Below are 144,179 nucleotides of genomic sequence, written 5' to 3' on the forward strand. Positions count from 1 at the left end.
ATTTCAAATGTTACTCTAGATTTGGCGAACTTTTTTAACTTTTGGTTAAAATATGACAGATGGAAAGTTATCGATGAACCCTGCTATCTGAGCATGGTTATTTCTGACAGACAAAAAGTTAAATTTTGACAACCGTGGGTCGAAAACCGGTCGATCGACAGCACGGGGATTTTCGAACATTGAAAATAACTTTCCAAATGCCACTTTTAACCACGAGTTAAATTTAACTCGGCAAATGGTTCACAGCCTTAGACAACCAGGGGAGGGATGGGCTGCGAAATATTCTCCCGCTTTTTAAATTATTTTTTTCTCCCGTTATACGAGTGTGACGTCCAACTCCGTCTTCCATTTAAACAATCGAATAACGAAAGAGTTGACAAATTCACTGGTCCTAACCTGTTTACGCTCATTTATTTTCCATATGTAAATTTGGTTCCAAACATCAACAAACCATCGTTGCTTGTTGTCGTACGGAACCAGTTATGCGAGGTAGGCGACGATTGTTCGTATTTGACAGTCACCTCCCCCCTTGAATAAAACGATAAATCTAATGAATCACTGTGGCCATAGATCTGCGGCAAACAAAGCTAAATACAACAAACGGAATTGGATTTCGCAAATTTTTGCCTCTTCATGGCATTTGAATCCGTTAATTTTTCACGGCTGCAGAAAGAAATACAAACAGTGTAGGTACCTACACGGTAAGAGAAAAATACTCAAAATTAAGTTTAAAAAAACTCAACGTTGGGTTCTATCATTTGAGGTCCGCCGTTGAGTGAATCAGAAAAGCGGCGTTGGTTAAAATTTACTCAACTATTGAGTAATAATAAATGAACTCAAATATAAGTTTATTTTCATTGAGGTTGCTTTTATGCGCCTTTAACCATTTCATTTTCACAAGCGTTGATAGACGAGTGGTCAACACACGGGCCCCGTAATCTCAACGTCCATGGTTCGGTTCCAGTCTGCTCCGTTTTATTATTTTTTTGTCAACTTGGTCAACGCCAGGATTACTCAAAATTGAGTTTTCTTCTTTAACTTAATTTTACCTAGCCCCACGGAAGCCACGTGATGAGTGAAAGGAACTCAATTTTGGGTACTTTTTTCTTACTGTGTACATATCAGGCATAACATTTGATAACGGCTCAAAATAATCTGTAAACAAACTTTCTAAGGCCCTTTACACGCGAACCAAAGTACGCCCATGCAAACCAATACCACTCGGAAAGGTGATAGTTTCCCCTATCCGATGATGTTGTTGGTTTGCGTGGGCGTACTTTGGTTCACGTGTAAAGGGCCTTAGAAAGTTTGTTTACAAATGCTTTTGTACCGTTATCAAATGTTATGTCTGATATGTACTACTTTTGCTCGATGGTCCAGGTCCAGGCTTATACCAACCGGTGGAAACTAACGATTTTAAATTGGCTCACTACTTGACTAGCCTATTGGTCCCAAGCAAATCGATTCTAATGTTTGTTTTGATTCGCTATGAAAGTTTGACAGATAACATGAGTGGTTCGTGGATTTTCCTGTTTCGAACGGTGCATCGATTAGCTTGGGACCGAAGATAGTACCAGAGCTGAGCCGAAAAGTTGAGCACGTTTCTTTGGGACCTACTAGTTTTAGAGTTACCTCTATGCTTATACCACAGACAAACAGACATAACACTCGCAAGTTTTTCATCGAACAAACATTTAACGGTCAATTTAAAAGTCTCGTAGTTGGTAGTACCGCCACCTGTGGCACGCATAGTCAATTCCCTTGCGTTTGACGTTTACACACTACCGCCATCTGTTCAGCGTACTACCCACCACAGTGTACTCAACACATGGCGGATATGTTTTAGCGACGATGTTTTACAGTGAGAAATATTCAATGTGTTATGTTGTTTGCCTCATGTGCTTATACTTTATGATCTTTTTTTTCTGCTAGTTGGATATTCGCCTTTTTTATTTTTTGCCAAAATTATCAAGAAGATCAACTCCTTCCTGGGTTTTGTGGTGGTGCGCAACTGCGCAACCAACTTGTCGATGTAAGAATTTTGGTCCAAGCAGTAGGCGTTGACATGCTTTGTTTCCCCAGTTTTGTGATCTGGAACTTGTTCTCCAAGGCTTTCACAACTCCATCGTATTCTTCGTTGTTGGATGTAACGATCAACATATCATCCACGTACACCAGTTCCTCTTCCGTACGTACAGACACGGGTCAGCGTCCGCCTGTTTGAATCCAAGTCGCTTCAGAACATCATTCAGCTTTTGGTTCCAAACTCTAGCTGATTGCCTCAACCCATATAGACTCTTACGCAACCGACAAACTGTGTTACTTCCAACGCGCAGTCCGGGTGGTACTCGCATGTAAATAGTCTCCTCCAGATCACCATTCAAATATTCAGTCTTCACGTCAACGTGCCTAACCTGCATTCCGTCACGTCCAGCGACGGTCAGAAGTGTACGAAGCGTCACCTGCTTTGCGACCGGAGCAAAAACTTCAAGACCATACCGCTGAGTAAAACCCTGTGCAACTAACCTTGCTTTATACCGAATGATTTCACCTTGTTCATCCTGTTTCTTCTTGTAGATCCAACGGCATCCGATTACCTTGCTTCCTGCTGGCAATGTTGTCAACTCCCAGGCTCTATTATCGCTCAAAGACTTCAGCTCATCATCCATGGCAGCCTTCCAACGGTCACATTCAAGACCATTTACTGCTTCTTGATAGCTGCGAGGTTCTTCCTGTCGACACTGAACCGTCGTGAATTGTTGCTGTATTCCTTCCTGCTTCAGAAAACGTTCCATCTCCGCGCTACTGTACTCTCCTCCTTGATCAGACCTGATTATCTTTGGCGGCCTACCGAATTGCGTTTTCATACTGCGCACGAAATCTCGGATAGTATCCACCATCTTCGACTTCTTGGACAAGAAATACAGAGTGGTATAACGGCTGTAGTTATCGATCAAGATCAAAAAATATCGCCGACCACCGAGTGTGCCCGTATTCATCGGTCCACACAAATCACTGTGTACCAGGTCCAAAATCGCCTTCGACTTCCGCTTCGCCTTCTTGGGAAATGGCAGCCGAGCTATCTTCCCTTGCAAGCAAGGTTCACAAGTAGTATTAATAGAGCAGCTATTTATCTTAATACCAGTTGCCAAATCCTTCAGCTCGAGATCCAGGATAGCTTGAGCATCACGATGTCCCAACTTCCTGTGCCAATCATGGATGCAACCCTTCTTGTGACACTGATCCGATGCCACATTCGCTCGTTCCACCATTGGAAGATGATAAGAGACCCTTACTACTCAGCGCAACAGCAGCAACTCGGTCCCCACTCGCAATCGTGCAACCCTTCTGGTCGAAAATGACTCGTACTCCTTTCTGCACCAGCCTGCCAACCGACACGAGATTCATATCGAGTTCAGGAACAAATAGCACTTCTCTGAGCGAAATTTCCCTTTCGTCACCATCTTCACAGTAGCAACATATCATGCACGATCCGACACCTTTCACCGCTGCTCGCTTGCCATCGGCAACCGTCACCGATTTCGGCGTATTTGCTCGCGGTTCACTCAGCGACACAAAGAACTTGCGATTTGCACACATGTGCGAACTCGCACCGGAATCGACAATCCAGTCCTTGACCGCACTTTCACCGCACCGTACTTTCAAATGCGAATCCTTGCACTTCGGACTTCGCGACTTCGGCCTTTGTTGGACCAGCGGTTCGGGAAGTGGCCGGAATGGTCGTGATCTAAGCCCTATGTTTCACTGGGCAACAGTCAGTGGTGGACACAAATGCCAGTTGATTCCCTCATCGGTGCAGAAGGCATGGATTTCATCAGCTTTCTTTTCTTGTTTTAGCAGACGGAGAATTTCCTCCAGGTCATTTTTCGCTCCTTCAAAATTCTTGCCGTTGTCGGAGTAGATATCTGTTGGCCGGCCTCAACGTGACGTAAATCTGCGGAATGCTGCCAGGAAAGCTGGGGTCGACAAGTCTCTTACCAGCTCTATGTGCACTGCCTTGGTACAAAAGCAGACGAAAATGCAGACGTACGCCTTGGTTGCAGGTGCTCTTTTGTGGATCGGTTTGAGGTACAACGGTCCCGCAAAATCTACACCGGTGACGCTTAATGGACGGCTGGGACTGATGCGGTGAACTGGAAGCTGTCCTAGTTGCTGGGTGGCTGGAACGGGACTTGCTCGGGCGCAGCTAAAACATGCACGGATAATGCTCCTGATGAGTCGTCTCCCATTCGTTGGCCAGAATTTCTCCCGCATGGAGGCCAGTGTGAGTCGGCCGCCACCGTGAATTAGTTGTAGAATTTGGCAAGAAGGCTTTTATAGGGGTGAGGATTCGGTAGGAGGATAGGGTGTTTGTTTACATAAGGCTGCTCTAACAGGTTCAATTTCCCTCCCACTCTAATTATGCCTTCAGGGTCGAGAAAGGGGCTTAGTAAGTGAATCGAGGACTTCTTCGAAACGGTGTTGCTTTTGCGAAGGTCTTTGAGCTCTTCCTTGAAACCATCGGCCTGAACTTGCTTGACAAGAACCGATTGGGCAGCGGTAAGTTCGTCTCTTGAAAGCAGATTACTGAGACGCGGACCAGCACTGGGGGGCTGCGTACGAATCTTTTCACGACAGTGGCGGACAAAGCGAAGGCAGTAAGCGGTTACACGGATTGTTGCAGTGTGCGACGAGAATCGGATGAAGTGCGGATTGATAGTAGATTCGGCTCTGGTTACTGCTACGACAAGTTTGCGACGCTCCTTTCCGTCCTCTGGATATTCATGTATGCTTTCACTTGGCCATTTCTGTTCGGGAAAGGACAGCCAGCTGGGTCCATGCTTCCACAATGCACATTCGACGAATTTGGTGGTCTCCATTCCTCGCGATACCAGATCTGCAGGATTGTGTTTGCCGGTTACGTGGTTCCAGTGCGCTCCGTGGGTAACCGATTGTATTGCGGATACACGGTTTGCCACAAATGTTTTCCAGGTGTTCGGTGAAGGTTTGAGCCATTGGAGAGTGACTGTGGAGTCGCACCAAAAGTATGAAGCGGAAATGTCAATTTGCAGTGCTTCGGATACCTTGACGAAGAGTTTTGCAACTATATCTGCGGCACAAAGTCCCAATCGGGGAAGGCTGACGCGTTTCAGTGGTGCCACTCGTGATTTCGATGTTAGTAGAGTCAACGGATCGAGCGTATGTGCATGCACCATAGGCAGCCTCGGATGCATCGGAGAATGTGTGCAGCTGGATGGTAGCGTTTGGAAGCAACGCGTAGCGTGGTACCCGGAACTCGGAAAGCTTCGGTAGTTGTTCGGCATACTTTTCCCATTTCTTAGCAACCGATTCTGGAACCTCGTCGTCCCAGCCAGACGATTTCAGCTACAGGAGTTGCATCAGCATTTTGACAGGAGAAACTATTCCGAGGGGGTCGAATAGCTACGATATCTCAGATAAAATACTCCTTTTGGTAGGTGGTCTTTGGGTCGGTCGAAGGATGGTCTCAAAACGGAACACGTCGAGTTCAGGTTCCCAGCTGATTCAAAATGCCTTTATTGTTTCGTCCTTGTCGAATTTCAGAGAGGATTGAGTTCCGATTTGGTCAGCAGCTAGTCCTTGCAGCACTTCCAGGCTGTTCGACGTCCATTTACTCAAGCAGAATCCACCCTTCGCCATTAGCTCTACCAATTCGGTCCTCAACTGGATAGCCTCTTTAACCGACTGGGCACCTCCAATGAAATCGTCTACGTAGAATCCCTTCCTGAGTGCTGGTCCTCCCAGCGGATAGGCATCACCTTCGTCGTCGGCCAACTGCAGCAGCGTGCGCGTAGCGAGGAATGCAGACGGAGCTATGCCATACGTAACTGTCAGGAGACGGTAAGTTTGCACTGTATCGAATTTGCTGAATCGAAACAGTATTTCTTGGAGTGGTGTATCGTCTTCGTGATTCAAGACCTGGCGGTACATCTTCTCGACGTCACCCACAACCGCTACTGGGAAGGTTCGAAACCGAAGGCTGATATTAAGAATATCGTCCTGTACTACTGGGCCTACTAGTAATGCTTCATTCAGTGAGTGCCCCGTAGAAGTCTTGGCGGAAGCATCAAAGACGACACGTACCTTCGTCGTCGTGCTGGCCCCTTTCACCACTGGGTGGTGGGGCAGGAAACATTCCTTTGATTTGCTTGCTTCTTCCTTGGGAACCAAACGCATATGCCCTAACTCTAAGTATTCTCGCATGAATTTGCAGTACTCTTCTTTCAAGTGGGCATCTCGGTCGAGTCTGCGTTCAAGAAGTTCGAAGCGTCGTAGAGCGGTGGCTTTCGATTCTCCAACTAGCTCGTCGAAGTTGGATTTACGTGGTAGTCGCACTATGTATCGTCCTTCGGTGTTTCTAGTAACCGTGGAGGTGTAGATTTCCTTACATTTCTTCTCCTCCAGTGACAAGGCAGATCGAGCTGGCAGCTCTTCGATTTCCCAAAAGCGTTCCAAGCTTTCCTCGAGGGACATTAACGGACGGTCGTAATACGCAGGAACAAAAAGCGATTCAAAATGACCCCGGAGTGGTGGGAATCTTTGCTCGGTTGCACCACGGCGTGGTCGCAGAAAAGCAGCAGGAAACGGCAGGGATTGCTCTAACAACGTATTCCGTTCCTTCGGTTCCACACACGGGCACTGGTTTCGTTTCTTCAGTACTGTTGCACACACTTCAGTTCCGTTGGTTCGCTTCCCAATAGTCTTCCAGTTAGCACAATGCTTCAATGCAGCTTTGGATGGATGACCAAATGGAACAGCAAGGACGTGACGATCTCACAAACTTCTGCCTGATCTCAACAGGCCTTGTATTAATTGATTGCTGATGGCGGATGGCGTCACTCGATGGCAATGGCATTGGATGGGCTTTGTGCCTATTCACAGTGCACTTCGATGACGGACGATTGGCTTGTTGAGCTGGCTGAGGTGGCGTCTATCACAAGCTGGTATTGTCCACTACGTTGCTTGGAAGATGGCGAATAGAGCGGGCTTCTTTGTCCCACGGAAGAATGGCGAATCGTTCGGCGACCTTTTCGTCCTGAACAATGCCACAATCCTGGTCACGGCACCAAAAATATGTTGGACCAGTCGTTCGGGAAGTGGCCGGAATGGGCGTGATCTAAGCCCTATGTTTCACTGGGCAACAGTCGCACTCACTATCAAACACAAACTAGCAGTCATCCAACCGACCAAAATAGCTTGTAGGGAAATCCGGAAGGAATCGGTTCAAGGAAACTCACGAGCTCTTCTTCACTGACTTTTTATTCTGAGCACTAATTAGTAGCAAAAAATCGTACCGAATAGTTTGAAAGATCGATGACTAATAATTATTTATTGCTAATGGAGTTGACTTGAAGCATAACAGCTGATGTTTCTTGCATGTGTGTGTGTGCGAACAGTGCACGAATCCTAAGGGATAGTTCACATTTGCCCTGTAATAACATTCTCTAGAGATGGATTCTACAGCTTTAGCTACTACCGTTACACAACAGCCTTCGCTTACTGCTTTGAAATCTTCTTCTCTTTCTTTTCACCCTCATCTTCGTTCTTCTGCCGCTTCCACAGCGTGCAGTCTCTCCTCATATGTCCGGGCTTTTCACAATAAAAGCACACCACACTCTTCTTCTTATCGTCCGTCTTCAGAACAACCGGATCCACTACCGACGATTCCCGCCGCTTGTGGACTTCGTTGATAATTTTCCCCTTCACTAATTGCAGCGTCAAATCGTCGCCGGATCGGTTTTCCAACGTCGTCGTTAGAGCGTCAAACGAATTTGGCGAACTTCGAAACACTAGAACCACCTGAAGGTCCTCGTCTAGCTTTGTACCAGCGTTAGCCAGCTTCTCGAACAAATCCTCAAACGCTCAAACTCCATCAGGTGCTCTTCGATGTCGTCACCATCGTGGTAGTTCATGTCGCAGATCCGTTTGAGAAAATGCACTTTGGACGTCAGCGTCTTCTTCTGGTGCTGCCGCTCCCACAATTCCTTCGCGGAATTCGTATTCCGAATGTGCCCGTGTTGACTCCTTGACAGCAGCAGACCGATCGTTGCGCGCACCTTCTTATCTCCCTCGTCCCAGGCAGCCAGCACCGCCACATTTGCACCTTCCGCAGCCGCTCCCGACTTAACTCCCGGCGAGACGTACTTCCAAAGCCCTTCTCTCACTTAGCTTAGCTTAGCTTAGTCTGACTGCACGTATCGATAGTTGCACTCCGTGATTGATCTGAACCAGTGAAATTGTACAAAGAATCAACTGAATGGGGCTTGGTAGTAACCTGCCATTCTCAGTGTACATGTTCCAGTGACTCCTACCTTTAAAGATCAATAACGTCACCGGCCACGTCCTTGCAATCAGGTGGGAGAGGGAAGGAATGTTAGTGTGTGACTTTTGTTGTTTTGGGACCGTGTTTACCTCTGCATCCCACAAAAGTCACAGGAAGGAGGTTTTGTTAGTGGGTTAGGTTCGTTGGATCAGGATTCACCTTGATAAGTGATGCGATCTTTTGTTTTGTGTAGTTATTTATAAGTGTTTTCGATTTATGCTCTAAACAGCCGGCTGTCTAGAGATGTAGATCATTATTAGATGTGTGTATACCGATTTAAACCAACAATAAGGATACTGTTGGGGCCCCGCACAAAGTGTGATGATGGTTTATTTTATTTTATCAATGACCAAAATAATTAATTATAAGCGGTTTGAACCGATTTAAACCAACAGCAAGGATGCTGTTGGGGCCACTCACAAAGTGTGATGGTGGTTTACTTGATTGAATATAAAATAATTATTAGAACCGATTTGACCCGATTTAGACCAACGGCAAGGATACTGTTGGGGCCACTCACAAAGTGTGATGGTGGTTTATTTAGTTCGGAAGAAAATGAATATGTATACTTCTTTTTTTTTTTATATAATAGAACGAATTTGTACTGATTCAAATCAAAAGCAAGGGTTCTATTGGGGCAACTCACAAAGTGCGATGGTGGTTTATACTATAAGGGCATAAAACAAAATCAAGAGCCATTTCGGTTTCCATAGCTTCCTAGACACTCGGCCGCAAAATAATCTTATCCGACGGAAACGTCTCGATCATCGCTGCACAATGGTTTATTATAGCATTTATAAAGTAAATTTGAATACCTTATTGTTTATTTATTATCCATTTTGACTTGACTTGGTACCGTTCAGTTTTATGATGACAAAGTTGCCTGGAGAAAAGTGACAGTTCAAAATGTTTCGGAAGGGAGTCAGCTAGTGTCGTCCAAGTTCAAGTGCGGAAAAAAATGCCATTTAAAGTGGTACAAACAATTGAAAGATGCGAAACATGCCTAACCGTAATTCTTTCTGGTTGGAAAGAAGCTGGAATCCTACACTGGCCGGAAAAAAAACGCGGTAGCGAAACTCTCTCAAGACGAGTTCTCCATGCCAAACCCAATGTGGGAACGTATCAATTGAGTGAAAAAAAGAGAGTTCAAGACTCGCTTGGAGGCTGAAGCAGAATTGGAACAGATGTAGCCAGTTTCGGATACGGAGGCGAACGAAGGGAATAATCCACCACCGTCAAAGAAAGTTTGCCCCGAAGTCTACAAGTCCCCCAGTCGGAAGGGAAACACAATAAGAGACTTTAACGAAGTTTTCCTTATTCCTGGGCAGGAGGTTGACACCTGTGAAGCTGACTGTAAAATCCAGAATCAGATGAGATTATAATATATGCGACACAAATTCACTTTTTTATAGGGGAACATGTGATGTGAATAGAACCCACCATCAGTGCAAGGATTACATATGACTGCAGATACTTCACTGGTTGTAAAGTTCTGCCTGATGGTTTGTTGCAGCTGGGTGAATCAACTTCATTGAAGACCTTTGGAAGACAAACGACAAGATGTACGTCTATCAACACGTGACAAGGGACTGGCAAATCCACGAACACTTGTCCAGTCTACAAATCCATTGAAACCCTTAGGCTGCCCCCCCCCCAAACCCAACATATAATAATGTTTGATTGATGAAACGTATTCAAAAAAGGGATATTTAGAGAGAACAATCTTCAACTGGAACGTACTCACCAAATCAATACATCCGGGAGCGCATTCTCGATGCTTAATTTTCTCTAGTCATTTTTAAACAATTCCTCCTCCAGCGAATCCAAACACACAATAACTAAATATCACTTTTCTTCTTCATGTCACTCTGTGCACAAAAGCAATGCACACCGCAAAAACCTAATAATAGATCAGCGCGGTCGAGTCACACTGTCAACAAAGGGAGCGAGAGCACACCAGGCACCAAAGCAACAGGGGAAAAACATCAGCACAAATCATTCTAAATAGAATTATCGCGTCCGGGACATAAAACTATTCAAATGCGAGCACCGAAAAACTACACGGCAGCACAAAGATAGCCCGAGCTCTAAAAAAAAAAAGCACGCAGCGGAGCAAAAACACACAACCGTTCTCGGACGCTTCTCAAAGCGGACTCCCCGTACTTCCAAAGCCCTTCTCTCACTAACAGAAACTCGACTTCCAATTTCCACGAATCATAATCATCGTTCGTAAGCTTCGCGATTCCCGTTCGCTCCATTTTATTGAATCAAATGTTCGAACAAATTCAATAAAAATAACTTGAACTTTTATTTTTTATCGACTTGATGAAACGTGTTAACACAGGCCCATTGGCGTTGACGGCGACTCTGTAGCTCTTTACTCCTATGAGAAAATCCATAAGCAAACGTCAGACTGTGCGTGAAACATGGCGGACTTTGTACCTACTATCCTTTCACTCCACCGAAAATTCCCATAAGAAACTGTCTATATTTGCTGAAAGAGCAAATTTTTCGACGGTGCCGTCAACGCCAATAGCCTGTTAGCCGTGAAGTAGCAGAGTAAATAAAACACACCTTTACTGGTCACGACAACAAACTCAAGTGAGGTTTTTATTCATCCGCTCTCAATGGTTGTTCAGTTGCTTTTACACTGAATGAACGCGCGATGCTGAATGGCGCAGTGCTGCCATCAAATTTGTACCCGGAACATCATTTTACACTGAATTTAGCGTTTTTTACCTCTGAACACAGGCAAAGCTTCCACCGGAACCTTGAGATCCGATAACAATTGCTGTTCGTACGCCATATTGTTTTATTTTGAACAAACCGACAGTGAGCATGAATAAGGGCGTAAACGCGATGATCGATTCTCTTCGTCGATTTTCTCTTTTGTAACTCGCAAGAATTAACGTTTCTCGGTGCGTGCGTTTGCTGTTGTTTTTGATAGCCAATACAACCTGTTACATCTCTGCGTTGAACAAATTCTAGAAAATTGTTTCGCTTAACTGTAGCAATGCAAAGAGAAAATCGATGAAGAGAATCGATCATCGCGTATACGCCTTTATGCATGCTCACTGTCGAAACGTCGTAGATCGTTTCATACGAACTACGTATGATTTTTTTTCACACAAGGTAAACTAATAAAGTTCATTGTAGTCTCGTATGAACTTCAAACGCGTTTCGTATGAAAATCATAATTGAGACGTGCAATTTGTATAAGCCTGCTATGGAAAACATACGTGAAATGAAATAAAAATCTTAGTTCTAGTTTTCTCAGTGTAGGCTTATTATTAAAAGTTGTTACGTCATAAAAAATTGTGGGCCGTCCATAAACTACGTAGATAGTTTAGGGGGTGGGGTTTTATGAAATATCTTAATTGCTCCCGTAAGAGTAATTTTCCAGAGCAATTCTAATCAGTGATTGTGTAGTGTCAGAAATTTCCTCTAGGATGGCTGTGATATTGATCACCGTTAATGAATTTCACACACCTCGTTTAACGAAGCTTACACATTGTTCTCTAAATTGGGAACACAATTTATTGTAGGTAAACGCTACTTTGCATCCTAACTGGGCTTAGGCAACTATCAATGTAAATATGGCAATCACTCAAATAACCATGGCTGCAAAACGTTTGCCCACTATGTTATCTTCCTCTACTAATAATATCAACAATTTTGATACGAAAACGAAAAACAACGAAATATCCTAACAATTTGGAACAGCAAAACAAAAATTTTTGTTTTAAGATAACATATTTTATCTCAGACCTAAACAGCGAAAAACAAAATGGTAAAGAGAGAGAGAACGTGAAACAGCACTTTTACAAAGCGCCAAACGTTTCTAACACAATGATCGACGTTTACACGACGGTTGGACAATTTTGCGCACTTTTCCTTAACACCTACGTTTTAAAAACGACTTAACTGCTATGGGCCCTATGTACGAAGAAGTCACTTCGTACAGGTCCGGGAGGTTTATAACGATGAATATTCTCCACTCAAGAGAAAGAGAGAACTTTTGTTCCGTGTAAATTGAGATAATGAGGGGAAATAACTTTCTTACCTTATAGCCTAACACTTTTCTTACAAGTAGTATTGTGATTCTGTTCTATCTGCTTCACTGGTTGATTGCCTCATGGTTAAGCTTGCTGCGCTTGCTATTGCTAGTGTTACTTCCAGCGCTACTGGAGTGTGTGCGCTTCCTTCAGGACGAATCAATCCCATTGCACGATTCGTACTCCGACGAAGCGGTCGTACACGCTGAATGGGTTGAGTCGTAGCTATTGGAGGTGGAGATCGGTTTCAGCAATGGTTCACCTACGACACCATTGGCGTGGAGAACCGTTGCCAGCGAGGAGGAGGAATGCGACGGAGGAGAGAGATTTGGCGACTGCGGAAAGCGCTGACGGTGGGCTCGGATTGCACGCCAAAGGCGTACCTCGGTACCGACTCTGTAAAATTGTAAACTACACTTGAAGGACATCTCTTTTTCTGATGCAAATATGCACTTACCTCAGTCCTATCCTCCGTAGGTCCTCCTGATCCATTGCGTAGATAAAGTCTTCGTAGCTAAACTCCTCGAAGTGAATTATGTTTCGCACGTGGGCACTGAATTCGTGCTGAATCAGCCACTCATCCAATCGGGAATCCGGTTGGCTGCCAGTAGCCATTGCATCATGAGTCCCATCATACGGGGCCACCCTAACCGGTGTTCTCCGGTCCAATCCAGGTCGTACCGACTGCTGGTGTCTGGCGGGCACATCTGGCTTCAAGAAGTTGTTGTTAGCAGAATCAACTTCGTCTGTAATGCCAGGACTTTCTGCCAAATCACTAGCATATCCTAGCGAACTGCGATCCTGCCGACTAGCCACCGACACCAGCTGGGACGCCAGCGCTCGGACCATATCCGCATTCGTAGATTGTCCCTCGAGGGCTGTCTTGAAAACTCCATGATACATTTTGTGAGATTCGTACAGATCTTCCATCAGTCTTAGGTTCTCCGCTCGCAGAGCGGTAATTTGATCGTTAACCACCTTGGTGCGACTCAGTTTCGTAGGTTTTGCCACCGTAACCGAGTTGACGGTCCCCACTCCCGACGTGGACAATTCACCGTCATCATCGTCGTCGTCGTCATCGATTCCATCTCTAGCCACTCTACCTCGATGATGGGCATTGTCTCCGTCGTCATCATCGTCATCCTCGTCGTTGTGACCATGCCCGGCTAGATTCCGACCCAGTTCTGTAAGATAAAGCAATGAATTTTTAATCTTATTCCCAACCAATGCTCTAAGCTCCACTTACCAGGCGACAGCACCATGATCGCGGCCTGCACGGAGCTCTTAACTAAATTATCCAGCGCAAACATCCAATGCGGCTTGATGTTGTGCGATCGCAGCACTGCATTGACCGCGTCCTGAAACGAGTACATCGCCAGATGTAGATGATCGATCGCCGTCGAATCGAAGTCAAGGTTCTTCTTCAGCCCGCTGATGGCTGTTTCCAGGTGTTCCTTCTTCTGCTCGGTGATGTAAGTCCGCAGTACCTTAATGAGCGTCTCCAGGTGGGATTGAGTAATAACGACGGCCTCCTTTCGGTCCGAGACGATTTTTTCCATCCACACCTGGCAGATCTTGCGCTCGTCGTGTTCGAGCACCCTATGCAGCGTGGCACGGCGTTGGGAGTCTTTTTTGAGCAGGTAAAATCCGTCACTTTCGTTGGCTTCGCCGGCGAGCAGCGGAGACTTGCTGGATGTTGACGGGAGGTCCACCTGGAAGATGAGGAGACACGAACGGGGAAGTATTGTAATATGTTGTTGAGTGTAGCAAGGTCCTAACCCTGCCGTGTCGATCAACCTGGCCGAACCCACTCAGCAATCGAGCTGTCAAATGATGAGCGCTGTTTTCTACCATTCATTCGTTTTCATAACCCACAAGTAAACAGATCGTTTGTAAACGTTAATTAATAATAAAAGCTTCTTCTTTAATTCCGCCGTGTTTAAGTTTATCTCGGTATCACTGCCCTCAAATCTCATCAGCCCAGGGCCCAGTGATCGCGGTTACCGAGAAAAAGTAAGTGTTTCTCGCGGAGAAGATGAAGGAGAAATTGCTAGAGTGCCCCAGTTCGATGGGTCGAACTATCCGCAGCGGAAGTACCGGATGCTGGTGCTCCTAGAAGAACATGAGCTTCAGGAATGCATCCAGTGGAAAACGGTGGAAGCTGCATGCCTGCATGTCGTATCGAATCGACAACGACCAAGGATGCGTGAAGTTTGCAGTCTCTCGGGGTATGGTAGTGCGAAGTACCTTTTTCTCCCGCAAAGAAAACTACAAAGCCACCTGGAGATCACCTGACCAACACATAGAAAACCAAATCGATTACGTTCTAATCGACGGGAAATTCTTCTCCGACATTATCAACGTCCGCACGTACCGCAGTGCGGACATAGATTCGGACCACTACCTAGTTGCAGTATGCATGCGGTCAAAACTCTCGACAGTGCATAACACCCGTCGAAGTCGAACGCCGCGATCCAACATTGAGCAACTACGGGACGCCGGAGTTGCCCAGGACTACGCGCAGCAGCTGGAAGTTGCACTTCCCACGGAAGAGCAACTTGGCGCAGCTACTCTTGAAGATGGCTGGAGGGACATCCGTTCAGTCATAGGTAGTACTGCTGCAGCGGCACTAGGTACTGCGTTACCGGACCGAAGAAATGACTGGTTTGACGGCGAATGCAAACTGTTAGCAGAGGAGAAGAATGTAGCACGGGCAAGAACACCGCACGAGATTGACTGTGGAGCGATACAGACAGCGCGGAACAGACAAAACTCGGTGTTCCGAAGAAAGAAGCGTCAGCAGGAAGACCGAGATCGCGAGGCGATAGCAAATCTGTACCGCTAATCGACACATGAAAGTTCTACGAGTAGCTAAATAGTTCGCGCAAAGGCTGCGTGCCGCAAGCCGATATGTGCAAGGACGGTAACCTTCTCACGAAGGAGTGTAAGGTGATTGAGAGGTGAAAGCAGTACTATGACGAGCACGTCAACGGTGATGCAGCAGAAAACGAAGGTGGCATGGCAACAGACCTTGGAGCACGCGCAGAAGACGACAGGATACCGGCCCCTGATCTTCAAGAAGTTGAGGAGGAGATCGGTCGACTGAAGAACAACAAAGCAACTGGTGTAGATCAACTACCAAGTGAGCTATTAAAATACGGTGGTGAAGCACTGGTTAGAGCACTGCACTGGGTAATTGCCAAGATTTGGGAGGAGGAGATATTACCGGAGGAGTGGATGGAAGGTGTCGTATGCCCAATCTACAAAAAGGGCAGAGAAATTCAAAGATGTATTATGCTCGTGTTGGACTATGCTCGTGGAGGACGTGGTGTTTTCGAACGGAAGGTGTTGCGTACCATCTACGGTGGAGTGCAGATGGATGACGGAAAGGGGAGGAGGCGAATGAACCACGAATTGCACCAGGTGCTGGGAGAACCATACATCGTCCACATTGCAAAAATTGGGCGACTACAGTGGGCTGGGCACGTTGTGAGAATGCCGCACGACGACCCAGTCAAAATGGTTCTCGAAAGCGACCCAACAGAAACAAGAAGAAGAGGCGCGCAGCGGGCAAAGTGGATCGACCAAGTAGAAGGCGACCTGCGGACCCTTCGCAGACTATGAGGCTGGCGAAGTGTGGTCATGGATCGCGTAGGGTGGAGACGACTTCTTCGGACAGCAGAGGTAAGGTAAGTAAGCGGTTGCTTGACGAGGAAATCAATCGTAAAAATCAAGGTGGCGGATCCAGCAGGATGGAGACGGCAGCGACAGCGTTTAGTGGTTATGGTGGTAGTGCAAAATATGACAAGAAGAAGGAGAATAAATGGAAGTGTTACGACTGTGGTCGTGGAGGACACAACATCGTAGACTGTCCGGAGAAGAACAGTAAGAAGATGGAATCGATGAAATCGAGTTCGCATCTGGGTTGTTTACCGAAAGGGAAGAGGAAGATGATGTGTCAAGGAGAGAGAGTCCATCGTCGCTAGAGAGTACGGCGAGATCAAGCTGTTCGCCGTAGTTAGTGGTGAATCGATTCTTATTATACTTAAGAACGTTGTCTATATTCCGAAAGCCCGTGTGAATCTCCTTTCGGTTCGGAAGATGGAAATGGCGGGACTGAAAGTTGTTTTCGACGATGGTGTCGTGCGAGAGTCGGATGTGGTGAGCATCGCGGTAAGCTTTACGAGCTGGATTTCTATCGGGAAGAACCAGCTGAGGCAGTGCTCTATTCGAGCGGTCGAGTGCCAAAAGACCTTAAACTCTGGCATCGGCTTTACGGGCCTTTGAGTGCGAAGAACTTGCGATTACTGGTCGATAACGAAATGGTTTCCGGAATGAGTGCCAACAAGGACAAATTCGGTTGTGAGCCGTGTCTCATCGGTAAGACACACAAGCCTTTTTCCGTGCGCGAGGTTAGACGTTGCCGGTGGACATCGACGGTGAAAGGTAACGACTACATTCGTTTCGAAAGATCAAGTGGCCGGACTCTGCAAGGACTACGAGGCATTGGTGAGCGCATATTCCGGTTCCGCTGTGATAATGGCGGTGAATACAAGAGTCGTGAGCTCCAAGCTTTCTGCAAAAGAATGAAAATCGAGTGGACCCTACACTCCAGAGCAGAATGGTTTAAGTGAACGAATGAACCGGACGATCGTGGAGAAGATGCGTTCCGTGCTCGAGGAATGTGGTATCGGCAAGCAGTTTTGAAGACCAGCAATCCAGACGTCAGCGTTCCTGACTAACCGTTAAACCCTGTTAGCCCGATTGGTCGCGGTAAGACACAAAATGAAATTTGGAAGGGTTGTAAGCCAGGTGTACAGTACCTACGAATGTTCGGATCGTAGAAAGAAACTTGACGCGAAGTCTTGGAGAGGGGACTTTTTGGGGTATTTATGCAATGGTTACCGTGTGTGGGAATCTAAGCGAAAGGAGATCATCGTGGCACGAGACCTAGTTTTCGTTGAAGTTGAAAGAAGAGCGAGTCAAGTGGATCCAAAAACGGGGTGCAGTTCCGATGTGTTTCCAGTTCGTGCAGTTCGGAATGGGTCCCAAGATGAGAGTGACGCTGAGGATAAAGATGTTTCCAATGAAGAGTCAACTGGATCGGGCGGATATTCGAATGGGTCAGATTAATTAATTAATTTAGCTTTATTTAGGAGGCTTTCAGCCTTAGGCTGGTTCGCCTCCGAAGGTTCGGGGTCAGATGAAGATTCGAACGAAAGCGCTGTGGAAGACAGTTACGATATCTGTGCTGACAGAACGATCCAAGAAGGAGAAGCTGAAGATGAACTGAAATCAGCGTCATCATGTCACCGATCAGAACGGAAACGGGAGCCACCGGGATGGCATCAAGAGCTTAGTGGAAAATCTGTCCACTTCGTTAGCTGAATTGAAGAAGAGGCCAGATTGGGAGAAGTGAGAGCTAGCCGTTCGCGAGGAGATCGATTCCCTCAAGCGGAACGATACGTGGACGATTGTCAAGCTTCCTACAGGTCGTGTCCGACAAAGTGTAAGTGAAACAGAACGAAGCCGGCGGAGGAGATCACTACAAGGCGAGACTCGTAGCTCGTGGGTTTAGTTAGAAGGCAGGACTCGACTACACCGAGACGTATTTCCCAGTTGCGCAGCTGGACAGCGAACGAGCAGAAAATGGCAGTACATCAGATGGACGTGAAGACTGCCTTTCTGAACGGTAAATTGGAGGAAGAAATATACATGACCCAACCTGAGGGATTTGAACAAGGGGAAGATTTGGTTTACCGACTCAACCCATCTCTGTATGGCCTAAAGCAGGTCTCGAGAGCCTGGAATGCGAGATTCCATTCGTTCGTTGAGAGGGTTCGATTCAGAAGGTGTTCCAGCGATTTATGTCTCTACGTGAAGGGTACCGGAGACGATCAGGTTATTATGGTGCTGTACGTCGACGACCTACTGGTGCTCGGTCACCACCTGAGGGCTGTGGAGACAGTGAAGTGTTGTCTGGTGAACGAGTTCGAGATAACGGACGTCGGAGAGGTGCGATGTTTTCTCGGCATGAGGATTGATCGGAACGTTCAGAGAAGAATTCTTCGGATCAGCCAGAGGAGCTTCCTGGAGAGTTTGCTTCGTCGTTTTGGTATTTTCGACAGCAAACCCGTGTCTACTCCCATCGAGTGCCGTTTGTGTTTGCGAAAATGAGAAGAAGTCAAGACCAACAATTGAAAAGGCCTCAACTCCATTTTGAAAACAAATCTTGTAAGGCAATTTTCTCGCGATTCGAAACCTATATTCGCAAACCTTAAACACAATCGGGTAGAGGAGAATTTCGTTGTTGGTTTGCGTTGACGGACTTCGGTTCGCGATAAAATGACCTTACAATCTTTGTTTTCAAAATGGAGTTGAGGCCTTTTCAATTCTTGGAATGTACCGACAAACCGTGTAGGGAGCTCATCGGTTGTCTGACGTACATGCGTGGCGCTGTCATCCAGACCAGACCGGTCAGCTACCTAAGTCAATTTCAAAGCTGTCCGACGGAGCAGCACTGGGTTCACGCCAAAAGAGTCTTGCACTACATAAAGGGAACGCTAGACCTGGGACACCTGTGGACAGGCGGTCGCTAACAGATACGTCTGTCGTGTGTGAGGCAGTACTGCGAAAATACAGTCAACAATTTCCTAGTCGTCAACGGAAGCTGAGCTGGTGGTACTTTGCACAACTATGCGTCACGGAGTTTGGCTGGTTTGCTTGCTGAAGGATTTGTCAAGAGAATTGGAGAGACCGGTTATGTATTTTGAGGACAACATGTCGGCGATACGTGTGGTTGAGGATATGGGGTTGGCGGTTTCTGGACATTTATCGGTTATGTTGAGTGTAACAAAGTCCTAACCCTGTCATGTCGATCAACCTGGCCAAACTCACACAGCAATCGAGCTGGCAAGCTCCGATGTCTTCTGGCGGTATCAGGTTTAGGCAAACGGTCCTGGGGCGAGGCTTTTTCGACCGCAATATATCCGTACCGTTCAATATATCACCGTCGTATGTTGTTGATGGTTCGCCTTTTGAAAGATGGTGGGATATAGCAGCCAGATTATTCTATGATTCGTGTGTTTGGCAGCGAAGCGTACGTGCACGTTCCTGATGAAAAGCAAAGAAAGCTGGACGGCAAGGCTACAAAAGCTTGTATTTATTGGATACGCTGAGGACAGGAAAGCATGGCGTTTCTTAGACACAGCAACGCATCGTGTCACGATCAGCAGGGATGCACAATTCCTTGAACTGAATGGAGTGGAAGAGGAAATGACCAGTAGCAGCAAGTCTGATGAGTTCCCGGATGATGAAGTGCTTGTACCGGTGTTGCCACCTGTTGATCCGGATAGAGAAGTGGAAAACCAAAGTGATGATCCTGAGAATTCGGATTCCGAAAATAGTTCGCCGTACGACTGAACATGAACCTGTGAGCTTTGAAGAACCAGATATTGAGGGCTACCCTGATGACGAAATCGTCCACCGTTCAAGAGGGATTCCACCGCGAAGGCTGTTGGAGGAGAGTTTCAGTGCTCAGCGTGCAGATGAAGAACCGAGGAACCTGAAGCCTCCTCTGCTCCTCTGCCGGGTCCGGACAGAGATCAGTGGGTTGAAGCTATGAAGGAAGAACTACAATCGCATGCGGTGAATGGGATGAGGGAGCTGACGGAATTGCCGTTTGGTCGTAAAGCAGTTGGTTCAAAGTGGATCTATAAGATCGAAAGGAACGCGTCTGGTGAACTAGTTAAGTTCAAGTATCGTCTGGTCGCCCTGCTGGGTTACTCGCAGCAGTTTGGCGATGATTGTGACGAGGTCTTTGCCCCCGTTACAAAGCAGGCAACGTTTCGAACATTCTTGGCTGTTGCATCTCGGCTAAACATGACCCTGCGACATCTTGATGTAAAGACCGCTTACATGTACGGTCACCTAACGGAGGAACTGTACATGAAGCAACCACCGGGATTCGCTGAGAAAGGAAAACAGAAGCTGGTATGCGGATTGCGGCGCAGCATATAGGTGCTGGAACAATCGTCTCCATTGTGTTCTCTTGGAGTTGGGATTCAGCCAAAGCAAGACGGATCAGTGCCTGTACACGAAGCTAGTAGGGAAGTTAGAGTTTGTCTACTTGTGTACATAGATGATATTCTTTATGGTTGTGTGGAACAACAGTTTGACCTCACGGATCTGGGATAACCTAGTTACTTCCTGGGTCTGGAAAATTGTACGTCGAGAGGGGAAATACAGCGTCACACATAAAGGCTACATTGATAAGATAGCAACACGGTTTGGATTGCAAGATGCTAAGTCGGCGAAAAGTCCAATGGATACAGATTTCGTCTCAACATCGCAGTCTTGTGGGTGCGCCGATCGTGGGGCAAAAAGTGTGTTCACCTACTGAAGCTGATTGGACAGCCGTGAGCCAAGGGTACCAAGGGTGCCCGTCTGGAGTACGACCGCGATACAGATCTCATCGGCTATTCGGACGCTGATTGGGCGTCAAACCAGAACACTGTCGTCCATGAAATCGGAGTATGTGGCATTCGGTGAAGCAAATTAGGAGTTTAGGGGGACCAGGTTTACCAGTCATATGAAGTGTTTTTTAGACAGTAGTACCATACTACGTATATGGGGATAGTGCCATAATTGATTCATTTGGCCTTACTAAGAACAGCTTATAAGCACCGGTAAACGGTTAACGCAGACATCCTGGTATAATGTTGTAGTTATCACACCTACCTCAGGCGATAGCAGTCCTCCGGATGAACTCCTTCGATTCAGCTGAAATCCGGCCGGTGGTGGTTCGATCGATTCAATCTCCAACGACGGCGTTTCGGCAAGATTCCTAAAACAAGACATTGGCATGGATTAGATTTTACTGTAGGTATTTCAAATTCGGAGCTTCATTTTTCATTAATGTCATTTAAATTCGGAGAACAATTCAAGGATTAACGAAAGCCAATAAGCTAAACGACATAATTTTAAATAATCGAACATAGGGAGATACAAATAGGTAGGTACAGAGAACACGTAGAGTAAACATAGTAGCTAAGTATTCGCGCCGGATCCACTGGTTACTCACCCAATGCTACTGACATGGTTTGGCATTTGGATCGGCGTCAGATGGGCGAGATGTTTGTTCTTCCGGATCGTGGCTGATCTGGTGAATGTCGGTGGTGTGCAGCTGTCGGTTTGTCACAGTGGTTGTTACGATTGTTGGTATGCATCGAAACAAAGTGAAGCAGGATGATGTGACGAGTTTTAAGGTGAACAGAAACGAACGGAAGCACAGGGTAAGAAAATGAAACATTCTGGTTATTGTTTTAAGTAAACAGTTGCAAATTAACGCTAAGGTTCAGAACGGAAAAATATGCTTGATTTTTTTTTGTGTGGAGAAGAAAGCAAACTTACTCAGTTTCCGAATTGATGCTTGGAGTATTGCAGCTAATTGAGCTTTGTTGAGAGGCAAGAGTGTTGCTAACATGACGATCTGCCGGCATGCTAACGCTACGGGAAAATTCGGCCACGGGTGTCGTTGTTGGAGGGATACTGATCGAGGCCCGCATCTTCTTGTGTTTACTGTAAACATATAAATGCATGAGTCAGTTTGTATGTATTTCGAACACCTACTGAACGTACTCTGATAGGAATGGATCGTCCAGCAATTCGACAGCCGTGGCTCGCTTGTCAACATCCACCTCGAAGCACCGTTTGATGAAGTTCCTCGCAATGGGCGAAAGTTCCGCTGGTATATCCGTGTGTTTTTTGTAGAAGCCCACTTTGAACATGGCTGCCTGCGGAGATCCAAGCTCCACGAACGGGGGCTTTCCGGTAGCCATCTCAACGACGGTACACCCAAAGGACCAAATGTCTGCCGCCGGTCCGTAGCCTCGAACGCCTTGATCTATCACCTCCGGTGCCATGTACTGCAGCGTTCCGGTGAAGGTTTCCGTCACCGGGTTGATTCCGGCCAAGCGTTTCGAAGTTCCAAAGTCGGATATCTTGACCACTCCACTGTACGTGTTGACCAGTACGTTATCCCCTTTGATATCCCTGTGGACGATCTTCTGCTCGTGAAGGTACTTCAATCCCTCCAAGATCTGCTTCGAGTAGAATGCAATGGTAGCCTCGTTGTCTTTTAGCGGTCCCCACTTAGATGATAGCAATGCAGAGAGCGATCCTCCCGGGACTTGCTCCATGAAGATCTTAAAGTAGTTATCCTCCGATTTAGATCCCCAGTACTGCACAATATTCCGATGACGCAACTGCGAATGAAGCTTGATTTCTTCGTGCAGCGGTTGCACCTCGTGACTGTACTTTTCCGGCACTTCCTTAACCGCAATCTTAACCTGTGTATTGAGATCCCTCGCCGCGTAGACCGTTCCGTACGAACCACGACCCAGTACGATCCTTCTCGACTGATCGTCCAGCTCGTACTCGTACTTGATCTCATCGCTCATGGTTTCCGTAGATAGATCAATGAAACCAGAACCTTGATCCGCGGTCATCTGCAGGATGAGATCGTAGAATTGCTGCCGACACTGTACCGATGGGAAGTACATCTGAAAATCGTCCGAGTTCTGCTGCACGTACAGGAAGGCACATCGCTCGTCCCGCTTGTACAAGCTAACCGACTTGATCTGGCAGGCAAGGAAGTTGAAGTTGTGAACCTTGCGGCACTTGTCCTTTTCATGCTGTTGGCAGATGTTGATGATGTCGATCGATTTCTGCTCCGCATCCATGTGAATCGAGACGTACGAGGGGAATAGGACTTTTTGGGTTTCCTGAATCAATATGGGGAAACGAACGGTCGAGGACGGTTCGGCATTAGTAGCTTCCATAAAAAACTCCATCCAGAACTGAAAGATCTGCTGCTCGATCGAGGCTAGTGATTCTTCGGACTTTCGTCGAGAGCAGTCGATCAGTGTGATGTTTCCAATGGTCGATTTGAGATACCATTTGGGGGGCTTCAGCCGGAACATGCATTCGGCTGCCTGGATGGCTTTGGCGTAGTTTTCGGCCAGTACCGAGATCTCGAAGAACGTCGCCACGTTCCAGTAGTCTTTGATGGACGATAGGGAACCTTTCTTACCGATTAGATTATTCAGCATCATCCCAATGTGCTGTAGTTCGGAGTCGGAAAAATCTTTCCCTTCGATTACCAGCAGAGTTGCCAGATTGATACCGGCAAATTCGTTCGATTGGATCTCGAAACTCTTCCGATACCAGGTGATTGCATTATTCAACGACTCCATGTCGGTTCGATTCGACTCTACAAATATATCTTTGTAGATCCTTCCACAGAGGCACAGCATATCGGGGAAGTGGTTCTCCTTTTTCTCCAAGGCTTTCGTACAACAAGTCAATGCTTTGTCGCGATCACCTTCTTTGTTCCTTCTGTTCAGCGCGAAGGCATACAGGTAGTTCATGTTTCCCGTATTGATATAGTTCTGCTTGTTCGGAACCGTCTGCAGATCATCAACCAGCTGGACCATGGCATCATAATCCTGGACGTCCCGCAACGACAGCATGTAGGTTTGAACGATCTCCTTCGACAGGACATGCGGATCGTCCAGCCTCTTTCGCATGTTCCTCAGCATTTTCTGCAGTTCTTCAACATTCCCCGCGTACTGGTCCCTCAAACTTCTCAGATCTGCCAAAAACTTTTCCCTCAGATGTGCTTTCGATTGAATCTCAACATCCTGGAAGATCTTTCTCAGTCTACTGAGCAGCCCAATTTTCACATCCACCTCCTCCAGGTAGCCAACCATTCCTGGATTGGTCACTACGCACCCGACGCCCTCTACCGCCCGATAAGGCAGAAATGTGTAATTCCCACACGAGCTCTTCATCCTCAGCGTAGCCTCACTCTTCACATCATTATAGATAACAATATTCTCCTTCATCTCGAAGCTCTCCCGCACCCCCAGGTGATAGCTCAGCGTACTCTGCTGAGCTTGCACACTCAGATCCACAACTGCCACATCCGCACTGTAGAAACTGTCCACCGTATTCAGTTCCCCAAAGTCCAGCTTTTCAAACTCTAGCAACTGCAAATTGGCACAGGCCTGAATGCAGGCCAGTTTCAATTCTTCAAATGCCATCTTCCGCTGGGCGTAGCACGTATCGATGACGCAGGCAATGTCCATCCGTGGTCGGTTTCCGGACCCGGACTGGGAACCGGTGGCACTGTTGCCGACACCTGCAGCAGCATTGCCAGCGGCATTGTTGTTGAGGATGGCCGTGTTGGCCGAGATGTCGCTCAGGTTGGACATGCTGTCTGCGAAGGAGGCCGCATTTATCCCGGGCGAGTTGAGTGGTTCTGAAAAGAGTGGGGAAAAAAAAGGGGGAATGATTTATTATGCTGGATACAATTGATTTTTGTTTTTGAGCGTTCAGGGCCTAATGTCACAATTTGTATCATATCTCCGGAAATTTAACCCGCTGACGTGCAGTGACCTATTTGTGGGTCAATAACGTCTTTGCAAATGAATTATTATTTAACAATATGGTCCACTCTTCCTATTAACTCCAAGACACAATTTTCCCCGAAAACAACGCACAATTCTGGCGTGCGTTTTGAACAGGTCGTATGTAACAAATGTGTACAAATTGACATTTTAATGCTACCAGACACTACAGGTATAACTCGATATAACGTAACTGTCATTTTTGACTTCCATCCGATTTCTCGCAATCGATCATTCGATCAAGCAAAATAATAACAACATCGGATAGATGAAACAATCCCCCATCTATTGGTAATAGTGATTTGTATGCTTAAATTGTCAATTTCTAGACAGTTACGTTATATCGAGCAGGGTTGCATCCAATCACTTGCTATAAAAAATGTTTTTCGGACTTATGGGTATTTTTGGAACAAGGATGACGTATAGATGCCGAAGATCAATGTTCGATGCCATTTTGTAATCCAAGATGGCGGCCAACGGATTCAGAAAAAAATCAAATACCCTAAAATATTTTTGAAACGGCGTGTAGAGGCCGAAAATCGATGTCCGACGCCATTTTGAAATCCAAGATGGTGGCAATCGGGTTCAGAAAAAAATACCCAATTCCCTATAACATGGGTATTTTTGGAACGGAAATGACGCGTAGCGGTAGAAAATCAATTTCCTAAGCCATTTTGAAACCCAAGATCGGGTTCAGAAAAAGTGTAAAATACCCTACAATGTGGGTATTTACGAATATGGTTGTATCCAAGACACGATCGTAGATTTGACGTAGGATTAAGTGCTCGGTATCAATATTCGGCGACTGTGTTAGGGAAACCACTTTATCCCATCACGGAAACGCCTCGTTTCTGATGACAAGATTGCGCATTTTCGTGCACAAAACGCACGGAATTTTTGGTTTATTCAATAGATAATAAAAGAAAAGCGAAAATTGATTGGAGGAATTCCTTACTAAAATGCTCCATTCACATTTGACCACAAACGCTTGGTTGCTGGGTAAATTATCAAAGAGCTTTGGGAGTGATGTGGGTGGCAGCAAGGCGACTCTTAAACAACAATAATTTATGGTGGTCCTGAAAAGAACCGTTTTGTCGTGATGGTTGAGTAATGCTGAGCTATTAGGGTGTTCAACAGGGATGAGACTGGCGAGCTGTATGTTGTTTGGAACGATGGTGACGCGCTTGGCATAGATGGCCCACAACGACGAGCAACTGAATCCGATCAGTAGGGGTTCCGCTTCCTCCTCCTTCTTCGGTGAATCGAGGGCTCTTGAGAACAGCCTTGATAGCTAGCTGCTTGCAGGGAGCCTTTCGTTGTGTACTGGAGAAAAATGTACAACGTCACACACTGAAAACACTGCTGCTGAAGACGACCGACTGGACACCACCACACATGGCGAGTGAGACCGGATGGAATTCGATTTTGAAATCTGTGTTAGGGAAATCGCTTTTATGCAGCCAATCGGTGATAATTTTCATCACCATTACAACAGTTGGAAATTTTTTCAATAGAATCAATCGATTGGCTTGTTTAGAATTAAAATCCATCCGCTATTGACAGAGTTATAAGTGGTCAAAACCTGACCAAATTTCGTAACGCGGTCAATTTCGGTTTTTTGAAATTTCACCCCCAATATGTTGCCCAAAGACGTAATCCTACGTCAAAACTGATAAATACCCTACCATATGGGTATTTTCGGAACGGGGACGACGTGTAGATTGGAATCCAAGATGAGAGCCGTCGGGTTTAGAATAAGTGTTAAAAATCCTACCACATGGGTATTTTCGGAACCAGGAGGACACGACACTCGATGTCCGACGCCATTTTTTAATCCAAGATGGCGACCATATCGTATGGTATTTTACACTTTTTCAGAAACATCTTGGATTCCAAAATGCAGGGCTTGCCATTGACAAGATTTTCAAAATTTATTCCGCAAAATCCGCGATTTCTCAAAAGAAATTTGTGACTATAAATACTAATCCGCGTCAGATAAAAAACTGTTTTCATTCCTTAATAATAGCATTTCAAGCTTATTATCTATAGCATATAAGCTTTTGGCCTGCTCTTAACTTCTTTGCAGCACTTCCACATTTTAATTTAGAGCCTTCTATGTCTGTACCATCCTATGCCCAAGGAAGTCAAGAAATGTCCCACCCCGAAAAATTAATATATTGGACGAGATTCGAACCCAGCCACCTTCAGCATGCACTGACTTCGTAGCTGCGCGTTTAACCGACTAATCATTTGAACTATTTAGAAAAAAAAATAACTAAGCTGAGCAGAACTAAATAGGAATTCCTATGGTAATTTCATGCGAATGCTAAGAATACTACATGCTAAGGAAAACTTCAAGTGATTTTTTTAGGCATATTTTTCGGGGAATTGCTGAATTATTAATTGCAGAGTGAATTCACAGAGTGTCCTAGTGGTTTAAAAGTTTTGAATTTTTCGAAAAAAAAGTCATTTTTGAAAAAAATAATTGATTTTTAGGACAACCCTAACATGGAAATGGCAACCCTAATGATAACATTAAAAAACACAATGATCTAATATTTTGCGATAAGGAGCAAACGAAATTTTGAGAACGACTATATCGTTTTGCTATGGAATGGCTGTATCAATAATGGAATACTGGATTGGAAGATTTCGAACTTTAACTATTTGACTATGTCAAAAAAAACTGGAAGAATCCAGTTTAAACTGACTTGTTGGCATCACTGCTCTGTACATCACGACAAAAAGAAAATCGTGATATTCACAATTCACGCCATTAAAATGTATTCCACAATTTTAATCATTTAATTATTTATATTTTCGGCGATTATCTCGACTGAAAGTTCAAATCCGCTAAAATCTCGAAATCCACGCCAATTGTAACAGTTCTGAAAATGGTGTTGGACAACAATTTTCGGCCTTCACGTGTCGTCATCATTCCGAAAATACCAATATAGTAAGGTATTTCACAGGTTTTTATAAACCAATGGCTACCATCATCTTGGACACACAGGTAGGGTATTTGGCACTTTTTCTGAACCCGATGGCCGCAACCTTGCATTACAAAATGGTGTAGGACATTGATTTTTGGCATCTAAACGTCGTCCCTGTTCCAAAAATATTGATATAATAGGGTATTTTACACTTTTCTGAGCCCGATGGTCGCCAACTAGAATGGAATCGAATCGGTAAAATGAACTGGGAAATGGGAAATTCCGAGGGGGCGACACATTTAAATCTCAATTCCAGGGTGGCAAGTGAATTTCCATTTTGAAATTCCTGGTTTTTTCCTGGTTTTCCTGGTCAATGATTTAAAAATTTCCTGGTTTTGAAAACCATGTATTTAAAAAACAATTTTGAATAAGCAAAAAATTAAGTGAATCCTTGTACCATTATTCTTCGCGCAATGCGCAATTTTACAAACCAAAATAGGTATTAAGGTTCTTGTGAATGCCCGTGAAATATTTATCTGATTGTTTGCTGTAAAGAAGCTAGTAGGGAGCCACGCTACTTCGTCGTATCATGGCGCCTATTTCCGTTCTATGTGCTAAAACTATAATAGCAAAGTATTTTCACTCATATTTTTGCAAAAAAACATCTTTGCTTATAAGATTAATTACGATTGACACTGAAACTTTTGCGATAACCCGTAAAATGAGCGATTTTAGGGGTGTATGACGAAGAAAAGCTGAGATACGACGGACTAGCGCGGAGCCCTGTCTAATATCTGAAATTTAGAAATCTATAAGCCCCTAAATCTTAAGATGTCTGTTTTTGAAACTGCGATTTTTTTTAACTTTATTATTGAGATTTTTAGCCAACGGGCTAGTTTATCTCAAGGTGAAATTGCGAAGTGTGATATGAATGAGGACTCTTTAAACAAACCTTTGCTTCTAACAATTTTACAGATTTTAAGTTTGTTTAAATTTTCCGCAAATTGTCAACGATTAAGGCTCTTATTTAGCGGAATTTTGATTACAACATGATTTCAAAATCATATCAATAAAAGATTTCATAAACAACGCTGGTTTAATAACTCTTATTATTAAAAAGACTGACTGCTGAAGTTCATAGAAACTCCCTAAGGTTCGTAGAACTTCCCTGAAGCGTTAAGGTCTTTCCTGAAGGGTTCATTGAAGTTTGTATTGCCTGAATTTCATGAGACTTTCCCGAAGTTCGAAGGACTTTTTTTTTAAGATCTTAGGACTTTCCTGAAGTTCGGAGTTTTTTTTTTGAAATTCATAGGAATTTCTTAAATATCGTAGAAATTCTCAGAAGTTCGTGAGACTTCCTTCAAGTTCGAAGAACTTTCTCGAAGATCTGAGGACTTTCCTGATGTTTGAAGGACTTAACTCAATATATGAGGACTCTACATTTAGAAGAGCTTCCCTGAAGATCATAAGGCTTTAAATATCGAAGGGTTTTCCAAAAGTTTGTGAGTCTTTCCTTAATTTCTTAGAAATTCCCTGAAGTTTGGAGAGCTCCCATGAATTTCGTAGGACTGCCTGTAGTTCAATCGACTTCTCGGAAGTTCTAGGAACTGTTTTGAGCTTGGAGAACTATGTTAAGTTCAGAGGACTTCCCAAGAGTATTGAAGGCTTCTTTGAAGCTCAGTAAAAATCCATAAGTGTCATAGGATTATCCTTAAGTTTTAAGCAATGCCTAAATGTCGTAGAAGTTACATTAAATCTGTAGAAAATTCTGTAAAATTCATAGTTATTCCCCAAAGATTAAAGGACTTCCCTGAAGTTCGTAAGACTTCTCTGAAATTTTTAGAACTTCTCTGAAGGTTCGAAGAGATTTCCTGACCATCGTAGGTCATCACAGTAGTTCACAAGATTTTCTTGAAGCTTGTAAGACTTTCCCGAATTTTGAAGAACTTGCATGAAGTTCAAAGGCCTTATCTGAAGTTTTTAGAAATAGAACTTTTTTATCGAACATGTTGAACAGGTACTTCAAAGTAATTACGCGTCGGCACTGCTTAAGTCTGCTATCAATTGAGCACAAATCATACATACAATTGATTCGAGAAAAAAATTAAATTAAAAATAAATACAAAATATATTTACTAAATTCTCAGGGTAAATTTTGTTCATCAATGTTTAGTTGTGTGAAAGATTTAGCTTGAATAAAGGGTTAGTTTTGACCTGATTATGAAAAGAAACTTTGACATACATAAAATTTAAAACCTATTTAAATTATATAAACAAGATTATTTTCCTGGTGAACTTTTGAAATTACTGGTTTTTTCCCGGTTTTTCCTGGTGAAAATAAATTCCCAACTTTTTCCCGGTTTTCCTGGTTCACTTGCCACCCTGTTTAAGTCAATGATCATACCTTTTGCCACAAATATGCTTAAGTGGTCCAGGAGGTATGGTTGACGCCTGTGAATCAGCGACTGCCGGTTCGAGTCCCGAAATGCAAAAGTAGTTTTAGGACTTATATTACCATTATAAATATGGAAATCTAATCAGTCAGCAACAAGATAAAAGCAGTTCCACGTAAATGCATAAGATATGATGCGGTCTTCCATTATTATTATAATTTTTTAAATTTTTTTTGTTCGTAAGCGCCTGGTTGAAGATATGACTTTCGCTATTGACATTGTCTGTAATTAACAAATACACTAAATAGGAAGATTTATTATACAACTTCATAGGCTAGTCGCCTCCCTAAGCGGACCCCCCGCGTCCTATCTCTTATGTTAATTAACTTTCAGAATTCTATAATTGAAGTTTATTTAATAAATAACTGAAATCTCTAATCTACCTACACAATCATTTTCAAGTACTTCTGGTTCTGCTTCACTTTGAAGTTAGTTTCCAAGCTAATTTTAAATTGTATATTGTATAGGGTAAATGTTCCAATTACACTCTCACGTTTCCACTATGTGGCACCACAAAAATACATTTGGGTATGTCACAATAGAAGCACACCACAGTGGAAATCCCGAGCCATAGTTCAAACACTTATCCCAAATCAAAATGAAGCACATATAAGATTAGTTACAATACCATGTACAAAAATGATGTTTAACATTGTTTCCTGAGTAATACTTCAATGAAAACAACAATGAAAGCTTGTCACGCAAATAGAAGGAGTACCGTTGGGCACTTTCTGAAATATTTCAATAGTATAATTCCCTTGCAAACCCAAATAAATCTATCTGCGTAAAAATAAATAAAATAAGAGTGATTTGCGGCAAAACCCGCCAGTATCGCACCCAACGTCAGTGCCTATACGTAAGCGTACTACGACGCGGCTCTCAATCGAAGGAGTAACAAGTGTGATACTATCACTGCTAGACTAGATCTTTGGTTCTCTCATGCAGTGGTTTATCAGAGAGGGGAAGCTTAGTAATCCCCATTGCCTGCCCATGACGCCATTCTATTGCGGCATGAGCCAGCAACGCCGACCATAAACCTACCGTCTCCAACACTCCACTAGCACCCGCCCACCAACAGCAAGGTGCAAAAACTGGCCAAGGGGAGGTTGATGCGGTCTTCCATTATTATTTTTGAAATAGAACTAGAAAGCTGATCAAGGGTTGGAACAGACTGTTATTTAATGCCTTAAAAAGCTTATAATGTATATTACTGTCAAGCTTTTGGCTGATTAAAATCACCAGATTTAGATGTTTAAAAGCTGAAACTTTTTTTTTCGAGAATTGACCAACTTCAGTCTTAATAGGCTAGCATCTCGGTTGGGCTCTCCAATACTAACAGACGACTCGAGCTATGGTGCTCACTAGGTTACTGCAGCTTTTAGGCTCGTATTGTGATCAACTGTGTGTATTAGATTACGACCGTAAATCTGGAGAACCCTGACATCTGGGCGCAATCGCCCTTGCAAACAAACACGTCAATCGCCGGTCTCCCGCGAACAAAAGAACAATCCTGCAAACAAACTATACCAAATCATAGAGGAACTATTCCTCTACCTGTTTATGTTATTAGTCTTTCCAGACTGAGCTCCAATTCGCGAGAAACCGGCAAATGACGTACATAAGCAACTGCGCTCCAACCTCGAAGCTCTCCGGAAATATGTGATAAATCATGTAAATGTAAATGGAATACAGTAATGTCCCGATTTTTTCAGCCTCTTTTTTTGAAAATGTATTCCAATGTTCTACAAAACCCATGCCTTTTTTCAGTAATCTTGTTGAACCTATTGCACCAAAGTATACTTTAAATATCCCTCTTAACGATGAATGAAAAAAAATTAGATTTATGGGTATGTGAAATTATTGAAAGAAAAAAGTCTGAAGCACGAAGGGGCTGACAAAATCGCGTCATTACTGTATTTAAAATAAATAAATCCATTTTTACCTTTTTATGGTTGTTTGATTATTAATTGCTACAATTACCTGCTTAGAGTTGGCTCCTTTAAAATGCTGTGTAGAATTTACCTCATTATTCCTCCATCGATTTCCTTTCCTGCGTGATCTTTGTGATATAACCACGCTCGGCATATTATCATGTAGTACGACTTGGACGTGCACCATGTAAGTAACTCATCTCTCGTCAAGATGATGGGATATGGGGTGATGGTGAAGGGATATAGAAAACGAATAAAAGAACAGAGAGAAAGCTCCCCCCCCCCCCCACACACACACACACACACACACACATACACACACACACACACACACACACACACACACACACACACACACACACACACACACACACACACACACACACACACACGCACACACGCACACACACACACACACACACACACACACACACACACACACACACACACACACACACACACACACACACACACACACACACACACACAACGAAAAAGAAACATAGATGCACAGACAAACAGAAATAACACATTTAATATTTCTTTCCACAAAACATAGTCACCTAAACATTGAGTATCATGTGATGGATAATACGCTGAACAGATGGCGCTAGTGTGCAGACGTCAAACGCAAGGGAACCCACCGTGCGCGCCATAGGTGGCGGCACCACCAACCAAAAACACTCAAATTGACCGTCAAATGCGTGTTCGATGAACAACCTGCGAGTGTTATGTCTGTTTGTCTGTGATAGATGGGTTATTAGGAAAGTACAACTACATTATAACTATTAGTGCAATGCATGAACGTTAGTTTCGGGGTCATGTTAGTGTTATAGTTTTGTTAGTATTGACCCTTATTCAGCCCTGTCGGCCCCTCGAACACTAGTCGCAGGCAGTTGTTGTTAGGACATGCGACACTGTCACTGCTACTATGTTAGAGGTATGACCCGTCAAGTTTCGAAGTGCAAAAATAACTGTTAGAACTTTCTTATAAATTAACTTTACACTCAAAGCAAACTATTTACCTTAGCATTACAAAAGCGAATTTAAAATTACTATTTTATTTTATGCTAATATTAAAATTATGATAAAACTACAATTTACGGCTCCGTGAAATTAACTCGCTTGAACCGTTCAAATCAATAAACTGAAAAAAAAAACAAAATTTTAGCAAATTGCAAAAAAAAAAATCATAGCGACACTTGACAAATCATCATCAAGCCCCTCATCCTTGGACAGGGATGATCAATCTTGAAGTCATAACACTGCGTCCTAGCAAGAAGTACGGTCGACTTGTTTCGCGCTCCGTTGTTTTGGAAGTTTTCTCGGTATTCGCTTGATATAAATTATCAGTTTTTTCTCACTAAGTGACTCCTGGCATAGTTCCCGGTAAATTGATCGAAAAGTGAGTTTTTTTTAAGTAGAAAGTGTCATTTTCGGAACGATTAATCCGTGCTATTGGTAATTCGCAAACCAATTTGGGCATCATCGTTGCGTGGTCACGCATACGCGCTCACGCATAACCCGCTCACGTATCATCATCATCGAGTGTGAGCACCCGTTTCTTCATCTACATCGTTCATCAATCATCGTTCGCCTGTGTGCGCTGAGTACCGAGCCTCGATCAAGTGCACCACAACGAAGGTCATCCACGCAGCGCGTCTCTTCCAGCCATCTGTGTAAACGCCTACACATATAACGCTCGGTGGTAGTAGTATAGGATTATCAGATAAGTTTTTGTTTTTTTCTTGTTTCTTTTACTCCCCCATTAGTTAAATTTTCATTTTGTATTTCTGTGTTTGTAGTGTTTTCTGTGTATTGTGTCTGTGCGTTCAGTGGGAGAGCGTTTTGCGCTCCCACTAGTTGAACAAAATGGATGTTTTGTCAGAAGACGACATGGATGACCATTCATCTAAGAAAAATGATGATGTCATCCCTGGTTCGTCGTCTCAGTCTGTCAATGGGCAGGCTGAGAAAAACTCCAGATTGCGGGCCTACCCGAATGACTCGACTGACCCATGGGTTGTCTATTTTCAGCCCAAAAACAAACCCTTGAATGTTGTTCAGATATCTGATGATCTGACAAAGCGATTCTCTGCCGTGACCGAAATAACGAAGGTTAGGCACAACAAACTTCGTGTGACCGTCGCTAACCTGAAACAGGCTAATGAAATTGCTGTTTCCCAGTTTTTCACACTGGAATATAGGGTGTACATTCCAGCCTCTGATGTGGAGATCGAAGGCGTGGTCACTGAGGCGAGCCTGAACCCCGAGATACTGGAGAAGCAAGCGGTTGGCCGATTCAAGAACCCCTTGCTTCCTCCGGTAAAGATACTGGCCGTTCATAGAATGAAGTCAGTATCGCTCAGCGAGGGTAAAAAGAGTTTTACCCCCACAGACTCGTTTCGGGTGACCTTTTCTGGATCTGAGCTTCCTCAATACATCGAGCTGGGAAAACTTCGTCTTCCTGTGCGGTTGTTTGTACCTCGGGTCATGAACTGCCAGAATTGTGAGCGGTTGGGACATACGGCCTCCCACTGCGGCAACAAGGCACGCTGCTCCACATGCGGGGAGAAACATGAGGATGGCGCCTGCGCAGCTACTGCACCAAAATGCGTGTACTGCAACGGAACTCCTCCTCATGCTCTCTCGTCGTGCCCGGCGTACAAACAGCTCGGGGACAAAATGAAACGCTCCCTTAAGGAACGTTCCAGGCGGTCTTTTGCAGAAATGCTTAAGACAGCCAAGCCATCGACCAACGAAACAAATCCCTTCGCTCTTTTGTCAGATGACGAGTCTGGCTCTGACTTGGCTGAGGAGGGAGTTTCTTTCAGTTTTCCGGAAGGTTCTGCCCGGAAACGAAAACGCATCCGTTCGCGGAAAGTTGCAGATCAAGAACCCCAAATCAGCTTGCCCAAATCAAGGAGTGGTGGAAAAAAGCAGACTTCTACTCCTCCTGGATTCCGCAGAACTGATTATACCCAGGATTTTCCACCTCTTCCGGGGACATCCAAAACCCCTGATGCCCCAATTTTAAGAACAGAAACCCCTTCTTCATCTGGGCTGTTCTCATTTGATGACATTGTGGACGGTATTCTCAAATACCTCAACATTTCTGATCCTCTGAAAAGCATTGTCCTCACATTGCTTCCCACTGTGAAATCCTTCTTGAAGCAATTGACTTCAAAATGGCCCCTTCTTGCAGCTATCATCTCCTTCGATGGATAATTTTCCAAACGAGGTCGGGGATTTGATCACTGTTCTACAGTGGAATTGTCGAAGTCTTATTCCGAAATTAGATTCGTTCAAGTATTTAGTCCATAACAATAATTGCGATGCATTTGCCCTCTGTGAAACATGGCTCTCTTCAGAAATTGATCTCCCTTTTTTTGATTTTAACATTATTCGATTGGATCGTGAGGATTCACGTGGAGGAGGGGTACTTTTGGGGATCAAAAAGTGCCATTCCTTCTATAGAGTGAATCTTCCCGAATTCCCCGGTATTGAAGTTGTCGCATGTCAGGCTACCATTAAAGGTAAGAGCCTTTGTATTGCTTCTGTATATATTGCTCCTAGAGTCTCTGTTAATCGCAAACAACTTTTCGACATATGTGCGGTACTTCCCGCTCCATGGTTGATCATGGGAGATTTTAACTCCCACGGTACAGGCTGGGGGGAGCTGTACGATGATAACCGTTCTACTTTGATTTATGATCTCTGCGACAACTTCAACATGACAATACTTAACAATGGAGAAGTAACACGTTTGGCTGGTCCATCCTCGAATGGTAGCAGATTAGACCTCACCTTTTGCTCCAATTCACTATCGTTGGATTGCACTTGGCATGTAATCCAGGATCCGCACGGTAGTGATCATCTGCCGATCAAAATTTCGATTGCCAGTGGGTTCAACTCGTCAGAATCCGTTAACGTCGCGTATGATCTAACCCGTAACATTGATTGGACTAAGTTCCAATCCGCGATAGACGATACAGTATCGTCAGTGGAAGAGCTTCCGCCGTTGGAGGAATATAATTTCCTCTCTAATCTCATCGTCGACAGCGCACTTCAAGCTCAAACACGACCGGTGCCGCGATCGTCTATTCGTAAGAAAACACCATCGCTCTGGTGGGATCAACAATGCACGGAGGTTTACCGTAAAAAGTCCGACGCGTTTAAACTTTTTCGGAAACGCGGAACACGCGAGCATTTCGACGCATACACATCTCTTGAACGTGAACTCAAGAGCCTCATCAAGGCCAAAAAACAGGGTTACTGGCGGCAGTTTGTAGACGGATTGTCGCGCAAAACGTCTATGAATACGCTTTGGAGTACGGCGCGAAGAATGCGTAACCGGTCTACTAACAACGAAAGCGAGGAATGCTCGGATCAATGGATTCTTAAATTCGCGCGAAAAGTGTGTCCGGATTCCGTGCCGTCGCAGTTGATTCCTCGCGAAACCGCGAATTCGGTAGACGACATCAGTCAGCCTTTTTCAATGGTGGAACTTTCACTCGCTCTTCTTTCGTGTGGCAATTCTGCCCCGGGATCTGATAGAATCAAGTTCAACTTGCTGAAAAACCTCCCTGACGTCGCTAAGAGGCGCATGTTGAACTTGTACAATCAGTTCTTGGAGCTCAATATTGTTCCCGACGATTGGAGACAAGTGAGGGTGATAGCCATTAAAAAGCCTGATAAACCCGCGTCGGATCACAATTCGTATCGGCCCATCGCGATGCTGTCGTGTATTCGGAAATTGATGGAGAAAATGATCCTTTTTCGCCTCGACAAATGGGTTGAGACGAACCACCTTCTTTCAGATACTCAATTTGGTTTCCGTAGAGGTAAGGGAACGAACGACTGTCTCGCGTTGCTTTCCTCGGAAATTCAGTTAGCTTTTGCTAAGAAAGAGCAAATGGCTTCTGTGTTCTTGGATATCAAGGGGGCTTTTGATTCAGTATCCGTTGAAGTTCTTTCAGAGAAACTCCACATTTGTGGATTGTCTCCATTAATTAATAATTTTTTGTACAATTTGCTGTCAGAAAAACATATGAGCTTTTCTCATGGAAACTCTACAGCTTTTCGATTTAGCTACATGGGTCTCCCCCAAGGCTCATGTTTAAGCCCCCTTTTGTACAATTTCTACGTTAGAGAAATTGATGTCTGTCTTAGTGACAATTGCACGTTGAGACAACTTGCAGATGACGGCGTAGTGTCTATCACAGGGCCAAAAGAGGTTGACCTGCAAGGACCCTTACAGGATACCTTGGACAATTTGTCTACTTGGGCTATTCAGCTAGGTATCGAATTCTCCACGGAGAAAACTGAGTTGGTCGTTTTTTCTAGGAAGCATAGCCCAGCACAACCGAAGCTTCAACTTTTGGGTAAACCGATCACTCATTCCATGTCTTTTAAATATCTCGGGGTCTGGTTCGATTCCAAATGCACCTGGAGATCCCACATTGAGTATCTGAGAAGAAAATGCCAACTAAGGATCAATTTCCTTCGATCAATTACCGGAACGTGGTGGGGAGCCCATCCACAAGATCTTCTGACGTTGTACCGGACAACGATTTTATCGGTTTTAGAGTACGGCAGTTTTTGCTTCCAGTCGGCAGCTAAAACGCACATCATCAAGCTGGAACGGATCCAGTATCGTTGTCTTCGTATCGCGTTAGGATGCATGCACTCGACTCATACTATGAGTCTCGAAGTGCTGGCGGGCATGTTGCCACTATCCGTCCGTTTTTCAGAGTTATCTCTGAGGCTCCTCACCCGTTGCGAAGTAATGAACCCACTGGTGATCGAAAATTTTGAGAAGCTTCTGGAGCTAAATCCTCAAACATGTTTTATGACTTTATACTACCTATATTTAACACAGGATGTCAGCCCTTCAAGAAATATTCCCAATCGTGTAATCTTCTCCGATTTCGGCAATTCAGTGAATTTTGATTTATCTATGACACAGGAAATCCGCGGAATTCCAGAGCATCATCGTCCTATGATTGCTCCGTCATTATACGCTGCAAAGTTTGGCCATATTGATTCTGCAAGAACGTTTTTCACAGATGGATCTCTAATAGAGGAGTCCGCTGGTTTTGGTGTATTTAATGAATTTCATAGCGCCTCTAGAAAACTTGAAGCTCCTTGTTCTGTGTATGTGGCTGAACTGGCAGCAATTCACTACACTTTGGAAACTATTGCTTCACTTCTTCCACACCACTACTTTATTTTTACGGATAGTCTCAGTTCTGTCGAGTCTATCCGTTCCATTAGGCCGGTAAAGCACTTCTCGTATTTTCTCTTGAAAATACGAGAACTGCTTAGTACTTTATCCGTGCGCTCTTTCATCATCACCTTCGCGTGGGTCCCTTCGCATTGCTCAATTTTGGGCAATGAGAAGGCGGATTCACTTGCGAAGGTGGGCGCTATGGAAGGCGACATTTATGATCGACAAATCGCCTATAGTGAAATTTTCTCTATTTATCGACAGCAGTCGCTCGTTAGCTGGCAACATCAATGGAGTGAAGGGAGCTTGGGACGATGGCTACATTCAATTATCCCTAAGGTGTCGAAGTTTGCATGGTTCAAAGGGTTGGACTTGAGTCGAGACTTCATACGCGTGATGTCTCGTCTCATGTCCAATCACTATTGTCTAAACGCTCACTTGTTCCGTGTGGGGTTGGGAGACAGCAATCTCTGTGAATGTGGACAAGGTTACCAGGACGCTGATCACATCCTTTGGTCTTGTGTGGAGTATCGTGGAGTCAGATCACATTTTTATGATTGCCTTCGGGCTCGAGGTAGACAACCTAATGTTCCAGTTCGGGATATTTTGGCTAGACGCGATCTGGAGTTTATGAAACTCATATATGTTTACTTTAAGGATATTAACCTTAGATTGTAAGTTTGATTAACCTTGTGTTTAGTTTGTATTTTGTACGTGTGGGTTTTTTTTTCAATGTTTGTTTTCAAGATGAATAGAAATAATTTCATGCTTTAGGATTAATTAAATAGTTGTATCGTAAACCACATTTCAAACCTCCTTCTTCCCTTTTCCCATCCAAAAAATTGTAAATCTCCACTAACCTCGAGACAACCGCGAGTACTCGGTCCAGTTCCTTTAACTTTAAATTTAAGACAGTAATAATGTATAACGCAAAGGATAACTCGGCTCTGTAAAGTTTATTCGATTGAGCCTGTACAAATAAAGTAATTATAAAAAAAAAAAAAAAATCTTGAAGTAAATTCACGTTAAAAAAAAAGTTTAAAATAGTGACTGATTACAAGAAAAAGTGACTTTAATGCCCTGGCCTTGAAAAAGGAGACTTTTTAGTGACTTGCTTGAAAAAAAAAGTGAATCGCTACCAGCTCTGTAGTGTTCACTTTGAATCCGTTTGGTGCATGGTGCAAAGACCGTTGGAAAAATTTGCAAAACAATGCTTAAGAGAGCATGTCAATCAACCATTCACGTTTATTTTTAAAATTGTACCTCGCCGAAAATGCAAATATAAATGTATAAACCACAGAACATCTGTCTCCTACTACAATGCACAAATAAAGCCTTAGCTTGTCCCGTCAATCAATGCTCTTCGATTAGGCAGCCGTTCATTCAAAATGCTTATCGCCACCTATTGACACCTCGGTAAGAGCGGAAGTAGCGCTCGCCATCAATAATGCTCATTTTCGATCGATAAATTGCTATCGGTCGAGTTCGTCGTGCAGTGATTGCAAATAAACAGATTCCGAGAATTTCGCACAGGTAACGATTGATAGGGGAAATGGATGTAATGTCGGCCTAAATGCCCCTAATTTGGGCCCATACATAAATTCAGCAATCGACTAAATTTTCAATAGCGACCAAAATTATCCATTAGTACCATCCCAATGACGCGTTCATCTAGATAAAATTGATAAATAGCAGATTTTTAGCGATGGGCCCAATCTTAGATCCATAGGTCAACATTAGAGCCATTTCCCCTATATTTGCAGATAATTTCACTTTTAACTGTTTTTTGAAGATTTCTTTCGTAAGGGCTCTTCAAATTCCAAACAACTCCTACGTGCTAAGCACCGTAAATGTTACCTAACACTTCCCAGCAAACAGCCCTCATCCCATCTCGGGATCTTTGTTTATCTTAACAAACTAGATAAATCACCCCATATTTGTTTTCGGTTTAACGAGAACGTTCAGCGATATTACGAGATTTCTTCTTCGAGACCAGATGAGTTTTGCACCAAGGTCACGGGCGCACGGCGGCCGCCGCTTCTGTTCTTTTATTTGCTCTTGCCGAGCGGGCACTCAATCAGGGTTGGTGAGTCATAATTAGGCCAAATTTAGCAAACAGCTAATCCTGGCAGATTCATTCACAAGTGGATGCTGAATGAAAACGTTCAAGATGTCATACCGGCTGATTATGCTAATTTAAAAAAAAAAACAAAACGTTGCATCAATGGAACCGGGTAGATTGCATAAACGAGCCAGACTTAGATTAACAACAACAGGCCACTGATATCGATAACAGGGAAGATAACGTCGGTGTTGCAAGGTACTAATGAGTAAATTCCTAGGAAGCGCCTTATCCGTTTATCCTCACAAAAAGGGAGATCCCAAAACATTCAAAACAAATTTTCTTGGTGAGTAAGAATTGATAAAAAATAACTTACTTTTATACAACTGAACTGGATACATGTCTCGAGAATGACTGTGACGGTGTTGACGGATTTAAATCTGGCTCTTGAGCTCCGCACAAGAATCGAACCAGCAGCAGCAACACTCGTGAACCGTTGAACAACCCAAAACAAACACGTCTATTTCCGACCGATGATCACATCAAGCAATAACTCGCGACTCGCAAAACACTTGCAAACCGGTCAACTGCCAAATCACCGCCTACCTATCTGCCTGCGCCTCTTTGGGCCAGTTTTCCGAAGAAAAAACACTTTTGCACTCTTTTTCTTCAATTACTGGCTATTAGAACTAATCACTGCCCTATTTCTTAGGTTCAACAATCTAGGATTGCACAGTCACATTTCACATTAAATTGATAGCACAACACTGAAGGTAACGGTTGCCGTTTGTTGATTGATTTCAATAAGAGTTGAGTTTCAAACCTAAACAGCTTGACCATCGATTGACCACCAATGATGTCATGCGTATTGTTGAACTTGAACTTCTTCAAAGACCGATTGGAATTGTGTTAGGTTGAAGTTCGATTTCGAACGCACAGTTTGTTCATCGAAAAACACGTCCGTCGCGGTGAACTATGAATGAAGAACTGCTCGTCTCCGGCTCTGCGTGGTTGTTGTAGTACCTACCTACTGCTATACGGTTCGGGTGAGGTTCTATTCTATACACTCGACAACTCGACTCGACTCGGTGTGTTTATTCAAGTGAACGGTACAGTAAGCGAGCGAGAAAAAAGGAAGATTCACCCGGGGTAAATCAAATGGCAAAAGTGGCGGATGCGTTAGTGGAGGAACGTCTTGACTGGTCACGCCGCAATTGTGGAACACTTCCATTTGGTGTTATTAAAATGCAAGTGTTCCACAATTGTGGATGATCCCTCATTGTTTTAGGTGTACCAGAATTGTGGACGGACTGTATTTAACATTAGCAGATGAACAATTATTGTTTTTTTTCCTTGATTTGTTTTCGGCCACCAGAGAAGCACACTGAAAAAAGTGTTCACTTAGTTTCTATTAGGAACGCACATAATATTTTTCCAATATAAAAAATAACGATTTTTATTTTATATTATTTAACGATTTTATCTGAATATCACATAACATAAGAAATTCTATGTGAGTAATCATATAGATTTCATTGGACACATAACGTTCATGTGATTTAGTGGTGCAATTTTCAATTATGGAATGACATGAAAGTTATGTGAAATTCACATGGATATTTTCCAATGGTTATGTGATTTATTTTATGAGTGCAGCTCCCACACCTGGATCCTACCTATTAGACTGGCCCACAAAAATAAAAGTTCTAATTTTCCATGGGCCAACCTCTAGAAAACCATTATCTGAAAGTTTTAGCTCATTTGGTTGTAGGATGAGCTGGCGCTTTTAGTTTGAATTTTGTATGTGGAATTTGGATAAAATGCATGAAGAAAGGACACTCCTAGGGGGATTAGGGGCATAATGAACACACGGGGCGAAATGGACACCCTCAAAATAGCAAAATCTTTTAAATTTAAACGGAAATGTAAGTTGTTAATCATTTTTACCACTATCAAACATATAATTTTTCAATAGAACAGTTGATATCCTCTTTTAACCACCGAAATATATGAAAAATTAGAAATCATAACCCAAGGGTTTGAAATATTATAATTTCTAACCAGAGCAAAATAAGGTTTTACGAACGTTTCAGAATATTTATTATCAATTACCTATTTGACCCAAACACGTTCTTTGTATCGCTGCTTAAAGTTGACATTAATCACAATATTGCTTTTTGCAATAATTTATTTAAAAAAAATGCATTCAAATTAATATAGTCGATTAGGGACGAAACGAACACCTCTAGTAGGGGCAAAATGAACACCACTTGTTTCTGGAATCTAACCTCAACGCCCACTTTGTTGACTTGTTTACATTGTTTACCTACGCAGTGTTTTGGTGGCAGTGAACGTACAAAAGACAATCGGGAAGGCAGCAGTGGTCCAAAACGGCCATAGATTCTGTCCGCCGGAGTGGAACGTACATCAAACGAGCAGCCAATTCCAAGACCTACGCTGATCCGCTATCTGAAAACTGCAGAAGTACTGGGCCAGGAGGTGAAGCAAATCGGCTCATTCAAAACAGTTTACATACCTGCCGAGGAAGCTGTTTTAATGGCCCACATTTTGGACTTTGAGGTTCGATGCTACGGAATTACCACCCGCGACATCCGGAGCCTTGCCTTCCAGCTGGCCGAACGCAACGGGAAAGCACATGTTTTCAATACGAAGACACAGCTGGCTGGTTGGGATTGGCTACACGGTTTTCGGAAGCGTCATCCCAAACTCTCGCTCCGTACTCCTGAGGCTACCTCAGCTGCAAGGTTGCAAGCATTCAACAAGATAGCGGTCGACAACTTCTTCGATGTGCTGCATCGTGAAATGGACGGAGGCAAATTCAGTGCCAGCAGGATTTTCAACGTTGATGAAACCTCTGTGCTCACCGTAAGTTGTACACATTTTCGAATAAAATGCATGTTTTGACTCATTTTGTATTCTTAGGTGCAAACGAAACGTTCCAAAGTGTTTGCCTTGAAAGGCCGACGAAAGTTAGGAGCTGTGACATCGGCGGAAAGAGGGCTACTTTCCACTACAAGCATTTGCATGTCAGCAACGGGACAAATTCTGCCACCTATGATGATATTCCCTAGGGCCCGTTTGACTACCAGTCTTATGCAAGGTGCTCCACCAGACACGGTATTTGTCTGCAAATCTTCCGGTTGGATGACTGTGAAAGAATTCAACACCTGGTTCGAGCATTTTCTAAAGCACACGCGTCCAACAGCTGATAACCCGGTTCTTTTGATTTTGGACGGTCATTCATCGCATACGAAGAACCTTGGCTTTATTGAAAGAGCGCGTGAGTGCCATGTGACAGTCGTGTGCTTGCCCCCCCCCCCATTGCAGCCACAAACTACAGCCTCTCGATATAAGCTACATGGGGCCGCTCATGACGGCTTTCTCGAAGGAAGTGGAGAGTTTCCTCAAATGCAATCCTGGTAGGGTTGTCACCCTGAACGAAATCAGCCGGCTTTTCGGTTCGGCTTTCATGAAGACTTCTAACGCGGCTCTTGGTGTCAACGGATTCCGTAAGGCAGGAATTTTTCCGCTGAACCGGTTTATCTTCAACGATAATGATTTTGCGCCGGCTGACGTAACGGACGTTCTTCCACCAGACCCAGAAACCGATCGTTCAAACAATGAACTTGGTGACGAAGCTCTTGAATCCAACGCAGCCGATACTGAAGCAGGACCTTCGCGAATGCACAATGAGGTAGGAGATATCAACGATTCACTGTCAAACGAAAAGGAAAATATCGCTCCAAAAGGGATTGTAAAAGTGGATGCTAACAACATGCTGACTCCGAAAGCTACTTTGGTGCCGTTGGATTCGAATGTTCCAGCCGGTTTGTCTGTCCGAAGCATCTTCAAAGTGTCTCCTGGGGAAATCCTACCGCTACCGAAAACAGTTACCAGAAAAGTTGGCGGTGGACGAAAGAGGGAGAAAGCTCCAAACATAACGTCAAGCCCCAGCCGAAATGAGTTGAAGTCATCGCAGGCATTGACGGATATTGATCAGCTAAAGAAGGTGATCAAAGCTGAAACAAGACACATTTCTAACAGTGATGCCGAAACACCCAAACGCAAACGAGGACGTCCGAAAGGAAAGAGCAATCAAACTAAAACGGTGCTTGCTCAAGATACGCTCTGCGAAGTATGTGGCTGTTGTTTCAGTTCTTTTGACAAAGGACAGGATTGGATCAAATGTTCCAAGTACTGCTTGTGGTTCCATGAATGCCAGGACTCTCGCTGCCCTTCGTGTGCCTTTCAATAAGGCATCAATTTGTAGCTAATCTTCATTATGTGATTGTTCATGAATTGGTTTTATTTTCTTTATTTCGGTAACATCACCAGAGGTGTGTTCGCCAATGAAATTGAATTGAATTAAATAAAAATCTGTTACTGTTTTGGTTGAAATCTGATTAGTTTTATTTAAAAACTTACTAAACTGACCCCACTGTCAATCATAGTTTCAATAATAGTTTTAGAATCGGGCTCTCATCATGTCAATCAATTGCCGTGATTCAATAACTACTTACTTTCCAGGGTACTTTTCGGTATGTAAGCACCTAAGGTAGTTAATCATGAGCATTTTCCATTAGACCCGCTATACCAATTGAACTTATTCTACATACTCTTTTGGAGTTGCTTATTGACCTATACGAAGTAAAACTTAAGAAATGTCTCCCCTATGTTCTCGTTTTTGTATGTATGTATGTGTGTGTATGTGTGTGTGTGAGGGTTGTATGTATGTGGGAGGGATGGGGACATGTTCGCGTAGGTATGTACATATGTTATAGAGTCAATTTCTGAGTCTAATCCAGTTTTTAGCAAGGTGTCCATTATGCCCCATAAGGTGTCCATTATGCCCCATAAGGTGTCCATTATGCCCCATAAGGGTGTTCATTTCGCCCCGTTCCCCACCCACCAACCCGGTTTAAAAAGAAGTTTTCAAATTGTTTTTACAGACTTAAATTCACTATTTTATTGCTGAAAACGATTGGAGTGTATAGTATATGGGTATTATTTGAGGTTTGACTATTTATCTCCGACAATTACGGGTATTTTACACTCATAAAATGTATTTTCCCTTAAGGTGTTCATTATGCCCCTAATTCCCCTACACTCTATCGATCATCAAAAGTTTCCTTATTCTCGACTTGATTCAGATTTTGAAAACTTGTAGTTCAAACAATGAGTAACAACTTTGCTGATGATTGCATCATAAATTCAGTTAGTTTTATGGAGGTATTCGCTTTTGAATGTAGGGGAAATTGCTCTAAATGGATCTAAGATTGGGCCCATCGCTAAAAATCTGCTATTTATCAATTTTATCTAGATGAACGCGTCATTGGGACGGTACTAATGGATATATTTGATCGCTATTGATGAAAATGAGAAAAGCAGTTATCAACTATCAAAGGGGACCTCCATCGAACGGGTGATATCAGTTGCTTAGTCATTTGACGAAAGCATCGATCATTCTCATTTGAAAAACGCTTGATATCATTCAATTGAGTGTAACCTACACACAAACGGAGCTTTGGTCGATATTCCAGCGAAAAAGTTAAGCCAACCCGACACCAACCTGACTTCTACCAAACCTCAACCCGATGAAAAAAACCCAAAATTGATCCGACAACAACACGACATTGGATCGACATCGACCTTAAATTTGCCTTACATTGATGCGACATTGGGTCGGCTTGTCTGTTCGGGACCATTTTGCTGGGTTTCTTCCATCCTCCACTGTCGTATATCAAATGATAGTGAGTGACTCAATTAACAGTGACAATGAGCTTCGAATGAGAAAGGGGCTCTTCAAATTATGGTCATGTGAGAATTCGTTTTCACACCTTTCTATGTGCACTCACACTATCATAGCTTGCTGCCTATCTTAACTGCAGGTGGAAGATGCCTTCTACCGCTAGGTGCGCTGGTGTTCGCCAATGAAAAGTGGAAACCACTTTCTGATCCGAAGTTCCCCTTCTGGTCTGTGATGGTTGTATTGTTTCATCTTCAATCAAATGATATGAAAATTAACAGCACTGGTGGTAGCGTTCCACAAGGGCTTTCTATGTGCACTCACACTAAAGCTTGATTCATTTAATATCTGGACGAAAAAAAGGATGCATCTCGGAACCATCTTAAGGGGGGAGTACACTTTGATTTAAAAAAAAAAGCATTTTTTTGGCTTAAAATGTTCCTTGGGATGTATACTTTAATTTAGAAAAGACTCCAAGTCCGCCAGAATATTCCTTACCGCTTTACGAAGCGATTTCCTAAAACATGTACCGGCGCGCTGAGAGAGCAATTTTATCTTTAAACGCGTTTATCTCGAAACGGGGTTTTTCAAACTGGCGTGGGAAATAACTCTAACCAGTTATCATCAAATTTGGATATCACCTAGGTTTTCTTGTTCAGAATTAAATTCTGCTTAGAAATACGTATCCACATTTTCGATTTTGTCAAAAATGGATTTTTAATCCACGATTTTGCAAGCATTTTTAGGGTGAAAAAATGGACTTTTTTTCCTAAGGCCACAACTTTTGAAAAAAATAATTTAAAAAAAATCGGAATACGTCATACGTCATACGTCAATGTCATTACTAATCAGGATTTTTGTTCGATTTATGTTCCAGGATCACATGGAAAGAAGTATTTTCCCACGCCGTTTTCCGATTTCCGCGCGAGGACGCCCGCGCAACCTGGTGCACCGGCCACGGGGAGACGCCAATCGAGTAAAAAAAAAAATACAAATTGTAGTTCGAAAGATGACTAATAAATGGGTTTTAACATATTTGCCCTCCCTGAGAGTTTTATTGCTTAATAAAATTAACGAAAATGCCTTACTTTTTGAACGTTCAAAGTGTACTACCCCCTTAATGAAATAAAAATGTTGAGTATTCGAAATAAAGGTCAATAATAGCGAAAAAAATTATTCCGATTTGGAGAAATCTCGAACTTGCCGGTGGTGTAGTAGTAAGCGTGACTGCTATCTCACCACAGTGGGTCTGGGTTCAATCCCAGCCGAGGTCAGTGGGATTTTTCTTAGGCATAAAAATCTCTGGTCTCGTCTTCCTTCGGAAGGGAAGTAAAGCCGTTGATCCCGGTCCATGTGTGTTGAATAAATGGGTACGATATCCTACACCGGTGCACATTCGATTGCCGTCAATGGATGGCAATCGATTTCCGACGGTGATTGGCACTAGATTACGGAACAAAGCCCGACGTTAAATAAAGGAAAATAAATCTCGGACTTTTCTTCGAATACTACTTTTCTTCGAATACCATTTCATTCCAGAGTCACCTTTCCACTCTCCTTCAACTTCTGTTTGACAATTGCCCAATATTTCTCAATTGGGCGGAATTGAGGGCAGATGGGTGGATTGATGTCCTTTTCGAAGAAATCTACGCCGTTGTCTCGATACCACTGTAGAACTTCTCCGCTGTAGTGGCAGCTTACCAAATCAGGCCAAAACTTAACAGGTCCATTGTGAGCCTTAATGTACGGAAGAATACGTTTTTTCAAGTACTCCTGCTTGTACATTTTGGAACAGTTTATGCTCGTGAAGAACCTACGCGCCCTTGGTGTTTTCAAACGAAAGGTGTTGCGGACCATCTACGGTGGAGTGCAGATGGATGACGGAACATGGAGGTGGCGAATGAACCACGAATTGCACCAGCTGTTGGGAGAACCATCCATCGTCCACACTGCAAAAATAGGCGACTATGTTGGGCTGGGCACATCGTAAGAATGCCAGACGACGACCCAGTCAAAATGGTTCTCGAAAGCGACCCAACAGGAAAAAGAAGAAGAAGCGTGCAGCGGGCAAGGTGGATCGACCAAGTAGAAGGCGTCCTGCGGACCCTTCGCAGACTACGAGGCTGGCGACATGTGGCCATGGAACGTGTAGAGTGGATACGGCTTCTTTACAGCAAAGGGCATCAAGGCCTTAACCTCATTGGAATGGATGAATGAATGGGTAAATTCCTATAAATTAAAGACAGTTTCATTAACTTCTGTTAAAATTCGAAAACCTGGGAATTACCGGAAATTCCAGAGAACTCCAGTGAACTTAAGAAAATATCAGATAGGGGAAATAGCTGTAATGTCGGCCTAAATGTCCCTAATTTGGGCCCATACTTAAATTCAGCAATTTACAAAATTTTCAATAGCGACCAAAAATATTCATTAGCACCGCCCTAATGACGCGTTCATCTAGATAAAATTGATAAATAGCAGATTTTTAGCGATGGGCCAAATCTTAGATCCGTAGGCCAACAACATTCGAGTCATTTCCCCTAGATGTTCGAAGCTTCACAAATCCAAAGAAAACTTCAGCAAGGTTCCGAGAGGTTAATGAAAATTTTGAAAACTTAAGGGGTAACTGAACATTAGAAAATGGCTTCGTACCACTCCAGGACAACACTTCAATAGTGGCATGAAGCTAGATCCAGGCCCTCGTGTTGCTTCAACAGAGGAAACAGATGCTTCTATTGACACTCCTTGAGGTAGATCTCCCTGTTTACAGTCCCGGTAGTCCGTTTGCCACATGAGCAGATCGCTTGCCAAATCATGTATTTCTTGGCAAACTTTGAAAGTTTCTGCTTCCTTACTTCCTCCGGAACATCAAACTTGTGCTGGGCGGCGAAAAACAGTACCCCCGGAAGCTGCCGGAAGTCCACCTTGACGTAAGTCTCATCATCCATAATGAGACAATGAGGCTTCGTCAGCATCTGGGTGTACAGTTGCCGGGCCCGTGACTTTCCCACCGCATTTTGCCGTCCGTCACGATTTGGAGCCTTCTGCACTTTGTACGTATGCAGTCCCTCTCGGTCCTTGGCTCTCTGAAAGAAAGACTTGGACAGATTCAACTTTTTGGCCACATCCCTGACCAAAGCATTGGGTTTCCGCTTAAACGCTTTCACGACACGCTTGTGATCATGATCTCTAATAGAACATCCATTCAGACCGCATTTTTCCTTCCGTTCGATGCTCAGAGTTTCGTAGTAACGTTTAATCACACGACTCACCGTTGACTGCACGATTCCGAGTTGTTTTCCGACGTCCCGATGAGAGAGTTGAGGATTTTCCAGGTGCTTGTGCAAAATCAATTCACGACGTTGCTTTTTGGGTGACGCCACTTTTTCCAACTTTCGAAAAACTGACAGCGATAAAAAATACAGTGTGAACAACTACTACAACTAAACTACTTTCACCCAAATTTTCAAAAGAAAATACCCAATGGGTAATTTTTGACAGTGTTGCCGTGATGCAATTTGATGTGGAACACCTTTTATCTCTTTCTTCCGGAATTGTTTTCCCAATTTCTTTTTAAGCTTCTCTCGACTGTTGGCTCCCGAAGTTTCTTCCAATCTACCTTAGGAAGTTTCTTCCAGCGTCTCTAGGAAGTTTAAGTAATAGTAAGAATTTTCGCCTTTAAAAAGACAAAAATATACAATTTATTAAAATAGTAAATACCGATATTACCGATTTGTTTTAAAAAATTTGATATTGACAAACTTGAATCTGGCAACGCTGGGAGGAGCATCCTCACGATTTCGGTATATATTTCCGATGCTGCCAACGGGAATTTCGAACGGATTTTTTTCCGCGTTCTCGGTCAAGGAGCTTCTGGAACAATTTCCTCGAGTCAGAAATGTGGATTTGAGCGAACGTTCTCGAGCAACATGCGAAAAAGGCATACAAGCCAAACGTAAACAATGTATATCATCTGATAGAGCAAACGTTCTCTAAGATGCTGGCGTCGGTTTTCCAGAATGGGTCTATATTCACGAGAAGTGGACGTTTAAAGTCTTTGTTTACATGTTGCTCTAGTTACTAGCTTCCTCCATCAAAACGATAAAGTTGAGTTCTGTGAACTGGACTGTGGAGTATACGTTTTTGTGCATTTGTTGGAAAAGTAGTGCATGATGCTTTCCGCCATGGTGAGTAATTTATGGTCTAACTTTTCGCTTCTTCTTCTTTTTCGCATTTCAAGCTTATTGCATATAGCATATTAGATTATTGCGTGCTCTCAACTTAGTGTTCTAGATGCACTTTCACAGTTATTAATTGTGAGCTTTCGATACCTGTACCATTTTTGCATCAGTATAATTGTGTGGCAAGTACAATTATATCCATGGTCCAGAAGTCGAGAAATTTTCCAACCCGAAAAATTCATAGACCAGACCGGAAATCGGTCTTGCTTTGTAGCTGTGCTTTTACCGACTGAGCTAAGGGAGGCCCCAGTCCTGAGTAAAATTTAACTAAATTGTGAGTTGCTTTCGATAGCCTTGTTGATATTGAGCTGTCAACTGCTAAGCGCTCAAATTACAGTGTGCTATTCACCTTTCGTGTCACTACTGCACTAAGAAAATGTCAAAAGATTCTTTTTATGTGTCCCACACATGATTTTTTGCAATATGATCAACAAATGATATCTATGATCTAAGATTGGGACCATCACTAAAAATCTGCTATTTATCAATTTTATCTAGATGAACGCGTCATTTGGACAGTACTAATACAGAGTTTCGACTCAAAATTCCCTGATATTCCCTGATTTTCCAGAAATTTAAAAAAAATCCAGTTGCAGTGCCTATCAGGTCTTTGCAACACAACCCCATCAGCTATTACTTTCCTCAGAATATATCAGTGCTTTATGGACATTTTTTCATGAAATACCACACGGACCTCTAAGCCCAGGAAGAGTGGTTCAGTACAATTTCAAATTAAATAAAGCGTTCCATACATTTTATAGAAGACAGAAATCTCGTGTTGCCAAAAACGAGAAGGATCTGCATTCTACCCAAGGGGCATAAATTCATCCAAATGGTGACCAGCAAATCTCGATTAGCAATTTTCACGTTTTTCTCCCGGAATTTTGGAAATTATCGCGGTTTAGGTATTTTAATTAAGCACAAAACTGAATGCGATTAAGCTTAAGGTTAAATGGGTAATTTATAAGACATCTGCACCTTTGCTGGATCTGCAACAGGTTCGAAGTGTTCTCAATTTGTATATGAAGATTTTGCTCAAAACTTTACAGACTTTTACCTTAGACTAATTCCCTTTCACAGAGATCTTTCCAGAATTCTTATAAAATAAATTTGAAATTCTCTCTGGAAATCCCTTGATTTTTTTTAATAATAACACATAAATTATCTGAAGAACACTTCAAAAAATTCCTAAAATTCAGCCTTTCTTCGAATTTAAACTCTTTCAATGAATTCACCTCAGATCTCGTCTAAATTCTTCCGAATATTGCATGCAATTCTCATTAACATTCTTTAAAAATTCCTTTCGAAATGCGCTTGGAATTAAACTTGGAATATCCTTATAGATCTTCGCATAATTATTTTATTTTTTGGAACTGTAGTCGTTCGCGTTCCTTGGTATTTTATTAAGAATCCTGGAATCCTCTTCACTCTTGGGAGATCTAGTAAAAACTCTCCTAGAGGTTTTCCTAAAGCTCCCTAAAAATATTCTCTGAAATACCTTGGTGTTAACTCTAGAATTTTTTCTAAAATCTGCTCAAATTAGTTTTTGAAAAAAAAATATAAAATTCTCTTAATAGTTCTTCAAAGTGACTGTAATTATCCTGAAAATCTAGACCAATCCAAGGGTATTGAAATCTTATTGTTTTCGAAGAGAGGACGAGGTATATTTTTCCAAATGTGTCAACTAAATTCATGGGATTTTCCCAGTGGCTTCAAATTCCAGCTTTTTCTGGTTTTCCAGATTCACTGGTCACTCAGCATTTCACATATGAAACATTTGTTTTTAATCCCATTATATTTGTTTTGCAAATTTTTTTGCACATTTTGAGACCCAGCTCAGTAAGAAATTTTTTCCGGATAATATGCTTAACCAAAAGCTTATTCGAGGGCGGATTCCTCTGGTGCAAAATAGTAGAAACAACGCTTTCATCTTTAAAATTCTGTAAGTTAATTCCATCTAAATTGCAATAATAGCAACATTACCATACTCAAACTTTACAATGAAGCTAATTTTACGAGTTAACCAAGGTAAAAAGTGAAGAACAAGAATACTTAATACAGCCACTCTATGCTGTCAACGCAATGCTTGTCTACGTATCTTTGAATCGTTATTCAATCATACAAGTGCTATTCCAAGCAATAAAAAAAAACTCCCAAGCAAGACCATTATCATTAATTCTTATTATGTTAGTTCTCTGAGCTAATCAAGCTGTTAAGAACACAATAAGGAACAAGAACTAGAAATATTCAGAAAACAAATATTATCTTCTCTTTAAGCTGGGTTTAGACAAGGCAAGTCAATTGAATTCAACGGAGTTGATCAATGACTTGCCTTGTCTAAGCCAAACTTAACTCTTAATCATTCTTGCATTTACTCAAAAGCGCTCCAATGCGCTCAAGGGATTGATTTTTGTTGGACACAGCTGGATCGAGAGACACAGAATCTACTTGAAGGTTAAATTTTGTCAGACGCAATTAAGAGACGCACATTCCCATAAGCAGCTTAATTTTGCAACAACTAACAACGTCAAGCGTCTCTACGGAACTAAATTTTTATCTCGGTTCAACTCAGGAATGTGACAACACCCAGTGGGAGGAGAATTTGTAATACACTCAAAATCATCGAAATACCCTTTTATTTGAGTAACTTTAGCTCCAGTTGCAAAAATGCAACTTCAAGCATTGAAACAATCACAACTTCGCAACTCTATTTAAAATTTGAAATTGAAAACCATCCTCAAACTACAACGAGTAATTAAGTTGTTTGAAACTAGCGAAGTCAGCCATACTTATTAATATGTTTTTGTTATAAAGAAATATTTTCCTGATAATCCCTGATTTCCCAGGTCCAAAAAGGAATTCCCTGATATTCCCTGAATTTCCAGGTTTGTCCAGGTAGTCGACACCCTGTAATGGATATTTTTGGTAGCTATTGGAAATTTATTCGATTGCGGAATTTATGTATGGGCCCAAATTAGGGGCATTTAGGCCGACATTACATCCAATTCCCCTACTTAATTTGTACACTTAAAAGTCATGTGTGACCACACATAATATTTTTTATATTTATTTGACACACTTGTGTACTTCTAAGTGGATTCTGTTTATGTGTGGTCACTTAAAAATCATATGGAATGTCACATGGAAATTCTTCAATAAAAGTGTGTGGATTTTTTTTAGTGTGGCGATTGTGTCGGGAAAATCGTACCTTGGGGATAACAGAAGAGTGGACCATATTGTTAACTTATAATAGTTGCTTTTTTCCTCTTATTCATTATATCTTCCAAGATGTATGCGGTAGTAGCATAGAGTTAACTCTAAGACTAGAAGGTCCCGAAATAACGTGCTCAACTTTTTGGCTCAGCTCTCAGCTCAACTTTTTGGCCCACAATGCATGGCGGTTTGCTCCACTAGTTGTAATAGAAGCATTCAGCAGTCACGCGTCAAACGGGAGCAACACGGAAACAGCAGTCTGGTAAGCCGGGGCCGGTGGTGTAGTGGTAAGCGTGACTACATTCTAACACCCCAATGGGTCTGGGTTCAATCCCAGCCGAGGTCGGTGGGATTTTTCTGAGGCATACAAATCTCTGGTCACGTCTTCCTTCGGAAGGGAAGTAAAGCCGTTGGTCCCGGCCCATGTGTGTTGTGAATGGGTGCGATATCCTACGCAGGTGTGGAAGCTGCCTTCTTGCACATTCGGTTGCCGTCACTGGATGGCAATCGATGTCCGTCGGAGATTGGCACTAGATTGCGGAACAGAGACCGACGTTGAATAAAGGAAAAGAAGAAGAAGCAGTCTGGTACGCTTTGGACGTGTATCATACTTGCACACCGGTTTGAATGTGTCAGTTTAAATTAGAAGAACATTTGTGATGTGTGGGTGCCTAAAGCGTGCATTTCTCGCTGTGCACTTGGATATCTGATTGCAGGCAAAAAGAGTAATGGAGAAGGAGAGCGCAAAGGCTCGCTCTCAGTCTCTTGTCAGTTGTAAATCTCTTAACACCGATGGTTGCGCCGGTGCGCCGGTCACAACTTATGAGCTACCCCTGGTTCATTCTGATACGTCCTGATGAATAAAGAGTTGATTAGTTCAAGTTTGCTACCCAGGGGACTTCATGAATTTCTCTAGATTTTGACACTGTTTTGTATCGAAAAATGTTTTCGGAAGTGTTTGACGGATATTCTTCATTACACTTCAGTCGAAAGAGTTAGCCTTGTGATAAAAACGAGAATTAGTTAAGTTTTGCAATTCCTCCTAATTCGGTCAGCGCGAAAAGGGCCATACAAGTTTTGTTTACACAATATGATAGGCCCTTCAAATGTTACTTTAGGTAGTGATTAATATAGTAAATGAGAATATGTTCCTCGAATTCATGGAGCATTGAAAAAAAAAAAAAACAAAAACTAATATGTGGTGGTAAACTATAGCGAACAAAGTTTGGTGCACAGGTAAACAAATGAGGCACGCGACGCTTCTGGGAAAAACAAAATGAGGATTTTTTCTGTCAAACTTTCACAGCGAATCAAAGCAAACATTGCGTAGTAATAGAATTTCGACTAGAATGGGATACGTTAATCGTTTGCTTGGGACCAATTTAAAATCGTTAGTTTCGTATTGATTGTTGATAGTAAGCAATCTGTGTGACAAGGCATTAGACTTGATTATCGTTAAAATCGCTGATCTCCAAATATTGGATTATATTCAGTTCTAGTTCAATATCCATCAGATAGAATTTTCATTTATTTTTTGTAACGATGCCCTTTTATGTTATTAGCTGTTTATATTGAATTCCGCCAAATTTTCGAATAGGGCCTGTGTAGGAAATCACTAATGAAACAAAGATACATATTTTGCAAAAACGACTTGTTCGATTGCTTTTAGTGTCTTGAGGAATGTTGTGCAAAATTATGATGCGATTCTTGAAAAAAATATACACTTGTAAAAAAAAAGTATTTTAAATACATAAGTAAAAAATCGAGAAGTTTTCAAAAAATCATAATCATCGATGAAGAATCTGACCAGAACGCAATCAAATCAAACTTCACACATAACTCAAGTTTGCTGCCAACAAAACCACCCGTATGGTAAACGTACGGTGAACGCGTGAACCGTTTGACGTGCTTGCTATCAGTGTATGTGTGTGTGTGTGTGGGTATTGGAAGCGCGGTTGCTTGTAGGTTGAATGTCGTCCACATCGGGCAACGGAGGTGATTGAATTTATTACCAAGCGCTTGGGTTGAACATTATTCTCGGAAGCGATGCAAACAAACATTTTCTCTAATAACAAATGTGCGCCAACTGTGCTTCTATGCTAGTCTCCGTTGAAGGTGTGAAGAACATGTGATTTGCACTGCTTAAACAAATTTTAAATGGGGGGTAGCCATGATTCTTGTTATATGGCATGGTTTGTTACGGCAAACAGTCGCAATCTCCAGGTTATCTTGAAGTATGCGCAGAACTATTAAGACATTATTTGCCTAAGAGATTTCAGCGGTCACAATTAGTCTGCATTTGAGTTACGCTGGAACAATTGCAGTAAATCCCAAAAATGCCAGGAATGTGACTGTGCAAACAGTTAATCATCACTAGCACACGGAGGGTATATTTGCCGAAGCAAACTTGGCACAATTCAGTCAATACGGCAAGGAGCTCTTATTGCTCTTTCTACTAGAGAGTTTGCTACTGGTTCTCATGTTCGCTCCTGTAAACAGAAAAGTGCGATTTTAGACTCAATGTTAATTGCATGCCCAGGAGGTGCAGCTTAATGCCAATTATTACAACGTAATTAGTAGTATGTGAAATGGCGTGATAGGGGTTGTGCTCAAGGACTCGTGGGCTATTCGCCTGACCGATGGCGATATGGTGTAGGGTAGATTTCATAAACAGGTCACATATCATGTGACAAGCTATGTAAGTTATATGTTATCCTATAGACATGTTAAACGTAGTGTTGGAAAGTTCATTTAAAAAAAAAACTACAAGGAACAGCCCAATGGGGTTGTACGAATAGTTGACGTTGGACTACGCTCACATATGTTAACTATTTTGATCGAACGTTATTTAAAATTCCCGATAGGGTTTTTGATCTAATTTCCGTCCTACTAAGCACAACCCACGTTTTACCTCTCTTTCTTGAACGGGTTTTAACAATAAATGAAATGTTTCTATCAAACATGACTTCTAAATTTATTCCCCTTTCGATAATTACCGTTGAATTTTATAAAGAACCACACATCAATTGTTAAAAATCTAATACTGCTTCTTGATTCCAAATTCGTCCTACGAGTTTCAATTCCGTCCAAACGCATTGAAACGCCATTGGATTTTCTTCGTCCTACGGATGAAGATAGAAAAAGCGAGATCTCTAGGAGCGCTTCTTTTGTTTTGAGAACAATGAGTGTAAATATTCACACTATAGGCTCTAATAGGCTTTGTGTTGTAGCTTGCGAACTAAGGCAAGGGTAAAAACGTATTACTGATATGTACACGGGAAATCATTGATTGTACTGATGTTTTCTGCTCGATAGAACGGAAATGGACGATTACGACGAAGTAGCGCTCTACCCTATTATTATGACATCCGTTGATTTCTTCCGAAGAGTTTCTAGATAGAGCTGAAATAAGGGCGTAACAGCTTTTGTAAACAATGACTTCTCTCGATGATTTCTAGGAATTCAAGGCACGCCCACGCAAACCAACATTACCGTCGGGTAGGGGAAGTCTTACCCTACCAGATAGGGATGTTGATTTGCGTGGGCGAGCCTTGACTTTCAAGACATAATCGAAAGAAGTAATTCTTTACAAAAGCGGTTACGCCCTAATTCCAGCTCTATCTTGAATAGATCAGTGTCCATTTTCCGTATATTACTAATAAGATTCTTTTTCAGTTCATGTGTAATTATTCTTGTGTTGAAAAATATTCCTAACTCTTTCTTTAAAAAATTGTGGTGGCCCTGAAGGGCCGTTTCGATGGTTTGTGGCTCTGAAAAGAGCCGTTTTGATGTTTTATGGCTCACAAAAGGACCGATTTGGTGATGTGGTTGGTTTAAAGAAAATTATTTTTGTCGCCCTGATACTGCTCATTCACAACATCCGCTTTACTGTTCGAACAATCCTAATTCATCTCAGGGACGCACAATAGACCGCTCTCTGGAAGCTCCTGGTTCCTCCATCCCAGTCGTGCCGATTCCTGCCAGCGTTCAGCATAGTCGTCCTGGCCCTGTGGCTGGATATGAATCAGGCGTCTTCCACCTTGCCTCTGCAGGCAAGTTACAGTCAATATATTGACTATCCTAATCAAAAATAACCATAAAAGAGAGCTTAACGACGTGTTCGGGGTATTATCCAAACCATTTGTGGGATAGTTTACCCATCCGGGATACAGTTCGTTTATGGTATTTGTTTATTAGGGTATTCACTGCTTGATGCCGATCAAATTTTCAGCAATTCGGACAATGTTAGTCATTGTGATGATACCTCTGTAACTCCCAATCCTGGGAACCCGGAACGCGCCGTAGAAAGCCCCATGGAAGCCCTCAATCTCTCCTGCCATCAGCAGCCTTCGTTCATCATAGTCGTTCCGGACCTGCTGTCGGATGTGGAGAGGGGGTCTTTCAACCCACTCACTATGGTGAGTATCCAATCAGACTTGAAGATGGTCAGTTATTGCCTGATGTATCTGTGATTTCCAGGGAGAGCAGTCGTTCTATTACTTGCCGCAAGCAGGACGTCGTGATATTCTATAAAAACGCCGGTGGAATGAATTCTGATGTTGAAGAGTACCGCCTAGCTGTATCGGATTTTTACTACGATGCAATTGTCCTGTGCGAAACGTGGCTCGATAATCGAACGCTATCCAGTCAAGTCTTCGGAATCCTAACAACAACCGTAAATCTCTTGGTGAAGCTGTCCGTGGCGGGTTGGAGGCAAAGGTCATCGAGAACGATTAATGGAACTATGTGGAGCAGGTTTGGACAGCCATCAATCTGGGTGATCGCACACTATTTCTATGCGCTCTGTACATTCTACCTGATCGAGTTCGGGACAATGAACTCATCGATACTCACTGTCGGTCAGTTTTCACAGTTATCGAAAGTGCCACTCCAGTCGATGAGATATTAATTTTTGGTGACTTCAATCTGTCAGACGTTTTGTGGAGTCAATCTCATAGCGGATTCCTTTATCCAGATCCTGATAGCTCTACATTTCACGCAGGAGCTATTAACCTTCTCGACAACTACAGCGCAGCGACGCTTTCTCAAATTAACTATGTAGTTAACGAAGTTTGGACCTCTGCTTCGTAAGCACACAGGACAGGGCTCCATTAATTTCCTCGGCTCATTGGGCACTAACTAAGCTAGTGCCACATCACCCTCCTCTAATTGTCACTGTTGAGGACAAACTCGTGCTTGATTTCGACGATTATCCTGCTACGGTTTCTTATGACTTCCGTGAAGCTGACCACTGTAGCATCATAGATGTATTGTCTAGCATGGTATGGGAGAACATACTTGATCCAGATGACGTTGAGGCTGCAGCGCAAACCGCAAACCTGCATACGAGTTACCATAAAAAAAAAATCGCGATAAATTTCATTAAATACATACATTTATTTGTACAACATCAAATTTAAGATAAACCATAATCAACAATAGTACGTCACAATACTCGGTTTCCGGCTGCCGCTCTCCATCCTCGGTCATGCCCAATGCTCGCTAGATCACGCTCTACCTGGTCCGCCCATCGTGCTCTCTGCGCTCCACGCCTTCTTGTGCCAACCGGATCAGTAGCGAACACCAACTTTGCAGGGTTGTTGTCCGGCATTCTTGCAACATGCCCTGTCCACCGCATCCTTCCGGCTTTGGCCACCTTCTGGATGCTGGGTTCGCCGTAGAGTGCAGCGAGCTCGTGGTTCATTCTTCGCCGCCACTCACCGTTTTCCTGCACACCGCCGAAGATCGTCCTTAGCACACGTCGCTCGAAAACTCCGAGTGCTTGCCGGTCCTCCTCGAGCATAGTCCATGTCTCGTGTCCATAGAGGACCACCGGTCTTATTAGCGTTCTGTACATGGTACATTTCGTGCGGGGGTGAATCTTTTTTGACCGTAGTTTCTTCTGGAGCCCGTAGTAGGCACGACTTCCACTGATGATGCGCCTTCGTATTTCACGACTCACATTGTTGTCAGCCGTCATTAAGGATCCAAGGTAAACGAATTCCTCCACTACCTCGAAAGTATCCCCGTCTATCGTGACATTACTTCTTAGACGAATCCTGTCATGTTCGGTTCCGCCTACTAGCATGTACTTTGTTTTTGACGCACTCACCACCAGTCCGACCTTTGCTGCTTCGTGTTTCAGGCGGGTGTATAGTTCTGCCACCGTTCCAAATGTTCTTGCGATAATGTCCATGTCGTCCGCAAAGCACACAAATTGACCGGATTTCGTGAAAATCGTACCCCGGCTGTTGAGCCCGGCTCGTCGCATTACACCTTCTAGAGCAATGTTGAAGAGTAGGCATGAGAGTCCGTCACCTTGTCGCAGTCCCCGGCGAGATTCGAATGAACTGGATAGTTCACTCGAAACCCTTACGCAGTTTTGCACACCGTCCATCGTTGCTTTGATCAGTCTGATCAGCTTCCCAGGAAAGCCGTTCTCGTCCATGATATTCCATAGCTCTGTGCGGTCGATACTGTCGTATGCCGCCTTAAAGTCGATCGGCCGTCAATGAAGCCGGCTTGATAACTTCCCACGAACTCGGTCATTTTAGGTGATAGACGACGGAAGATGATCTGGGATAGCACTTTGTAGGCGGCATTCAAAATGGTGATCGCTCTGAAGTTCTCACATTCTAAGTGGTCGTCTTTCTTGTGAATTGGGCAGATCACCCCCTCCTTCCACTCCTCCGGTAGCTGTTCTGTTTCCCGTTCTGTTACATATCGGGATCGAAAAGTTGTTTAAGGAACTTAGAACAAAAATAACTTTTAACATATGCTCTCTCCCTCTCTCGCTGGTGAGTCAAAGCGGGGAATAACGCTTTGCGAAATTCGCATTGCTAAGCGAAAACAGCTCGCTTACGATAATAAACTTTTGGCGATATTTCCAACACTGGTTATACGTCAGAGAAACAAGATACGAATCAGCGGAGTTGCCGCTTTCTCCACTCTTCATCCGACGATCAGTGTGGTTAGTTCTACAGGTTTATCGGTAGATCTACGGATTTTTAGATTTACTACGGATCTACGGACCGACCATAAAATTCTACAGATTTTCTAGATTTTTAGGGACTTCTTTTAATGCCGATGAAATTCTACGGGTTCTAAAAATTTTAACTCAGCCCCCGCTCATCAGTTTAAAAAAATGGAATTACTGGTTTTGGAAAATGGTCATTAAATATAGCAATAATTAACGCAATGGAAATAAATTTAGCTATCTATGAACCGTATTCCACGAAAATTTAACAACACTACCGACGATGCCTGCAGCAGTACACTCAATTCTATATCTACACGTCCGTATTTTTATAGAGATGAACTAGCCTAAGGCTAAAAATCTTTTTAATAAAGCCTTAAAAAAAAGTTCGTATTTTTAACAAAAACAGAACAAGACCGAACAAATAAAAACCTCGTCAAAACAGTTGAGTTGAGCGTACCGTTCCGATTCAAATTTCGGACGATTCAAATTTCGGACACTTTCATTTTTAATTAAATATTACATACAGTTAGAAACAAAGTAATAATGTTAGATGATCGTGGAGGGCACTAGTCAAAAAAATTTAAAATTTACAAGACATGTGGATCATATTCGACCGAGATAATCAACTTTTAAAAGTGTCCGAAATTCGAGTTTAAGTGTCCGAAATTTGAATCGGCACGGTACTTAATTGTGAAGCCACCAAAACTGCATCTGGAATACTGAGTACTGGATGTCATCAGCAGTCGATATTAAAAAAAAAAGAACTTCAGTGGAATCCCACAAAACATCACAACAAAGGCAAACCGAGGGGTTCATGACGGTAGAGGATCAATGAAGAACCAGTAAATCTATTCAAAACAAAGAACCACCCTGACACGTCGCCAAACTGCGTTTGTGTACCTTTACACATTTTATGTTTTAGCTGCGGTCAAGTGCACGTGGCTTGAACCCACGAAAACCGAGAGCAGTTTATTTTAAAACACAAAACTTTACACATTCTATAAATATCAGCCCGAAGCGAACGCGGAAAACCGTCACACCAGCGCAGACATATTCCGAATCCCATTTAGTGCTGCTGCCGCTGGTCAATAACATTCAATACCAATGTGACTTCGACTCAGTGCCATATACATGTATCTAATAACTCTCCCTACAAGTAAAACCTACCTGTTTCATCCATCGTCGCCGCTGTTGCTGTTGCGTTGGCCTGCAACGCCACCGACTCCTCCGCAACGACCCCCGTCGCCTCCTCCGGCGACGCCGTCGCTATTTCCGGTTCGACCGCCAGCTTTGCACTATTCCGCACTCCGGCGTCTGCTCGGCGATAAGTTTCAAGCTATACTATGTAAGGTAGTTACTGGCAAAACTCGATCGATACCACCACACGCATTTTCTTCTGATCAGGGTCCTTTTACGATACTAGCATCCGGCTCAACTTTTTTTTTTTGTGTTTCGTAGAAAAATAAAACTGTACACACTGAGATTCTCTCTAAATTTATGTATCTGGTTCTCCGGTGGTTCTGCGAACTGAGGGATTTCCACCCACTACAATCTTAAGCAAATGCGAGAAACACAAACGCGATCGCAGAGTGACACCCACACGCACGTTCGCCTATATGGCGCCGCCTCTTGTGCTTGCCTCCAACGTCGATTCTTCTCGGATTCGGAAGGTGTAACAATAATATTGCTTTGCTGACTGACTGGCACTTTTTCACGGATTAGATTCCTTCGACTAAAAACAACGCCTTCAAGAGCACTTTCAACTTACGTGGTACAATATTCTTCTACTTTATCATAATACCAAACTAAACACCAATATGTACGCTGCACACACAAAAAAAAACGAGAACCACTTGAGATTCTTCGCCTCCTCCACTTGTTCTCTTCTCTAAGGCCTTTTAAAGACACCAAATTTCATCTTCTCCATCGCAAATCATCCAATCATCTAGAATAGTAACAAGATTATGATATTATTATGTCTATCTCGTTGATTAAAGCGAGTTGAACAACACTTGATTTTGCACTGCACTTTGTCCGCACCTTCTGGTTCCTAGTAAGTATTCCCGACTTCTAATAATGTGGCCTTTCAGGAGCAAAAACAGCGACGAAGTGGCGCGACTGGTCTCCGTGTTCCTTTCTATACCGTTTGAGGGGGAAGGTATTTTTATTTATTATTGCTCTGGTCTGGCTGGTGCTTTTGAACTACAACTACACTACAAACGTACGGCAGTCAGCGATTGTAGAAATATATAAAACAAACACAACACTTTAGTTGTATAGAGAAGAGAGGGAAGTGAAGCAGAGGATACATCGACACTAGAGCCAAAGAGGATGAAATGTGAAGGGTTCTATCGTGCAAGCATCATATATTTTGAAAAGTTCGATTTTCGGAACGGCAAAAGACACCCGAAAAAAAAAGTTACTTCCTTGGATATTTTTTTTAATACTAAAAGACGGATTACAATTAAATCTGAGAATAACTCCAGGACATGTTCAAAGGAATTCGGAAAATAAATTCAGGAGAGTTATCCAAACAAGTTATGAGAAGAAATCTAAGGAATTTGTGAGTAGAAATGCCAATGATTTGTTAGGAGACTTTCAATGTGAGTAGAATGTCAAGGGAAGGAGTGAGATTCAAAAGGAAATCTGAGATGAATTCAAAAGGGTGTCTTATTGTGGAGAATTTCAAGGTAATTACGAGGAAAACTAAACAAAATTGAGTTCGGAGGATAGTTTCATCGAAATAACCATTGAATATGGAATGGACTATTCTGAGAACTTCCCAAATTTTTCCTGAAGTTAATGAATGTGCCTTGAAGTTCTTTTTTAGTTTGAGTAACTAGCCTGATGCTCACAATACTACATCAAATTCTTAAACTTCCCTGAACTGTATAGGACTTCCTATAGTTTCCTCGATTTTTCTAACGATCATGAATCTCAACTAAAGGTTTAACAATTCGCTGAAGTTCTCTAAACTTCTTTAAACTTTATGTGACCTCTCTAATGTCAACGAAGCTGCTCTCAAGTTCCCTGTTCTTTTCTGAAATTCTCAAAACTGCTCTAACGTTTTTGCAGTTCTCATGAAGCTTGTTGTACTGCGCTGAATTTAATTGAACCGTCCTTAAAATGTTTAAGCTTCAGTGAACTTTTGAACTTATGCGAAGACCTCAATTAAATTTTTAACGTCTCTGAAGTTATCTGAAAATCTAGGAACTGCTTTAAATTTACCACTAGTTTTCTGAAACTAATGGACCTCTCCCTGAAATTCCTCCAATTTTCGGTGCTTACTAAACTTTTTTCAAATGCTCCCGCATTTTGCTAATGTTCATAAAAATTCCTGAAGTTCGCGGATCTTCCCTTAAGCTCCTTAGATTTCTAGTTTTTTTAAATTTCTGGAACTTTTATGCTCCCGCAATTTCCATGGAAGTGGAACGAAATAATTAATATAGTTTTATGATTTTCACTGAAGTTCTCATGTTTTTTTCTGAAGTTCATGAAACTACCATTAAATTATCGACACTAATTTAAAACTTCTTCAATAGTCTAGACTTTCCTACCTAACCGATAACTGAATTTCTTTAAAGTGCTCTAGACAGCTTTGATGTGATCCATATATTTTAAGAACCCGCAACTTTACTGAAATTAATTGATTTGCCTTGAAGTTTCGACAATTTTTCTTAAATATTCCAACCATTAAAAACGCTCACTTATTTTCCCTGAACTATGCTTACCTAAAGTTCTCTAAATTTGTTTAATAATCCGGCAAATTTTCTGATATATACGTTCAAAATTCCCTAACGTTTTTGGATCAATCATAGAATACTTCAAATACCCCATAATTCCACGGAATTCCTTGTAAGTGTCTGCAAATGTGCGTAAGTTAATGGGATTATTCTGAAGCTACTCGGAACTTCGCTGAATATCATGAAACTATCTAAATTCTAAGTTCTCTGGAATTTCTTGAAGATATTTATCGCTGCTTGCTAAAAGCTCTCGCATTTTTTTAAATTAATAGAATCTAATCAATTTAGCATTTTTTAAAGTTCTTGAAATCATGATGATATAACACCCTTAAAATACTCTCACGTTTTCCGGATGTTCATATAATTTTTATCACGTTCCAGAAATTCTATTAAGGTTTCTACAATTTTCTTGCCCTGCCCTTACTGCCCTTTGATTATCTGATCTGTCTTGATGTTCTCGAAGCTTCCCTAAAGCTCTCAATTCGATTGAGGATAAATTTCCCTGAAATTCTTTGGACTTCTGTGAAGTTCCTGAAATATTTCTGAAGTATGTATGTATGTATGTATGTAAGGTAGCCACCATCCCTTCAAGACTTGTCTTGTATGCAGCTCCACTTAATAGCAAGATCAATTTGAGCTACCGATCTGAATTCACTATATCGCTGTATGAAGGGCCAAAAACGGAGGGGTGGACCCGTAAGTAGAGACACTTACGCGAAATCCACGGGAATTTAAGAATCTCCTTCCAACGATACGCTCCAACAAATCGAATAACACAATTCGCAATACTTATTAAGCTTCCTACTGGATGGTTTGTTAAGAAGGGCGCGTCAATCGCCCTGAAACTGTTGGAGTAGAATTCACACCACCACAATCGAATCGGTAGGATAAAGAAAATGATAGTGTTTATTCCCTCCTAGACTCCGGCTGTCAATCATACCATCGTCCAGTTTCAGTTTGAATGATACCCTGATGCTCCCTCCCAACCCAGTATTTATTTATATAATGAAAATATATGCAATGGAGAAATGAAATATATCAGAACATTAAAATATGACATAATGAAATACATTTATATGGATAATATAGTTGCTACTGCAATGAAGAAGTATTTTACATATAATAAGATGCAGCTCTACACCTCCTCAGCTCACAACAGGTGGATGCAACACTGAAATGTATAGGATATATTAAGCAATTAAATATATTTTGCTTGAATGATACTAACAATAATGCTAAAAATTGTGATGAATAACTAACATGACGAGAAATAACCTGCTTAATAATCATAAACATATAATATTATTTAATGTTTCTGCTTCATCAGCTTCATATTAATTTCGATGACTTGCTTGGGTAAACTGAAATATTAAGCTAAAGGTAATAGTATATCACGCAATGTATAATTTATATCCTATATGTAGTGAAATGCAAAATGTATGTATGTATGCAGGTATTTCCTTTAAACACAGAAAATATAACAAAATACCAGTGGCGTCCCGTAACCTCACTATTTACCTTTGGTGCACAGATTTAATGCCATACTCATATTCGAATCGGTTGAAAATACACTCAATCTTCTAGTTTACTCGATATCTATCTATTGCAAGCAATATATTGATTATTATTTTTTGTTTTGAGAGTTGGTGCACAGGTAGATCGAGGTTAAGGAAACGCCACTGGAAAATACAGAAAACCTCGATTTTAGTCACTCAAATTCTTTACACTCAAGCTATATATGAATATTTTAATTGCATGGTATGATTGAACTCAACCTTGCCTATTTAATTAATCCACAATTTAAGTAAAGAATCAATTTGCTAAATAATCGAGGTTGTTTGAGAATACAAGAGTTATAAAAATAAGCATCAATGATTAATTCTGGAAATAGCAAAACTCTGCAAAGGTAAAACAATTTAATAACATATGGTGATATTCAATTTATTCTCTGGGTAATCCAAATTCTGAAAACCATAGATATCATATTATATTATTATAAAATAAATGTAAATAACAATGATTTGATATTTGATACACCTTCTGTTAATGAAAATTATAGTTGATATAATGAGATTTTAAATATGTGAAATAAAAATAATTTACTAGTCATGCAATATATAAAATATAATGAATGTAAAATAAACAAGTACCGTAAAACAAAGAATGTTTTTCAAATTTTATATTTTTAAAACAAGTACTGAGGATCCAAGAGTTAATTCGTTAGTAATATGTTGAACGAATATTAAAGCATTTGCACTATTTTTTTAGTTTTGTGACCTAACTTCTGCATTTTGATTTGGGGTTACTTTGATAATGCTCGATGAATGTAGAAAAAAAATGAGTGAAACTCAAACAATTTAGTTCTTTAAATATGAAACTTTGAATGAGTATATAATCAGAAAACTTTAAAAGCAATAATAATTCAACATTGAATTTGTGATGGCTGCATCGGAAAAAACATTTCATAAGTGATGGTTTGCGTGCTTTTTCAAAAGCGCGAAAAACACGAAAATGGTTTTTTTAATATTTTTGTAAAACATGTAACACATACTATATAAAACTATATACAATATCAACGGAAATACCCTAAGCTACAATATGGAATCAATGTTTCTTATTTGGAAAACGCACAGCGAGTAAATTTATTCTTTATATTATACTATCAAAGCTAACCACATTATCAAAGATACCTCGTTTTACGGTACTACAAAATACAAATAAGCTCGATTTTAGTTAACCTCCGTACATTTAACTGATTTATTAGATATTTTATTGGAATTGAAACAAAATCTTTATTATGCACCATGGAATCTTTAAACGCAATATGGAATGCTTTTATAAATATTGGTAAACTTTAATAATGAATCAATAGTCAGAAAAATCCAGGTTATTTGGACAGTTAACAGTTTTCATGCACTTGTTATCATGCATTACAATGATGTGAACGAAGGCTGAAAAAGTGTAATGGTATTATTCTAAAAAATTTCCATCATCGAAGAGCTGAGAATCTACTTAAAGATTTAAATCAATAAATCCAGGCTAAACGGAGGACTCACGAACACAATAAGCTCCCCCATCACTCATATTCCGAATCTGATTATTAAATGAGTATTTACAAGTATACAATTAAATATATCAACAAGTAATGGAATTTTCTCTCCGGGAATGGATAAATAAAATGTTTAATTGCTCTGTCATATAAACGTTGAACATACATTAGAGAAAATCAATCAATGTTACGTTGCTTCTTCCAGTTGTGTTTTGATCCTGTTTTAAATATTGGTCATTGAATATATAATAATAATATAATTGGACCTGGGATTTATTAAAACTCAACCTCCACGGTGGTGCCCTTTACACAAGAATAAGCCTCTACTGCCGATAATCTTTTAAACCTGGAGACAAAAAAGCTACGAAAAAAGCGCTTATGCCTTCATTAAATTCTACTCATACGCGATGTTAATAAAAAATAATAAGATTCTCTTGAATGGGTCGCGTCGCGTCACGTGCCCCTTACTTCACGCTTGACGCTTTACCAGCGTAAAAGCTAGCAATGCTAAATAGTAATTATTGTACATAAGTAATACAAATCCGTATTTTTGGTAGCACTGGTAGCAAGCTTCAATTTCCGATGCGCTGCAACTCCGTTGTCAGTATATTCTAATACACACGTACACGCTTATGCTATACAACTAAATCGAGATCCATCGAAGAAGTGCGAGCCAGAGAGAAACGCATTGATTGGAAAACAATGAATCCCACCATTTCCGTGGGCTAGATAGAGAAAGACGATAAAACGTTATAAAGCTCTATGCAGATGAGAATCGAATTCGATTTCAACGCTGTTCCCCTGCAAGCGAGTAGTTCGTCAGATCCAAAAACGAGCCAACGAAAGAAACGATCAGTTTCACATTACTCGATCTCCTGTTTCTGTCATGGATTCTAAGTCATAGCAAGACAAGTGACACTCGTGGATGGACCATCTCTTGCAACTCAGCACACTCAAAGGAGGGAAAGTGGAAGCCTGTGAAAATGCAATGGTATCCGAAAAACATAACTAAGGGCAGGAGGAGAAGCTATCCTTTCCAAAATTTTACGTGATACAGTTCATGGATGCCCCCTTAGTGAAAGAGAAAGATAGAAATAGGTAGATGGTAGAATGGAGAGATCTCACCAATATTGATATGCGTCTGTGTTCCATATTAGCCGCACGGGCACGCTCGTACTCATAGTTGTGTATGTATTTGCTTAGCAAACACATTTTACAATCATCGTACGCCGGTTCCACCGATTCTGCTGCATCTTCAACAAACACAACACGAGCCTTTTTGCACACACATAAGCTTGCCCAAAATCGAATGTGTTTAGCTTTTCGGAATTCACAAATGACTTCGTTTTTTTTCCATCTTTTCCACATTCACTAATACAAAACAAAAATTTTGCATCCGCCATTTCTTCAAGCCCATTTCACTATGATGGCATTGGACTTTTTTCTTTTAACTCCCGTTCACTGCACATCCTCTGAATAGAGTCATTATCAGTCATTATTGTAATAATGTCCTGAATGACAATTTAATCACTCCTCCATGCAGCCGAACTAATAAACTCGCCGACACATATATAAAAATGCAGATATACCGGGAGAAAACTAATGCACCTCCACTCGCGGCAAAACCACGATCCGAACTAGTTCCTGAAATATTTCTGAAGTGTTCATAAATTCTTTGACGGTCTCTGTACTTCTTTGAAATTCGCGGAACATCTTAAGGGTCCTCAATTTTTCTAAATTTACGATCATAGATATTTGAACTGCTCCAAAAAGTCTGAACTAAAGTCATGGGAACTGCTCTTAAGATCTGAAATTCTCCAAAGATCACTAGATCTAGCTTTTCTGAGGTGCTTAGAACTTTTTTAAAAATGTGTACAATATTGAGGGATATTTTACAAATTTTTAAAAAGTTCTAAGCACCTCTATATTTCTATATTTCTCAAGTTCGCTTGACACCTGTGATGTGCTCTGATATTCTAGGAACTTCATAAAATTTCCTGAACATTTTCAGATGTTAAAAGAACCGATTTGAGGATCTTAAAGCTTCCAGTAAGTTCCCCATAATTTCAGTGTGTTAACTTCCCTTATGCTATCGTAGTTTGTTTATGGAGCTTCACAGAAATTCTCAGCATTTCCTTTCATTCCTCAGAACTTCTTCAAAGTTCCTACAATTGTTGTGAAGTTAACTTGGAAGTTTATAAAACTGCAATGAAGATCTCTAATCTTTCATAAAGATAATAACGAACTTGAAATAAATCATTTAATGTTTTCCTTAATTCAGGCACTTTGAAAATTTTCAATATCTTGAACTTGTACATGGAATACGAAACTAAAAGACATTGAATATTTTTAGATCTTGGACTTACTCAAATTAAGCATGATTTTTAACTTTATTAAAGTGAGAAATTAAGTAAGTGCTAAACTTCAACACTCAATGAATTTGATTATAAAGTTGTTTCTTTAAAACTGATTGCCATGTCTTAAAAACGTTTGGGTGAATTACTGTTGTTTTTGATCTTCCAGAAAAAGCATATTTTGAACGCATTTTAAAAATAGCTTTCTTATTATAAGCCTGGAATTTATCCGTTAAAGTTCAGGAAAAACCTGGAAAACTCAGGAAATTTTATGTAGAAAAATGAGTAGACACCCTGCAGAATGATCAATCTTGAAACAAATTCACACTAAAAAAGTTAAAAATAGTGACTGATTACAAGAAAAAGTGGCTTTAGTGACTTGACCTTAAAAAAAGAGACTTTTTAGTGACTGGCCTGAAAAAAGTGACTACCAGCCCTGCAATCTTGTTCGATTCTAAATTTGGATTTGAACCCTTCGGGGTATCCGGCTTGCATATCGAGTGGAAAAATCCTGTTCGTTTTTTCGGATCTCTGCAGTTTAGTAATCTGCTTGGAAGTCGATTTGGAGAAAAAATATAAAATTTCTATGGTCCATCATCCAGACATAATTCCAATAAACATTCCCGGCTTAATGCCATGAAGGAAAAAGGTCACCCCTATCGTGGTAACCACTTCAGATTTCTATGCTGTTCCATGCTTCGTTAATGAATTCAAGCTTTCAGTTCAGATTGGCAGTCGGAGTGAATGCTGCATTTTGGTTGAAGCCTTCCCGAAAAAAAAATTACAGTGAAATTTTCAGTGGAAACAATGCTCTAACATTAATATTTATTGTCGACAATAAAAATGATTGTTATAATGTTGTACCCTTCCGAAAACGGCAAAACTGCCACCTAGATGTACAATGAATGTACATAATAAAATGTTGTTACAATGATTTTTATTGTATTTTTCATTTATTTTATTGTTAACATGATTCGATCACGAACAATAATGAACAACTCTATTACAATAAAAATTGTTGTTACATTAAATATTGGTGTGTTTTCATTGTGGGTTACTTCACGAACAATAAAAATAAATCTGATTGAAGCATGCAGACTATGAGAGGGTCAGCAACACTGCCAATGTAATCAAGATAGGCGCTGCTCGTATGGCTCTTGCTTTGACAGTTCGTTTGGCTCTATTCGTTGCCAAGTCAGTTGAACCAAGGGGGAGGGAGGTGGCTGTCAAATACGAACAATCGTCGCCTACCTCGCATAACTGGTTCCAAACGTAAACAAGCCATAAGAAACCTACAGCGTTTGTTTACGTTTGGAACCAGTTTCATACAAGATGATCAGTAGGCTGATTTGACAGCACGTCCCCCCCCCCAGAGTTGAACGCCTACGACCAGATCGGTTTGAGTTGAATTCAACTCACCTGCCTTATTTAAATCCCGCTTAATGCAGACCTTTTCCGTGCAGTCAATAATCATACAATAATAATAAAAAATTCCACCGCTAAGATGTCAGGAAGGAACTCTCAGGTGGAAGCATATTTCATGGGCGATTCTCTCCAGTCGAATGCATTAGCTTATCAACGACGCTCAACCACCAAAGAGACGTGACCTAGGGAGATCGAGTGCAGGGATGTTGGCCTCCAATTCTCACAAGTTCCGGATCGAATCTCAATCCATAACCAGTAAAAAAAGGACTCACCCGTAACAGACATACCACCACCCACCCCCTCCCTTCCCGGGGCGATGTTTTATTTTTTCGATTTATTTTTAAAGTCGATAAAGTAGATCTGTCAAGCCAACACATACACTTTAAAGTACACTGTTATTTTTTTTAATCAATAAATTCGCCAACCAACAGTAAAATAACAATAATATATAATGTTATTGAAAAAAATATATATGGGTAAATCACGAAAATTTCATTGTTAAGATACTTAACAACCCCCCTTTTTTATTGTAAATTTTCCATTTACCATGAAATTTACTGTTTTGTACAACATAAATCAAGGTAAATTTATTGTAGACGTAACAATGTAAATCATTGTTAAGACAATAATTTTCGTCTTATTGTTACATTGTTTTTTATTGTATTTTTGTTGTTATTTTTTTTTCGGGTTGGAATATGTTCCTTAGAATGGACAACATTTTTTATTTAAACTAGCAAAACTGATCATTTGTTCAAGGTTGTCATGAAAGGTCTGTTCAGTGGTTAATCCCTGGATCAGATCAAATATGAATTGACAAATTTACTTGGAGTTGAGCGAGTCCAAATAATCAAAATGAAAATTAAATCCCTTCCTGGCGATTCGCGCAACGGGATTTCTAAAGTCAAGTGAACTAAATGACCTTAAGGTCTAAGAAAAAGCTAGCCTTATGCTTCATGTCCGAGTGAAGTGGGAACACTATGGGAAAGACTGGAGGTAGTTTCCAAAACCTCACGCAGTGCCGTAAGTGCCAGGGATGGGGTCACGGAACAAAAAATTGCTAAATACCAGCTAAATGCATGAATTGTGGTGATTCCTCTCACGCAAAGGACGCCTGTCCTGTGAAAGAAGATCCTAAGAAATTTAAATGTTCACATAGCTCCACTTTCCAATACCATAGAGTTGATGTGGATTAATATCGAACATCTATGAAAAAAAAACTTCGATCCTAATATTACTTTGCAAACCAAAGATGATGTTAATTATGCTCTTGAATCCGACTACCTCTATAGTCGATGCAAGAGCTGCCTCAGCAGCAAAATGTAAAGTTAAATTCGGTTCAATTATAATAGACGACGATCTTCAGCTCTTGAACCGCCTGAAAAATGTCCGTAGGAGGCAATATCAAAGAGCACGTGATCCTGCCATTAACGGCGCCGGTGGTGTAGTGGTAAGCGTGATTACCTCTCACCCCAGCAGGCCTGGGTTCAATCCCAGTCGGCGCCGCCGGGATGTTCTGAGGCATAACATCTCTGATCACGCCTTCCTTCGGATGGGAAGTAAAGCCGTTGGTCCCCGGTTCATGAGTTGATGGGTCGATAGGTAGGGTCCAGGTGTGGGAGCTGCTTTCCTGGCTCGTCGGTAGCATTGGTGCTCAGCACGGAAAACAAGATCGACGGAAAAAACAAACCAAAGGTGATCCTGCCATAAAAGTTATCTAATGCGAGAACGTCTCGCACTCCAGCGGAGATACCAAATAGGCGATGATGGTCCTTATACTTGGGATAATTCACAAGTATGTGTTCTACTGATTGTTGTATCTGGCATATATCGCACCGTTTGTGCCTGTCTGGATTATTGAATAGTCATGGATGGCTCGAGTGTGACCCGTTTTTAGACGCGATACGATTCTTTGGTCTTTCCAGCAGAGCTGATCGGTTCAATTCTTGATGTCACCTTTCACCTTTCGCAAAAATAGCCATCTTTCTTGTTGCCAGCTTCGAGCCCAAGCATCTTGAATGATCGCTTAAACCCATGTTCTAATGTCGTCAGCCGGCGTTTCATTGGTATACAAACTTGACTTCCGACCGACTGACACCAGTTTCGTTTCCAGCTACTTCGCAGTGTCCGGGTATCCAGGCAAATCGAAGGTTGTTATTAGCCGCATCGTGTATAGCTTGGATCCACGGGTGCCAATTCTTGTAAGATTCTAGCGCTGAAAGTCCACTTACTAAGTCTGAGAGGATTGCCGTAGGGCACGATGAAGCTTCAGAGGCAGCTAAAATAATGGCGACAGCTTCGACTGTGAACACGGAACAGGTATCAGGTAGGCGATGAATGTAGGTTATATTGGGGACCGGTTACTCCAAATGCTTTAGAACCGTCGGTGAATGGGAAGCCTAGTAGAAATGGGAGCCTCCCTTAGCTCAGCCGGTAAAGGCGCAGCTACAAAGCAAAACCATGCTGGAGGTGGCTGGGTTTGATTCCCGGTCCGGTCTAGGAATGTTTCGGATTAGAAAATTTCTCGACTTCCCTGGGCATAGAAGTATGATTAGACTTGCCACACAATTATACCAATGCAAAAATGGTACAAGCATCGAAAGCTCTCAATTAATAACTGTGGAAGTGCATCTAGAACACTAAGTTGAGAGCATGCAATAAGCTAATATGCGATATGCAATAAGCTTGAAATGCGAAGAAGAAGAAGCAGAAATGAATTGTAGGTATGCTTTGTAAAGATGAATAGAGTTTTCTCCAGCTCTGAAGTTCCTTTTAATTGTCCACTCGATGTTCAATTTAGAGGGTGCTCCAACCTTTGTCTCCTACCCAGTGACCCTTAGAAACTGGATTGGTCATATATCGAAGGAGTTTGTTCATCTATATGAGGGCGGGATTTACATAAACAATTTAAAAATGTTAATCAGCCCTGAGAAACAAAAACAAAATTGAAAATAATTCGTCGAAATTAGATTAGAGTTCCAAACCCTTATAGAAACTCACAAATAAAAAAAACCCTCAAAAGTCTATCCGAGCGCTTAAAAACCAGGTGGTGAAATTTTATATTCAAATGCGCAAAACGCTAAGAAACTTGCTAGGCAGTTTGAGAATGCCCATAATTTCAGTTTAGAACATAATAGTCCAATTGAGAATCGGGTTGCTCGGAAGTATCTGAATATTTCTTCACGGGAAAATATGTTCGATGAGGTTGGAGGCGAACCAGCCTAAGGCTGAAAGCCTCCTAAATAAAGTTAAATAATAATAATAATAATATGTTCGATGATTCCTGGGGATTCCTAATCCAGAGATTACCTTGTCTTTCTTGCATTCGAATGCATTCACGACCCCTTAGTTTAAACTGATTGTTATTTCCTTGACCTGATCTATGGTTCTGTAACTGACTGGTTTTCGCTATAGTAACAATATATTACAAATTACAAATAATCACCCTAATAAATTTGTTATGGTTATTTTTATTAACGACGTGTTAAGGAAATCATCCAAACCATTTTTGGAATAGTTCGATCACTTGGGCTATCGTTCGTTTATGGTATTTCTTATTAGGGCACCAAAGCTGTGGTGCACAGGCATAGAAAATCTTTAGGAATGTAAATGATGTACATTCATTTGCCTCAACAGAATTCCGTAAAATAATGTATCAAGCTTTTTGTATGTTTTGAGATTAGCTTGGTGGTGTTCTCACAAATTTCTCTACAATTTAAATTTAAATTCTAGAGAAATTTGTGGAAGAAATGCAACTTATTTCATGCCACTTTAGCAGTTGCCTAAACCTAATATTTTATGAACTATTCGGTATCCAAGCTCAGCAACAGTTGTTTGTTTATGTTGCAGAGTTGCAATACGGTTTTTGGAGATGGGAGTACAGCTACATTTAGTGTCGCACATACCACCACCAAAAAAAATCTATATTTCAACACAAACGCAAGTACTACAGCCATGATTGACATTCCTTCGGAGATGTCTTATTCAGTTTCTACTACCTTACTAAAAAAATGATTTAATGATACTTTTTCAGGCATTTACCATTTTCTTTAATTTTGCACGCACTTAACAACCTTTAAATATTCATAAAAAAAATTGGCCTGTCATAATTTACCATGCAATGCCAAAATAAGTCCACAGCCTCAGAGTATTATAATGCAAAATTCATGCATTTTTATCATCTCTTTATTCATATATCACTTACAGGAAGTGCAACTGAGTACATTGTAGTCAATAAGCGAGCAAAAGCTAATAAATTTAATTCATTTAAATTTTAAATGATTGAACCCAATAATAATTGCAAAAAACCACGCACACCATCGTCAGGTTATGTCACAATTTTTGCTCCGTTTCTTCTTGCTTATTTGCACCAAGTCTTCTTCTATGCAACATTTCTAACTTCTTCGGCCGATTGCGATTATGCACGGGACAAAATTGATTTATTCCGGTTGAAACTCACTTTATCCAACTATTCTTCACCAGATTATCAAGGGCAATCACTTATTGAACATTTTCCGCTTATTTTCGGTCCGGTTAGAATGATTTTTCGGTGGAAAATTGGGTTTTCCCGCAGCGCGCACGTCGCGTAACTTCCGACCGTACCGAGAGAGATCCGTTTTTGACACGGAGATCGAGCAACGAAACGATGCTGCGGTGCGATGCGACACGAACACGAGCATGGTGCTTATGCTGGTGTGGGTGGCTGCGAAGATGAGCACGTTGTTCATGAGATGTCACTGTGGTGTTCTCGCTTCAGCATTGAAAATACTACGGTGGAGGAAAAGAGAAAGAGAATTTTTAGAAGGGTCCGTTCAAATATTACGTAATTCAAAAACAAAAATTTTTACCGAGGGGTTTCTAATTGGGGGTTGAATAATGTTAGGAATTACTTTTACTCAATTATTCAATGATTAATGGCGGTAAGCTCCAACTCGGATTAACTTTTAATACCGTATTTTAAATTGGCTCACTACTTGATTTGCCTATTGGTCCCAAGCAAATCGATTAACGTCCCCATTCTAGAACCCCGTTAGTTTGAATAGCTAAAATAAAAAATAAACGGTGCTCATTTAGAATTTGTTTAATTAGTGCCCCTACACAGGTGCCCAAAGGCGTTACGTACCTGTGCAGCGGTACCAGTTAAACAAAGTCTAAATGAGCGTCGTGTAATTACCATTTTAGCTGTTCAAACTCACGGGGTTCTACGGTAAATATAATTCCACACATTTTTACTGACGAATTTCCATGTAAAATTCCACATGATTTTCATGAGACCACACATAAACAAAATCCACCCATGTTAAGTATGTGTCCGACACATATCATTTGTTGATCACATTGCAAAAATTCATGAGTGAGACACATAAAACAATCTTTGAAATTTTATCAGTGTACCCAAGTAACCAACAAGCACGCTAATTCGCCTTTTTGCAAATATAATAATATATAATAAATAATAAGGCTGATACCGAGGGGCAATCAACTTCATAAATCAGCTGAATTGTAAATACACACTTCGGAAAATGCACAAAAAAAAATACGTAAATGCGTACACGCTGTAACTAAAATACCCTAATAAAAATACCTCGAAAATACTTTGTACACGAAAAATGCATTTCTTAATGAATTTAATACACCTTAATACAAACATACACAAAACAAAAAAATACAAAAATACGAAATACACATTTTCAAGTCGGGTAGATGAATCGAAAATACACAAGTTGTACACTCGGCTGATACACGGCTAACATAGGGCATTAGAGTGATGCAAAATTTAAAATTTTCGCTCCACAATACTTAAACGATTCCAATTCGGATCCTGACTAACCTCTCAAAATTTGAACCCATTTCGTGAGAAACTGAGATGGCACAAACCATTTGAAGTTTGTATGGGAATTACTATGGCAAAATCAAGATTTTTGTTCATGTCAATCTAATAATTCACCATATCGGTATGCTTCAAAAGCTTTCAACTGTACTTGTAGGGAATTTTCCCAGCTACAACTTTGCTCAAGACCACTTTTTGATTAAATGCAAGGATCGAAAGTTATCAATGGTTAAATGCACTGATGTCTTATGATCATGCTCAATCAACTGCTCAGCAGGCAACATTGGTGTTTCTGGGGCGTTGAATAGGACACAAAAATCATTGCTACTATGTCACACTGCAAAATACAGTGTTGCCTACAGAGCAGCTGCTTGATCATGTCATAAGTTTACCAATCTCTTAAATAATTAATAACTTTTTCCTGTCTCGTTTTACATAGAAACAATCTTCAGCAAAGTTGTAGCTGAAAAAAATTTCCATAAGAATAGCTATCGAACTGTTTCGCAGCTCAATATGGAAAAAGACTAGAAGGCAATGAACAAAAAGTTGAGATTTCCCATAGTAAGTTACATGTAAACTTCAAATGGCTTGTGCGAAGTCTGTTCCTAACCAAATGAGTTGTAACTTTGGGAGGCTAATCAGGACCCGATTGGAAACCATTTAAGCACTGTGGAGCGAAAAAGTCAAATTTTGCGTCAGTCTAATAGGGCATGCTTGGCTTTATATTAGCCGCATATTAGCCTTATGTGTGTTTGTGTGTGTGTGTGTGTGTGTGTGTGTGTGTGTTTTTTTTTTTTATAGTAAGGTTTAGGAAAGCTTCAAGAAGCCTGGCCTGTAGTGAAGGTGGCACGGTGTGGTATCCACTAGTTACCTAGTGCAGCTCCACTAAAACCCATTCCTTACTCTCTCCTCTGCCTGGATCCCCCCGGGACCACTGTGAAGCGACTACTTCGGGGGGTGGCTGTGCTCATGCACTTGTCGTACTCTCAGCGCTAGCTGGCGTTGCTAGATCGCTGCTCTTCTCTCCATTTACGCTGCAGCTCTGACATAATCTGTGTGACTGCCCTGCTGACGGCATTCCAAGTGCCCTCCTCTCGACACATTTCATCAACGACATTCTCCACGTTAAGGACGGGCATCTCCGTTCGCACTGCCTCGAACCTTGGACAGTCAAAGACCACATGCTCCGGCGTTTCATCGACGTTGCCACACTCCGGACAGAGGGGTGACGCTGCGTGTCCGAACCGATGCAGGTATTTCCTGAAGCAGCTGTGGCCAGACAGGAACTGCGTTAGGTGGAAATTGACTTCTCCGTGTTTTCTGTTCACCCAGGTCGAAAGAATCGGTATTAGTCTATGTGTCCATCTACCGTTCTCCGTCGTGTTCCACTCCTGTTGCCACTTAGCCAATGACTCCACTCTCACAACTTTCCGTACTCTTCCGGCTTCTCTCTGCCTGTAGCACTCACTGTCCTCCGCCAGGGTGATGCCGATAGGGATCATACCGGCGATAACGCATACTGCTTCCGACGAGATGGTTCTGTACGCACTCACGACTCGCATGGCCATGAGCCGGAACGTACTGCTCAGTTTCCTTTGGTTCTGCTTCGTTTCCAGCGCTGGAACCCAGGCTGGACCTCCATATCTCAGTATCGATGATGACACGCTGGCCAGAAGACGCCTCTTGCTACTGCTGGGACCAGCGTTGTTCGGCATGATTCTAGCTATCGCGTTGATGGCCTTCGAAGCCTTCTCACAGGCATATTCGACGTGGCTGTTGAAGTTTAGCCGGTCATCGATCATAACTCCCAGGTATTTTAACACACGCTTCGAGGCTATGGTGTGCTCCCCGACGGTGATTTCCGCCCGCTGTACCGCTTTACAGTTACTGACCAATAACACTTCCGTTTTGTGGTGGGCTATTTGCAGCTTCGCTCCTTTCATCCAGTTACCAATCATGTCGAGTGCCTCGGTTGACAACACTTCCACCTCTTCCAGCGTCTCGCCTGTTACCGTCAAGACGACGTCGTCCGCAAAGCCAACGATCTCAACTCCTTTGGGCAGTTTCAGCGTTAGCACGCCGTTGTACATCCCGTTCCAGAGCGTTGGACCAAGGATGGAGCCTTGTGGAACTCCCGCTGTGATCCTAATCGATCTCTGTCCTATGTCTGTCTCGTAGACCAGAACCCGGTTCTGGAAATAACTCCTCAGGATCCTGCACAGGTAGTCAGGGACCCTCATTCTATGCAGTGCTTCGGCGATGGCCTCCCAGCTGGCGCTGTTGAACGCATTCTTGACGTCGATCGTTATGACGGCGCAATATCGATCTCCTCTCCGCTTCTGTTTGGACGCCTTTTCAGCTCTCTCGACCACTGTCCGAATTGCATCCACCGTTGATCTCCCTTTCCGGAATCCGAACTGCCTCTCCGACAATCCATGCTCACTCTCCGTGTATTTCGTCAGCCTGTTTAGGATGATCCTCTCCAAGAGTTTTCCGAGTGTATCCAGCAGGCATATAGGCCTGTATGATGCTGGATCCCCCGGCGGTTTTCCTGGTTTCGGCAGCAACACTAGCTTCTGTATCTTCCACCTGTCAGGGAAGTGACCCTCGTTCAGGCATTTCTGCAGCACCATCCTGAACATGTCCGGGGATGACTGGATCGCCGCTTTCAACGCTACGTTGGGGATTCCATCCGGACCGGGAGCTTTCTTTACCTTCAATCCTTTCGCCACTACTACGAGCTCCTCGTTGGTGATTTCGACGTTATCTCCCTCTCTTTCTCCGTACGGTGTAGGTGGCCAGGTTGTTGGGTCGTGCTTCGGGAAAAGTCCTTCCACGATGCCTTTCAGCTTCTCTGGGCACATTTCAGCGGGCATCGTTGGACCTCTGATCTTCGCCATCACGACTCGGTATGCGTCGCCCCAGGGGTTCGCATCAGCGTCTTGACACAGCTCCTTAAAACAGTTCGACTTGCTCTGCTTAATCACTCGTTTAAAAGCGGCCCTGGCCGCTCGAAACACTTCTCTTCGTTCCTCTCTGTCTGCTTCCGTTCTTGATCTCTGAACACGTCTTCTGGCTCTGAGACAACTAGCGCGAAGAGTACTAAGTGCCTCGTTCCACCAGTAGACTGGACGCCGTCTGTTATTTGGCTCCAGTTTCCTCGGCATGGTCGTGTCACATGCTCTCACTAACGGTTCTGTCAGCTCGTCCGCATTTAGATCTACGGGACTCCCGTCCACACGAAGTGCCTCAACGAACAAATCCTTGTCGAAAGCTTTCGTCTTCCACTTTCGGTCACAAGTTCTCGTCCTCCGTACTGCCACAGTATTCCGTTGACCGATGCCATATCGTATCGCCTGATGGTCGCTATGGGTATATCCTTCGCACACTCTCCAATCCATGTTTGCAATCAGCGACGGACTGCAGAAAGTAACGTCGATAATGGATTCTCGGCCATCTCTGCGAAAAGTGCTGCTGGTGCCTTTATTGGCCAGCATAACTTCCAGTTTTGCCAGAGCTTCCAGCAGACTGTGCCCTCTTGCATTGGAACACCTGCTTCCCCACTCCACTGCCCAAGCATTGAAGTCTCCTCCGATGACTACCGGTCGTCGTCCGACCAGCTCTTCGGTAAGTCCATCAAGCATCTCGTAGAACTTCTCAATCGTCCATCTGGGGGGTGCGTAACAACTACACATGAAGATTCCGTTGATTTTGGCGATGACGAAGCCTTCGTATGAGCTCGCAACCACTTCTTGAATGGGGTATCTGCCCATAACTTGTATAGCTGCCATCCCAGCTCTATCCGCAACCCAGTTACCGTTATCGGGAGGGACTCGATACGGTTCCGCAATGATTGCAACGTCGCACTTTGTTTCTGTTGTCGACTGCCACAACAGTTGCTGAGCAATGTCGCAATGATTGAGGTTTATTTGGGTTACCTCCATTACTGTTGGCCTGCCATCGCCTTTTTGTATGCTAGGCATTTGAAGCCTCCCGTCGTATGATCGTTACCGTCCTCTTTTTTGCAGAGCATACACCTCGGATGCTTCGTGCAGCCTCTTGCAATATGGCCTTTCTCTCCGCATTTCCTGCACAGATCAGATCTGTCAGGGCCATTGCAGTTCCTCGCCTGGTGACCGAATCCCATGCACTTGAAGCATCGCTCCAATTGCTTGGTAACCCGAGGAGTGGCTTTCAGCGAGCACAATGACCTTGCCCGTCTCCAACAGCTTATTCGCTGCAGCTGTCGAAAGCCGTATAACCGCCGTTTGCATGCCGCCGTACGCCTTCCTCATGCGGATTGACATCGGGACATCTCCCAGATCGCAGTTCACTCTCAACGCACTTCTTAGCTCCTCTTTTGTGGTGATCTCGTCCAGGTCCCTGCACTCGACCACTGTCTCCTGGGATAGAGCTCTTACGCTCGCTCCTTCGCCAAGAGACTTTTCGACGAGCTCCTTGAAGGCTGAGCTCTTGATAGCAGGATCCTTCTTCAGCTCAAAGAGGATCTCGCCTTTCTGGGTTCGCCTGGTTTTCACCACGTTCTCTCCTAGTTGCTTCAACTCCGGATCCTCTCGTACCTTCCGGAGGAGTGCTGCATACGACGTTTTGTCCTTAGCTTCGACGATCAGAGCATCGCCCTTACTTCGCTCCCGACGAGTCCTGGGTATCACCAACCGGTGAACACTCGGGTTTATTTCAGTTACCGTGTGGACGTAATTTGTGATGAGCCCCGGTCCCTTTCAAATTGTATCATTATTTATGTACGATCCATATATTTGAAATGACGTTTCACATTCATCTAGTGATGGCCGATTTTCATTCGAATTATCGATTAATCGATTAACGAACCGAAAAGTAAAATATTTGTAATCGGTTAGATCATGCCGATATAAGTATTAACTTCTCTAAAGGATCATCACCGATCGTTTCAAACATGTGCTGCACTCTCATTGGTGGAAAAATGGCAGCACAACGAACGAAAAAAAAAATCGATTAGTTGTTAATCGAGTAATTAAAAAATGGGACACCTCTGATTTTGGTGTGTTTGTTTTGATCAAAATGAGCGCAAAATTTCATCTCTGTCGAGGGGGCAGCAATACCACAAAATTACCTTGAATACGGGGGGTATTCATTGGATGAAAGGGACCGTGAAAGAGGACACTAAAATAGAAAGTTTTTCTTCCGACAGTTTCATCTTAGTATTCATCTTTGGTATCACCTTCTTCTGTTCAGCTTTCTTCTTCATGTCTTTTTCCTTCCGTTTTTTCCACTTCTCCTTTGGCTTCTCGACGGTACGCCAGCCTTCCTCCTTGTTGTCTTCCTTGTCGTTCTTGACTTTTTTCAACTCCTCTTCCTCTCCTGGAGTTTCCCTTTTCCTCTTCTCCGAGCGTGGATTTCGAGGTCCCTTTGGCGTCTCCTGTATTTTAGCTGCTGCTTTCTCCTTGGCCTCGATCAGTGCCCTTTCGGCAGTTACGGACCTCGTCCTTAGCGCATCCTGTTCACGTTCGGCAGCAATAATGGCGGATTTGATGCCCGTCACCATTTCCTTTATTGCCTTGTGGACGTTGCTCTTATCCTTGATGAAGTCATGGAGTTCATTGATCCTCCTCCTGACCTCCATCAATTTGGTCTTCCCAAGCTGCAATCCTTCTTGGGGTGTGCTACTGCTGGATTTCGGTGTGAACACCTGGCTTAGCATAAGACCTAGCTCTCCTTGGTGTCCTTGCTGCTCACCTTGGGGCTTACTGCTGCTGTTGGAACTCGCTGTTGCCTCCAGGTTCAACACTGGTGATCTCTGCAATATCCCGCTCCTTGCGAACACGTTCGCTCCTCCGTTTGTGTGTGTGTGTGTGTGTGTGTGTGTGTGTGTGTGTGTGTGTGTGTGTGTGTGTGTGTGTGTGTGTGTGTGAGAGTGTGTGTTCAATCTAACCCCCACTGGCCGGCAGTGGTATTATGGAAGAAATTTGCTTACAACATTCCTTGATATAATAATTTAAAGCAAGTTTAGTCCGGGAGTTGGAAAGCGATAGCTCTACTGCAGATTCAGCAACCCATTTCAGAATGCCTGGTAATTCACGTCCATTCCGAGGCTACTTTCACATACAATAAGCCCCGCATGTAAACACTACCGTTATCATATGAATAATGGTACTGCAAACACACTTCCAGATTTCGAAATGTGATGTTTCGAAATCTGGCGCGTATTTAGTAATATATGGAAATATGCATATGCTTGATTATAAATCAGATAGATCTCACCAAATTCTACCTCCGAAAAAGGATCGGTTTGTTCACTCGCAGTAATCGAAAAAATCTTCCGCGTTGTTTTTACAACCCAACACGACATTTTGAATCACATTCGAAGTTTTTCATTTGCACCGAATTTTTGCTTGACACCTCATTCTCGTGCACCAAAAAAAGACAAAAAAATACCCGGTAAAACATAGAGGTAACTCTAAGACCAGAAGGTCCCGAAGAAACGAGCTCAACTTTTTGGCTCAGCTCTGGTACTATCTTCGGTCCCAAGCTAATCGATGCACCACTCGAAACATTGGAAAATCCACGAACCCCTCGTTTTATCTGTCAAACTTTCATAGCGAATCAAAACAAACATAGTGTAGTACTGGAATTTATACTAGAATGGGATACGTTAATCGATTTGCTTGGGACCAATAGGCTAGTTAAGTAGTGAGCCAATTTAAAATTGTTAGTTTTGAATTGATTGTTGGTAAAACTCTTCTTGGGAGGGAGGCAAAGCACCAAAAACAAGCGAAATGAAAAACCGACCGACGCGACACCACAGCAACACAGCTACTCGAAACAAATTCTTGTCCCAAATATTTCACTTTAATTACAATATCACTAAAAAACTTCTTAAGACGTGATAGATCTTAATTTACACTTATCCACACGCGAAAACTAATATTTGTTTGATTAGTCGCATATTAGCCTTATGTTGCAAAAAGGCGAATTAGCGGGCTTGTTGGTTACTTGGGTAACTCAGCGAAAAAAGTGTGGCAAATGTACTGTTAAAAGAATCTTTTATAAAAACAAACCGTAGTCTCGACCATAGTACAGTACCAGACTTTTGTAAACATTACCGAACAGCTTTGTAAATTTTATTCTGTCTAACTCAGCATTTGCCGCTACTTTGTAGTTGATTTTACCATAGAGGTAACTCTAATACTAGAAGGTCCCGAAGAAACGTGCTCAATTTTTTGGCTCAGCTCTGGTACTCTCTTCGGTCCCAAGCAGCCCAGTGGCAGGCGCGTAGGCAACATGTTATATCGTGACAGCGGGCCCAGCACAGCAAAATAAACGATTTGAGCCCGAGACATGCTGCCTACTGTCAAACGCTTATGTAGGTATAGGTCTTGTTACTTTTTTTTTTCCTTTGGTTTGTTTTTTCCGTCGATCTTGTTTTCCGTGCTGAGCACCAATGCTACCGACGTGCCAGGAAGGCAGCTCCTACACCTGGACCCTACCTATCGACCCATCAACTCATGAACCGGGGACCAACGGCTTTACTTCCCTTCCAAAGGAAGGCGTGATATGCCTCAGAACATCCCGGCAGCGCCGACTGGGATTGAACCCAGGCCTGCTGGGGTGAGAGGTAATCACGCTTACCACTACACCACCGGCGCCGTTGGGTCTTGTTACTGGCCTGGTCTCAAGCTAATCGATTCACCCCTCGAAACATAAGAAAATCCACCAACCCCTCATTTTATCTGTCAAACTTTCATAGCGAATCAAAACAAACATAGTGTAGTACTAGAATGGGGTACGTTAATCGTTTGCTTGGGACCAATAGGCTAGTCAAGTAGTGAGCTAATTTAAAATCGTTGGTTTCGTATTGATTGTTGATTTTACTTCGGTTCTCCGGTGTGAAATGTAAGTACTGTAGTTTTCTACAATTATTTGGTAAATATACGTTTAAAGGATTTTGATATATTGTTGGGATGGCAACCACTGCTCGGTTTGCCCCCATCAAACTACGACACTGTGTACCTACAAATGTCACTTTCCGTTTTTATTATAACCGAACTTTTCCAGCAAATACAACACGTTTTCTTTGACATTAAAAAAGTTGTTCGTGTTTCTTTTCCTGACCCACCTGAAATCCCATTAGGTTACGGGCTCAGGGTGTTTCGGTGCCGCGGAAATAGTAAAATCATAGTCTAAGACCAGAATGTCTCGAAGAAATGTGCTCAACTTTTTGGTTCAGCTCTGATACTCTCTTCTGTCCTAAGCTAATCGATGCACCCCTCGAAACATAGGAAAATCCACGAACCCCTCATTTTATCTGTCAAACTTTTATAGCGAATCAAAACAAACAGTGTAGTACTAGAATTTCTAGTTCTGTATGTATGTATTTGGGACCAATATGCTAGTCAAGTAGTGAGTCAATTTTAAATCGTTCGTTTCCACCGGGTGCTGATACTATTCTTAGGAATTCCAGAGTGATTTGAAATTTGTGGCGTAATTGCTTTTGTAAACAAACACCAGGCATATGACACTCGGGTGTTTCGCATCACTAAATTAATCACAATTTTGCAACCCACAGAGGACCCGTGTTCACAAGTATACTTATACGAATACGTATACGTTGTTTGCGAGTGAGCCCGAACACAGAGTGTTTTCCGATGCACCATGTTCATATGTTGCGTGACATCTTGCGTGACATTATCGCTGTCGCAAACTAGTAGTGCCATCAGGCGGAGAATAGCAGCATTATATATAAACGTACACTGCAAACGAAACTAACTCGACCGGTTTTCGAGAAGAACTTAACCAAGGTTGTCAAAATTTAACTTCTTGTCTGTCAGAAGTAACCACGCTCGGATAACAGGGTTAATCGATAACTTTCCATCTGTCAAATTTTAACCAAAAGTTAAAATAATCAATCAAATGGTTCAGAGCCTAAGAAAGACTAAGGCTGTGAACCATTTGCCGAGTTAAATTTAACTCGTGGTTAAAAGTGACATTTCGAAAGTTATTTTCTATGTTCGAAAATCCCCGTGCTGTCGATCGACCAGTTTTCGAGCCAAGGTTGTCAAAATTTAACTTCTTGTCTGTCAGAAATAACCATGCTCGGATAGCAGGGTTAATAAATAACTTTCCATCTGTCAAATTTTAACCAAAAGTTAAAAAATCCACCAAATGGTTCAGAGCCTAAGTTCGGGTTGTGCTTAATAGGCCGGCAATGGGGTAGTTAACCCTAATTTTCTCCATTTTTAAAAATATCCCCTGCAATAAATAAAATGGGTAAAACTATGCATTTAGTTACTGGCACTGACACTGGAACTGTTGATGGTGTTCAAGCATCCGTGAATCTCGCGTGCATTGACCTGCAAATCGGTAAACAATCGATTAAACACTGCGTTTCAAATGATTACGCGACGCAGGGGCCGTGGAGTTCACAGATTAGTTCCAGCCGGTGTTGATTGAGGTAAAAGGTTAATTTTAAAATAATGCTGTGGTTGGGAGTTAAATTATTTTCTACTATACGCTTTTTAATGGGAACTAAACGATCGATTCAACCTCCAAAACTCAATCTACAGTTGAAACATTTAATTCTGTAACGTTTTTGCAAAGATCCTGCTGGTGTACATGAATATTTTTGTTGCGAAAAATGGAAAATTAGAAAAGTGCCTTAGTGGTTATGATCTTCCGGATTTCTTGTGTGTGGATAGTTAAGGTACAAATCAGTTCAGATCTGTGGAAAATCGTACAATAAGATAATTACCGATAGAAATTGGCAAGAAGTTGAATGAAAAATGCTTTAATTTGCGTTGTGAAAAATAGTTATTCTGATGTAAACAAACGGTTTGGTTGACGTTATTTCTCGAACTCGTGTGGCGTACTCTACACGGTTAGAAAAAAGTACCCAAAATTAAGTTCTTTTCACTCATCTCGGCACTATAGTGCAGGAACCCAAAAGTAGGTAAAGCGGGTCAATGTAATTTTCATTTACTTGTGTGCAATTCGTATGGAATTTTCCACTGGCTTTTTAACCAAAAGTGTGTTAGTTGTACCCAACAGTAGGTAAATATTATTATACTCAACGTTGGGTTCCCACACTTTACTACCCCTGTTGGGTGGTTTTGCTCCTCCGTTTTTGACAACATTAGAAGGAGAAAAGGAGACAAACTAGTCAAAAGTAGGTAAAAGTGAACTTTCCGTTGGGTACTTTTTTCTTACCGTGTACGTTGATGGTGCATTAAAAAAGCGTATTACGTAAACCCCTTCGTCAAAACACAAAACCTAATAACAGCACAGCATTCCAGGATTTCTGGTCACGGTCTGGTACCGACTGTTACGAGGAAAGGAAAAGTAAAATTGCAATTAGGAAGTACATTGAGTCTTAAAACATGTTCCGTTTCAGGCAAGTTAGCGAAGGTTAGCGAAGGTCTTCAAAAAAGAAAATTAAGCTCATATACGGAAGGGTCCGAATCAGCTCGAAAAGCAGCATCCCTCGCGGACCGCTCCCATCAGTGAACTGGACTGAATATTGGTTCTACCAGAAGGACACTTTATGCCTCGATTGCTCAACGAGATTTACATACCCGGCTTAGCGATGTCTGCAACCGTACAAATCGGTAGATTCTACTGTTATATGTGTGATCATGACATATGTGCTTACGTACAATGAAGGGTAAATATAGAGTGTTTCAATTTTATTGCTTAAGGATTTCAAATGGTTTGATGACATCCCTAATGGAATGTTAGCGGAATGACACTGATGAAGACTGTACATTGTAGTCGAAAGACGTATCTGTCAAAAATACCAAAATTAATTAAGTGAAATTAAATGCTATATTATATATTTAAAGAAAGTTCATCAATTTTTCTGTTTACTGAACTGTTATGGCAATATATTTAACCGAGGACCGATTAAGATTTTAAGTGGTCTGGCCAAGGGCGTAGCCAAGTTTCGCTAGGAAGGGGCGAAAACAAATTTCTACGGAAAATTTGGCCGAATGCCATTTCACCAAAAGCCTTTGTGTTGCTGGGTTTAGAGGGAGCAGTTGCCGCCCCCTACCCCCCTCTGGCTACACCTATGGGTCTGGCGAAGATGTATTGATTCTCGATCCAATGCGAACAGTCAAAATTGAACCAGTTTTGACTGTTATTTTAAGAATGAAACAAATAGGAGGTATTGAAATCTGAGAGGAAGTCAACAGTTATTTTTTCTGGTATAATTTTATACTTATGAGGTAAATACATATTTTATGTTTTTTTTCTTCTATCAATTATCTAATAAAAACAAACAAAATTATCAACTGGAAAAATCTTACATCATCATAGAATCTTTTTTCTTAATTTTAAATCTCGATATGAAATTAATTGATTGATCTGCTTAGATTGAATTGAACATCATGGCATTCAGGCAAATCGATTGGAACGTTGAAAAATAGCGAAAACATAGTATTCTGAACATTGTTTTTTTCATCTTTCACAAGCTGGCATGGAAATATTCATACAGTTTGTAGCAAATGAAAACACTTTCCTCTTGATTTGAACTGCTGAGTAATGTGAACTTAGCGAAACCAGCCTTGAAATAAGCTTCATTTTACTGGTGCACTTGTAGCTTCAAAACATCGCATAACATAGCATTTCAACTGCTTACGAGAAACGAAAAACGAACAACTAGGTACTGCCGTTACAAGAGAATCACGCGAAGCTCATGCACTGATTTGCTTTGTTTACCAACTTGGCACCGAGGGGTGACTACGGTGTGTCTTCGCCACACATAGCTTATTAGGACCTAACTAATGCATTGTTCAGCTTGATTGATATAAAATAAGTTTTCTTCAAACCGTGTTTTCGTCTGACAAAATATCTGTTTCACAATTAGCTTTAGCTCTGCAGTAGCTTAAAAGTTGAATGAAAATTTGAACGATTTAGGATGCAGATTGCATGCCGTCTTCAAACAGCTGTACTCTTAACGGCTCTGATTTTATCTCATGATTCATCATAACATCTAAAACTAATACAATAAACAAAGCTTTAACCAAGTTCATGACAGATCACTCTCTGACAGTCCCACTTGACATGCGTGGGAGTTGTAGTCGTTTCGTTTACACGCCTTCATAGCGTCAACAGTTTTAAGCAGGTAATCCCATAAAGTGGTTATAAACCGAACTGTTTCGTTGTGTTGAACCAAATTCGCACAGCAAATAAAGCCATTGAGCTTAACATGAATCTGTTCGCTTGTTAAACTTTCCGACCATTGTATGCAGATGCGTCTAGGTTCTAGGAGGTTTTCGAATTAAAAAAATATATAATTTTGCAACACGGTTTACCCAAACATAAGTTCGAGAAAGTTCCAAAATCACATCGACTTCCTTCCAAAACCCAGCACAGACTTTCGAAACGTGCTATAGAGCTAACTATCCAATTAAAACAATCGCACAAACAACGTTGTGACCCAAACTCCACGCTTCACACCTGAGTAAGGAATTTCGTTATTGTCGGCGTCGTCATATGAAACCCTAAACTCGGTCATTTGGCAATGTTTGAGATAGATAGATACTGAAAAAAAAACAATAGTTTCAATGCTAATTAGAGCCGTTTAGCTTTAGGTTTCCTCATGCAACCGGCGGCTTATGACTGCTAACCTTGAATTCGCGATGCTCTGACAAGCATCTGAGTGAATTATTCCCATCAAGATATCTAGATACCAGCAGGCCACAGGAAATAAAATTTCTTCGCCTCTGTTCACTCCTGGGGCTAGACAGTAGCTAAATGACAAACAAACTGGAGGACGCGAAGATCCATCTGAAATGATGATAAACACTATTGTATGCCAATTTGGCCACCGGCCGTCCCATTCATCCGTCCGGGCGGAAAGTAAACCAATTCTCACGGTTTTGAAAATCTCTGATGTTGTTTAAAGTTTTGTTTCGTCGCATTAATTTATGTCCGATTGCGGATGGCAAAGGGAGGTCTGCCAGAGGTGAGAAAAAGAGCATTAAATTTTTGTGTTTAGCACCTTTTTGGCCCTCCTCGTCACCGCCGTCATTAGTGTCATCCGTTCGGTTTGGGCCATGGTGGGTATATAGATAGTGATACAGCTTTGTCACTATATAGGCGAGGAGGTCCCGGGGGGAGGGGGGGAGGGGAGGTAAAGTGCGGTTTTAGAGCAAATTGTAAACAAACTTGGTCGCTGTCCCATACAAAATTCCAACATGGCTGAATCATGAATTTGACACATTAGAACACCTATATATAGTCACCTTGGTTTGGGCCATATAGGTTTGTAGTAAAGAGACTGAATTTTAACATGACGTTTCTTTATATATTCAGGCTCTTTAGTTTGTAGGTAGTTGGTTGGTTGGTTGGAAGATTATTTTTAACAGATAAGGCTGACAAGGAGAAGTGATCTTCAACTGCCAGATAAATGGAAGATAGAGAATATTGTCTGAAAATTATGTATTTACAGAGGTACTTACTGCAATTTATAGCTGCTCTCAACAAAATGTTCTTTTCAGCATTTCTACAGTATAATAACATTAAGAGCCTTTTCTGCGCCCTAATATCGGATCCATCAAAACATGAACCATGCACTGGGGTGACAGACACGGTTACTCAACCATCGGCATCGCATTTTTTATTCAATTACGGTCAGGCCAGTGACAAGGCCTATACCAACAGCAGCGTTTGACAGAAGGCAGCATGTCCCGGGCTCAAATCATTTATTTCGCTGTGCTGGGCCCGCTGTCACTGTATAACATGTTGCCTACGCGCCTGCCACTGGGCTGATTACGGTGTACTAGCAGCAACGAACCGACGTGACAGCTCATAGAAGCTACATTCAAATTCTTGCCCAAGATGCCATATTAAAAAAAAAAAAAAAATGTTAAGGCTCAAATGTCAATCATTCCAGTGTTTACTTGTATTTGTTTCCCACTTTGATGATATTGGTGTTATCAAGAATATCATAAATCATGAAAAACTAATACAGCTACATCATACATATTTTTTATCAAATTTTGTTGGGTGGGTAGTATTGAAATCATACTGCTTAATAGGAAAAGTACAGTGTTCACTCGGCTGTCGACAAAAGCAGGCCACTCTCGATGTGTGCCACGCGATCGTCTGTTTTCTCGGCAGCAACCATTGTGTGGTCCTCCTCATTGTTCTTCATCAGCAGTTCTTTCGGTCGATGCGCCGTCGACTTTGGAAAGAAACCGTTTCGTGATGAGTGTGTGAGTGTTGACCACGTTTTGCGTCAATTGCTGCAATGGAAGCGCTTTGCCCCACGATGGCGTAACTGCCATGCAATGAAACCACTGGAAGCGGCTCCAGTTCTGATGGAGGAGGCTTTTTGGATTGTGGAAGATAAAGTGTTTATTGTGTTGTACCTTTTGACTATAGTTTTAAGATGTATTCTATAGTGACCAAGAATCCTCGGCTCTGTAAAGTTAATTCGGTTGAGCCTTGCCAAATAAATTAATGAACAAAAAAAAATAGGAAAGGTTATTCCCAAGGGGTAATCAACTCTACAAATTGTGCCGAAACACATCGTTGCACACTGATCAGCGGGTCATGGCACACGATGACAAGTATGACACAAAATATAATATAAAACGGCAACACTGTTTTGTGTTGACATTTTGCCAATTGTTGCAAGACGCTCTTTGTCCTTATGCCTTCTGGGTAGGGTTACCATATCAAAAACTTGTAAAGGAGGACATTTCATTTGAGGATTGGAGACTAAGGAGGACAATGATTCCTTTTCTTAACATTAAATGAGGACAATGAGTTTTTATCAAACGTTTTAATAATATGCGCGCTATCACAAAATTCATGATTTGCAAAGGTACAAAAAATATTGAAAAAGGAGGACATGTCCTCATTTAGGATACCATATGGTAACCCTACTTCTGGGGGATAAACCTCTACAGAAAGTACACACGGCTTTTGAGAGATGTCCATAGTTTCAGGGAAGCCCAAACGAGCTAGTCAGAGTCACCTCGCCCCACAGAATAGGCCAGAACTAACTAGATTTAAGTATTAACTAGATGGCCATTGGATTCGGACCGAGAGTTAATTGTATGGGTAAGGAGCATTGAAGCGATAATGTACGGTGTCAACAACACCCCGGTGCCGAACAATCCTACCATTCTTCAGATGTATCTGTACAGCCGTACAGCTCATTCTATGGACTGAATTCGGATTCGATTGGCTGTGCTCTTTCGCAACTATTCGTATCACCGACGGCAACAGCAACATTAAGAAAGATGATGCTAACATAATTGTGAAGGTAACCACACCGGAGGTAACAGAGCCAATCTGAATCGCGGTCTTAATGAACACAATCGGAACCGGCAGCAGATTCAGGGAGATTAATATGCGATTCTGGCATGACCAAGGATAAAAAATATGAAGGAACAACAAGTCATCAAACAACATCAACCAGTATCGAGATTTGGATAGAGGGCAGTCAGACGAATTTAGTACCTAACCACGACTGCTGACACTGGGAAGCTACTGCAGGTCTATTGCTGCTACTACTACTACCAACAATCAATACGAAACTAACGATTTTAAATTGGCTCACTACTTTACTAGCCTATTGGTCCCAATCAAACGATTAACGTACCCCATTCTATTCGAAATTCTAGTACTACGCAATGTTTGTTTTGATTCGCTATGAAAGTTTGACAGATAAAATAAGGGGTTAGTGGATTTTCCTATGTTTTGAGGGGTGAATCGATTAGCTTGGGACCGAAGAGAGTACTAGAGCTGAGCCAAAAAGTTGAGCACGTTATTTCGGGACTTTCTAGTCTTAGAGTTACCTCTATGGTACTACCGCCGGTGGGCATTTCGAATCCTTCCTATTTTTCAGATTATAGCATTGCCCGAATAGCATGATGGTATTGCAGACAAGATTCATCTTCCACTTGCCGGTTGGGTACTTGGTTTCGGCAAACGTCTGCCAGAATGACGCACGGTAGAGAGCTGTCTTCTCCTGGATTTGTTTTCCGTCGATCTTGTTTTCCGTGCGGAGCACCATTGCTACCGACGCCAGAGAGGCAGCTCCCACACCTGGACCCTACCTATCGACCAATCATCTCATGAACCGGAGACCAACGGATTTACTTCCTTTCCGTAGGAAGACGTGATCAGAGATGTTATGCCACAGAACATCCCGGTGGCACCGATTGGGATTGAACCCAGGCCTGCTGGGGTGAGAGGTAATCAAACTTATCACTACACCACCGGCATCGCTAACCAGCTCGTTGAATATGATATTGGAATTAAGTTTCACGACTTTTTTCCGTACTTCACTTGAAAATGTAAACACCTAAGCTCAAAAGTCATAAGTGCTGGATTGTCAAACTCATGGGTTACTGAGACTGATAGCTTGATTGCCACACTTCGGCACGTTCGGCATAACGCTTGACCTTGATTTCGGCACAGATAAAGTTCTCGGCACAGATTGGGATGTGCAGAGTTGGCCACCCCTTGGTTACTTCAATATTTTATCCTACTATACAAGCAAGATTATCGACTCTTCAATCTATAATCCGTATAGATAAAACAAGTTTACTCTACTTTCCCCTGCTTTTCTTACGAAGCGAGTAAAGTAAACTCTTTTATTTATAGAGAAGATTTGTACTTGATTGGCTTGTTTTGTGTGAAGTTAGAATTATTTTAGTATTTTTTTTCTTATTATAAAAAACGGAGATGAACTAGCCTACGGCTAAAAAATCTCCTAAATAAAGAAGAAAAAAAAATATAAAAAAAAACATTCATTCATTACTCTGAAATACCAAAATTTTGTTCACAAAGAAATAAGTTATTATTTTTATTTTTATTTTTAAAAAATCCTTAAATATTTTAGAGCGTATTAGTGAAAATCCGAGGGAAACACATAACAAATCGTTGTCAAACTCATTTTGACAGATCTAATTTCATACATTTTTTAGGTTAGTCAGAGGAAAATAATAAACAACTTTACAGGGCGATGCACCCGATAGTGTGCGTGCGTTAAACGTCACTAATCTCTATATTGACTTGGTTTGCGCATAGAGGTAACTCTAAGACCAGAAGGTCCCGAAGAAACGTGCTTAACTTTTTGGCTCAGCTCTGGTACTAAAAAAATTTAAAGTTGAAAGTTTTTGCTAGGATCCTGCTGGTGACTTGGCTATCGCTTGTTTCTTTCGTCTAGATCATCAGTTCATTTCATTTGCAGCAACGACTTGTTTCAATTGACGCAATGAATGACTCGAAAACTGCTTCCTTCGTTTTTTCCACTTTTACTTCAATTCGGGGCTCATTCGATTAGTCACGCGTTGCGCCGTCAGGCATCAAAACATAGTATCCGGATAGTATTGGCACAATATCGGTTGCCGAGGTCTCACATACCCTACAATACGGATTTTTTGGAACGTGGGCGACGTGAAGGTGCCGAAAATCGACATTCGACGCCATTTTGGAATCCGACATGGTGGCCATCGGTTTTCAAAATAAGTGTCAAATATCATAAGTATTTTCGGAATGGGAACGACGCGAAGTTGCCGAAAATCGATGTCCGACGCCATTTTGAATTGCAAGATGGCAGTCATCGGGTTTCATAAAAAAATGTCAAATATCCTACAATAGGGAATAATGGAAGATAACCTTTTTTTGCCCTAATAAACAAATACCATAAACGAACTGTATCCTGGATGGGTAAACTATCCCACAAATGGTTTTGATGATACCCCGAACACGTCGTTAAGCTCTCTTTTATGGTTATTTTTATTAGGGATCCGCTAACAACCCAATTTCATTACTTCATTACAATAGAGTATTTTCGAAGCGGGGACGACGCGTGTATGCCGAAAATCGATATTCGATGCCATTTTGGAATCCAAGATGGAGGCCATTGGTTTTCATTAAAGATGTCAAATACCCTAGCAAATACCCTAAGATATGGGTATTTTCGAAACGAGGACGACACGTAAATGCTGAAAATCGATATTCGACGCCATTTGTAGGGTATTTGTTACTTCTTCTGAAATCGGAAGCCACCGTCTTGAATGTCAAGATGGCGTCGGACATCGATTTCCGGTCTCTATATATCACCCCGATTCCAAAACAACCCACATTGATCGATATTTGACAGTATTTTACACTTTTTCTGAACCAAATCCGCCATCTTGTATTTCAAAATAGCGTTGAATATCGATTTTCATTCTCTAGACGTCATCCCGATTAAAAAATACCCATATTGATGGGTTTTTGACAGAAGTTCCCACTTTTATTAAACCGGAAGCCGCCATCTTGGATTTCAAAATGTCGTCGGTGATCGATTTCCATTCTCTAGATGACATCTTGAGAGCGTGACATAATATGTGCATCACCCCCTGATTGATGAGTATTTGTCAGTATTTCCCACATTGTCTTGAACCTGAACAGGAATATTTACAATCTTTTTGCTTCTAACACCAGCAGCCTGCCTGTTGGCCCGAACCTTATATAAACGTCATTGATACGCATACGCTTAAATGAACCGGGTGAACAATCAAGAAATGTCAGAAAAACTGCGCGAATTTGAAAATAAGTTCATTTGACAATGAAAGACGAAATGAACACGAGTCAAGTTAAATCAAACAGCATGAAAATTGATCGAAAGTGGTTCTGTTGATGTAGAAGGGGATCTGCTCGAAGAGAAGACAGAATGACTTTCAATTGAAAGTGATTGTTGACAGCTTCGTCGATTGAAAGTGACTTTTTTGGGCCCTGGTTTAGACATATTTATGTCGATAAATTGGAAAATTAGAATAGTACCTTAGTAGGTCAGAATAGGGGTAGGTCACTCCGCACACCAATCTTGGGCCATAACACTCAAAAAATTCCACACGTTTGATCGAAGTGTTTAAACACTTGATTTTTTAAATGCACAATCACATTTACTTTAAGTGTATTTCACCTTGGTTCAATGTGTTATGTTTATAGTGTTTCAAACTTTGAAATGCTGAAAATCTTTCACTATCTATTCAAGTGTATTGCACATTGAATCACACTACTGTTCAAAACCGATGGATTTAAAGTGTTTTGCATTTCAATACGATGTAAATTGCTTGCTCAGAAAGGTGAGATCGAACGAAGACTCCGGCAGCAGCACACCCCAACAGTTCATGATCGAATCCCAAATCAGACGCATTAAAAAGATATGTGAAAGCTCTGGCCTCTGGCAGTTTTGTTTATAAATTTGTCGATTCATTTTTAGAGTCTGTAAAGTAGAAGTCGATAAAGTAGAATATTGTAGAATATTGAACTATGATGTGAAAATTTATTGATATCACCATATGAGGCACATATAATCCAAATGTATCACAATTCAAATCCATAGTGTTCAGGCATGGTTCATAGCATAAGATTCACACATGAAATGGATGTGTTCCACAATAAGCGCAACATTAAGTGTGAGACAAATGATGATGACGTGTGGAATTTTTTGAGTGTATTTTTTGTCATTGTGCCGCAGGTGTGCCGATTGTGCCAGCTGCGATTGTTTGTAAAATATCTCACCCGGCAACCCGGTATTTTTGATACCTTCAATTTGATGTTTTGTGTTCGTAGTTTAATAAAAGTCCTATGTTTTAGGGTTTCATAACGCCCTCAAAGGAAGACCAGAAACCTAACCTTTCGTAATGTGAAAAGCAACGGTCTATCAGCGGCCGAAAAGAGTTGGAACCGGTGGGGAACATTATTGGAGACCAACTATAGAGGATGCTGAATATGACGTCTGTAGTTTGTTTTGTGTGAGTTGCAGCATTATTTGAATTAAGGATACTAATGGGGTCTGATTAACTGCCTCTTTCTCTTGATCCCACTCTAGAACCTACAATTCGTATTTAAATTCATAAGTGAACCTTAATGAACAACCGTGCTATTTGTAAGCGTGTAGCAAAAGCGGTAGTTGATTCCAGACTGACCTACGGTTTAAAACTGACTTGCCTGGCTGCTGATAGGTTGATTTGCAAACTGGCTCCATTGTATTATCAGGCCATTAGGGTCACATCAGGTCTCCTCCCATCCACCCCCAGGTTGGCAGCCTGCGTGGAGAGTGGAAGGCTGCCTGTTGAAAAGTACATTGTTGCATCTGTTTGCAAGAAAGCGATTGGCTTTGCAGAAAAGACTACAGGGACAAGTGACGGAGTGTCCCTCCTCCTCATGGAGGTGAACGATCTCCTGAATAATACCGCTAACCTGGAGCTCGCCCCTGTAGCCAGGGTCCACTGGTGTGGAGCCAGAGGTTGGAACTCACCCGGTCTGTCCATCGATCCGGCGATAAAGAACAGGTTCCGGGCGGGAACCAACTCCCCTGCGCTAGTGAGAACAGTAGCCGAATTACATCGAACCAAATACAACAATCATCAAGTACGATACACCGACGGATCCTGAAGTGGCGGTAGAGTAGGAATTGGAATTTCCGATCCGGAGCTGTGCACCTTTCACCGACTACCAGACCCATGCAGCGTTTTCACCACTGAAGCAGCCGCCATTCTCGTAGCTGTCACCCTACCCTCGAACAAACCGATCGTCATATTCTCCGACTCTGCCAGTGTTTTAGCAGCTCTTCAGTCTGAAACAGCTAAACACCCCTGGATCCAGGGTATCCAGGAGTTCGCACCTAAGGAAACAACCTTTGTCTGGGTCCCGGACACTGTGGGATCAGAGGTAATGAGGAAGCCGACCACCTGGCGGCATCCGGAAGACAGTCCAACTTTTACACCAGAAAGGTTCCGGCCCAGGACATAAAGCGCTGCACTAACGAATGGATGCGATCTCGAGACTTATTTATCCGGAAGGTAAAAGGGGATGCTAGGAATCTGAGGATCCACCTGAACACCGACTTCAAGTCATTCTATCTCGGTTGAGAACCGGCCATACCAAAGTCTCCCACAACATGGGAGGCGGAGGCGGATTCAGACGACAGTGCGATACGTGCAATGTTCCACTTACAGTGGAGCATTTATTATGCGAATGCCCCCAGTACCACGGACCCCGTTCCCTACACGGGATCTCAGGTAGCATCAGGGATACCCTGAGGGATGACCCATCCCGTATCGCTGCACTATTCTGCTTCCTTCAGGAGGCAGGTCTGATTAACCAAATTTGAACACCCAAGCAACGACAACGGACAATGATTCGGACTCAAAACTATACCTCGGCAACAAATACTGACTCGGACACGGATGAACGAAGATATTGAACCAAGCAAAGCACGTACAAGGACACGGAAATTGACGAATGACGGCACTAAAATTAAACACAGCGACTACAAAGGAACAGGACACGGAACTTGACCACTTGACCACGATTATTCAAAAGGACAGTAACATCGGTAGCATTAAAGGAAAATTCCCAACTCTGCAATATTAAAACTCTGTTATTATGGAGACTCCCTTCTGGAGCTCCCGCCCATCTCCTAACTCCGTATCCTCGGGGTTCTCTTCTGGAACCTCACCTCCCCTTCATATTAGCTCTGTAATTAGGGGGACTCCCGTCTGAAGTCCTCACCCCTCGTTTTTAAGAGATGAACCAGCCCAAGGCTGAAAATCTCTCTAATAAAGCAAAAAAAAAACATAAGTGAACCGAGAAGTGAACTGCTGGTCTGAGTTCCTCTGGTATATTCAATTAAAGGATATTCCTGAATAAACAGTCAAACAGCACGTAATTTTGTCAACAACTTCAATGACATTTGTGCTCCCATTTTATTTACAACAATCCTATGTCTACGAGATTGTGTCGAAGGTGTGCCGATGGATGTACCCAAGCTGTGCCGAATCTAATTTTGGCACAATATGCTGAGTGACTTACCTCTTGGCCTTAGTGGTTATGATCTTCCGGATAGGCCTTTTTAATGCAGCACCAATGTAGAGTCGATTGTAGAGTGCGACAGGCGAGTTTGAGAGGAAACGTCAACCAAATTGTTTGTTTAAATCAGAAAAAGGATTTTTCACATCGCAAATTAAAGCATTTTTCATTGAACATCTTACCAATTTCCATCGGTAGATGTTTTATTTTACGATTTTCCACAGACCTGATTTTCACCACAGACAAACAGACACTGGCAATTTGTTCATCATATACGCATTTAACGGTAACGATTTTAAATTGGCTCACTACTTGACTAGCCTAATGGTCTCAAGATAATCGATTAACGTACCCCATTCTAATCGAAATTCTTGTACTACACTATGTTTGTTTTGATCCGTTATGAAAGTTTGGCAGATAAAATGAGGGGTTCGTGGATTTTCCTATGTTTCGAGGGGTGCATCGATTAGCTTGGGACCGAACAGAGTACCAGAGCTGAGCCAAAAAGTTGAGCACATTTCTTTGGGACCTTCCCTAAAAAAACAATAACATACCTGAACGATAACCCAAATGATTGAACTATTGCACAAATGGTGTGGATGAAACCCTGAAGAAAATAACTATACAAATATTATTAGGGTTCTAGTCTTAGAGTTACCTCTATGGTACCACCACCTGTGGCGCGCATAGTCAATAACCCTTGGGTTTGACGTTTACACAAGAAATCCGGAAGATCATACGACTAAGGTACTATTATAATTTTCCATTTTGCTCTCCAAAAATACTCCTGAACCACTCCTGGGCTTACCTCTTGTCCTAAACACTAGCAGGATCCTTGCAAAAATGATACAGAGTTAACAGACTCTGTAAGCCTGTAAATGTCTGTGACAAAAATAAAAAGTCTGATAAATGTGGCTGCATCACGGTCGTTGATCGATAATCGTCGAAAACATCTGCGTTAACTTCTGCAATGCGAATTCGCCATTGCATACGTTAACGCTGACGTTATCGACCGTTATCGATTAACAACCACTAACAACAAAAATGAAAATTCTGCAAATTCACAGACATGTCTACAAATATGGCATCTCTACATTCGTGACTTGTTCGGGGGCAGAGACGATGTTATATAAGAGACGCGCGGAGAGAATAAAAGTAAATCTGGTTGCACGGCCAACTAATTCCTTTTTCTGCAAGGTTTGGCAACCCGCAATTATGTCTTTGCTTCAAGTGACTTTTAATTTGAGCAAAAGTCGTCTGCTTCAGCATCACGTTCAGTATCGCTATAAAATGGATGTATTTTAAGACTCAATTTTTGAAAACTCTGATTGAAACCAAATGTACCAAATTGGAGGGTATACCCAACTAACAATTTTCACAATGTAAACGCTTTACTCCTTTCATTTATACAGTCGCAAGCTGTATTCAAACGTTATACGATATGAGGAAACCTTTACTCAACCTCTATACAAGCAAATCTGGCGAACTTAGTCAGCTACTTATGGCTGTTGGAACGGTCGGGAGAAGCTCTTATTGCATATCCATTAACGCTTCTATACATCTGTTATCCTACTGTTTAGTTGTGTGGGAACTTGAAAGACGCTTATTAAACCTTTTCTCGGTTGTCCAATAATCACTACACAGCTTTCTCTTGAAACCGGGTTAAATACTGTTTACGCTTTTTTATGAAGGAATTTATTGAGTTTATTTTGCTGTGAATCAGATTAATCGAAATTAGTTACAAAATCATCACCAAATTATTTACCCTGCACCGGAACCTGGAATCGAACTCGAGACGACCTCATTGGCAAACCTTGACACTACCAACTGTGCTACGCCAACACTTTGAACTTATGTAAACAAATCAACATTCCCTTCTACAACAAAATCGCTGAGTAGAGACTTTATAATAGTGCACATGAATCACTTTTCTCGACTAGTTATAAAATAGCAGAGTAAAAGCTGTAAAACTGCACACGTCTAAAAATAAATCTAGTTGACTGTGAAAATGCTTCCGAAGTTGCTCTAACACAGTTTATAAGCTGAGTACAGGTTGTTTAGTTGTTGAAAAAGCACTTTTGATGTTTATGTTATTCAGCAAGAGTTGTTGGTTGTGTAGAAGCCATCAAATGAGTATTATGTTCACTTTATTATCTTTGTTTTGCAGCTACAAGTGGAAAGTTGATTAGTGTGTGTATAGAAGTGACATTAGCGTTTATTGGCTGATGTTATTCAGTGCGACTGACAAATTGAATAATGGTTGTGAGAAAGTTGAGTAAACGCTCTCCAAAACTATTTTGCTAGCTTTTGCTTGTAGCTGTATCTGCAGCTTCTTTTCAGCTACTTTACAGCACAACGCTGGAAAAGTTGGCTTACAAAGCTGAAAATGTTAGTTGGGTATTCTACAGAGCGTTACACAAAATTATTCAATCTGCGATTGTTGCTTCCTATACGCCTTTTTAATGCACCATCAACGTAGAGTGCGCCACGCGAGTTCGAGAAGAAACGTCACCAAATCGTTTGTTTACATCAGAATAACTATTTTTCACAACGCAAATTAAAGCATTTTTCATTCAACATCTTGCCAATTTCGATCGGTAATTGTCTTATTGTATGATTTTCCACAGATCTGAACTGATTTGTACCCTTACTATCCACACACAAGAAATCCGGAAGATCATAACCACTATGGCACTTTTATATTTTTTTCATTTTTAGCGAAAAAAAAATATTCCAGCACACCAGCAGGATCTCTGCAAAAACGTTACAGAATTAAATTTTTCAACTGTAGATTAAGTTTTGGAGCATCTCAGATGAATCAATTTATCAGGAAAAGTAAAAAAGTGTTCCGCTTCCTATGCCCCAAGGCAAAAATTTCTGCTCACAACACTCTTTTTGACGTTCTCCTATTCACCACCAGAGGTTGAATCGATCGTTTAGTTCCCATTAAAAAGGCCTATTCGATGGTAATGTTGATTTGCCAGGGAGAGTCAGGTCTTTCGAGAAATCATCGAGAGAAGTCATTGTTTACAAAAGCTGTTACGCCCTAATTCAAGCTCTATCTAGATTTGAACTCGTGAATTTGGCGTGAGAGGTATGGATATTCCCAGAGTTTATAACTTAAGCACTATAGAACCAGATTTTGTCTCTGATTTCACCTTAATCAAAATTTCGCAAATTTTAATTTAAAGTGTCCAAATGATATCAGATTTCTGGTCAGGAATTCAATGCTGTTGAAATTCCTCTGTTCAAGTGAAGTGTCTCAATGTGTCCGTTATTTCATAAGCCTTTTTTTTTTGTTTCTAGAAGTATTCTTTTCTTCCATTTTGCTACTAATTTCATGCTCCCCATGTAGCGATAAAAGGCGTGCACATATCGCCTTTCATCAACACTTGCACTCACAGATCGTTTCTGTCCGACACAATAACATCGATTGAAAGCAAATACCTTCTCACAGCAGCAGCATCATGCTGGCAAAACAGCTAAATTGCAATCAATCTTCAACCTTACAAAGCATTACACACCGTGTCCCATACTGATCCGTTTCAGGCGGTAGAAACAATAATCCCAATGCAATGGTGCAGGCAGAGTCCTACTCCTCCGAAATGCCAAAAGCACCTGTTCTGCTCTACAGTGCGCGGCGCTTTGCCATATGTCACATTATTGCCTTCACATCACATGATCCGTATCCCTCATGACGGAGGAGGCGAGCTGAGCTGCGGTACCTACACGCTAAGACAGGAGTACCTAAAAGTCGGTAAAAAATAACGATAATCGCACAAAAGTGCACATACCTAAATTATCGGTAAACATCAATTACCTAAAATTAGGTATTGTTGGTTGAGAATCGTTAACGTTAATAATTATCTATTTTTAAACGTTACTTTTTACCGAAAATTAGGTTTTTTTTCCTGTTTTGTAGGTTTTTACAATACTATCGCGAGCGCTGCAGATACTATTTTAAGATTTTTTTTTTGCGGATTTGATGGTGCATTCTTTACTCACTCAGAATTATAAAAACACGCAAGCATATTCAAAATCGTTGCAGAATACCTTTGAATTTCAATGTTTGCTAATTGCGCTGCAAATTTTACTGCTCATTGATCAAAATCAGTATATCCAATGCCTGCCATATTCACTACAATCTGGTTGGTCAACCGCGTATGGTAAAACCGTACGTTGTACAATAAAACCGTAGTGGTCGACCAATTGGATTGCGGTGTATAAGGCAGGCATAAGAGATGTATGATATCGTAACACGCATACGGATTTTTAGATTTCGGTCCCGCACAGTAACACGGTGAAAAATTTTGCAACGATTTTAAATATGTTATCTAATATGCAGGTTTTGTTCAGTTATTTTATTTTCCATGTCTTAAGCACTAATCAATAACAAATAACAAATTAAAAGAGAAGTAAATTAAAGAATAACGTTTCGATCGATAAGAAAAATTACTCCGAACCAACAATCACCTTCTCCGTTTCTTCTGTTTCATCTTCCTCTATCTCCTTGAAAATTGCACAGAGAGCATTTACTATGGCGCGCGTACTGTAGTGGGATGTTTGATATGTTGAGATTTCAACAAACTCAACAAATTTGATCAATCCCGGTGGTACCTTCGTTCTAAGCACGGTGAATGATTTGATCAAAACGTCAATTGCTCGTGCCGTGTTATTTTAATTATGTTACTCACCCTTCCGATTGGCGAATGGCGAGGAAGCAGTAAAGATGCCTGCTAGATGGACGGGAGGGATACCTGGGGGATGCTGGTACCTAGAATACGCAAAACAAACAATAAATCGGTGTGATTTTGTTTGATCCGGTTTGTAATTCAAAGACATCAGCTTTTGTAAACAAAACATCTTGCGACCTTTTTTCGTGAATCAGACCTCACCTATACGCATACCAACACTGCTATCAGATAGGGAAGCTTTCACAGTTTTGCACGGGTGAGCTCCGATCCATGAGAAAAGGCCGCAAGATGTTTTGTTTACAAACGCTGATAAGGTCTTTTCAATATTTTATCTTGAATTCATTTACTCACCGGGGTCACCGTTCGGGAAGGATTGCTGCAGGACGGATGCCTGCAGGATGTTGCGATGGGATTGGCCACTGATAGCTAGAATTAGGAAATATTTATAAAAAATCAGTATTTGACGACGGGTTTGCATACGAACACATAAGTGAGGTTAATTTTTGTTTGCTTCACCAGCCAATTTTTATATTTATTTGTTAAGGATTATTAATAAGCAATTATACTCACCCTTCGTATTAGTCGTCCTTGAAGTGAAATTCAATTATTTAAATTTCGGTTTTCTAGAAAAAATTCACTTTCCACAAGCACAAGCACTTGTCGTCATCTTAATTGACGAAATAAATAAATAAACAAGCACTTGTCGTCAGCGTTGCTGCTCGTTGCACAGTGACAAAATTTTAACCCAATTTTAGGTAAAAAATAAAGTAAATATTTGAAAACGCACTTTACTCATAATATTAGTAAAAAGTAACGTTATTTATCGGTAAATTTTACGTATATTCTAGGTTTTATTAGCAATACCTAATTTTAGGTAAAATTAAAACCTATTTTTAGGTAATCTTATCTTAGCGTGTAGGCCTACTATATCGCTTACATCGAAAATCGGATTGTCATAGGAAAATTGGACGTCGTCAATGCTCGCGAAACACGATCGACCTTCCTTGTCAAAATACACAATAGATGGAATGGAGTGCATTGTTGATCGATAAAGAAGCTGCTGGGTGCGGGAGAGAGGGACGAGGACTACGTTGTTACACCGCACCGTAACGCAACCAAGTGCCAGCCGAGCGAATGCGAGTATTTTGTGTCGTATACGATACATTACGTGATCCAATCCGGACGTAAGTGGCCGCAGCGGTGCATGCCCACCTCTCTCATCGTGAATGTGTCTCTCTGTATGTTTACCTACTTACCCATTACAAACACTCACTCTACTACTAAGGTTTTGGACCCGAAAATTGGCCCTGGCCAAATACAGCGCATGTACATACGCTGCACAAACGAGGCAAGGTTAATTTCAATTGCAAGCGAAAATTATTTTCGCGAACACTTAACCCTCCGGATTGATGACAGTTGCACGTAACAGTTGTGGAAATCGGGTTTCTCTCATAACTCGCTTTCGTAATGCGTCGTATGAAAATAGAAGGACAAGAAAAAGCAGTTGACATGACCAGGACTCGAAAACAGAACTTGACCGTCTGGAGTCAGGTGTTGCATTAAATCCAACACCAACGTGCAACTATTTTCCCTTTCAAACGTGGTAGCGATGGTAACGATTACGTTACTCGCCAAAAACGGGGCGTTTGGTTAGGTGGGTTTTTCATTCACGGATTTTTGTTATCCTCAACAAATGACGATTACCGCGCCGCCGCACCGTTTTCGCACCTGTAAGCGATGTAAACATTATTCCACCCATTTCGAGGAAACAGTTAGACAGTGTAGCTTCCCAGTGTGCATCAGTAACAGCTCTTTTGAACGCGCAGGCTTACTCTTTTATTGCACTTTCTTCCGCAGCAGCGTGCCACACCACAGGTAAAGCACCGTGGCTAATAAATCTTGAACAATCTCTGCAATCGTTTGCCGCGTATTTAAATCTTTAGGATGGAACGAGAAAGATGAGATGCACCTAATTAAAATGGTTAGGTTTTGAGCATAGGTTTTGCACATGCAGTACTGGCGGTACATGGCTGTCGAAGCGAAATGAAAGCTAATGGCCTCGATCCGAATTGGGTTGAAAGTTGAGTGAAGCATTATGCAATTTGGCAAGGGTTTCCCCAAAAGTGTTTTATTATAAGAGGCCATCCTTAAGCAATATTCAGCCCCAGGCAATCGATTGCAGAATGTTCGATTCAACTAAGATCCCAAGTAACATTGCAAGGTTTTAAAGCATTCTACAATTTTAAATCATGGTTTATAGAACTCTCACAAAACCAAAATTGTTACTTGGGATATCTTAAGGGACCAGCATTTACAAACAGCGATGGGATTTAAGTAAAAGCTCAGCGCAGATGTCACCAATGCATGATAAATGTGGAATTTATTAGAATTTTCCTTTGTTTGCAATTTTCCTTTATACTATGCAATTTGTCTTCAATTAGTGTTTGTATCGGCAACAGAATAAACTAGATTTCATATTGTGAAGAAAGTTAAGGGGGGAAGTACAATTAGAAGGCCTAAAATGAGGCCTATCTTTGAGAGTGGATTGCGATTAGGGAAATAAATGAATGTTAGCGATTCTTTATGTATGTTATTAAGGATTTAATAAAGATTAATTATCAGTGACATTTTTTTAAAATTTTGCAATTTAGCCCAATTATTATAAATAATGTGAAGTCAATTTTTTAAAGCAGCACTTCGCGCCGTGCAGTCCCTACGTTCATGATCACGTCTGAAAAAAAAAAAAAACAGGACATTAAATTTGAAGGTACAGCGCACAACATGAATTAATTCGAATGTAAAAATAATGTTTTTTTCACAAAAAAATTTGAAGTAAAAAAAAAAAATTAAAAAACCCTATTTTTCGACTTTGTTTATAAAAAAAAAAACATGTTATAACAAACAAATCTAAAAAATCTTTCTATTCATGTTGTGGAGAATTTAATTATGAACATAAAACCGGAATCGATTTGAATGAAAACTCTGACCTGTACATTGCCCGGCGAATTTGAAAACACTACTTTTCAGTAGAAGCATTTAAAGTTCAACTTTGATATGTTCAGCCATTTGACATGCACTCACTGAATTGCGTATAACTTTTTAAATAAGTTCCGGACGGCTTTATGCTTTTAAAGGCTCATTCCCAGATAGGTACATATAGAGTAAATTAAGCCAACAAATTTTTTTTCGAAAAAAAAAATTCTAATTATTGTACTTCCCCCCTTAATCTATAAGTACAATACAATTAGTTATTTCATAAGTTTTAATTTGAATACTAAATTCACCAAAAAACTACTGCGTATAATGACAACAATTCAATTCACTTATCTGATTAGTAATTCAACGACAATAGAACCTACTTTGACGTAAGGGCAGTTAGCTCATTTGGATGAAGCGGGATAACGTGTTGCTGGAACATTCTCCCCCTTCCTTGATAATTTGCTTCACTCCCTTGGAATTCATCACCAGAAAATGGTTTGGTGTTGAGTTAAACGAAGGTTAACGGTCGAGAATTCAGCATATGTTCAGCCTCCGCTAACAGAGTCCCGAGAGACTCTTCGTCGAGCTTCCGTATTGTTGGTATGCTACTCAGAGCAACGTTGACAGAACGCACCATTCTCTCCCAGCAGCCTCCCATGTGTGGAGCTGATCGAGGATTAAATCTCCACTGAGTGTGGGCGTCGGTGAACGTACTGCTTATGCCCTGCTGGATCTGCCTAACCTCCTCTGTAAGTTCTCTGCTGGTTCCGACGAAAATTTTCAAAGGTGCTCCTCTGCGCGCAACGAATCGACGGATTGCCTTCTTACACGAATCCGTAGACAAGGTAGCGACGACTTCCAAATGGATTACTCGGATAGTTAAACAGGTGAACAGTGCAACCCAGCGCTTTACCGAAGCTCTGCCAAACTTCACCTGGTATGGACCGAAGTAATATATGCCCACATAGGTAAATAGGCGAATGAACGGTGTGAGTCTTTGCAGCGGAAGTGATCCCATCCGCGGAGCTACGGGAATTTCTTTATAGACAAGGCACCAGTTACAATTCCTCTTGACGAAGCATAACCGTCTTCTTAGCTTTGAAACGTGGAATTTTTTGCCTGATTTCGTTGATCACCGTCGCATCATTAGCATGTTTGTATTGCCGATGATACCAATCAATCATAAGCTGAGTGATTAAGCTTTCCCTCGGAATAATTATCGGGTATCTAGTGTCGAATGGCACGAATTCAGCAGCAGATAATCGGCTGTTCATAACCAAATGCATCCACCGTTGGTGAAAGTTTGGCTAACGGGCTGCTTTTCTCCAACCGTTTGCGCTGTTTGCAAAGAACCTTATTATTCTGCTGCAGCAAGTTGACTTCATCTGAATACTTCTCAGATTGAGCTATCCTCCATAGTGACCTTTCCGCTTGCAACATCTTCTCTTGGGTTAGATCGGATGTTGTGAGGCTTTTCTTCAGTCGACGTTCTTGCAGTTTGTTGATGAAGCGGACGTACACTACACATCTGTTATGACGTTCCCATTTCGATAAACGCTGAACTTCCACAACGGGCCACTTCACTTGCCGGTCGTAATTCTTTCTCCGCTTCTCTGGAGTATCCTCCATGATCTCTAGACCAATGTTTCTCTTGTACAAAAATTGCGGTGCTCGATACCAGCGGCTTTCAGCATTGAAGGATGGTCCTTTTCCCCATTTTGTGGCTTCGTTGGCGACATTCTGCGGTGTATCAATCCATCTCCATTCCTCTGGTCGAGACAGGTTTAGGATTTCATTGACCCGATGCGCTACATACTATCTATAACGTTGAAGGTCTGATGTAATCCAATCATGTACGGTTGTAGAGTCACTCCAGAAATACATTCGATGAATCTTCAATGAGTAAACCTATATCGATCGTTCTCCGTAGACGACCTCCCAATACAGCGGCCAGTAATTCTGCACGGGGCGTAGATATCGGCTCCAGAGGGGCAACTTTCCTTTTCGATGACACCAATGCGCAACGAACGGTTCCCCTACCGCTAATGTGGAAGTAAGCTACCGCTGCGAAAGCCTGATCGCTGGCGTCTACAAACACGTGAAGCTCAAGCGAGTAGTAGCTATCAGGATCATATCCGGGAAAGTAACAGCGTGGTACTTCCACTGCATTCATTCCCTGTAGAAAATTGAGCCACTGTTCCCATCGAGCGATAATCCTATTCGGTATCTTTTCGTCCCATCCAACTTTGGCTCTCCATACCTCCTGGATCATTACCTTTTCATGAACGACGAATGTTGCCAACAATCTTAAGGGATCGTAGATGCTCATCACGATCCTAAGTAATTGCTTTTTGGTAGGGGTTATGTCACCAGTTAGGACATCCTGAACGTCGTCACGAAAGTTTAAGGCGAATGAGAAGTTGCCTTCCTTCGGCTGCCATATCATCCCGAGTAGTCGCTCGCCACCTCCTTCTTGGTGCAGATTAAGGTGCTTCACTACAGCAGAATTAGTTCCACCAATTCCCTTTAGCACTTCTTTTTTGTTGGATATCCAATTACGAATGTGGAATCCAGCTTTACCATGAACCTCCATCACTTGCGTGGCTAACTCTACAGGTTCTTCCACGGTGTTGTATCCAAGAAGTCGTGTACCTAGTGCCGATGCAGAATATCCTGCGCCGCTCTTGGATACTGCTGTTCGTACTCCTAAGAATTTATATTCTTTACGAATTGCGCCTGCGTAGGTAACCCTAATAAACAAATACCATAAACAAACTGTATCCCGGATGGGTAAACTATCCCACAAATGGCTTGGATGATATCCCGAACACGTCGTTAAGCTCTTTTTTATAGTTATTTTTATTAGGGAAAAGTCCATGACCATTGTTTCCAAAGGCAGGATAGCGGAGTTTCGCTGAAAGTACAGCAGAGCGCTGCGGTCATCTTCACGAACGAGCAACTGGTGGAACATTTCCCTTACTTCGCCACCTCCCGCTCCCAATATGGGTACATAACGTGCAACAGCGGAGTCAGTAGATCTGGACCTTTCATCAGCATCGAGTTGAGTGAAACTTTTCGAGCTCCGGCCTACCATGCAAAAGCTTTAGCGTCCCTATTACTTGTGCTACTGTAGACGGATACAGCAGGAAACTACTCACTGCTTCCCTGGCACTACCCTTCAAACACTTCTGAAGACGCAATAAATTTTCGGAATCTGAATAGCCACAAGCCTGTGTAGAATGGCTGTAGCTACTAATAAATAATGGCCAATCTATAGGGTCACCCGTAAAAATCGACTACCCATTACCTGTCTAGCAGCTAGTTGCTGAGATGCTGGAGTAGGGGGACCTGAGACCAATGGGAAGGGAGGATACCATTGGTTTTATAGGTAATATGGCCTAAACGAAGGTGTAGCCGCACGAAATACCGGAAATTCATTCTCCGTACCAGACTTGGTTCGCCCTCCAATAGAGGTTGATTGAGATACCTGAGAGTTCCAGTGAGGGATGCTGTGGTGACCTGGATGTGGCTGAGCACCACCTTGCGACGCGTCTTCCGATTCGAGACCTGGAAAAAGGTTGTGTGTCTGCTCGAGTTCTTGAGTACGTAAGTAAAAGTAGTAAAACGTTGAAAGAACCGACGTCAACGAACGGTACTATTTGTGAGTTTAGATTTCTCTGTCACCCATTCCGAAGCTCTTACTCAATCGGAAACGGAACGGTGCAGGCTGTACCATCCCAGTAGCAGTGTTGACGTTTCGGTCAGGTATAGGTGTTGAAGTTGCATGAACATCGGTGGCAACTATTGGATTTGCCATCAACTCCTGCTCAGCATCTTTCGTGAGGATTTCCGACGACTGCTATACGAAACCGGTCTTCTCGGTGATCGTAATTACGTAATTTATTCAGTTCTGCACTGTACTTTCTTTGACTACGGTGACTATTCGACATTCGTGATCCCTCCTGTTCATTTTGCTGCTTCAGTAAGTCGAACTTTTTGGCGAGATATACTTTCTGGTCTTTTCCTGCTGTGTTTGTTAATCTCGGTGCATTCTTTCCATTAGCTTCCTCTCCTCATTGAGACGTTCTAATTCACGACCGTTCCACGACCAAGTTCTTTCGCTGAGGATATGCAATAATCGCTAACGAAATGGAAAAAATCTAACAATAGTCCAGTGCGGTCGAGTTACACCGGCAACAAAGGGAAGCGAGAGCACAAACCATTCCAAATCAAATTATCACGCCCGGGACACAAAACTAATGAGAACTCCTTGCCAACACAAAGACAGCCCGAACTAAAAAAATAAAATAAAAACCCGCAGCGGAGCAAAAACTCAACCGTTCTAGTACGATTCTCAAAGCGAATCCTGCAACAAACGCTAATATTACCTAACGGAATGGACGATCAGGTCATTATCTGAGTGGTGCGAAGTGAAATTTTCTTCATGTTGGTAGTGTTGAAATAAACGTTTCATCACCGTCGGTTGGTAGAGAGAAGTGTCAAACAGCTTTTTGTGCAGAGCCGATTCGTGACTTTGTGATTGTTTGTTGACATTGTTCATAGCTGGAGTTTTTACGGAGTCTGTATAATGCATCCTCATTTAATCTCATCCCTTTTTTGCTTCTGTCTGCAAAATATACTTTTCATTTCAGGGAAGTCAAGAAAGAATAAAACCCTGACACATCCTCTACCTAACTTGCAATCAAACATAGTAATTTTTATTTGTATAAATTGTTGCAAATCAGATGCAAATTTAATGTGGCCGACGATATCTATGGAAGTGCTGTCGAAATTCCCTGGGACCTCCAATGGCAACGATTTGACTTCCCTCCAAATCGTGTGAAACTCGAACATGAAAACTCTATAGAACCCCCGTAGAACCTCGCTGGCAGCAACTAAAATATCCACTGAAACCTCTTCTGTCGCGGGAAAAATCTGTTGAAATTTCCTGGAACTTTTGTACTATCATCACAAATCTCCTTAGAACGTTCTCCGAAGTCACAGTCGTTCCTGAGCGAAAAAAAATCGGAGGGGTTTTTTTTCAGCGCAGGAGTCTACTTTGGTCCAAAATACGCAATAATACTGTTATTTTTAATTGTTTGAGTCGTTTCGAATCACGTTTTTAAAAAGATCAAAAACATTACTGAAAAATATTTATTTTTTATCTTGGACGATAACAATACTTCTATCTATTTCAACGAACCACAATGATAAAAAAGTGGTTCGATTTGACAGCTCGAAAGTGGTTCGATTTTGAGGTCCGTCTTCGCACCACTCAGGTCATTATTAAAGATACAAATGCAATCAATCTTTCCTTTACCGATTTCTTTAGAACTGCGTAATGGGTCAAGAAATGATAAATGAAAGTAATTTCTTTAGTTTTCGGTGTCCTATCACAATGAAAAACGTCATTACTTTTCAGCTGCGTACCAGGATTAAACTGCCAAACTCGAGGAGCAAGAGAATGTTTAAATCTCCAGTGAGTTTAAGGAGTTTCATCAAGCCTGTTTACGAAGAAAGGGCTTACAAAGTGTTGTTGGTGTAGGCCTTTTTCCGATGTTGGTCGAGATTTCATCCTGGATATTTTCCGCAAAGTCCCATTAAAGGGCGACCCACACTAGATCCGGTTGCGTTGCGTTGATGTATATTTGACAGTTAGACAATAGATTTAGCTGTCACTTTGCCGCAACGCGACAGATCGGGATCCGGATCTGATTCTTTTTTTTTTTTTCCTTTGTTTTGTTTTTGCCGTTGATCTTGTTTTCCGTGCTGAGCACCAATGCTACCGACGTGCCAGGAAGGCAGCTCCCACGCCTGGACCCTACCTATCGACCCATCAACTCATGAACCGGGGACCAACGGCTTTACTTCCCATCCGAAGGAAGGCGTGATCAGAGATGTTATGCCTCAGAACATCCCGGCGGCGCCGACTGGGATTGAACCCAGGCCTGCTGGGGTGAGAGGTAATCACGCTTACCACTACACCACTGGCGCCGTTAGATCTGATTCTTTGCTCCAAAGTGACAGCTAAATGTATTGTCTAACTGTCAAATTTACGTCAACGCAGCAACGGTGGGTGGCCCTTTTCGTTTGCTTCATCCGCGATCCAAATGCGCTCAGCAAAGGTTTTTTTCGCCTTTGTAAATACCAATAAACTCAAACGATTTACTCGAAAACACTCGTGCGATCAATCGACAGTAAAACAATTATATGGTTTACATCTGACACCATGTTGTAATTACTTTCGGACATGAGGAAACTCGACATTAATTAGAAGTAAATTAGCTTTTACACACGAGTCCATTTAATTGCGTCCTTACTTCTGATTTATATACATGTCAACTGGTCTGTTGTACACTCCACTAGGTATATCCATTCTTGGGTAATGATGTTTTTTGACGTAGAACTACGTCTTTGTCGACTATACTGGGGTGCAAATCAAAAAATATGTGGGGTAAAGTAGTGTTAGGTTTTGAACGCTTGTAACTTTGTCATTTATTGAAGAAATTAAAATCCAAATACGCCAATCGATAGGATATTACAATACAAACCTGCTGAAATAAATGTTTTTGTCCAATTTGTCTGCTATAAATCTTTTGAAAATGTACAAATGATAATTTTATCACTGTTTTCATGAAATAAGCGTTTTTCTCAAACCCAGTCACCATAATCGAGTGCCACTTGGTTACACATCGTTCTGAAAAGATACAAAACAGCACTGCTGTTGCGCTTCGGACGGCGTGGCGCTTGGTCCTGCAGTAAGCTACTTTGAAACTAAATCTCCATCAAAATGAGAAGATTTGATCATTTAAAAAAGGTTGAACATTTTTGAAATTATTTTCAAATTCAATAGCCTTTAAAATAAGGGTCAAAGTTTTACCGAACGAAAACAAAATCTTAGTGTGTACCCTACACCGAGGCAAGTAGAAACACGTGGGGAAGTTTAAACAGTAGATGTAGCTCTTAGCCGAAGTGAATAATCACTGAGATTATTTCTTATATAGTTTGCGGTAGTACACAATGCCTCTCAAAAATAATTACAGTGAATATTCACTTCCAAAAAGATATACGTACTGTTTCAACTTGCACCGGTGTACCTTAGCTATGATGTTTACTATCAAAACATTAAACAGGTGGAGAACCTGTATACAAGCTTTTGCTCTGACTTTGAAATTCCATAGCTGAATCCCCTAATTTTCAATTAATGTTGTACTAAGCACCTACTTATTGGAAACCAAATGTTTAATTTGAGAAAAGTCACAGTATTCTTTTTTGCAATCATTCTACGAACACGCTGTAAACTACATAATGATGACGCATGGTAATTTTATGTTAGGATTGTCTTCCAAATTGGAGAACAAAGAGGTGCTTAAACCCCGTATGATCGTTATACCCCTTACTCCCCTACTTCGTTGACATATGAACCAACATTTTGTTCAATATTTAAAGTATACCGTCTTCTGACCAAGGGGGGGGGGGGGGAGGTGGCTGTCAAATACGAACAATCGTCACCTACCTTGCATAACTGGTTCCAAACGTAAACAAGCCATAAGAAACCTACAGCGTTTGTTTACGTTTGGAACCAGTTTCATACAAGATTATCAGTAGGCTGATTTGACAGCACATCCCCCCCAGCTTCTGACAGGTAAAACAACTGCCTGTTGCGTTATCATAAAATGCAATCTTCATTTTCTTCTCTGCTTCAGAAACCTAACTTAAAACTAATGATGGAGCTACTGAAAAAAATTAATGTATTTTTTGGCAATTGTTTTATCACCAACAAACCAACATGACACTTAATTCTGACTTATGCCCGAAAATCGTAAACGGCCGATTTAAATGTGCAGTGATCCGAACTGTCAAAACCATAGGATTTTTTGAACTAGATGATCATGATCGTTCATGTCGGTTTGTCGGTTGTTTTATCCCACAACATGCATGGCGTTTTTGTGTACTATACTGAGGTGCAAATCAACAAAAAATGTGTGACGAAATAGTGTCAGTTCCTATTGTAGTCGATGTAGATGTCAAATTTAGTGTACATTGATACAGCAAAATAACTCAAAATTGATCAACCCAAGGTGGTTATGTAGGGGAAAATCATCACATTAATATTAAATACATTATCTCATGCGTAAGATGAACCGTGGCCTGATTATGCTAACATGAATTGTCGCGAGTTTTGAACCATAACCGAAACATTGAAATACTTCAAAAATTTAAGATAAAGTATAATAATAAAAGTTATCGATTAACCCTGCTATCCGAGCGTGGTTATTTCTGACAGACAAGAAGTTAAATTTTGACAACCATGAGTTCTTCTCGAAAACAGGTCAATCGACAGCACAGGGATTTTCGAACATACAGAATCAGGGCTTCACAAAATCAGTTAAAGTCGAACAGCTTCGCAACATTCTTCGCTTGTCTCTCTTTCTCCCGTCGCTCCATTGGTCTTTCTTTCAAGCTTCGGTGAAACGGATGAGCGAAAGAGCGCTCGACTTTGATAGTTTTCTCTTTCATGAAACACATCAACAGAGGTTTCATGACGTATATGACGGAACATGAAAATATATATTTAAAGCATTTCTCACGTGAAAACATTTGAAGATTACACGTACTTTACTTACCAATCAGGCTAAGGCCTTGTTGTCCTCTGCTGTCCGAAGAAGTCGTCTCCACTCTACTCGATCCATGGCCACAGTTCGCCAGCCTCGTAGTCTGCGAAGGGTCCGCAGGTCACCTTCTACTTGGTCGATCCACCTTGCCCGCTGCGCGCCTTTTCTTTTTGTTCCTGTTGGGTCGCTTTCAAGAACCATTTTCACTGGGTTGTCGTGCGGCATTCTTACGACGTGCCCAGCCCACCGTAGTCGCCCAATTTTTGCAATGTGGACGATGGATGGTTCTCCCAGTAGGTGGTGCAATTCGTGGTTCATTCGCCTCCTCCACGTTCCGTCATCCATCTGCACTCCACCGTAGATGGTACGCAACACCTTCCGTTCGAAAACACCAAGGGCGCGTTGGTCCTCCACGAGCATAGTCCAGGTCTCGTGGCTGTAAAGGACCACCGGTCTAATCAGCGTCTTGAAGACAGTCAACTTCGTGCGGCGGCGAATTTTATTCGACCGGAGCGTCCTCAGGAGTCCAAAGTAGGCACGATTCCCTGCCATAATGCGTCTTTGAATTTCTCTGCTGGTATCATTTTCGACGGTCACCAGTGAGCCCAAATACACGAACTCATCGACCACCTCGATTTCGTCACCGTCAATCTGAACTCGGGGTGGGAGGCTAACATTGTCTTCCCTAGAACCTCTTCCTTTCATGTATTTTGTCTTTGATGCGTTGATGGCAAGTCCAATCCGTCTAGCTTCAGCCTTCAGTCTGATGTACGTTTCTGCCATCATCTCAAAGTTCCTTGCCATAATGTCAATGTCATCGGCGAAGCCAAGGAGCTGGATGGACTTCCTGAATATCGTGCCACACGTGTCTATCCCAGCTCTTCTGATCACACCTTCTAACGCGATGTTGAACAGCAGACACGAAAGTCCATCACCCTGCCCTAACCCGCTTCGAGATTCAAAGGGACTCGAGAGTGTCCCCGATACTCGAACAACGCACATCACTCGATCCATCGTCGCCTTGACCAATCGCGTCAGTTTATCCGGAAGTCCGTACTCGTGCATAATCTGCCATAGCTGATCTCGATCCAGTGTGTCGTATGCGGATTTGAAATCGATGAAAAAATGATGTGTGGGCACGTTGTATTCGCGGCATTTCTGCAGAACCTGCCGAATCGCGAAAATTTGGTCCGTGGTAGCGTGGGCACCCATGAATCCCGCCTGGTATTGCCCTACGAACTCTCTTGCATATGGTGACAGACGGCGGCATAAAATTTGGGAGAGTACCTTGTAGGCGGCGCTCAGCAGTGTGATCGCGCGGTAGTTGCAGCAATCCAACTTGTCGCCCTTTTTGTAGATTGGGCATACGACACCTTCCATCCACTCCTCCGGTAATATCTCCTCCTTCCAAATCTTGGCAATTACCCAGTGCAGCGCTCTAGCCAGTGCTTCACCACCGTATTTTAATAGCTCACTTGGTAGTTGATCTACACCAGTTGGTTTGTTGTTCTTCAGCCGACCGATCTCCTCCTTAACTTCTTGAAGATCAGGGGCCGGTAGCCTGTCGTCTTCTGCGCGTGTTCCAAGGTCTGTTGCCGTTCCACCTTCGTTTTATGCTGCATCACCTCGTCAGCCACCGCTCAATCACCTCACACTCGTTCGTGAGAAGGTTACCGTCCAAGTCCTTGCACATATCGGCTTGCGGCACGTAGCCTTTACGCGAACTATTTAGCTTCTCGTAGATCTTCCGTGTGTCGTTTACGCGGTACAGATTTTCCATCGCCTCGCGATCTCGGTCTTCCTGCTGACGCTTCTTCCTTCGGAAAACCGAGTTTTGTCTGTTCCGCGCTTGTCTGTATCGCTCCACATTCAATCTCGTGCGGTGTTGTAGCATTCTCGCCCGTGCTGCATTCTTCTCCTCTACTAACAGTTTGCATTCACCGTCAAACCAGTCATTTCTTAGGTCCGGGATTGCAGTACCTAGTGCCGCTGCAGCAGTACTACCTATGGCTGAACGGATGCCCCTCCAGAAGATTACACGTAATATGTTTAATTTGTCTTCCATCCATATATTTATCTAAAATTTAATGAAGACGGGGCATAACGCATTTTAAACAACTTGAAAAGCGGTGGAGTGTTCGTGAAAGGGGATTGAAAGCGGTGAGCAAAGCAACGACGAGAAGACCCACAGCCAGCCTTTCCTTCTAAGCGTCCTTCTTTTTCATTTTCGTTTGTTGCTGATAGTTAGGCGTTATAGAAATGAAGCGATGAACACGTTTGTATGAGAGAAACAAAACTCGAGTTCATTTTAGAGCTTCGAAAATGTAGAGCCCTGATGTTGATGTCAAGTTGCATTTCCTTCGAGATCTCGTGAAACAGAAGAAGATTCGTTTGCAACTTGACCAACTTGCTGACATAATGACACCAGCTGGAGTTTTCCGTCGACATCGTACCGGTCTTGGACTGGTAAATTGCAGCGATTGAAGGGGTGTATTGAGGATGTAATCCCTGCACGTAGTGTTCCTATTCTTATAACTTATAGTATTAGGAAATGGTGCCCGTTTTGCCATTACCATGAGTGTAGTTTTCTTTCATTTCATTCAAAGTATAGCCTGGTACGCAGCTAACAAGTAATGACGTTTTTACGTGCTACGGGATAGGACACGGAATGCTAAAGAAATTACTTTCCTTTAGAATTTATTGACCCAGTACGCAGTTCTAAAGAAATCAATAAAGGCAAAATCGATACATTAGTATCGTGATCGACATGAAGGTGGCGCGTTCTGATTTTAATTTCACCTTGCGGAATTATGATCTAATCAACTATTCCGTTAGGTAATTTTAACGTTAGTTGTAAAAATGATGTTTTGGATGCATTTTAACAACATTAAAACTGATAACTGTTGATTTTCAAAATTGACGACATATCGCTATGATCTCAGAATTTAGCAAAAGACACCTCCCTATAGCTGTCAAATTTTCTTTTGGGAATAATCCCCAAAAAATACTTTTCCGTTTTCTTTTCAGCTGCGTACCAGCGAAGACAACATATCAAGAAGACTGGTAACTCTTTCATTTTCTCATATGTCCGGTATGAGACAGGCAGAATCGCATCATCTGCATCATCAAAGGTAAATGCTTCGAACGAATTGGATAGCAAAGGTTTCATACTCAGAATAAAGGTTTGTGTATTTCATCTTTTTTCTTTGTCTTGCTTCCACCTTCGCTCGAGCGTAGCGCTACTGTGTCTGTCGCTTGAATTCAGGCCAAGTTGCCAGTCTTCTTGATATGTTGTCTTCGGTACCAGGCTTAAACAAAACAACGAACTGGATTAAACGTGTTTTTTTTTTCTAATCGCATGTTTGTTCGGCTTATTTAAGTGCTTAATCCGAATTCCCACTTTAAGCAATGCCCACCTTTTCGAAATGATCTTAAATCCAAAAAAGGAATACCAATAATCCAATTCCGCTACACATGTAATCCGTTTGTGTGTCAGAAATTTCCTGATGGGTTATCATCACCTAGCAAATTATTTCAAACCATTATAAGTTAAGTCGCTGCCACTTTGGTGAAAGACCAAGCCCCTGTCAAATATCTGAGTGGTAATCATCATCGTGATAACCTACCCATTTGTGGGGCTGGTGACCATCGATGCGAACCGTCATCGAGCCAAACCAAGCGAAACTAATTAGAGCAAAAACCTGCTGTCCCCGTCACCTTCGCGGAAGCCGGCAAGGCCAAATGGGAATCGTCCACCGTTACCTGGTCGACGGCAAAGCCGACGACGGTTGCTTCGGTCACCACTCATCATCGTAACAACACAACACTTATTCGAAAAGTGCAACAGCCAGTAGTGAGTGCGCTTTGATGTGCCACCCTTCCCGCATTATTCTCGCAATTAACGGCGGCGGCGCAGCGATGTTTTGGTAACCTATATGAGCTCAAATAGTTATGACAAGTGGCGTGCAGTGGTTTGGTTATGGTTATGCAATTCAGAGCGAGTCCATCGCCACGACAATGGTCCGGACCAGCAAGCTACTTGATGGATTGAAACGATCGCAGCCGATCGAATGGGGAGACAGAATCGATTTTCCGGATTCGGAGATTCAACTGGATTGGGGGTCAGTTGCAGGCCGCGACGGTCGTTTGGGTGGAGTAATTTTCCTTCTCGTTTGGGGTTAGCGATAGAGTTGCTAAATTGGATTAAACTCTGCCTTTAAATTATTCAAAATAAGCATAAACTACTCACTTTATGGTAACTCTAAAACTTCCAATGATGCGTAGCAACAACAAGGCCCAGCTTCGTCGGGTGAGAGCAAAAGTTCCCGTGGAAAATCCACCAGCCGGTCGACGCAAATTTCACCTGTCGACCGAGTTTTCCGTCGGACTTTGAATCGCTTGATTGGGCGCATAATTGATTATGACGCTTAGTTTGGCACGCGGCAGCTGCATCGCCGTTGTCTTCTCCTGCCCCGATGCCATCACGGCCGGGAAATTGGTTATGTCACGTCAGATTTCAATCGGTAATTAACATCGAACCAAGTGCCTTTGGCAGGCCTAGAGTTGTATGTGATGACCATTGCGGCGTTGTGTTGTATGGCAACATCACCAAACCAAGATAGCAAACTAATGAATCGAATTGTTCGGATAATTTCTGCCGACTCAAAATTGGATGATTGTGTGAAATCGTTTCGGAAGATTTAAATCGCGCTGTTTTCAGGTGCTGCGCATTTTCTGCGATTAGCCGTTTAATTGTAGGCCATGCGACCGAATTTCGTAATAAAATGTGCATCGTTTATCTAAGAGTGAATAAGTTGTGATGATGAAATTCCCGACATTATCAATGCAGAGCGTCAATGTTCAATGCGTGCGTTCTAACAACCTACATTCAAACCCTGTGCTCCAAGAAGGACCAAACCCAATCGGCGTTTGAATGTCGCCACACGCATTTGGTACGTGAGACCTCACAAATGTACGGAAGGGTGCGTGCAAATGATATTTAATCGAAAAGTCGGCCTCAGCAAGGTTGGGAAGAATGCAAAATTTTCGTCACGATCGATGCACCGGTGGTAGATGAAAGCGATATTGCACAGGTCTGTCAAGGTGATTTGTAAGCAAAGAACGCTTATACCTGTCGTCAGAGCTGCTTAGGCATGATGAAGGTGAATTATCTAAGTGCCTGAAACGCTAACCGTGATTGGAGCCTGTTGATCATTGGGCCGATTAGATTATTTGATTATTTATTTAGTCAATAGCGTCCTTTAAACATTTTCACAGTCATTGCAGGTGGATTTTTTTTTTCTAGAGAGCAAGTCGAGCGCCTGACGTACTCTCCGCCCTTGCCATGGAACACCTGCTTGATGCGTCCTCTCGTCCATTGGTTCCTTGAGGATCCACTTCAGTCACCGACTTCAAGATCCTTCTCTTCCTCGCACCTGCTAGTGATTACTGGCAGGTATTCTGTCACCCATCGCCGCCAAAATTCTTCACTGATGAACTACGCCAGTTTCCAGTTGCTCCTAAGTATAGAACGGCTATCTACGGGAGCCGTGGGATTAATTTTGACCCCAGTAGAACTGCCCAACAAGAAATGATCATGAGCAAAGCCTCCTGATCAGCTGACGACTCCAGTGGTACGAAAATGAGCGGCCTACTCTTGATTATCGCCTCGGCTTCTAGGATCACGGGCTCAAGGACTTCGTCGTCGGGCTTTCGAAGAGCTTCAATAACTGCCCCAGTTTCCACCTTCACCGACCGAAGTAGCCGTTCCCATACGCCTCCCATACGGGGCGCAGCAGGTCGAATGATCGTCCATCTGGTTTCCGCGCTTGTGAAGGTAAGCGCTAGGGCATCATTTCGATTCTCGATTTCTGCTTTGAGCTCCCGGCTTGCACCTTGGAAGCACGTCCCAATGTCAGAATAAAGGGTGTCCACGATGAAATTGCCACACACAAAATTGATTCGCAAAATTCGAGTTTTCATCCGATTGCCATCAAATTTTCAGGGATTGAGAAATAACTATTAAACTTCATTTTACCATTTTACTCGTATTTTATTTACAGTCCATACGCAAATGCCCGCACCTTGGCCTTAACCCCGGCCATAAGATTCTGCACAACCTGTGAATCAACCGTTTTTTGCATGTAAACCCATACTTTCTTCAGTTCCTCGACTGTCTTCACTACCTTAGGTCGTTTAAGAAGGTGCTGCTTCATAATCGCCCAGTACTTCTCGATGGGGCGGAGCTCCGGAGACGAAATTGACCTTATTGTCCGCATACCACTTCAGCACGTCCTTGGAGTAGTGGCATGAGGCCAAATCCGGCCAGAAGATTGTTGGGACGTTGTGGGCCTTTGGGAGAGGAAGCAGCCGCTTCTGGAGGCACTCTTTTATGTACACCTGTCCGTTCATCGTGTCCTGGGTCACGAAAGGTGCACTCCGCTTCCCGCACGTGCAGATGGCTTGCCAAACCAGGAATTTCTTCGCAAATTTGGACATCTTCTGAGTGCGGACATGCTCCGGAACGCTGAACTTATCCTTGGCCGTGAAAAACAGGTTGCCGGGGATCTGTTTGAAGTCGGCCTTCACATATGTTTCGTCGTCCATGATGCAGCATTCAACTTTCGTCAGCATGTTGAGGTACAACTTCCTGGCACGGGTTTTGGCGGACTTGTTCTGCTTCTCGTCGCGATTAGGGGCCTTTTGTACCTTGAACGTTCGAAGCCCAGCCTTAGTTTTGGCCTTCTGGACAAAACTTCGGCTTAGGTGCAGCTTCTTAGCCACATCCCTAACGGAGGCGTTCGGATTTCGGTTGAAGGCCCCAACTACGCGGTTGTGATTTTTGGTGTTGTACGGAATACTTTTTCCTTCACTTCTGGGCTTCCGATCGGTGGTCAACCGTTCCTCGAACCGCTTAATCACTCGCGACACCGTGGAATTCGCGATTCCCAACGTTTTAACGATGCGAGAGATCCTTGTTCTCGTGATGAATGCGCAAGATTTTATCACGCACGAGCTGTTCTTTCGACTCCATTTCCGCGAGTTTTGATCACAGGACTTTAAAACTTGCAGGATGTAAATAATGTACTATGAACTAAATCCACCCAAATTTTCATTAAATTCTACCCAACGGTTAAAAAGTTAGAGCAATTTCATAGTGTGGCAATTTCATCGTGGACACCCTTTAGAATTCTCTGGGCGGACCATGGCGAAACATGAAGCGATGCACTGCCATGATGCAGGATTCTGAGCTGAGAGAATGCACCACCTCCATCTACACTGTTCTTACCGTCAGGCAAGTGAACAGTGAAATCCACCGTTTGGCGAGACTTCGACCGACTCTGACGCTGGCTGGCTTAAAGTAGTCAAGCCCCACGAATGAAAAAAGTCGATCGAAAGAAGTGGTGCTTCTTTGGTAGTGGGGTCATTGCTGGGGATCTTGGAGCAGCTTTGGAAACACGACACCAGATGAAATTCTTTGAGACTTTCTCCACCAGCGTCAGCGTTGAAAGATGCTGTTCCGGCCAAGATTTTTCTGGTTCGAAAAGTAAACTCGGCCCCCCGAAACCTGGGGCCACATTGTGCATCTCGAAACGAAACAGTTTTTTGTACGAACGCTTGTTTTTCGTTTCGAGATGCGCAATGTAGTCTCTCTAACGAAAGCAATGGTCCGTTGTTCCACTTCGTTACTTGGTCGGCAGCGTTAAGTTTGGTGGGAACCCATCTGCACTCTGACGGATTTGTAGCCATCAAGATTTCCCCGATACGGAAGGCTACGAATTTATGGTACCGGCGATGGTCGGAACGAATCCATGACAATACGGTACTCGAATCGCTCCAGTATGCTATGATGGTTCTGAAGAGTCTCCAACAGGTGGATCCCAAGCACGGCGGCGTTTAGTTCAAGTCAAGGAATGGATAGGGTTTTAAGTGGAGCGACCTTTGTTTTGGAACCGATGAATGCAACTTGTATTTCTCCATCAATTTCTGCGCGAAAGTAAGCGGCACAAGAAAACGCTGCTTCGCTGGCATCGCAGAACACATGAATCTCCAAGCCATCAATATTGTCCGAAAGCGCTGACTGGAAATAACATCTCGGAATACGAAGCAGGTCCAGCGTTGGAAAAATGCTCGTCCAGACCCACCAGCGTTCGTACAGATCGTTGGGAATGGTAACGTCCCAATCTGTACTTCTGGCCCGAATATCCTGCATAATTTTGTTATGTCTTAATTATCGAGATTGTCAGCCGCAGGCTGGTTCATCTCTCATCCTGAATCATGGTTTTGCCATGAAAGAGGAAACATGAAATAAGCCCAGGTGGATCGAACAAGGTCATCAATACTTTAACTACCTCGCTCTTCGTTAAGGCAAGACTGTCTTCGAACATTGGCAGAAGATCATCTCGCATGACGAAGGAATAGGTGATAATGTCGTCTTCTGGCAGTAGCAAATTCGCCGATCCCACGTAGAACATCCATTTTATTGGACAAGTAGTGTCGTAGCGTGAATCCTCCCATCGAGTGCACCATCTTCCCCTCATTCACCACATCTATCGCTCCATGGAGTGTTCGCAAGCTATCCAGATAATCGTCGACGTAGAGCTTATTGAGTATGGCTTCAGCAACACGTGGAAACTTATCGGAGAATGCTTGGGCATTCCAATTCTTCACATATTGGGCCGACGCTAGATAACAAGTCGATCCAAACGTGGTCACGGCCATGATATAGACTTGCGGGACTTCCGACTGTCTAATACAGAACACAAATCGCTGAGACAAGCAGTCCGGGTATCGGATTTTGGTGGAACATCTCCATCAGGTCTCCAGACACTGCCACTGTAAACTGCCGGAATTGACATAGAACCTTCCGTAGTGACGTTAACAGGTACTGCCCTTCCAGAAGTTTGGAGTTGAACGAAGATTCACCTATTTTAGCTACTGCATCCCAGATTAATCTGATCTGATGTCAGGTTTCTTCGGGCTGGTTACGACTACAAGAGATAGGTACCAGACCCGGTTTGCCAGTATGGACAGCAGCTCTGGTAGCGTACTTGCTCCGCCAAACATGGATTCGCTTGAAAAATCCGTTCTAGCGACTATAGACGGCGGACTGCCATCGGATAACTGTCAGGGAAGTCAGGATCGTCAACCTTCCACAACAATCCCGTCTCGAAACGAGATCCTTCTCCAGTGCGGCTCGTGGATTCAGATTGCCCGCTTATCTTCAGACTCGAGTTTGTTACACGGTGCAGAAACTCATTCAACTCTTGATCATGATCAGACAACGCAGCGTCGTGAAAGTTAACTACCGCTTCTGTATGTTTATGGAATGGTATGCTCCCATATATACTCCATGCCAAACGACACTAGGCGGCGATGGGATCATTCGGGACAACTTCTCTAAGTTTGAGCGGAACGCATAGGTAAAGGTTGTCCAGCCCGATCAGCAACTTTGGTTGAGCAACTATGTATTCTTCCACAGAGAGGCCACGCAGATGAGGAGATCGTTGAGCCAATTCATGGTACCTAAGCGTTTGAGACAGCAGGAGTAAACTGCTCACGGTTCTGGCATAACCTAGTTTGTATTTGTTTGAACTGTCTTTCCCGGGATTATTGACTTGAACCACCTTTGATTTTGGTTCGGTCCTCTTGACGTTGCCTGTCCACTGAAGAGCAAGTGCTTCCGTAGGTCTAAAGGCTGACTAAAAGTAAATTGGTGCACCCCTCGCGCACCGCGAGCACGCCTCTAGTGTTCGTAATCGAAAATCTTTGACAGTGGTTTGTTTACGCTTCTATGAAGAACAACTGGTGCAAGTTTGATCAAAGTAGTCGATCGCGTTCAGAAATAACGTCAAATGGAACTGGATAGAAGAAAAAATATTGTGCACAAACACCTGGAAAATCCGGAGAGGTCCGGTTCCCAGCTGGCTAAAGTGCTGAAGATGCCGAAAACAACAGTTTGTCGAGTGCTCAAAACCTACAAGGAAACCCTGGAAAGGAATCAGCGGACCTACGAAAAAACTAGAATCAGGAATCGTCAGCTGCGCAGCAAGGTATTGAGGTGCGTTAAAGCCTACCTCGGTCTTTCGATCCGAGATGTGGCCTTTTAAACGGTGCGGAAAATCCTTGCCAGGGAAGGATACAAGTCTTACAAAGCCAGTTTCTTTTTTCCATGGCCAAAAAGCGTGCAAGGCTCTTGTAAGACCGTGTTTTGACAAAACACAAGGGCTGCACTTTGATCGATGATGAAACATACGTAAAACTTGATTTTAAGCAGCTTCCCGATTAAAAGTTTTACATCGCGACTGGACGTGGGGATGTGCCGGGAAGATTCAAGTTCGGGTTTATCTACAAGTTTGCGAAGAAGGCCATGATTTGGCAAACGATTTGCAGTTGTGGCCTGACAACGGAACCATTGTCACATCCTCGACGATGACATCCCACGTTTACATCGAAGAATGCCTGAAAAAGCATTTATTGCCGTTCATCCGCAAGCATAGGGGCAAAGTCATCTTTTGGCCCGATTTGGTCAGCCGGCACTACTCCAAGGGGGTTCTGGAGTGGTATGCTGCCAACAAGATCGATTCATGTCCTTGGGTACGAAAGTAACCCCGTTGGCTTCGTACCACTCCAGGACAACATTTGAATAGTGGCACGAAGCTAGATCCGGCCAGAAGATCGTAGGGCCCTCGTGTTGCCTCAACAGAGGAAGCAGATGCTTCTGTAGACACTTAGATCTCCCCGTAGTCACGAACGGTGCACTCCGTTTGCCACATGAGCAGATCGCTTGCCAAATCATGTATTTCTTGTCAAACTTTGAAAGTTTCGGCTTCCTTACTTCCTTCAGAACATCAAACTTGTGCTGGGCGGTGAAGAACAGTAGCCCCGGAAGCTGCCGGAAGTCCGCCTTGACATAAGTCTCATCATCCATGATGAGACAATGAGGCTTCGTCAGCATCTGGGTGTACAGTTTCCAGGCCCGTGACTTTCCCACCGTATTTTACCGTTCGTCACGATTTGGAGCCTTCTGCACTTTGTACGTATGCAGTCCCTACCGGTCCTTGGCTCTCTAAACGAAAGACTTGGACAGATTCAACTTTTTGGCCACATCCCTGACCAAAGCATTGGGATTTCGCTTTAATGCTTTCACGACACGCTTGTGATCCTGATCACTAATAGAACATCCATTCTGACTTCCGTTCGATGCTGTTGTTGTTATCTGTTCTTCTGATTTTCGGTTTTTAAAATTTTCTGTTTTTCTGATTAACTGATTTTTTGTTTGTATTAATTTCCGATTTTCATGTTTCCTGATTTGAGTTAGATCTGATTATCTTCTGCCGTTCTGATTTTTTGTATTCATCTGATTATCTGATTTTCTGGTTTTTATGGAAAGCTTATGATTGTTTTTTTCTGATTCTTTACTGCTATTCTTTTAATTCTCTTCTGATTCAAATCCAGAAGAAATTTTCCAGATATTTTTATTATCTTTTGATATTCTTCTGCTGTTCATTTGATTATATTCTGATTTTCTTATGCTTGACTTCTGATTTTATGTTTTTTTTTTCTGATGATTCTGATTTTCTGTTTTCTAATATTCTGACATTCTGATATTCTGCTTTTCTGATATTCTGCTTTTCTGATTTTCTGATTTACTGACTTTATGTTCTTATGATTTTCTGTTTTTCGAATTTTTGATTTTCAGATTTTTTCAGATTTTTTTCTAAGTTCTGATTTTCTGATATTTCTGATATTTTGATTTGCAGAATTTCTGATTATCTGACCTTATGATTTTCAGATTATCTGTTTTTTTTTTAATTTTATGATCTTCTCATTTTCTGATATTCTGAATTAATGTTTTTTTGTTCTCATGATTTTTGTACTTATTTTTAGATTTTTTTCTGATTTTTCCTTTTCTGTAGTTTTGGTTTTTTTGATTTTTTTTTGATTTTCTGATTTTAAGACTTTGTGATGTCTGATTTCATGATTTTCAGGTATCTGATTGTAAGTTTTATGTTTTTCTGATTATCTGTTATTCTGATTTTCTGTTTCTGACATTTTTTGATTTTTGAGTTTCATGACTTTTTTTTTTTCTGTTTTTGCTGATGTTATGATTTTCTGAATTTTAGATTTTCTTGATTTTCAGAATGTATGATTTTCTTTTTATCTGATTTTAAGATTTCATGATTTTCCGATCATCTTGATTTTCTGGTTTTGATTTTGTGAATATCTGATCTCTGTTCTTCTGATTTCCTGTTTTCAAAATTTCTTATTGTTTTAGTTTTTTTTTCTGTTTAGTTGATTTTCACATTTTCGCATATTTTGAATTTTCTTTTTTTTTCTGATTTTCGATCATCTGATTTTTATATTTTCTTAATTTCTGATTTTCTGATTACTTAATTTAGTTCTGATTTCTACTTATATTCAGTTGAGTTCAATCTGATTATCTTCTGCCGTGCTGATTTTTTGTATTCATTTGATGATCTGGTTTTCACCTGATTTTCTTATGATTTTTTGCGGATTTAAGGTTTTCTGTTTCTTATGATTAGTTATTGATTTTTGTCTGATGCTTTATCTTCCAGATTTTTAATTTTTATGTTTTTTTTCTGATTGTGTGTTTTTTCTGATTTACTGATTTTCAGATATTTTGATTTTCTTTTTTTCTGATTTTTTGAATTTTAGATTTTCTTGATTATCAGATTATTTGATTTTCTTTTTATCTGATTTTGAGATTTTATAATCTTTTGATTATCTTGATTTTCTGGTTTTAGATTGTGTGAATGTATGATTCTCTGTTCTTCTGATTTCCTATTTTTCAAAATTTCTGATTTTTTCTGATTTTTCCTTATATTTTTGGTTATAAGATTTTCGGATATTTTAAGTTTCTGTTTTTTTTTTTTTTATTTCCTATCATCTGATTTTTAGATTTTCTAAATTTTTGATTTTCTTATTTTCTAATTTTTTTTTTCTGATCATTCACTTATATTTATTTGAATCCGTTCTTAATATCTTCTGCTGTGATGGTTTTGTTTTTATTCATCTTATTTCAACCAGATAATCAATGTTTTCTCCTAATTTTCTTAGGAATTTTTGCCTTTTTTCTTCTCTCTGGTTCTTATGGTTAGTTAATGTTTTTTTCTGCTATGTATTCATTTAATTTTCTTTTGATTTAAATTCATGAGAATTTCGTCATATTATTTATATTATCAAATGACGTTCATCTGACTTTCTCCTGGTTTTCTTCTGATTTTTGTTTTTTTTTTGATGATTTTTCTGATTTTCGAATCGCTGATTTTCTGATTATCTAATCTTCTGTATTCTTATATTCTGATGTTCTGTTCTGATGATTTTCTGTTTTTTGGATTTTCTGTTTTTCAGATATTTTCTTTTCTGAAGTTGATTTTCTGATTTTTAAAGTTTCTGATTATCTGATTTTTAGTTTTTATGTTTTCCTGATTATTTGTTATTCTGATTTTCTGTTTTTCGGATTTCATGATTTTTTTTCTGTTTTTCCTGATGTTCTGATTTTTTGTTTATTTTTATTATTATTTTCTGATCATCTTGGTTATCTGAATTTCTGATTTTCTGTTCTTCTGGTTTACTGTTTTTCAAAATTTCGTATTTTTTTCTATTTTTTCTGATTTTTTTTCCTGATTTTCTGATTTTCTCTTTTTTTTCTGATTTTCAGAACATCTGCTTTTCAGGTTTCCTTAATTTCTGATTTTATGATTTCCTGATTTTCTTCTGATTTTCCACTTATATTCATTTGAGTCCGATCTGATTATCTTCTGTTATGCTGATGTTTTGGTATGCATCAGAATTTCCACTGATTTTTTTTTGATTTTCTTATAATTTACTTCATGGATCCTTCTAGGATCCTCTTCGAATTTTCGAATAAATCTGCCATGAATGCACAGAAGCTTCCATCCATATAATTTTATTTAAGAATAATTAATTCAGGACCTAAAAATTGTCTTAAAATTCTGCTCTTAACTATTTGAAATTTTCCTCTAAATTTATCGTAATTCGAATTCGACTTTTCTCCTTTAAATTTCAAAGAAATTTTGCTCCAAATGCTTTTGGAATTATCTTCGGAATTCCCATTAAACTCTTCCCAGAACTCATTTAAAATTGTAACCTCAAAATTCGATTCCCTTGGTATTTTACGCAGAAATTCTGCATTTCTGCACATGTAAATCCCTCCTACTTAACCAGTGATGGGCAAAACACCGGTATAGCACCGGTACGGATTTCTAAATCATAACGAATGTGCTGATCTGTTGTATCGAGTGTTTGGTGATGGTGTCGGTTCGGTTTGGTAGTTGCAAGCAACACCGCACCTTGTTCCACAAGTTCGCTGCACACGGTGCGGTTCTGATTTTCCAATACCGGTGTTCGTGTTCACAAGGATGATGCTTTGAATTCAAGAACCGATCTGGTACTGTTGTATGTTTATGTGCGTGGTGCGCATTATTCAGAATTGCCAGTGATAGCAGATAATTAAACAGAATTTGTATTTGATGAAGAGCCGGCGCCGGTGGTGTAGTGGTAAGCGTGACTGCTTGATGGGTCTGGGTTCAATCCCAGCCGAGGTCGGTGGGATTTTTCTGAGGCATAAAAATCTCTGGTCACGTCTTCCTTCGGAAGGGAAGTAAAGCAGTTGGTCCCGGCCCATGTGTGTTGAATGGGTGCGATATCCTACGCAGGTGTGGAAGCTGCCTTCCTGCACATTCGATTGCCGTCAATGGATGGCAATCGATGTCCGTCGGTGATTGGCACTAGATTGCGGAACAGAGACCGACGTTAAATAAAAGAAAGAACTATGTATTTGACGAATGAATCGAAACCGAAATAGCGGTTTTTGAATATAGAACAAATATGAATTCAAATGATGTATTATGCAATGTGGGTACCGTGCCGATTCAAATTTCGGACACTTAAACTCGAATTTCGGACACTTTTAAAAGTTGATTATCTCGGTCGAATATGATCCACATGTCTTGTAAATTTTAAATTTTTTTGACTAGTGCCCTCCACGATCATCTAACATTATTACTTTGTTTCTAACTGGATGTAATATTTAATTAAAAATGAAAGTGTCCGAAATTTGAATCGTCCGAAATTTGAATCGGAACGGTATTTCCAGAATCGGGGTGACGTGGAGAACGAATGCCATCTTGAAATCCAATATGGTGGTTTCCGGTTATAGAAAAAATTGAAATACTATCAAATACCCTTCAATATGGATATTTTTAGAATCTGGATGCCGTATATAGACCGGATATCAATGTAAGACGCCATCTTGAAATCCAATATGGTGGCTTCCGGTTGCAGATAAGCTGGGAAATTCTGGCAAATACCCTTCGATATGGGTTTTGTTTTGGAATTGGGATGACGTATATAGACCGAAAAGGAATGTCAGACGCCATCTTGAAATAGAATATGGCGGCTTATGGTTGTATAAAAACTGGGAAATACTGTTATATACCCGGAATCGAGGTTACGTCTAGACATAGGATATTTGACATTATTTCCTAGTTTTTCTATAACCAGAAGCCGCCATCTTGGATTTAAAGATGGCGTCTGACATTGATATCCGGTCTACATACGTCATCCCGATTCCGAAAATACCCATATGGAAGGGTATTTGACAGTATTTCCCAGTTTTTCTGCAACCGGAAGCCGCCATATTGGATTTCAAGATGGCGTCTGACATTGATATCCGGTATACTTGGACTGTAAGTCCGATTCACAATTTCTTGGTAAAGTGAAGTGAAATATCTTGGATTAGTACTTGACCAAACGCTAACTTTTAAAGATCATATTGAAGGTATGCAAGCTAAATATAACAAATATATTAAAGGTGTGCAACCTCTTATAAACTGGCAGTCTAAACTTTGCCTGAAGAATAAATTTCTAATATTTAAACAGGTTTTAAGACCGGCCATGCTTTATGCTGTGCCAATATGGTATAGTTGTTGCACTACCAGGAAAAAAGCACTTCAAAGGATTCAGAACAAAGTTTTGAAGATGATTTTGAAGTTGCCTCCCTGGTACAGTACTGCCGAGGTACATATAATTTCGAATTGCATCAATTAATCCCCTTGATATTTAGATAAGATTTAGTTTTAGTTTTTATTTTTAAGATGTCTATTGTTATGCTGACATGAAGGTATAGAAAACCTGTGTAAAATACTAAATTGCCCAGGGAGGAACAATGTAAATACACATAGATATACACTCCCGAGCATAAGTTTAAGGACACCCCCAAAAAAACATGACAAATTTGTTATGTTCATATTTTTTTCATGTTACGTCCAATTTTCGTTCTCTTTAGATCATTTGAAAGGTATTGAATGGAACTTTCCTCATAGGTAAATTGTACAATATAATTTTCAAATTTTGTAAGCTAAAAGTTCACCCAAAGTTACAATATTTTTCAAAATTTACTCTGAAGAATCGTGACTTTTTTTCTCAGAATTGGGTTGGCCAAATTTTGAAATAAAAATAGTAGTAGAACACTTAGGGATCGTCCATTAATTATGTCAAACTTTTAGGGGGAGGGGGTTTTTTGGAAACTGTGACGAGCCTTACAAAAAACAATTAAGGTCCATATAAAAGCGTGACAAAGGGGGGAGGGGGGTTTGAAAATGGGCCAAATTTGCGTGACATAATTAATGGACCTTCCCTTATGCAATACCATTCATACCATTCAAATAACCTTTGGAGATCGAAAATTGAACAAAACATATATGCATGGTTTTTTGGGGTGTCCTTAAACTTATCATTAGTAGAGTATATCATAACAATTTAGGCTGTTAAGTTACTGTAGTAGCTGGAGCATTTAGGTTAAAATGAAATGTAATTTAATTTGAATTCGGAAGAAATAAAGAGAAAACAAACTGTTGTTACAAGGCTTAAAGGCGGGGGAATGGTTCCATAGATGAAAACGAATAAGTACCTATTTGCAATCTCCAAGAAGTTTTTGAAATCGATCAGTCGTGGATATCAATTCCGGATGACTATTTTTGTTGATGGTCTTCTTGTCAGAATCCGTTCCCGTTGATGTTTGCAAATTTACAGCTGGTATGTGCAACTTTCTTTTTATTTAGAATACTGTGATCCACATCCTATCATGTGCCACGCAGTTGCATGAATCCAATATGCAGGCTAATGCAAACAAGAATCGGTCACCATATGCACATAATGGCAGAGCATAGTAAATTCAATCGATTGAATTTCTGTACATACCAAAAACCACCCGGCAATAACAACAACGTGCGCGCCATTTTTTATTTATTTACACGAATGCAAACTCCACAGATTGCCGGCGCGAGTACCTACAGAAAACCACACTCGAATCAATTCCGCCCTGCTCCACATTGATTGCTTGCGTGATATGATGCAACATGTTCTGTTTTTTTATGTGTCCAAACCAAATTCCCCCATGCAACAAAATCGATATTAAAATGTTACAATTCAAATTATTTCCCATCCAGAGTGGAATCAACCCTGTGATTTTTTTGGAGTCCAAAACACGTGCTACCAATTTGAATGATCCAATCTGCATCGTTTCCCGAAATCAAAACGATTCGAAAAAAAAAAAATTCAATTATTGAAATCGTTGGAAATTAAACTGTGTAAACTGATGATGCATTCTGCCTATACCCGTGAGTTACTGCACGTAAACAAGTATAAATACATACCTCAAAACAAATAGATCACGATTCGGATGCGGTCACCATGGCGACCGGTGTGTCATCAGTTGCCAACTCTAGTGGCGTGATTAAGGTTCAATTTACTTTGATGCTTTTTGGAAAATTTCAAAGGCAGTTTTTTCCGACGCATTATTTCAGATTGCAAAAAGCTCGCACTATTCGATTCCTTCTGATATTTTACACAAAATGACGCGAGCTTTTTGCAATCTAAAATAATGCGTCGAAAAAAACTGCTTTTGAATTTTTAAAAAATGCATCAAAGTAAATTGAACCTTAAGGCAAGAAAGTGACCCGGAAAAAATCGTGAATGCATAACTTTTACAGATTTATTCAAAATTATTATGCAGTCAACGGCTGCACACATAAAAATGGATCAAACGTCTCTAGCCAAATTGGTCTTAAAGTTGACTAGGATTTTAAACCTAGGACCTACCAAGGACTTGTTTCGATCTCACATTTTTGGAGATTTATGACGAACGATTCGAATGTTCACAAAAACGTCGAATGAACAGAAGGTCCAACAATGTAATCAACTTCACATGATTGTTAACATCATTCCACCGTAATAAGCACCATAGCTGCAAGTATTTACATTCAATGAATTACACGTGTTAAATAATCAACCGCCCTTGGCTGCCGCTGATTAGGAGGAGGAACTTTTAACACATATTTCAACAAATGTAAACAAACAGTCGATCGCCGGAGGGTTGTTTCGAGACGAAGTGCCCTAATTAGGCCTCCCTTATTGGCTTACAACAAGTGCCGTAGAGATTGCTACATGAAAGAGTTTGTTTCTGAATCCGATACTGGTGGATTCATACAGCAAGCATTGTTGCGTTCGAGTTGTATCAATTTCTAGCAAAAACCACCGATTTACCCTGAAGCTATAAAGCCATACACAATTGAACCGGTCCAATCGGTGGACTCGCATGTCAATTTACTGTATGCAATATTGAATGATTGAAAATAACATCACAATTGCTGCATCTCTCTCGTTTCGAGTTTAATCGCAAACTATCACTTGCGAATCTATTATCCATCATTCGTTTTCATTTTAACTTCTAGTGAAAATTGATTCGTTTGTCGCGGTTTAATCGGCGCATTTCTTCTTGCGAGCATCACCTTGTAAAATTAATACCGCATACCGATCGCGTAGCGAACAAAGTAGGCGGCTGAACCGCTGTGCCAGCGCCAGTGTCGTCATCCTTCACCGGCGAATGAGTGCGTTGGGGCAGAGGGGGTAAAAAGAACATTTGAAGTTTTTTTTTTACTGTTGCATGCATCATCGACCCCTACAATCGATTACAGAATTTTGATGATTTCACGTCTGAAAAGGTCAATTGTGCAGTTTTACCCGAAGTTCCCCTATGCCAGCAATAATCGCACGCACATGCAATTGCGATCGACCGCACGATAGTGATTGGATAGAAATTGTCCTAATAGTTGAAATTAATCAATTTTGTGTGATTACCCACACCGTAACCGTCGTCACCTGTGAGCGCAGTTTGACTGTAAGGCCGCGTGAATCGTTTGTTGCATACGCCTAAAAACGACGACGACGCGACGAGCTATATGTTTGCGCCACTAATTTAACTGATGATTATTTAATTGGTCCCATTTAGGAACAATTCGCAGTGAAGTTGTTGTGCGTTGATCCTGATTCGTTTGTAGACTTACGTCAAGGAACGAGTAAGACTTGAATATCAGTAGGATCCCCAAATTTTCGGAGCGCTTCTAATGCATTGTCCACTTAGAATTCGTGAAGAAATCACTTAAGGTCCGTTTAGACTATCTGATTTCTTGGTCTGATTTTGACCGCTGCCATAATGAAAAATCTGCTCGATTTTACTTTCGACACACTTTGTCAAACCCCTTGTTTGCTGGTGTTCACACTACTTGCACATGTCGAAAGAACTGTCAGTTTAGATTTCAAAACAAAACTGAAATCAAAAGTAAATACTTCCTGAAGTTTTGTTTCTGTTCTCTGGTAAAATATCTTTGAAGATCAACAAACTTTCCTGAAGATCTAAAAATTTCTCGGTAGTTCTGCAGATTTCTTTAATGTTCTGTGTGTTCTTAAGAAGTTCTGCAAATTTCTCTAATAATCTACAAAGCTCCTGAATCTATGCAGATTTAAGATGCTTAGACTAAATTTCTAATAATCTACGAACTTCTCGAAAGTTCTGTAATTTTATTTGTTGATTTTCATGATTCAATGAATATCTGCAAATACTCGTGCAAATATCTCTGAACATCTACACACTTCCCGGAAGTTTAAGGAAGTTCTCTGAAGACCTTCTAATTTTTCTGAATTTGTGCAATCATCGTTAAAGATCAGCGAATTTCTCTGAAGTTCTGTAAATTTCTCTCAAAATCCGAGACCTCAATCAAATTCTGAAAATTTATTTAAAAATCTGCAGATTTTTCAGTAGATTTACAATCTACCCTCTAAAATTTTCTGAAGTTTCTAAAATTTAATTAAAATTCTGTTAAATTTTCTGAAGTACTGTATTTCTGCTCTAAAGATCTACGAACTGCCATGAAGTTCAATAAATTTCTCAGTAGATCTTCGAACTTCTCTTAAGTTCTGTAAATTTATTTGTGCATTCTTGAACTTCCATAAAGTTCTGCAGATTTAACTGAAATTATTTGAAATTTTCCAAAGCTCTACAAATTATCTGAACATATTTGAACTTTGCTGAAGTTTTGAAAAATTCTCAGAAGATTTACGAATTTCTCTGAAGTTGTGTAAATACTTCTAAAGATCGGCGAACTTTCTCGAAATTCTGTGAGTTATGCTGAAGTATGCACTTTTTCTAAAAATGTTCTTCAGATCTTTCTATTTCCAACATCCATGGAGTTCTGTAAAATCGTGGACTTCGGACATGGCTTAGATTTGTTTTTGGAATTGAAGTATTTTTCTGATATTTTATGAATTTTTCTGTTGACCTCAATTTTTTTCTGAAACTGTGAAGCTTTCTGACCCACTGAATGTCTCTGAAAATTCCTTGCAGGTCTGCAGATTTAATTTGATATCTACTCTTTTGAAGTTCTGCAAATACCTTTAAAGTTTTGTTAAGTTGTTTGAAGCTCCGTAGTTCTATTCTCCAGTTCTAAGAATTACTTTGAGGCTTAATAAATTTCTCAGTAGATCTGAAAACTTCTCTGATTCAGAACATCCGCGGTTTTTTTCGAAACCTCTCATAAAACCCTTATCATAATTAATGTGAATTTTTGACCGGAATTCGGTCACTGAAAACCATGAGGGTTCCACTAGAACATCCGGAACATCCGTAAAAGTGGTCAATTCATGAAACTGATCCTAGAGCTCCGCGATATTTTCAAAACCACTCATAGACGTCTTATCAGAATTAATTCAAAATCTTGACCATAATATAGACCCTGCTGACCACGGGATGGTCCACCGGAAGATCCAGAACATCCATAAATGTGGTAAATCAGTTTCATGAATCATAATAGAGCGCAACGTTTTTTTTTAAAAACCACTTATTGACATCTTATCAATATGAATTCTGAGTTGTGATTGGAACATTGACCCTTGGGTCCACGGAATGGCCCTCCAGAGGATCCAAATCATCCCTAAAAGAGGTGAATTTATGAAACTTATCAGCGGCGCCGGTGGTGTAGTGGTAAGCGTGATCTTCCATTTAATTCCACTTAATTAATTATACATGACAGATACTTATTTCGACTACAATGCAGTGCAGTCTTCATCAGTGTCATTCCCACTAAAGAACTTTTCAAAATCTAACACCCTTAAGTACTCATCCTCTAGGTATAAAAGTCCTACCTAACCTACCTAACTAATTGAAACCAAGGAGAAAAATCTCCTTCAGTATACTTAAATCTTTAGCGTTAATGATCGCTTATAACTTGACCAATTATGGATGGATTTCGAATCTTATTACACCACTTGATTAAAATTTTATGTAAGATTTGTTTGGTGTAAATATTATAGTGGTTTATCAATAGTAAACTATTTGAAATTGATCAAACATTTTTACCATAATCAACAATTTAGTGCTCGCTTGCTCTCGCACTTGCTATGACTATCAGGCAGATAACCGATAGTGAGGTTATAAAAGAGCGCACCTGTATTTTTTTGTGTTAGTTCATCTGCGGATGTATTAACGCAAGAGTAATTCAGTGAAGCGAATCGATAAAAGCAATCTGCCCAATCTGGGCCTTTTAAAATGTTCACCGAGATTTGGCTTATAGTTTTTACACGCCCGTTCAAAATTACCCAAAAATGTATAGAATAGGATGAATTATTTTCGGAGTAAACAAGGGGAATCTAAAAATAAGTAAAAGTTTTACCAACAATAAGGTAAAAACTTACTTAAAATTAATTAATGAGTCGATTTTTTTGCGTGTTGACTAAGCAGAAGATTGATGTCTTGGCCAAAGTTGTTCAGATGGATAAAGCGTATTCGATAGAGGAATGCTCAGTTCAGAACACCAGGTAGCGAGAGTGTACCATTTGATCTCTAATTACTTGCTAAACATGACATCCCGTTAACATTATATGGAGCAACAACAATAATCGTGTAGTCCTTGCGTCAATATTGCGGTTTTGCGCTGTACACAAATCCTAACTTGTTTAATGACATATCGATAATGTCAATTACATAATAAAGGGTGATACGGTCAAAATTTGGTCAAGGGAAAACGCGTGTAAATCGGTGAAATCGTTTATTTAAAAAATCAAATTAAATTTCTTTTTCAAGTTCAATTAGTATAAAATTCAGGAAAAATATTCAGTTAGGCTTCCGCTTTTCTAAATCCGAATTGCCGGGCCTTACGCTTGACCCCTGCCATCAGATTTTGTACAGCCACCTTGTCCACCTTCTTCGCCGCAGAAAGCCAGTTTGCCTTGAACTGCTGCTCGCCCTTAGCAGTTTTTTGGTCTTCTTTAGGTTCCGCTTGACAATAGCCCAGTATTTCTCAATTGGGCGGAGCTCTGGCGTGTTGGGAGGGTTCTTGTCCTTGGGAACCACCTGCACGTTGTTGGCGGCGTACCACTCCATGGCCTTTTTACCGTAATGGCAAGATGCCAAATCCGGCCAAAACAGTACGGAACAACCGTGTTTCTTCAGGAAAGGCAGCAGACGTTTATTCAAACACTCTTTCACGTAAATTTCTTGGTTGACAGTCCCGGAAGCTATGAAAATGCTTCTTTTCAAGCCACAGGTACAGATGGCTTGCCAAACCAGATATTTCTTTGCGAACTTTGACAGTTTCATGTGCTTGAAAACATCTGCTACCTTTCCCCTTCCTTTTGCCGTATAAAACTCATGTCCCGGAAGCTGCTTGTAGTCGGCTTTGACGTAGGTTTCGTCGTCCATTACCACGCAATCAAACTTCGTCAGCATCGTCGTGTACAGCCTCCGGGATCGCGCTTTGGCCGTCGTATTTTGTTTATCATCGCGATTTGGAGTCACTACCTCCTTGTAAGTCGATAGTCCGGCTCGTTTTTTGGCTCGATGCACGGTTGTAGACGATACACCCAGCTTATTTGCGGCATCTCGAAGAGAGAGGTTAGGGTTACGCTTGAAACTACCGGCAACTCTCTTTGTCGTCTCAGCGGCTTCCGGTTTTCGATTTCCCCCCGATCCAGACTTCCTGGCTGTCGACAAACGTTCCCCAAACACTTTAATTACATTTGTAACGGTTGATTTGGCAACTTTTAGCGATTTTGCCAACTTTGCGTGCGAGTAGCTCGGATTTTCGCGATGCGCGAGCAAAATTTTGATACGCTGCTCTTCTTGCTTGGACGGCATTTTGACAACTGAAGAGTGAATTCCAAAATCAAAATAGGAGCAACATTCTACACACACACACCTTCAAAATGAGGGGTGTTCAGGTTTTTTAAATGCAAAATTGAAAGAAATACGTCAAGTTGATATTGACCAAATTTTGACCGTATCACCCTTTATTCCAAGAAAGATTTAATGGGGTAAAAGAGTGATAAAAAATTTCCCGGAATTCACGCGATCCCGGGATTTATACATTTATTTCCCGGGATTCGGTAGTCCTGGAAAATGTCACAATCCCGGGATTTTCATCCCGGGACATCCCGGGATGGAAGCTCTAGTTGTGTGTGAAGGTAAATAATAAAAACAATCACTGAATTTTTTGTACATGAGGGAAAATCAAGGGGAAAATACAATGTTTAGAGTGGGATGCCTCTAGTCAATTTCAACGCACCTTATTCGTTAAGTACACATATGGCCTCCACTTTGGTGCGAATATAGGCTTTCTATACATTATTTACGATTTTAGGATGTTGTATGTACACTTGCATATTTATAAATATACGGACCAAATTATTGACTGGGTACCCGAACAAAGTCTGAGATCAAGTTGAAATCTAAATTTGATGTTGTGATTTCGCTGATAATGATTACTCAAGTTGCTGTTGTTTTGGTCGTTTTAACGGTTAAAATATCAAAATTGAGAGCAAAAAAATCTTCCTGTGACATCACATTGAAAACTATTTCTGCTATCAGTGAGAGCAAACTGAAAACAAAATTTGATATATATTTTTCCTGTTGATAACAAAACAAGTATTCAATTTGATGTTGTGCTAAGGCAATGAAAACAAACCCGCAACAACAAATTTCTGAAGAGCAAATGTACAGCAAAATGAAAACAAAATCCTAATACCTATAGAGCATTTCCAGCCCAAAACGCAAACCGGTTGGACATGAGTGTTTCCGATTTGAATGAAACATTTATCACGTGTTCGCTGCTACTAATGGTTGCATTTTTCATTTAAATATGATTTTTTCCTCCAGAGTAACTTTTGAAAAGGGCGTATAAAAAAAAAATGGATTATTTTTTTTTCAAAAAATCATAACTTGAAAACTATTGATCTGATCAAAATGGCACATGAGAAGAAGTTTTAGGTAGGTTAATTAGCTTTGCGGAAAACATACACTGAAAGAAAAACTTAGTAAATTAGTATTTAAAAAACGTAAAACGATGATTATCCCAAAACACCCCCCTTTCGATCTTTATAAATTTTTTTTCAAGAAAACTGAAAAAATGCCCTAATATTTGGTGAAGAGTGTATGCTGGTAACTTTCTTAAAAAAAATCTATAATTTTTGAAATTTTTGTTGGTTTTTACAAGTTGGTGAAATTGCATATTTTTTAGTAAAATAATAATTTATTTATTTATTTATTTCGTCAACCAACGTAGACTAGTACAACTTTCTTGTCTTTTCTTTTATGAGTTGTTATTTCTTATGGAATAAAAATATTGCTTTAGTTTATGCCAGGACATTGTAAAGTCAATGGTTTCGCAGTGTTTATTGTAAGAGGCCATCATGCGGTTTAATGGCCCATATATTGCATAATTTGTGCGATGATGTTTTATGGCAAATAAATTTCGATTTCGGAGTTGCCGAGTGGGTGCATGGAAATTTAATTTTGATAAAAGTTCTGTTGAGTCAATTCGCTGCGAAACGATATCATTCACAAATGAAACCATTGCATATTCACGACGCTCTTTTAATGTTTGTATGTTTATAAGCATGCAGCGTGCTTCATATGATGGAAGAGGAAATGAAGTCCAACCTAATTTACGAAGAGCGTATAATAGAAATTGTTTTTGTACTGATTCTAATCTTTCTTCGTGCGTGATTGAAAATGGAGACCATACAATGCTGCAATATTCCAGTATTGACCTCACATAGGCAATATATAGTGTTTTAATTGTGTAAGGGTCCTGAAAGTTATAGCAAAAGCGCTTGATAAAGCCTAGCATGTTATTTGCCCTGTGAATAATTGTATTGTAATGGTCTATGAAATTTATTTGGATTCTACGCATAATTTTCAAAAACTTTGCATGTATAAACTTTTTTCCTAAGTCCAGCCGTTCTCAAGTTAATGTGAATTAAAAAAAATATAATTATAACAATTTTCAACATTTTAGGCCATTTTCAAATGTTCGTCGAGATGTCCAGCAACGAGATTTTTTTTCATGATTGTTTATTAAAAAACAAACAATTCATTCTCAGATATTGTAGCTGTCAGACTTACCCGTTTCTATCTAGAGGCAGCGGAAGAGAAGTACGTTGATGTGGTCAAATGAAAGATTTGTTGAGATAAGAAACAGTATATATTTATTATTTTATTTTACAACTCATATTATTTGAATACATTGAATAATTTGGGTGTATCGATTGAATTAGAGAATATTTTTACTGCAATTTGGTTGTTTGAAACTGGAATATAGCAATGATATTTTCGAGTTCCAGGAATTGGTTTCACTTTCTTAAAAATTGGATCAAATTCCGTGTCAGCCTTTTTGTATTCTTCCGTAGAAACATAACAAAATGACATTTTTGTTTGAAGATCTTCTTTGCGACTATTTGCCCAGTCGTACAGTTGTTTAGGGTTCGTTATAGGGTGCTCGTGTTGCTTAGCTAAACTTGCTCTGGTTGCCATTCTTGTTGTCAATTGTATAAACTGAAATCAAATTATGATTTCAGTTTGATGTTGATATCTAAACTTGATTTCAATTTGCTGTCATTTTGATGCTGGACTTTGCTCGGGTATGTATCAATGTGGTTTATGTTTTTTTCAGAAGGCAATAAATAAATAAATATTGGCATGAATATTGTGAAGTTTAAAAATTAAGGCAGACTACGGTGAGCTGGTCACGTTGCATGGATACCGGAAGAGCGACAAGTGAAGATACTTATACAGAAGAGACCGTCGGCTCCGGGGTAGACCTCTAACACGTTGACTTTTTTCAGCTGACGAAGACATTAGGTCGCTTAACGTCCAGGGTGACTCGACAGTTGAAAATAATTCTCCGGCGAGATGGACCAACTGTGGTCTTAGCCAGTCGAAAGACAACACAAAAAAAATAATTCTCCGTTTGGCGTAGCTTTAACAAAGAGTATTGCAGTTGTATGGAACAAGAGAATAAAAATTAATTCATTTTCACACTAGCATCTACCTAGCGAGTGTTAGTTTAAAGATTTCTCTTGTGCCCTTTAATTTCGATGGGATTACTGTGTCGACCGCAAATTGAATTTGTACTCCTATTGCCTCACATTTTAACAAAAACAAAGACCACTTTAAACTTTCTCCTACTCTTCAACTTTCGCTTTGTTAGAACTAATTGTACGTTTGCTTGGACCCAAGTCAATTTTATAGGTCAAACAATAAAAACCGACTCACCTTTAGTCCAATTTGATGAGCTCCAATACAATCACCTTCTAATCGAACAGCATACAGTTACTTTGTTTCCTTCACTCCCTTGATAATGACCACCTTTCATCGATCACAGACAACCTAGGAGTTGATTACACCCTCCAGGCCTACTTTTGGCTTCAACGTCACTGAGCCAAGTCTCCCTCAAAAATATGTCCACAAAAACAACACAAAACCCGTACGTTGAACTTGCTGTTAATGCTACAAATTGTATCTATACTCCTACCTGCAGGAAAAAGAAAGCATCTCACCGCATGCAAACATCTACCTCCACTATAAATACGGGAAAACTGGCTACAAATTTGTAACAGCTCGTTTGTCCGCTTAATGATGGACTATTTCATGGTCCACGGTCACGATCGTCGCCTGCTGCTCGACTGTCATCGTTGTCGTCGTCGTCGTCGGCCGCCATCGTATCGCCTTGGGGCATGCAAATATGATTTTTAACGAACGCCCAGTAATTTTCCTCTTTTCCCCTTCTTATTGTGCATTTTTTGTCGTTTATTGAGTGACCAGATTCGCCCCTAAACCCATCGAAAAATGCGGGGAGCTTACAGTTCGTTCAATGACCGCCAATTTCACGCAAATTTATATTTGAACCACCTAAACCGAACTAGGAAAGATATTAAAATTTGAAAGTGGTGCTGTTTATGCAATTATTAATGAGGCGCGCGCGGTGGTACCTAATAGTGAAGAAAGGAAAATAATAAATTGGTCATGCTCCTCACGGGTGATGATGGACTTATTTTTTTTCCGTTACCGATGACGATGGTGGACAATAAGGAATTCAAGTCCGGATTTGATTGGATCGCGAGCTACCGGAAGGCGGCTGTTAATTGGTTCACACCTTTCTTCTTTGACCTGGTGAGACACTTCTCGTTTTTTATTGCCATTGGTGGGTCAATTCTACGCTGCGTATGAATATAGGTGAAGCCAGGAGTTGTTCCCCACCGACTGTAGGCTTTGGTCTTTGAGATGTGCTTCTCGAAAGGCGCATTTTGTATTGCAACACCCATCCGGGTAATGTGAAAAGTATACAGAACATACAATGTTTCTAGAAATGAACTTATTCTATAATATTTTAAGCTTCCGGATGACCGAATCTGAAATTTCCGGGATTTTCGTTTAACTTCTGCCATCAGATACCATCTTATCCACTTTGTTCGCCGCAGAACGCCAATTTTCCTTTGCCTCAAGGTGGTCCAGACCAGAGATGCCTGAGTTACAGACATATCTGAGAATCTACAGACTTATTTTTTTCACAGAATTTTTTTTCGTTACAGACATTTACAGACTTTTTAGTTTTTTTTTCACAGATATTTACAGACTTTTGTAATCAAGGATTATTTTTTTTAAATTTATTTGGCTACACTGTTTAACATCTTTAATAAGATTACACGTGCGATGCGTTTTGCAACACGCATTCGAAATTCGGGCGTTTTCAAATTCACCACATGAACGAGCTGTCACTGTTATAGACGGTCGTAGTTATAGACCTGTCAATGTGATGTATCTAAATCGAACATTTTCCATAGAGATTGCTAAAGTGTGATTGTGTCAGTGATTTGTTTTCATCTGGAAAATGTTTCGCTATGAAGTTTTTTTTTGTCCCTATAAAAACATTTTGCGTATACGTATACGTGACGTAGTGTGCATTCGATCAACGTCAGCAAACTCTATACGATTTGACGGTTTTTTTTGGATACTCACGTTGGCCGGTCTATAACTTGACTGTCTATAGTCACTGTCACTGAAAAAGTGAATGAAACGTACAGTGTGTTTCCATCCTATTCCATCTTTTTATTCAAGAACACCCACCCCGGATGCAGTTTTAGTGCTGAACTAAGCAGTCATTTTCACCGTTTTGTAGCTGAATAAGAGTCGCAAAAATGTGGAAAAAAATCGAGAAAAATCAAAGCGAACCCTGAGAGGAAACCCCATAACGAACTTTTTCAAAGGATCAGGTAAGCTATAAGTTAAGGAAAATCAATATAAATACTTGCACTAATCATTA

At 41.4% G+C, this 144,179-nt stretch overlaps 1 protein-coding gene across 5 annotated transcripts; it reads right to left on the reverse strand.

Annotated features, from left to right (window-relative positions):
- Positions 1-11,853: 11,853 nt before the first annotated feature.
- Positions 11,854-75,855, reverse strand: Ask1 (apoptotic signal-regulating kinase 1). Of its 5 annotated transcripts, none has more exons than XM_065234360.1 (9): positions 75,723-75,855; positions 61,863-62,640; positions 22,057-24,739; positions 21,829-21,996; positions 21,500-21,601; positions 21,157-21,262; positions 13,664-14,129; positions 12,875-13,601; positions 11,855-12,813 (listed from the first exon to the last, which is right to left on the reverse strand). In XM_065234360.1, exons 2-9 carry the CDS (start codon positions 61,873-61,875, stop codon positions 12,567-12,569), a joined length of 4,512 nt encoding a protein of 1,503 aa, XP_065090432.1. In that variant the 5' UTR covers positions 61,876-62,640; positions 75,723-75,855; the 3' UTR covers positions 11,855-12,566. The 5 variants fall into 5 exon arrangements, with proteins under 5 accessions (XP_065090435.1, XP_065090432.1, XP_065090434.1 ...); XM_065234362.1 differs by lacking the exon at positions 75,723-75,855 and adding an exon at positions 75,579-75,595; XM_065234361.1 differs by lacking the exon at positions 75,723-75,855 and adding an exon at positions 62,736-62,898.
- Positions 75,856-144,179: the final 68,324 nt, after the last annotated feature.

Source organism: Ochlerotatus camptorhynchus, unplaced genomic scaffold (genome assembly GCF_037179485.1).
Source record: "Ochlerotatus camptorhynchus isolate MF236.1 unplaced genomic scaffold, CSIRO-AGI_Acam_v1.1 ptg000433l, whole genome shotgun sequence".
NCBI lineage: Eukaryota > Metazoa > Arthropoda > Insecta > Diptera > Culicidae > Ochlerotatus > Ochlerotatus camptorhynchus.

Bases quoted from the DNA above. Each gene is read 5' to 3' on its own strand.
- Ask1 (XM_065234359.1), bottom strand. From the start codon at position 40,896: ATGTATCCAGTTCAGTTGTATAAAA. The intron at 24,740-40,871 runs GTAAGTTATTTT...CACTCTTTTCAG, and splicing joins TCCAGTTCAGTTGTATAAAA to AACCACTCAACTCGCCCGGG. The intron at 14,130-21,156 runs GTAGGTGTGATA...CTCATCTTCCAG, and splicing joins GAGGACTGCTATCGCCTGAG to GTGGACCTCCCGTCAACATC.